The 144,179-nt window shown below is 40.2% G+C and overlaps 1 long non-coding RNA gene across 2 annotated transcripts; it reads left to right on the forward strand.

Moving 5' to 3' along the window:
• The first annotated feature begins 9,873 nt into the window (after positions 1-9,873).
• Positions 9,874-103,003, forward strand: LOC138919922 (uncharacterized). 2 transcript variants are annotated; one of them, XR_011430516.1, is made up of 7 exons: positions 9,874-10,120; positions 14,528-14,633; positions 15,040-15,083; positions 41,611-41,751; positions 89,078-89,160; positions 92,665-92,905; positions 101,009-103,003. It is a non-coding gene; the product is annotated as an uncharacterized lncRNA (long non-coding RNA). The 2 variants fall into 2 exon arrangements; XR_011430515.1 differs by lacking the exons at positions 9,874-10,120; positions 89,078-89,160 and adding an exon at positions 13,803-13,933.
• Positions 103,004-144,179: the final 41,176 nt, after the last annotated feature.

A 144,179-nucleotide genomic window follows, 5' to 3' on the forward strand; every position in this document is an offset into this window, starting at 1 on the left:
TGACAGCCTTATGGGGGTTCCTTTGTAGGTTATTTTCTTCTACCTTGCTGCCCTTAGTATTTTCTCTTTGTCATTGACTTTTGCAAGCTTCACTATTACATGCCTTGGGGTTGGTCTTTTAACATTGATAAAGTTTGGAGATCTATTTGCTTCTGTCACATGGAGTTCCATCTCTCTCCCCAGGTTTGGAAAGTTCTCGGCCATTATTTCTTTGAACAGGTATTCTGCCCCCTTCTCCTTCTCTTCTCCCTCTGGGATACCTATAATCCTTATGTCGCATCTCCTAATTGAGTTGTATAATTCTCGGAGAGTTTCTTCATTTCTTTTTAGTCTTAGTTCTCTCTCCTCTATCTGCAGCATTTCTATATTCCTATCCTCCAAATTGCTAATTCTGTCCTCCATATTATTGACCCTACTGTTCAGAGAGTCCAGATTTTTCTTAATCTCCTCCATTGTGTTTTTCATCTCCAGTATTTCTGATTGGTTCTTCTTTATGGGATCAAGCTCTTTTGTGACATAGCTCCTGAACTCGTTGAGTTGTCTATCTGTATTCTCTTTTAACTCATTGAGTTTTTTAATGATGGCTGTTTTGAATTCATTGTCATTTAGGTTGTACATTTCATTGTCTTTAGGATTGTTTTCTGGGTACTTGTCATTTTCCTTCTGTTCTGGAGGTTTAATATATGTTTTCATACTGCTTGATGGTGTGGATTTGTGCCTCCACATAGAGATAGAGTTTAGTTACTGCTTCCACTTGCTTCTACTGGAGTGGGGGAGTGGTGGGAGTTGTTTATTAATCTGCACTGACCAGGATCCCTGTCAGCTGTTGTTGCCTGGACCTGGGCTCCTCCTTGTAGGAGTGGTCCTGTGGGGTCCCTTGTCAGCTGTGGGGACAATAGCAAGGGGGTCTCAGGTTGCTGGTACCACCTAGATGCGCTCCCTCCTTAGGGTCTGCAGCAGTGTTATGGGCTTTCCCAGTGGCCGGGAGCAGGATCACCTATATTCACAGCTCTGTCACTGTCAGGGCCCGCAAGATCTCACTTGTCCACTATGGGCCACAGCAGAGCTATGGGTGTCTACTGCAGTCTGTGGTTAGCTCACCCAGCTTTGCTACTTCTGCCTGAGGGTCTTCCAGCCTTGTGATTGCTGGGTGGGGCCTCTCCACTAATGCTGCCCAGAGGCTTTTGCTGTGGCTGCTGTGGGACTGTGGATTTTCCCCCCGGACCACAGAGCAGGATGGCTTGGACTCCAACACACCCCTGCCCTCGCAAACAGTCACACTGGGTGTCCCTTGCCCCCTCTGGGACACAGCCAGAGTCCATGAGTCAGAGGCAGCTGGCGAGCTGCTGCAGGGCCATCTATATTTTATCTTCTCTGTCCTTTTGGAGAAAAACATTGCTTTTTCTGGCTTTTATAAGAATTCTATAATAACTTAATCCCATAGAAGACATTTATCATAATTTTTATAGGTCTATTAGATCCTGGGGCTTTGGGGGGAAAGGTTCACATTGTAGAGCATTTAAGGGCCTGTTCTCTCTTTCCTCTTCTTCATCCCTCACTCTTTACCTCTTGCAAGTCTGAACTCCAGATACCAGGCTCTCGCAGACTTGATTAGCCCCCTGTGAGGCATGGTCCAATTTACCAGTTAGAAAGTACAAGTAATGGAAAAAATTTAAACAGAGAGAGAATTTGGGAGAATCAAAACAAAATCTTCATATATATGAAGTTTAATGCTGTTTTTAACCATGGAAATGAAGTTTGACTGGAATATACTGACACATGCTTTATACACATTATCCCATTTCATCCTAAGACCAGCACTATGAAAAAAGTATTATTATTATATTCCTATTTTACAGATGAGGGGACTGAGGCAAGAAGAAGTAAAGTAGCCAAAATAATTTGAAGCCATGGTATCTAACTACAGAACCTTCATCTTCAACTATTATTCGATTCAATGTTATTGATAACTCTGTATGGTCTTTCTCATAACTGGGCTAAGAATTTTTCAGACTCATATGGTTTTAAGGAAGAGTTGTATGTACTCTATGATCCTCAGGAGTCTTTTTCATCTTTTAGGGGGTGGTATTTATGATCCCTTCTATTGACAAGTTGGTGTTCTCTCAATTTTGCCTTTTCAAAGTGCTTTTTATATACTTACTTTAGAATATTTTAGTAGAGAAATCACCAATGTGCAAGAGTTGCAATTGAATCAATATACCGTAAAAGATGTTCATCAGGACGATAAGCCCTCCCTAGTTTTTTGGCAATTATTTTATGATATTTCTGATTAATGATTTCATTTGGGTCATTTCAGTGTTCAGTAATCTTCATTTGTTAGTGTTGATTATAGGATGCCATGCCTCATTGGAATCTGACTCTTTTTGACCAGCAAATGTGAATTAAAATCAATAGAAATGTCATTAGCATCCCAATATCATGAAAGATAATATAACCATTTCTCATGCATTGTTTATTAAAATTTGCTAAAGTGTGAAATATGTAGGACAAGTAATGATGTTTTAATCTTTCACCAAGGTAACAATTGAATGCTGATTGATTCTATTCAGTAATTATAAAATCAGAATGATGGAAGATTGTAATCAAGCAGGATTCATTCTCCTACTTTGTCACTCCTCCATGCAAGATAAAATTCTCATTTTCATGCTCTCTTTTATCTGAAAAGAAATCAAACTTCTATTTGCTTCACTTTCCTGCCTCTGGAGGAGATGGTGAGGAGGCCACTGCCTACTAATAGCAAAGAAGGGGGGACAGTCCTTCTTTAAGACTAGATTGTCTCTATGAGAAGGGCCAAGTCTGCTGGGATCTCTTTATTCAAAATACAATATTCCTCCAACTTTTTTGGGACCTACTGAGTGAAGTAGGGGCTTACCTATTATGGTCTTGCTCTTCCTGGCTTCCTTAAGACAACCCTGGTGAATGTAGCTGACCAAACGTTACAGGCGCTCAGTCAATTCACCTGGCTTATAGGGCACTGGGGGAACTTTATTTGTTCTTAAAAGGCTAGCAAGAATTCTAATTTCCTTGTCTTTGAAGATATGGGAGAATTACCATTAGCCATGGATATATTGTTGTTAGGCTGAATGTAAAGAGTGGGAAAGAGAAGAACACTGGGGGCAGGAAAAGGGAGGCAATACTAGCATGCAAAGCTGTTGGATCCATGCTGTTAGGCCTAAAACCTAGAAATTCAAACCCTGGAAAAGAGGATGACCAGGAGAATCAACAGGTGTCTACAATTTTAATGGATCCTATCCATCATCTCATGGGTTTGGTTGATGGCGTTGAAGATGGAGGTTGGAGAGTAGACCATACCTAACCATCATTATTTTATAATACAGAACACGCCATCAGTTAATCTGGGAACAATAAACTTTTACTGGGAAAGTAAAAATTTCTCAGAGAAGTCTTCCTTTACTGTACAAGACTCCTCCTGGCCCTCCAGTTAGATCAGGTCCCCTGGTCTATAGGCTGTCAAAGAACCCTGTGCTTTTCCTTCATAGCACTTTTCACATGATCATATTTGTGGGATTATTTGACCAACACCTGTCTCCCCACCATTAAACTGAAAGCTTTGTGAGGTCAGGGACTGAGTGTGTGTGTGCTTTTTATTCACGATTGTGCTTTGAGTGTGGTTGAATAAATAAAATATTTGGGCATCTGCCCAAAATATCCTTTCTCGCTCAAGGAGCGCAACTTGCATCCTTGTTAGAAAGTGTTTTTCCTAGTTGACTCTAAAAGATGTCCATCTGTCTCTTGGACCTTCTAGTTTCCACTCTACCAGCCAAACTGATTAAATTTCTGTAGGACCCGACTATATGCAGTTTAGAAGTGGCCTTATAATGCATCACACAGATTAATCAGGAAGTATCTCCATTTTCAAAGGACTTGGAGGCTTTGAAGACTTTTCTTGAATGCAGCTGAGGATGAGAAAGCTGGGACTCAAGAATGCCTTTCTATGGTTCAGGGAATAAGGAGAGAACGTGGGGATGATTCTGCTCTTTGCTATACAAATATCTACTTCTATTGTTTTGTTACAGTTACTGACCTTTCAACAGATTTTCTCTAGGCAGTAGAGCATTGTGGAAAGATTATTATTTTTGGAGCCAGATAGACCTGCATTTGGATCCCAGCTCTAACAGTTATTAGCGATGAGCCCTCTCATCTGTAACCTTGGGAAAATAGTGCTTGTTTTGCAGGGTTGTCCTGTGAATTAGGGATACTATAGATTAGTGCCTAATGTGGTGCCTGATATATTGTAAGGGCTAAATGTAAGGTAAGTTATAGAGAGGAATATTATTGCCAAATTTCAAAAAGCAAAAATTGATGGCAACAGAAGCCATGTAATTTACTTAAAAAATCCACAACAAACTGTGAGATAGTGTTCAGGAGAAATGGATATAGCTCTTTTAAACTACATGGAGAGACAGACTTTTTTGAATGTTGGAGAAAGTTTAACATTCAGGAACATATGGGCATTGACTCTGCTTTCTCCACTACCCAAGATGTGGCTTTGCTGATGAATATATTATAGAAACAGAAGAGCCTGGCATTGGAACACATTCCCTTAGATGGAGGTGCATAGATTATTAGTGTAAGTTCTGAAAAGGCGATGTATGTTCCAAGTTTAAAAGGACACTAGTTTGGCAAGAATTTGGTTTTTTTTTTAACCCTTGGTAAGACCCTTGCTTGCTTGGGGAATGTCTGTACCAGCTGCAAGCTCTATAAGGGAAAAAGAAAAGCCAGACCAAAATACACAGCATCTACTGCTATTGTGGGTGGAACTTGCCTTCTGTTAAGAATTCTTGGCTAAAAAAATTTGGAATGTAAAGCAGGTGTGTCTGAGGCTCTCCCTGCTACTCTGAACCCTCTGGAAACACTGCAGAACCTCAGCCCAGTGGTTCTCATCCTGGCCTGACATTAGAATCACCTGGGGAGTGGTTAATAAAAGACTGATGCCTGGATCCCTCACCAGACCGATTCAATAAAAATTTTTAGGAAAGGGATCCAAACATCCATATTAAGACAAAACAAAGCAAAAACCTCTCTAGGTGATTTGAAAGTCCCAGGTTTGAAGATCACTTCCAGCCCAAATTTCTCAATACTCGTCACACTATAAAATCTCCGGAGCATATGTATAGGGCAACAGCAAAGAGAAGGGTGAATAAGACATAAAAGAGCTCTCTCTCTGCTTTGGTGTATTTGGTTGAGGGCATTGATCTGGGAAATCGGCCCTTTGCAAACATCACCTGGAATTGAGAGCACATTGTTTTTTCAACCAATAAAACCCCACAGGAGGTGAGGTGATGGGTTCTGGGAAAGTGATGTCAAGATGTGTCATTTTAAACACAGAGTTTTTAGGAAATGCTCTTCTAAGAGTGCCTCCCTGGGGCCTGCTGGTTTGGCAGCTTTGCATTCAGCACTTAGCTGCCCTTCCCACTGGAGATCCTCCCTTTGATCTCAGAATGCTAAAGACAGCTTTCTCGGCTAAGGCAGCATTTAAAATCAGTCCCAACAATGAGTTGCTTGATTGTCATCCTCACGCAAGTGAGGACCCTGCCTCCCTTGTACCCATCACATGACTGTTAACTGAGGGGGTAGCACCCATTCCATAGCCCCCTGGAGGAATCAAGACCACAGAGTGTTAGAACTGGAGGGACTCAAGAGATGTGTTGGGCCACTCCTGTTAGTGAGGGGATTGAAGCCCAGAGAGGTAACCCCAGAGTGGTGCACAGGGCTGGACAGTGAATTATGAAGCAGCTGGTCTATAGCTCAGGTCCTCATACCCAGGTTAGTCTTTTATAATCTTATATTATTCTCTCCATTTTCTTTATTCCATTGTTTTCCTGGCTTTCTTTTTCTCTTTTCCTTTTTTTCCTAGCTTCCTTTTGACTCCATCTGTATTAGTCAGGGTTCTCCAGAAAAATAGAACCAATAGGATATATAAAAAGAGATCTATATAAGGTACTGGCTCATGTGATTATGGAAGTTGAGAAGTCCCACTATCTGGCGTCTGCAAGCTGGAGACTCAGGAAATCCAGAGGTGTAGTTGGAAGACCTGAGAGGGGAGATTCAAGTCTATATCTGAAGGCCTGAGAGCCAGGAGTGTGCTGAGGGCAGAGGAAGATTGATGACCCAGCTCAGGCAGTCAGGCAGAGAGAGAATTCAACCCCCCTCCACCTTTTTGTTTTATTCACGCCCTCAATGGATTGGATGATGCTCACCCACATTGGGGGTGAGGACGGGGAAAGGGAGAGAGAGGGAGTATCTGCTTTACTCAGTCCACTGGTTCAAATGCCAGTCTCTTCCTGAAACATCCAGAAACAATGTTTAACCAGATATCTGGACATCCTGTGGCTCAGTCAAGTTGACATCTAAAACTAACCAGCACACCGTCTTCTCCCAGTTCTCCCATTTTTCTTTTTTCTTTTGTCATCTTAGGCCTTATGTCTTTAAGGCTTTATTTTGCCTTGACTGAGGCTTTCAGGCTGGAAAAGATGGTTAATTCTCAGGCTCAAACAATCATGTCAGTGAATAAGGTGATTGTTAAAGTTTATAATCTGTAGTTCAGAAGTACAAAAAAATTAGGTCAAAAGTAGAAAAAATTAATAGGAAAATCAATAAAAGGAAACCCAAAGTTACGCATTTCTGAACTCCTTCACAGGGCCGATGCTGTCAGGTGGAGGGAGAGTGAGGCCTTTGTTCTCAAAACTCTTCACAGATGGGAGCGGATGATGTTGGACGACTAGAGTGTAGTGTGAAACTCATTTGAAGAAAACTTCTTGTGGCATCTTAGCAGGAGAACATTTTTATCAACAGGATGGTTATTGCCTGCCTGGTTGACATTTTTTATTTTCTGCGTCATTCTATTTGAAATTATGAGAATTTGACCAGAGGATATTTCTTTCCATTTGTAGGACATTTTGTATTTGAGATAATACCTTCTCCCCAAATATTTTAGGATGTCAAAATGTATTAAAGAGACATTCATTTTTCCCTTAGATATTACCAAACCAATCCCTAGAAAAGCAGAACAAGGATAAAATATAGCTCGGAATGTATTTTTGTTCAATTTCTTTTCTGTTTTCTTAACCTTCCTGGACTGAGTAGATTATTATAAAATTCTCTGGAGGGCCAAAATCTGTGTTCTGGGATTGGGGAAAAGTGACCTTGAAGTACTTGTTAACAGGTTATTGTAGTGGACGTTAAGTTATTTTTGGTGCTCAGCATCACTTCACCATTTATGGAATCACCTCTTTTCCATGCTCAGACATGTAGTTAAGTGAAGCTGGCCCCACTCCCAGCTCCGGGATGGAGCGTGTGACCAAGGTTAAGCCAGTGTGCATAAAGCATTCTTCTGCCTATAACTGTTGGTTTGAGATTGGCTTGTGTCCCTGTAGAGCCAATGAGACTGTCGAGAGAGAAACAGACTGTTTTTGCACTTGAATCTGAAAGGACATGGACTGTAGCTGCATCCAATCATAAAGGGAAAGCCCATTTGAGTGTGAACCAACACGGAAGACGAAACCAGATAGAAAACAGAAAAAGTCTGAATATGCTCAGAGGAGATTTAGACAATAGGACAGAGTTTGGAGATAAACTAGTGAAGATAAATGTTGTGGGTAGAACAGTGAATGATATGTCGAAGTCCTAACCCTTGGTAGCTGAGAATGTGACCTTCTTTGGAAATAAGGTTTTTGCAGATGTAATTAAAATGTAAGTTAAGGTGAGGTCATACAGGAGTAGGGTAGGCCCTTAATCCAAGATGCTTCATGTCCTGATAACAAGAGGAGAAGGGATATAGAGAGAGAAAAAGTGAGGAGAATGCCATGTGAAGACGGGGACATACACAGGGAAAAAGGGCGTGTGACCACCAAGGAAGAGATGTTCCTACAAGCCAAGGAATGCCAAAGATTGCCAGCAAACACCACAGCAAGGGGCAAAGAAGGATCCTCCCCTTGAGCCCTCGGAGAGAGCATGGCCTTGCCGACATCTTGATTTCATACTTCTAGCCTCGAGAACTGTAAGACAACATCTTTCTGGTGTTTAAAACCACCCAGGTGGTGGAACTTTGCTAGGGCGGCCCTAGGAAACTAACGCAACAAGTATATACGAACTTAGCCTGTGAGGAAATGAGCTTTTATTTTTTAACTGCAGGGAAAACAAAAACTTGTTCAGGAAGGGAAAGGTACATATGGTATACCACATAACTTAGTTGTCAAGAATTTAATAGTCATAGGACTATAAATATTAATTATTAATCTGAACAAAATTATAATATACTGGGAACTATACATATATGGCAGTGCCAGGTGTCTTGTGTGTGTGTGTGTGTGTGTGTGTGTATGAAATCATCTTCTGTAGTGCAAATTTAAAATAGGGTGCCTGAACTGAAATATCAAGAAGTAGCAACATAAATTATTTAGAAATACGGAGGTAAGTAGTAAACAATTCAGTTAAAAGAGCTGAAAGTAGCTGCCTCTTGGGTTCAGGAAACAGAAGATGGGAAGTGCTGGGATGGCTATTTTTTTGGGATGAGGCTTGTAGAACTATTTCATTCTTTACACTATGTGCACAAACAACCTTCACATAAAGAAGAATTACTTAAAAAAGGAAAAGAAAATTTGAACCCATGAAGCAAATTACTTGTAGAGCTAAGGAATGTGCTGACCTTGAATAAAAGTAGGAAATAGGATAAATTTCTCTTGGTGCTAGTTATCCACGGATCTGTATCTGTTCCCCGGGCAGTGGGGGAGGGAGCACACGGGGAGGCAGGAGCTCCTCCATAAAGCCTTTACATCTCCTTCTGTCCCATATTCAAATCCTGCTCTTATAAAAGAATGAGAATCTCTGTTACCTTAAGTTTGCAATGACAGTTTGAAACCATAAAGTTCCTTTTAACAAGGGTCTTTCCTTAAAACTGAAGGAGGTTCTCAAGATGAATGGCATAGGTGTTTCCTTGGGGAGGGAGTTACAGGCACTTTCTTATCTCACTGGATTTCTGACTCAGATAGGTTCATTTCTGACTAGTAGCTAAGAGCTGAGTGGACTGGGCCTCTTACACTGACCTTAAGGCAGATTCCCTTTCAGCCATTCACTCCAACCTGTCCTTAAACCTTGACGGAAGAGGCGTGCAGCCTGCACTCTTCCTTTTCACCATCAGAGGGCAGTGGAGGCTTGAGTGCCCGGGGAAGGAGGGGGAAAGATGCTTAGTGCCTGGGGAGTGGGAGGAAGTGTCTCCCACTGTTTGCACTTAACGCATCTCAGTAGCTAGATATTGCACTGGTACAAATGGTGCATTTGCTTCTAAATTTTATGCCAGTGTGAAAAGGCAGGAAGTTTGATCTTAATGCATTTGCCATGGCTATCTATTTCACTATGAGACAGAAATTTGTTAGGAAAATGAAGAGAATTGCAAGAATAAGTTTAGATGGGCATTTCTCCATTTTCCTACTTGTAGAATAGATTCGGGACACGTTCTGAAAGAACACAGTGTCAGCTGGAACAGCGCTCTGCTTTCTTCCCTATCACTCTAAAATAGATGTGCTCCTCATGTGCATGGATAGACCATTTACCTCTGGTTTCTATCTCAGGGACAAATCTGGCTTATTAGCACCATTATTTGTAAACCGTTAACCTGGTTCCCTGTGCTGTTTTAATGCTATCTTGATGGGTTGCTGTGAAAATGTGAAGATGTCTGTCAGGCAGAAAAAATTATGTAAAAATGATGTGGGTAGAGAAAATGGGATCGACCAAATGTAATAAACTCCTCCCGGGCTGAAGGGCAGAGCTGCATATGCAATGAAGTGCTTTAGGATTACGTCATCTTTTATATAACATCTGGCAGCGACTTTTATTTCAGAGCTAATTTGAAGAAGCCAGGAGCTTTTCTTTTCCCCTCACCAAAACTGCCTTTATCTGAAAGAAGAAAAGAAGAACTGTTACATTTTGCATGCAAAGAAAGCCAGAGAGGCTAGATTACTCCCTTAGGGTAATGGAGATGGGAAAAAGAAATTGAAAAAGGTCAGGTGAACACAGCGGAAGGAATGAGGAGGTTTGTGTGATTCTTAGTGAAATTGGACCAGTCTAAGCAACCAGACAGGTAATGTGGGTGGCTCTGCCCTTCCCTCTTCTCTCCTCTGCCTCTATAGACCTGACTTAAGAATGCGATGGAAATAATTTTCCTTAAATATTTTGTCTGAAGTGAAGGACTGAGAAATTATTGAGATAATTAAGGAAAATCATAAAATCCCTTCCTTTGGCTTTTGAGAAAAAAGCTTTCCCTCAAGCCAATACCTTCTCCTCCAATAATATCCAGGCTTTCTGATCTATCACAACAGCTTGTTCAGATGGTCAGCTCAGCATTTGAATTTGTCCATACAACCAGGATGAAAGGTGTTCAGTGGCAGTGAATGGACTTCGTTCCTCTGAAGCCAGGAACCAGGAGGGGAGACCTTCCTCATCCCCTCTTTTCCCTCTCTCACAGCTTCTCTGTACGTGCTCATCCCTGCATAACCCGGACCTTGCCGAACCATGTTTGCTGGCCTCGTTGTCCTCTTTCATCATTTTATTTTTAAATATTCCATTCTTGCCTTCACTCTAGAAATGCTCTTTTCCGTATTTCAAGGCCATGTCTACAACTCAGAAGAGACAATGTCTCACTTTTGTACCTAATGGGTTCCCAACAATGTGTTTGAAAGTTAGTTGGGTGTCTGAAAATTGAACAATAGATTTGCACGTTGTAAGGAAGAATTTGTTCTCAGGGAGCTAAAGTATATGATGAAGTCCCTAAATATGGTTTCTGGACAGTGCCACCTCCCTCAGGCCTCAGCAACCCTGTGGGTGGGTGAGAACAGGTACATGGGATGGAGGTGGTGGCAGCTGCCAGTTGTTGTGGGCTGGGGGAGTTAACCCAGGAATCCTTCCTTCCATGACTTAGCTTTCCCTCTCTCAGCCCAGCCTGAAAGGGCAAGGGCTGCAGCAACAGGGTCTGGTTCTCAGCCACCTCCAAGAATCACCACATGTGACCCCCATGGACATGGGGCTGGTGAAGCACTGAAGTGGTTGGGGCTGGTCAAAGGATACCCTCAGGGGTGATGGTCCAGGCATCATGGCCCATGGTCTCTGGAGTTCTTGGTGTCGGGGGATGGCCCTTCAACTAGACCAGTGTGGACTCATCTCTAGTGCTGGGGGAGGAGGTGCTGAGTGAGGACATTCTCCTTTTGTCTCAGCTTGGACCGGGCCCCTTCTCCTAATAGCCATGGCTGCTTGGCATGAGATAGTTCTATCATTACTCTAAGGTAACTTAGGAAAGATAGAATTTTGAGTATGAAAGGTTTGAAGATGTCAGTGTTTTCATGTTTGATACTGTGGTATCCTACTTATGTATTGCTGTGTAACATACTATCCCAAAACTTAGTGTCTTAAAACAATAACCTTTTAATTATACAGTAGTCACCTTTATCCACAACTTCATTTTCCTCAGTTTCAGCTACCTGCAGTCAACAGCACTCCCAAAATATTAAATGGAAAATTCGGGAAATAAACAATTCATGTTTTAAATTGCGTGCTGTTCTGAGTAGCATGATGACATCTCACACTGCCCTGCTCTGTCCCTTCCAGAATGTGAATCACCCCTTTGTCCAGTGTATCCATGCTGTATACACTACCTGCCCGTTAGTCACTTAGTAGCCCTCTCAGTTATCAGATTGACTGTCCTGGTATTGCAGTGCTTATGTTCAAGTAACCCTTAGTTTACTTAATAATCTCCCCAAAGCGCAAGAGTAGCGATGCTGGCAATAGTGGCCAACGAGAAGCCATAAAGCGCTTCTTTTAAGTGAAAAGGTGAAAGTTCTCCACTTAATAAGGAAAGAAAAAAAATTTTATGATGAGATTGCTAAGATCTATGGTAATAGCGAATCTTCTATCCATTAAATTGTGAAGGAGGAAAAATAATTTTGTGCTAGTTTTGCTGTTGCACCTAAAATATGTATTAGGGAAAAACATAGCATTATCTAGGGTTCAATACTGTCTGTGGTTTCAGGCATCCACTGTGGGTCTTGAAGCGTATCTCCCAGGGATAAGGGAGACTACTGTATCTCATGATTTTGTGGGTGAGGAATTTGGGCAGCACTTGGCTGGGTGATTCTTCTGCTCCACAAGGCATTGACCAGAGTCACTTGGCCACTCTTCAGTTGGTGGTGGGCATGGTTTCACCCACATGCCAGGTATCTTGACAGGAGTAGCTTTGGGCTCCTTTCCCTTTCCATATAGTCATAGCGTATCTCCACATACTCTCTCTAGAAGGGCAGTTGGATTCTTATGTAGTGGCTTGCTTAGGCTCTAAGACAACAAGGAGGAAGCTGCAAGTTCTTTTAAAGACTGGGCTTGGAATTGGCATAGCACCAATTCTGCCATACTGCATTGGTCAGAGCAGTCACAGGGCAGCCCAGAATTAAGGGGAATGGAAACAGATCCCACCTCCCGAGGAGAGGAGTGTCAAAGATTTTGTGGCCATCTTTGATCCACCACCTGTGGGTTGCATAAATATAGACAGTCTGGAAATGGAAGAACAAAGAGGATACGAGGAGGAAAGACTTTCCCTTGACTTAGCTTCCTAGCTAGGAATCACAGTTTTCTTAAGGGATGTGGGTTCATCGGGAGGACTAAGCTCACCCTTTCTGCTGTCACCTGAAAAAAATGTTCTGCTAAACCAGGGTAGTACTGAAGTTTGTGTTCCCCTTGGTGCTTTTGGTTCAAAGTATAACTCTTGTTAAAGTGCTTAGGAACACTGTGATGGGAAGTGCTCTGGAAAAACTTGAGTGAATAATGTCTGAAGGACTCTTTGGACACGATATCGGCCTGTTTCCAAAGGAAGAGTTGGGAACGTTTCTCATTTTCTCCACTGTATCACACAGCTGTGCTGGTGACGAAACAAACAATGGATTATGCAGCTTTTGAAAACTTTTCAGACTTTTCCTTTTGTGTAGAGCAAAGGAGGGGAAAGGAGAGAATTGTCTTTTCAGTCTAATTTACCTACATATAATTTCCTTTGTCTGTAAGTTCAATATAATATGCAAAATCTCAGCAAAAACCTTAGTAAAAATGATAGCAATAGTGTGCTTCTCATTATTGTAGTCGTGATACAGTACTGGCAGTGTCATGGGGTCCCCTTTCAGATCCTCATTCAATTTAACTGATGAGTTTTTAAAAAGCCAATATATACACATAGCACAAATTTTAAGGGAACGAAATAGAATCAAAATCTCCCTGACATTCCTATCCCTGAATCCCTGTGTCCCGTCCTCAGAGGCAGATACTTTTTTTTGTATACCCTTCCAGACAGATTCTATGTATATCCAAATACGCCCCTCCCATGTGCGCGTGTGTATGTGTATAATTTTAGGATATATAATTATATATCCTTTCCTCCCATAAATAGAAGCATACTATATACTGTTTTGCACCTTACTTTTTTGTGCAATAACAAAAGAATTGTTCCATATTAGTAAATATAGATTAACTTCTTCTTTCCCAGGAGCTACATAATATTCTTTTCCGTGAATGTAGTATCATCTTTTTTTTCTTAAACCAGTCTCTTGTTGATGGATCTTTAGGTTGTTTCCAATTTTTTGCCATTATAAGCAGCAGTGCAATAAATGATTTTGGGCATGCGATATTTGTGAATGTATGAGGCTACATGTAGAAATGCAATTATGGGGTTGAGGATACGAGCACTGTGATTTTGATAATCTGAGCACTATTAGTTTACATTCCTCCCCCCAGCTTTTGTTTTAGGTTCTAGGGATTGTCAGTGGAGTTTGTTCCGAGGAGACCATAGATGAAGAAACCAGCTGTAAGACTGAACAAGGAAAGATTGCCATTCGTGTTTTTATATCAGCCTTCATTTTATGAGGTTTGTAAGTAGTTTATCAAATATTCTGGCAAAATAGATCAGTATAAGGCAGTTTTCTCTGCTAGGAAGCCTGCCACGTAGAGGAATGAGAAGACTGGACTTAGAGTGATAAGAATCTGTTTCCAGCCTGACATTGCCAGTACTCCCTGTGAAATCTTGATTAAGCCAATTATCCTTTCCTTGATGTCAGTTTTCTTATTTGTCAAGTGAGTGTTTGGAGTGAATGATCTCACAAGAATCCTTGCATCCAAAATTATTTGATTCTATGAAATTGCTTCAGTTTTTATATAATAAAACTCATATATAGGAACAGCTATATAATTTGAAAGGCTTCATGCAAAAGGAAAATGCAGGGTCCCTCATTAAAACATTATTAAGAATGTCAAGATGGCCATAGTGGAACATTAAGTCAAGTGTGGGCCCTTCTGTGCAATAGCACAGGTCATAGCCCATGAAGCTGGCCCTGGTCCTATAAAGACTCATACCTCCAAATCAATGGTTTATTTGTAGTTAAGTATTTGGTGGCAGTTTGACATAGACATGTGCTTGAGACACTCATCATTCTTTTCTAAGGAAACTTGCTTTTGTCAACAGCTCCTTGCTGAAGAAAGCTGCCGTAAACTGTACCTTGTACAACGGGCACCCACTGACTGGCTCAAAGGCAGACACCTGACCTAAGGGCAGCCAAGTTCATAGGCTGGTGAGTAACTTGAGAGGTGGCCTGACAAGAAAAGCTCTGATGAATGGGAGTTAAGTAATGACGTTGGTAAACAGACTCTGGAATTTGAACTGAGAAATATGGAGAGGACCAGCCAGCTGGATTTGGGCTTAGGTGATGGTGAGAGTAGAGTGGATAGGTAGAGAAGGGAGATGCCACAAGTATTGCCCTGTGTAACTGAACAGTGCATCCTCATTTCTTGAGGTAGCCTGAGTGAATTTATTTTGGTCCTTTGCAACCCAAAGAATGAAATTAGTCCACAGTTATGCTAGAGCATAGCTTGAGCCTATTAATGCTTACGCTAGCTAGGGAGTGTGGGTTAAGAACATTTTGAAGTATGGAAATAGAAAAATAGCTCCTAAACCCTGTTTTCTCCTTCCTCTGGCAGGCATTGCATCGGAATCAGCTGGCTGAGTAGGCTTTCTTGGCCAGGTGAGGGGTGATCTGAGCTCATCGAGTGCCACCTGTCTGTTTTTTCCTCTTTCATTTATTCGTGTCATAGCCAACTTTCTTACATACGCCTAGGACTGTTTTTTAAAACTTCTCCTAAGTTATTCTTGACATCTTGTTCTACTTCCAGTGGAGTAGCCCTAGGAAAAATGTAGCTGTCGAAATTGCAACAAGACACATTTTCTTAGTATATGTCTTTTTCTTCCTGTTGGACTAGGCTAATGGATCCCTGGAGTCTGCAGCAGGCTGAGGCAGGAGCTGCACTCAGTGACCTCTCTAGATCTTTTGCAGCTTAGCCATGCTAAGGAAAGGATTCCAATACGGCCATTCCCAACCCCTCATTATAGAATACCTATGTAATCGTTTGACGCTTTTCCCTTTCCTTTACGCTTCAACAGAGGCTGAGTTTGTCAGTCTTCAGATGAATAACCAGATAATTTGGTCAGGAATGCCATATAACTCATCATTGACAGTAATTTGCTTTCTAGTATGCGTTAAAATCTGTGGTGTGTGGGCACATTACTTATAACAACACATACTGCACAGAGTGGCTTATTGAAATGAGGCATGCATAGAACTGCGCGAAGCAAAGTGGACCCTGATTCACGGCAATCACTCTGTAGCCAGAGCACCCTGGATAAACACGAGATGGGACTCAGAGGGCTCATGCTCCTCACAGGTGTCTCTTGACAGGGCACAGTTTAGCTACGCTTATGGCATCCACTAGGACAATGAATTGTTCAATTGGCATTAAATATGGAGAAAGGGACATTTCTGCGTGCCTTTATGTTAGTGCACTGCCTCCAGTGTCCTGCCTTGAAAAGGCCCAGGTCCAGGAGGGGAAACAAAGGCAAAAGGAGTGGAGTTCTATGTTCTTCCTTGCCTGGACCACCAGCTGTACTTCGCCAACACCCGGTGGATATTTGGAGTGGCACCTGAGCATCAGTGCGGGGACTGGCTTGAGCCTGCGGGCTGACTGGGGCGATTACTATGGGAATATGCTAGAGCTGTGTGTGGCCATCAGTTTTGTACATAGGGAAGGGAAAAATAAACCTGGTTGTATTTCCAGGCTCAGATTTTTCTGTGAATTCCAGGAATTTAAGCCTTTCCATGTCTCTGTTTTCTCCTCAAAAAATGGAGATGTTAACACTGATGTTCCCCTTAACGCTGAGATGTAACCCCCAAATATATCATTGAAATACTTCTTGTTTACATGAAACATATCTAGGTTTTTGGAGATAATAAATATTTAAACCATATTTTCTTAGTAGAAGAGTTAATATGTGAAGAAATCTGGCTGACTAAAAGTAGCTCTGGAACACTATTCTAAGTGTTTGATGACACGGGCAAACCATGGCAGATAAATTTTAAAAAAATTTATTATGAGGCCACAATGTTAATAGAATAGTGGGTTAGGTGGACCAAGAGGATGTCATTTATTTAGGCATTTAAAGCATTGTTGGTAAAACGTCTCCAAGAGTCCTAAATGCAATCTGGCAACAGAGGGGAGAGGCAAAGAATGCTCATGGATTAGAACCTGATTATCCTGAGAAAATCCAGAGGGGAAATTAATGGCTAATTCCTGACACGCAGAGGGATTAATGGCAGATTACTACAGTGATCTCTACTAGAAGCAATTTGGCTTATTTTGTCCTTTCTATTTCCCATTTGGTTATGAGAACATTCTCATAAACTTACATATTTCACAGCCCACGTGCTAAGTTCCGAAAGCAATGTCACTTAACCTACGACTGAGTATGTATAGACTTGTCACTGAACGCTACCCATTTATATAGAGTCGTGGTTTCCTCTGCAAAATGATCAAAGAGAACAAAATAAATGGCAAAAGAACACAGGGTCAAAGTCTCCTGTTTCTATAGGATGCCACTGGGACTCAGCAGTTGGTGAGTAATGTGGCACCCCCCTGAGAGGCAAGGCAGGTGATGACTGCCCACAGGCTCCAGTATGGGCTGAGAGAGAGCATACAATTTGAGGATTAAGTTAAATGTAGAAATTAGGCAAAATTGTGAGACATTCTAACGGCCAGAATGAAGGAGGGAATTAGGCAATATGATGAAACATTTCCCTTAACAATACGCCCCACTCCCATTTATCCTGCTTGCAAAATGTTCAAACAATTTAAAAGAATGTAGAATAAAAGGCAAGCATCCTAATTTCTCATCCCGTCTCAACTTTCCTTCCCTTCCCAGAGGTAACCACTGTTTGGTGTTTTCTTTATGTGTAGACCTTTCATACCCAAATATATGTATGTATTCAAGTATGTGGGTTAAAAAAAAGTGAAGGGGATGATGTTGTACGCATTGTCTCGTCATTTAGCAATGTCTTAGAGAGCATGAGCAGATCAACTGCATTCTTTTAAACTGTAGCATCCTCCTTCGGGTGGATATTTCACTTTCTCTACTACGAAGAGCACTGCAGCGAATATCCTTCTTGATGCCTCTTGTGCACAGGTGCAAGCATCTATTCTCTAGAATAGAGGCCTACTGGTGGAATTTCTGGGTAAAATTTATGTATATTTACCACATGAACAGATGTTGCCAAATTGCTGTCCTAAAAGAATACTGATTTTCATTCCCATCTTCAGTGTTTGAAAGTCTCCGTTTTTCCCAAATTCTTGACAACTCTGGATATTATCAATCTTGTTCATTTTTGCCAGTGTGGTGGATGAAGAAGAATGACTTAGTTGTTTCGGTTGATAATTCCTTGATTAGTAAAAGTTCAGCATTTTTCCCTGTGCTAAGTGACCATTCGCAGTTAGTCTTCTGTGAAATGTCTGTTCTTGTCCATTGAACCTTTTTTCTATTGTGTTGTTTTTTATATTATTGGCTTATAGTCATCCCTTATGCATTTTCTGGATAGGAATTACTTGGATTTTATATATTTCACGTACTTTATATACTTTGAAATTTATCTTTTTTCTTCATCTGTGAAGTCTTATGTTGTTCGGAAGTCCATGTAGTCAAACCTGTCCTTTCCTTTATGGTTTAATGATTTTCTATGTACTCCAAAATTACAAAAATATTTTCCCAAACACTTTGTAGTTGAAAAACTTATTTAGGGCCTGGCCTGTGGCTGAGTGGTTAAGTTTGCATGCTCTGCTTCGGCAGCCCAGAGTTTCGCTGGTTCGGATCCTGGGCACGGACGTGGCAATGCTCATCAGGCCACGCTGAGTTGGCATCCTACATAGCACAGCCAGAGGCACTCACAACTAGAATATACAACTATGTACTGGAGGGCTTTGGGGAGAAGAAGAGGGAGGGGGGGAAAGAAGATTGGCAACAGATGTTAGCTCAGGTGCCGATCTTAAAAAAAAAAAGAAAATGAAATTCACTACTTAAAAGCAATTATTTAGCCCTTTAAAGAATCTAATAAATAGTTTTGTGTAACATGAGAGGTAGGGAAACTTTCCTCTTTTTCTGGAATAAATTCTCATTCCAGATGTACCCACCTCTGATCTATCCCACATGTTTTCTTGTGACACCTGGGACTCATAGATCCTTAGGATGCCTGTAGAAAGAACACCTGAAATTGTATGCAGAATTTTGTGTGATGTGTAGAGGTGTATTTTTTTCCTGTAGAGAGCCTTCTTAATTTTCGTCAGATTCTCAAAAGGATTCATGGTCCAATAAAGCTTAAGAAGCCCTGTGTTATCATCTTCCTCCCCCTTCTGTTGAGAAGTCCCAGAGAAGCAGCCTTGTTTCTATACCTCTTTCTCTTTTTTATTTCTTAAAATTTTTCTCATTTAGCATCAGTAGTGTTTTCCAATTAATTAATTCAACAAATGTTAAGTGAGCATCTACTACCTTAGGCATGGTATCAGCAACACTCGCTAAGACCTAGAAGCTGCCCGCAACTGGCTGGTAGTCTAGTTGAGGAGGCAGACGAATAACTCTCCACATGTTAGAAGACAGAATGATAAGTGTTAGCATAATGCTATGCACAGAGTGCTGTGAAAGTTTATAGGAGAAAGCAAGTCCTAGATTTTCTTTTTGGTGTGTGGCGTCATTTCAGAAAGGTCATTCTGATATCAATTTGGAGACTAAAGAGAAATCAAACAGACCGTTTAGGAAGCTGATCTATGTTTCTAGGGCATAGAGACAGGAGAAATGTTAGGGATTGAACTGAAGCTGTGTCGGTGGAGAGGGAATAGGTGTGAGAGATTCAAGACATAATAAGGAAGTAAAGTAGAGTGGAATTACTTGTTGACTATTGAATATGGGAATTAGTGGGGAATTAGAAGTCAGCAATATTGCCAGTTTTCTGGTTTGGGTGACTGGTTGGTTGGTGGAATCATTGCTGAACTAGGAGGTAGGCTGAGTTTAGTTTTGCACATTTGCAATACTGCACATTGATATAGAGGCAGAAATGGATGTGATCACTCTTAGTGAGGGTGTAGACAGAGCAAAGATCTGGAGAATACCAGTATTTTAGGGGTTTGTGGAGAGAGGGGAAGGTTACAAGGTTGAGAAAGAAATATATGAGAAAAATCGAGAGAAACTATCATAGAAGACATGGGAGGAGAGAGTTTCTAGAAGGAGGAAGTGGGCAATAGGGTGAAATACTGCAGAAAAGTCAATTGAGATAAAGACAGAAAGGGGCCCACTGAGTAAGCAGTCTAGAGATCACTGGTGACTTCCCCAAGAACACTTTCAGGGGAGCAGTAGGAGTAGATGCTAGTGGGAGATGAGATGGGATGGTGAGGAATGAGGTGGGAAGAGTGAACGAAGGTGAGGTGGTAGAGGGAGTACATGCAGGCAAGTCTTGCCCAAAGCTTTGCTGTGAAGGTTTGATAGTAGCTTGTGGAAAAGCTGCTATTTATTTCTCCAGTAGTGGAGTCATAGTGTAAGGCTATTAATGAAGCTCCATTGAAACTCCAGAGCTAGTGAATTCAGTTATCTGATAGGTACCTTTTATTCTTGAAGGACTTGATAGCTGGACTTGATAAAGATTTTCTTTGACTTAAATTCAGGGTGTTAAAAAAATACTTAACAGCTGAGATGGCTTGAGAACTGACCAATGAGAAAAGAAGCTATAATCTATCAGAGCAGATGCTGGCTGAGAACAACTGGTAGGAAAGGACCAGTGACTAACAGTCTTGCTCCTATCGCCAAAGCCTATCTGGCTATATGTACATGGCTGTCTTTCTCACAAATACCTTGAATCAAAGGAACTAATTTTCAAGATTGGATTTGTAGGATTTCTAGGGCCCCAAAAGGACCAGATCACGGAAGTTGCAATGAGAATTGCAAAATGTATGCAAACGCTTCTGCTAAATTGGATTGAAGGCCACATTTATATTCAAGCGCGTTAGGGACAAAAAGGACAGAAAAACAAACAGAACACTGAAAAGTTTTGTTTTTCTTCCCTAAAAACTAAGATTAACAGTATGTGACAAACTGCAGAGGAAGAACAAAATGAATGTAACACACTCTAAGTAGAAATTATAAGAGTAAGAAAGATTTTAGTTTCAAATGGTAATTTCATTTTGAGCTGTAAGGTTAGGAACAAAATAGACTTTTTCTACAGGAGAACAGACGTGATAGGGAGATTTTCTGTCTCCACTGATGTTCCCTCAGTGACCAGTGATTGTGTTGGAATTTAAGATCATGTGAATTAGCACCCTCTTCCATGTGCTCTGTATTTTGATGATAGGATAGGGGAGTAGGGGCAGAGGCCTGTAGCTTAAGGCAGATGCACTTCGTCGTGTCAGCTCAAGACTCCTCCTCATTTTGTTCCTTAGCTACGTGTACAATCTCGCATTATCCCAGGAAATAATTTTTTCAAAGAGGATCTGCCGCCTATTTTTTTTCTCTTGACAAATACCATGTAGATAAACCTCTCAGCATAACTGGCCCTCTTTCAAAGATTTTCATGTGGAATATTTATAGTGAAAAGTAAGTCTGTCTGGTATGTAAACAGAGTTAATTACAGCTATTATACTCTACACTTCTCAGTGATTGCTTAGAATGTCACATCGCAATATACTTTTAAGAAAATTGGAATTTAAAATTCATTTTGAAAAGAAGGAAAAAAATGAGATTTCTGTGGGATGGATAAAGTGCTTAATGTTCTTTTGGTGGGTACAGTCAATAATACCATTCATGGGTAAAGAGAAAGAATGACTATGTTTGTTTATCTGCATTAATGGCTGTTGTCATTTCTTTTTGGTGGAGTTCTTTTATTTTAGTCGTGCATTGCAGTTGACTAGATAAAATAAATCAGAAACAGGTTCAATTGGTGCCGTCTCTTAGGTTGGAAAAATGTTCTTGCCAAGGAAGTATAAGAAAAGGAAGAAATATCCAGAATCAATATTTCATGTAGATATAATCCTGTTACTTGACCATCTTTCCAACACTGGTTTTCCAGGCCACACAATCTAAGGAGACAGGCTTGGAAAACCCAGGCGAGTGTGATGATCACAGGTAATTTTGACCTTGAGCGCTTACCAGGCAGAATCATTGGGACATCAACATTTCCCTCCCCCTTCCACCTTCCAAGCTCTCTGCCTTTCTTTGGCCTGGTCCTGGTTGATGCATATGTTCTCCTTGGAGACTCTCGACCTCTCAAATATCTGTTCTGCTATTGCCAGTGCTGATCTTTGTTTGGGGACTGGTTGGCCTCTGTTGGGAGTTCACACGCAGCACCTTGATGACCTTGTTATGCCTGTCTGCTGCTGCCTCTCACTCTCTTTCTTCACCAATGTTACAGTTCTCTAAGTGAAGAACATCCCAAAGGGCAGTCTAGATCTTTCTGTTCTTCTAACACTCTTTGTCTTAAGAGGTTTTAGACAACCAATCCCAGGGACAGTTGAGGATATTTGAATGGCACCACACAATGCTATAAAATTTTTTCTTTTTGTAAACACCAAACCAGTGTCCCAGGAAGACATCCAGGTGCTTCAGTAGCCTCCTATTTCAGCAAGAGTTTCTATCTACCCAAAGACAGTTCTCTCAGAGATGGGGCAGAGTTTTAGAGACTGCCAATTGGCCTTCTTGGCCAGAAAACCCATAAATTCCTCAGGTACGAAGACTCCCTGAGAGTTGATTCTGCACAGATGTTGCTCAAGAGATAGTCATGAAAATTAAATCCCAATTCTGAAGACCTTTTGAAGCATTTTAAAAATGGAAATTCTTCCACAAATGTGCTGACCTGCTATTTCACTTAACTACCTAGAGTCTTAATTAAAACAATTTTTCAACCATTTTCTAAAGTGATTCTCAAGGGGTATCAATAGCTTTCCCTATTTTCTGCAAATGATAATGGAGTCATGGAAATTAAGGTTTATGGGAAGCTTGACCACATCTCTAGTCCTAGTACAATCTCCCCTTCATCGTGACCTTTTATTTTGCATCACCAGAGTTTGCCTTGGGCAGTCTTAGCTGTATAAGTTGATTCTCAGCATGGCCTTCCACAGGCAAGGGCATTGACTGAGTGCCAACATGGCTGCTACCAGATACCATAAGAAATTATGAGTCTCTGCTCTCAAAACCCTTGTAGCGCTGTTGACCCTGTTGGGTCAGGTTGAGGCTAGGGTGTGGTCTTCAGAACATCAGATGCCCCAGGTTTTGTCAGTCCAAGAGGTGATAGAGACTTGTCAGATAGACTGGAGGGGTTTAGCATTTCAGGAAAGAGGTAGTATAGTGTACTCTTTCAGAGCATGGGCTTTCAAGTTGGATAGATCTGGGTTCAAATTTTGGTCCCATCATCAACTGGTTATGTGCACTTAAACAAATCTCTTCATCTCTTTGAGCCTTAGTTTCCTCTTCTGTAAAATAGGAGAGATAATATAATACCCACCTTATGTAGACTTGTGTTGAGGATTAAATGAAAAAAAAAAAATCCTCAGCACAGAGCCTGCAAAACGAGTACCTAATAAATGATAGTCTTCATATTAAGTGGCTTTTTGGCCTCTTCTTGGAAGCTGCTTGTCCCAGGGAGGGCCCAAAGACAGAAATAACTACAGAGCTATTGAACATTCAGAGTATACCAAGGGAGAGGTGCATTTTTTCCTATTGAGAGCCACTGACCTCTGATAGAAAAGGATCAATTGAAGGCTTTGTAAAAAAACTAATTTGCTTTTTTCCCCTCAGGGGAATATAAAAAACATTGACTTTATCTACTTTTAAGGACAAGGTACATAACACTTTACTCAATAAATAACTTGAATAGATTTCTAGAACTTTAAGGGACCTCAGAGACCATCCAGTATAATCTCTTTATTTAATGGATGAGATAGCTGAAGGCCAGAAATATAAACTGACTGTCATAATTACCCTCCTTCACCATGACAGACCACGGAAATAAACCTTTTTCTTCAAGTCTAACTTCTGGCATTTTTACACTATATTATTATTGAGTAAAACAATATGGAGAGGGAGAAAGAGGAAATTGAGAAGAGGGAGAGAAAAGAAAAAGGAGTTAGAAAGAGAATGATGGAGATACACATAGAAAGATAGGAAAGTACAGAGAGAGAACAAGAAAAGGAAGAAACAAGGTGGTCATTTCCATCAGGATTTCATTAAACATACAAATTACCAAGCTAATCTTCTTTTCTTTTTCAATGAGGTCTATTATTCTAAATGAATGTCTGAATGAATGACAGAAACTCATCACCTATTGGGAGGCTATTGTAATAATCCAGATGAAAAATGTTAATGACCTAGAGTAGGTGGCAGCAATATAGATGGTTCCAGAGGTTGGGTTTGAGATATATTTCAGAGACATAGATTGTTGGTTGGATGTTGGGAGGTAAGTGAATGGAAGAGCGAAGGGTGAATTCAAAGTTTTTGAGTTGAGTAATTAGATGGATGGTGATAACAATTTACTGAGGTGGGGTAAGCCTTTGGACATGCTATGTTTCCTCGCCCAGAAAAACTTCTGAGTGTACAGTTGGATATTTGAGTAGGAAGCTCAGGAAAGAACAAGGCTGAAGATATAAATTTGGGAGTTGTCAGTATAAAGATATTTATGGGACTGGATGAGATCATCTAGGGATGGAATGAAAATAGAAAGGAGAAGAGTGCTAAAGTCTGAATCTAGAGTACTCCATCTTTTAGAGGGCCAGCAGAGGGAGGGGTGTCAGCAAATGAGACCCAAGAGATGTTAGTGGAGGAAATGCTGAAGATATTGGTTATTTGACTTTTAGCAAGTAATTTAATAAAATCTTTTATATGGGAAGAATGGAATATGGAAGAATGTGGACTCGATAGTAGTATGGGTAGGTAGGTTAGGAGTGTGTGTACCAGTGGATTCCCGGGAACTTGAAGAAGATCTGGAGGAGAGTACCTGAGGTGTGCCCCACCTCAGCAACCTGGTTAAAAAACCTCTTGTGTAGAAAGAATTTAGGGTCAGAGTTGCAATGATACAAAGATAAAGAGATAGTTACTACATCAGATTGATTAGTAGGTTTTGCAAGACCTGGAGAGCCATAGTAGATGTTCTATGCCTGTTGTTCTAAACCAAGCGTGGGATAATGAGGGCCTGGCCTAGAACGGTGGCTGTGGGAGTAAAAGATTGGATTCTAGAGATACTTGACAAGGAAGAGTTGGCAGGATTTTGTGACTGACTAGATATAAGTGATGGAGAGGAAACAAGCACAACTGATTCAAGGATACTATAATTAGTTCATGTTTTTAGTGTAGGAAGGAAGAACAATTAAAAAAAGCACAAACCATGAGCTAGTAACTCATTCTTTACCAGAACCATTAGAAACTCTGATGGTTTGAATTGATATAGTTTGTTCTGTATGTTGAAGGGATGATAAAAATTTAGTAAAAATGATTATAGCAAATTGGCTCTTCCAATCTTAAAAGATTACTAATTAACCAATTAATTTGTTTCTGTTTGCATAAAAGCTGATAACTGAATCCAAATGGTGTAATATGATCAGTTCAGATTTCACTTTTGGATGGTTTACCAGTTGAATATTGACATGACTGTATTTACTTATGAGGCTGCTGATAATTTGAATCATTCTCTGCTGCTTAACTAAATGACCTTAATCTTCCCCTTCTGAAAGCAGTGATTTTAGGCCAAGTAGAGGTGTCTGTCCTGTACTGAAGATGCTCTTAGTGATTGGAATGTGTCCCATGCCTGAAAGGCCTGCAGCTTTTTCACCTTTTACACCTCAGAGACTTTGCTAGGCCCCTGAATGGTGCTCATAGGGCGGAAGGAGACATACTCAACTTTCTTAAGGGGAAAAACCCTTTCAAGCAGTTATTTATATAAGCACTCATTTACATATAATCGTTTTCCTACCCTAGTTTGAACTCAGGTTTGTCCTTGAAAGGAATGATTGTTATTGTTTTAAAAAGTCTCAAATTTAGACTTTTCCAGTTACCCTATGAAATTAGCCCAAGTTCGTAGGTTTTACCAAATATGTCCTTCTGTGCACTCTACACCTGATTTTCTTATATAAGAACATCAGCCACTTAAACTGAGAAAAGAACTTCTACCTCCCCTTGCCGAGTTCTGAACATGTTGACATATATTTAAATTAGTGCATTAAGTATTAGAGTAGTGGGGATTTAGAGCTGGGGTAGAAGTTAGATATTATCTAGCCTACTTCTTTCCTTTTTCAGATTAAGGAACAGAGGTCTAAAGGGGCATGTTATTTGGCCAAGTTCAACACCTGACTGTTGACAGAGTTGCTGTGTTCTCACTGCATCCTATTAGGCAGTACAAGATTTTGATTTGTCCCGTTACTGGTGCTGTTAACATTGATCATTTAATAAAGGTGGTGTCTGTCAGGTTTTTTCCTCTATAAAGTTACTCATTTGCCTTTTGTAATTAATAAGCATCTTGTGGGCAGGTACTTTGAGACTATGTATATGTTTCTTTCCTCATCAAACTTTTACCAACTATTAGCGACTGATGTTTCTTGACTGAATTAATTATTACTATGATGGTTACCAAATGGTGATTTTCTGATTCTATCATTCCTTCTACAAAGATTAGTTGGCATTTTACTGAAAGGAAAAATTTTCTCTTTCTCCATTTGGACTTATATATTGGTTTGGACTAACGGGTTTATGTTTTATTCAATGGTCTATAATCTATTTATATCACTACTTATTTTATTTATTTATTTATTTATTTAATTGAGGTTATGATAGTTTAGAACATTGTGAAATTTCAGTTGTACATTATTATTTGTCAGTCATCTTATAGGTGTGCCCCTTCACCCTTTGTGCCCACTCTCCTTCCCCCTGGTAACCACTAATCTGTTCTCTTTGTCCTTGTGTTTGTTTATCTTCCACATATGAGTGGAATCATACAGAGCTTGTCTTTCTCTGTCTGGCTTATTTTGCTTAATGTAATACCTTCAAGGTCCATCCATGTTCTTGCGAGTGGGGTGATTTTGTCATTTTTTATGGCTGAGTATTATTCCATTGTATTTATATACCATATCTTCTTTATCCAGTCATCAGTCAATGGACACCTAGGTTCCACACCTTGGCTCTTGTGAATAATGCTGCAATGTACATACAGGGTACATAAGTCTCTTTGAATTGCCTATTTCAAGTTATTTTGATAGATACCCAGTAGTGGGATGGCTAGGTCATATGGTATTTCTATTTTTAATCTTTTGAGGAATCTCCAGACTGTTTTCCATAGAGGCTGCACCAGTTTGCTTTCCCACCAGCAGTGTATGAGGGTTCCTTTTTCTCCACAACCTCTCCAACATTTGCTATTTTGTGTCTCTGTTATTATAGCCATTCTAACAGGTGTAAGGTGATAGTGTAGCTTTAGTTTGTGTTTCCCTGATGATCAGTGATGATGAGCATCTTTTCCTGTGCCTATTGGACATCCATGTATCTTCTTTGGAGAAATGTCTGTTCATATCCCCTGCCCATTTTTTGATCGGGTTGTTTGGTTTTTTGTTGAATTGTGTGAGTTCTTTATATATTATGATTAACCCTTTGTATGATATATGATTTGCAAATATTTTCTCCCAGTTGGTAGGTTGTCTTTTCTTTTTGTTCATGGTTTCCTTTGCCTTGTAGAAGCTCTTTAGTCTGATGAAGTCCCACTTGTTTATTCTTTCTATTGTTTCTCTTGTCTAGAAGACATGATGTCTGAAAAGATCCTTGTAAGACTGATGTCAAAGAGCGTACTGCCTATGGTTTCTTCTACAAGTCTTATGGTTTCAGGTCTTACTTTCAAGTCTTTGATCCACTTTGAGTTTATTTTCATGAATGGCATAAGAGTATGGTCTACTTTCATTCTTTTACATGTGGCTGTCCAGTTTTCCCATCACTATTTGTTGAAGAGACCTTCCTTTCTCCATTGTATGTTCTCAGCTCCTTTGTCAAAGATTAGCTCTCTGTAGATGTGTAGTTTTATTTCTGGGCTTTCAGTTCTGTTCCATTGGTCTGTATGCCTGTTTTTGTACCAGTACCAAGCAGTTTTAATTACTATAGCTTTGTAGTATATCTTGAAGTCAGGGATTGTGATGCCTCCAGCTTTGTTCTTGTTTCTCAGGATTACCTTGGCTATTTGAGGTCGTTTGTTGCACCATATGAATTTTAGGATTCTTTGTTCTACTTTTGGGATTCTGATTGGGATTACATTGAATCTGTAGATTGATTTAGGTAGTATGGACATTTTAACTGTGTTTATTCTTCTAATCCATGTGCATGGAGTGTCTTTCCATCTCCTTCTTTCATCAGTTTCTTTCAGGAAAGTCTTGTGATTTTGATTGTATAGGTCTTTTACTTCCTTGGTTAAATTTATTCCAAGACGTTTTACTCTTTTTGTTAATATTGTGTTCTTGAGTTCTCTTTCTGTTAGTTTATTATTAGAGTATGGAAATGAAACTGATTTAAGTAAGTTGATATTGTACCCTGCAACTTTGCTATAATTGTTGATTATTTCTAGTGGCTTTGTGATGGATTTTTAGGGTTCTTGATCCATAAAATCATGTCATCTGCAAACAGCGAGAATTTCGCTTCTTCATTATATATTTGGATTCCTTTTATTTCTTTTTCTTGCCTAATTGCTCTGGCCCAAACCTCCAGTACTATGTTGAATAAGAGTGGTGAGAGTGAGCACCCTTGTCTTGCTCCTGTTCTCAGAGGGATGGCTTTCAGTTTTTTCACTATTGAGTCTGATGTGGCTGTGGGTTTGTCGTATAGAGCCTTTATTATGTTGAGATGCTTTCCTTCTATACCCATTTTATTGAGAGTCTTTATCATAAACAGATGTTGCATCTTGTCAGATGCTTTCTCTGCATCTTTTGAGATGATCATGTGGTTTTTGTTCCTCATTTTGCTAATGTGGTGTATAACATTGATTGACTTGCAGATGTTGAACCATCTCTGTGGCCCTGTTATAAATCCCACTTGATCATGGTGTATGATCTTTTCAATGTATTGCTGTATTCAGTTTGACAATATTTTGTTGAGTATTTTTGCATCCATGTTCATCAGCCATATTGGCCTGTAATTTTCCTGCTTCATGTTGTCCTTGTCTCGCTTTGGTATCAGGGTGATGTTGACCTTGTGGAATGTGTTAGAAAGTGCTCCATGTTCCTCAGTTTTCTAGAATAGTTTGAGAAGGATAGGTATTAAGTCTTCTTTGAATGTTTGATAGAATTCTCCAGAGAAGCCATCTGGTCATGGGCTTTTATTTGGGGGGAGGTTTTTGATTACTGTTTCAATCTCTTTACTTGTGATTGGTTTATTCAGATTCCCTATTTCTTCTTGATTTAGTTTTGGGAGGTTGTAAGAGTCTAAGAATTTATCCATTTCTTCTTGGTTGTCCAATTTGTTGGCATATAGTTTTTCATAGTATTCTCTTATACTCTTTTGTATTTCTGTGGTATCTGTTGTAATTTCTCCTCTCTCATTTCTAATTTTATTTATTTGAGTCTTCTCTTTTTTTTTCTTAGTGAGCCTGGCTAAGAGTTTGTCTATTTTGTTTATTTTCTCAAAGAATCAGCTCTTTGTTTCATTGATCCTTTCTACTGTCTTTTTTGTTTCAATTTCATTTATTTCTGCTCTAATTTTTATTATTTCCCTCCTTCTTCTGACTTTGGGCTTTCTTTGTTCTTCTTTTTCTAATTCTGTTAGGTGTAGTTTCAGATTGCTTATTTGAGATTTTTCTGGTTTGTTGAGGTGAGCCTATATTGCAGTGAATTTCCCTCTTAGGACTTTTTTTTACTGCATCTGAAATGAGTTGGTATGTTGTGTTTTCATTTTCATTTGTCTCCAGATAATGTTTGATTTCTCCTTGATTTCTTCAATGATCCATTGGTCGTTCAGTAGCATGTTGTTTAATCTCCACATCTTTGCCCTATTCCCAGCTGTTTTCTTGTAATTGATTTCTAGTTTCATAGCATTATGGTCGGGAAAGATGCTTGATGTTATTTCAACCATCTTGACTTTATTGAGGCTTGCTTTGTTTCCCAACGTATGGTCTATCCTTGAGAATGTTTCATGTGTACTTGAGAAGAATGTGTACACCTGCTGTTTTTAGATGGAGTGTTCTCTCTATATATCTATTAAGTCCATCTGATCTAGTTTTTCATTTAATTCTACAATTTCCTTGTTGACTTTCTGTCTAGATGATCTATCCATTGGTGTAAGTTGGGTGTTTATGTCCCCTACTATTATTGTATTGTTGTTGATATCTCCGTTTAGGTTTGTTAATAGTTGCTTTATGTTCTTTGGTGCTCCTGTGTTGGGTGCATAGATATTTATAAGTGTTATGTCTTCTTGGTGGAGTGTCCCATTTATCATTATATACTGTCCCTCTTTGCCTTTCTTTATGTGTTTAGTCTTGAAGTCTACTTTGTCTGACTATAAGTATGTGACATCTGCTTTCTTATGTTTGCTATTAACTTGGAGTGTCATCTTCTATCCCTTCACTCTGAGTCTGTGTTTATCTTTGGGGCTGAGGTGTATTTCCTGGAGGCAGCATATTGTTTGGTGTTGTTCTTTAATCCATCCGCCACTCTGTGTCATTTGATTGGAGAATTCCATCCATTTATATTTAGAATGATTATTGAAATGTTGGGGTTTAATGTTGCCATTTTATTGCTTGTTTTCCAGTTCTCCTGAATTTCCTTTGTTTCTTGTCACATGTATTTCAGACTACCAATTCAGTTAGGTAGTTTTCTATGCTGGTTTTCTTAGATTTCTCCTTATTTGTAATTTGTGCTTGTGTTCTAAGTATTTGTTTAGTTGTGACAACGTGGTTTGTATAAAATGTCTCATAGATGAGATAGTCCATTTTCTGAAAGACTCCTGGGACTGAGCCGGTTCCATCCTTTTCCTCTTTCCCTTCTAAGTTGTTATCGTCACATCTATTTTTTTCTTGTGTTGTGAGTTTGTGGTTAAAATGACAAGATTATTTTTATTCTTGGTATTTCCCTTCCCTTTATCTTTGATGTTATACTTAAGCATTTGCTAACGTGTTCTGACGGAGAGTTGCAATTTTCTGATTTTGTCTATCTACTTATCTCCTTGCTCAGGGTTTTGTAACCCCTTTCTTTTTGCTTTTTTCAGGTGTGAGGGCCTTTCTAAGGATTTCTTGTAGGGGTCTCTTGTGGTGATGAACTCCCTCAACTTTTGTTTATCTGGGAAAGTTTTTATTTCTCCATCACATCTGAAGGATATTTTCACTGGATAGGGTATTCTTGGCTGAAAGTTTTTGTCTTTCAGAATTTTGAATATATCATTCCACTCTCTCCTAGCCTGTAAGATTTTAGCTGAGAAATCTGCTAACAGCCTGATAGGAGTTCCTTCTTAGGTTATTTTCTTCTGCCTTGCTGCCCTTAATATTTTTTCTTTATCATTGACTTTTGCCAACTTTACTACTATATGCCTTCAAGTTGATCTTTTTACATTGATAAAGTTTGGAGATCTATTGACATCTGTCACACGGATTTCCAGCTCCTTCCCCAGGTTTGGGAAGTTCCCAGCTATTATTTCTTTGAACAAGCTTTCTGCTCCTTTATCCTTCTCTTCTCCCTCTGGGATATCTATAATCCTTATGTTGCATTTCTTAATTGAGCTGGATATTTCTCGGAGAGTTTCTTCATTTCTTTTCAGTCTTAGTTCTCTCTCCTCCCCTATCTGAAGAATTTCTATATTCCTATCCTCCAGACTTCTAATTCTGTCCTCCATATTATCAGCCCTACTGTTCAGGGAGTCTAGATTTTTGTTAATCTCCTCCATTGTGTTTTTCATCTCCAACATTTCTGATTGGTTCTTCTTTATAGTTTCAAGCTCTTTTGTGACATAGCTCCTGAACTCATTGAGTTGTCTATCTGTATTCTGTGTTAACTCATTGAGTTTTTTAATGATAGCTATTTTGTCATTTAGGTTACGGATTTCTGTTCTTCAGGATTGTTTTCTGGGTACTTGTCATTTTCCTTCTGTTCTGGAGATTTAATATATTTTTTCATACTGCTTAATGGCGTGTATTTGTGCCTCTGCATAGAGACAGAGTTTGGCTACTGCTTCCACTTGCTGCCAGTGGGGTAATGGGGCAGGAGTTGTGTAATCTGCACCCACCAGGATCATTGTCAGCTGTTCCTGACCGAGCCTGGGCCACTTCTTGGGATTGCAGTGGCCCTGTGGGTTCTCCCATCAGCTGTGGGGACAATGACGTGGGGGTTTTGAGTTGCTACCACCTGCTCCCACAGATCCACCTGGATACACTCCCTGCTTAGTGACTGCAGCGGTGTTATGGGCTTTTGGGGAAGCCAGGACTTTGTTCACCCAGACTCACAGCTCTGCCGCCAGCTGGTCCTAGGTTGCATCAGCTGTTGTGCTTGTTGGTTGGGGCCTCCCCACTGATTCTGAGCCTGTGCTGCTCCCTAGGGTGGGATTGTGGACTCTCCCACTGGTCGAGAGAGAGATCACACAGGGGTTCAGGGCTGCTGTTGCTTGCTTCCACATTCTTACTGCCCCTTTGGGGCTGCTGTGGTACTGTGGATGTTTGCGGTAGCCAGGAGCACTTTCAACCAGGCTGCGGATATGCTGCCATCTGTTCCTAGGTCGCCCCAGCCCTTGAGCTTGGTGGGCAGGTCCTCCCCCCCTGGGATGAAGCCTGAGTCACTCCTGGGGGTTGTGGTGGGACTGTGGACTTTCCCACTGGACCTAGGAGCAATCACGCTCGGCCTCAGGGCTGTCCCTGCCCACTCCCGTGGTCCCACTGGATCTCACTTGCCCCTTTGGAGCTGCAGCAGAGCTATGGGCATTTAAGGCAGTCAGTGTTTTGCTTACCCAGCTGCACTGTGTTTGCTCCTAGGTTGCACTAGCCTTTGTGCTTGGTGGACAGGGCCTCCCTACTGAGTCTGAGCCTGAGTCACTCCCTCGGGCTGCAGTGGGACTGTGGATTTTCCCACTGGTGCAAAGAGCAATCATGGGGGGCTTAGGGCTGTAGTCACCTGTTTCCACAGTTGTGCTGAGGTGAACACCCACCCTCAGGGCCGCAGCAGTGCTATCAGTGCTTCAGCTGGGAGAGAGTCATTCATGGATACTGGGCTGTCTGGGGGCCAGAGAGGTCTCACCTATCTCTGCCTCATCCCTGGGGATAGTCCATCAACCTTCCAATGTATAACAGCATGGATCTCTCAGGTGTCCTGAGATGCTGTGTGAGTATCCTCTGTTGATCAATGAATGTCTATGTAGTTGTAACTTGAAGGGGAAGAGACAAGGAAAACTGCTCACTCCACCGTGTTGCTGACATGCTATTACTACTTATTTTGACGTTCAGATTGTCCCAGGAGGGCCAGTGAGAGGTGCTTCAGTTTGGTTCCTGCATCCTTTTAACATGTTTCTATCATTTCATATTTCTTATATAATTTTCTAATTGTGGTAAATTACATATAACATAAAATTTATCATTTTAACCATTTTTAAAGTGTGCCATTCAGTGGCATTAAGTACATTCGGGATGTAGTGCAATCATCAGCACTATTTAGTTCAAGAAATTTTTCATCACCCCAAATGGAAACCCTACACCCACTAAGTATTCACTCCCCATTCTCCCCTCACTCTAGTCTCTGGCAACCAAAAACCTTCCTTCTGTCTCAATGGATTTGCTTACCCTGGATATTTCATATACATGGAGTCATATGTAGTCAATATCAATCAATATGTAGTCTTTGATGTCTGACTTCTTTCACTTAGCATAATGTCTTCAAGATTCATCTATGTTGTAGCATGTATCAGTACTTCATTTTTCATGGTTGAATAATATTCCATTGTATGGATATACCACCTTTTTTTTATTCATTCATCTGTTGATGGATGTTTGGGTCGTTTTCACCTTTTGGCTATTGTGAATAGTGCTGCTTTGAAAATTCACGTAAAAGTTTTGGTTGGAATACTTGTTTTCAATTGTTTTAGGTATATGCTTACCTGTGGAATTGCTGGATCATATGGGAATTCTATGTTTAATACCTTGAGGAACCTCCAAACTGTTTTCCACAGTGGCTGCACCATTTTACCTTTCCACCAGCAATATAAGAGGGTTCCAATTCCTTCACATTCTTGCCAACACTTATTTTCCTTTTTTAAATTATAGCTATTCTAGAGAGTGTGAAGGGATATCTAACTGTGGTTTTGATTTGCATTTCTCTAATGACTAATGATGTTGGGCATTTTTTAATGTTTTGCTGGTCATTTACATGTCTTCTTTGGTAGGGCTCACATTAGCTCACATTTGGCTCACATTTAGGTAGGGGTCCAGCTTCATTATTTTGCCTGAGGATATCTAGTTTTTCCAGCACCATTTGTTGAAGAGACTGTTCTCCTCCCTGCTCCATCATTTTTGAGCCCTTTTTTATTTTTAGGTTTTAAAGTTTGGCTTTATGTGTCTTTTTTCTTACATAGAAGACCTTGTTTTCCCTTTATATTAATATATTTGTTTCCAAAATACCATGCTTATACTTTTTAGTAAAACATAGTTAAGTTTAAAAGTTTAAGATTTCTTTGCAAGTAGTTTTGCCTTTTTTGGGTTATTTTTCCCTGGTTTTATTGAGATATAATTGACAAATAAAATTGTATCTACTTAAGGGGTACAATGTGATGATTTACGCATACATCGTGAAATGTATTACCTCAGTCAAGTTACTTAAAATATCTCTCACCTCATATAGTTACCTTTTTTTTTTTTGGTAGTGAGAACTTTTAAGATTTACTCTCTTAACAAATTTCAAATATACAATACAGTTCTAGTAACTATAGTCACCATGCTGTACATTAGATCCCCATCTTATACTGAAAGTTATATCCTTTGACCTACATCTTCACTCTCTACTCCCCAACCCCGGGCAAATACCATTTTACTCTCTGTTTCTGAGTTTGGCTTTTTAAAATTTCACATAAAAGTGGGATCATACAGCATTAGTCTTTCTCTGTCTGGCTTATTTCACTTAGCATAATTCACCTCAGCTTCATTCATGTCATCACAAATGGCAAGATTTTCTTCTTTTTCATGGCTGTATAATATTCCATCGTGTATATACATCACATTTTCTTTATCCATTTATCTGTTGATGGACATTTAGTTTGTTTCCATATACTGGCTATTGTGGATAATGCTGCAGTGATCATGGGAGTGCAAATATCTCTTCAAGATATTGATTTCTTTTCCTTAAAATATATATCCAGAAGTAGGATTGCTGGATCATATGAGAGTTCTATTTTTAATGTTTTGAGGAACCTCCATACTATTTTCCATAGTGACTGCACCTATTTGCATTCTCACCAACAGGAGCACATCTTAATTTCTATACTAACACAGTATTCCAAGCTTTCCCTGCCCGAGCTCTGGAAGTAGCCATTTCTACAGGAAGCCTTGGTTCCTTTTAGTGAAGAATAGTATTCTGAAACCAAGATTTGGTCAGTGCATTGCTTATTGCTTTTAGGGTGTTGATGCTCCTGGGCCCTTTCAGTGGACAGACCTGTGTTCACATACACCCCCACACACATATTGAAAACCATGAGTTAACATCAATACTTCCAATCCCAAACCATCATAGAGGTCATTGTAGTTTTCACCCTTTATATGTAACTCCCTTTATTTGTAACTCTCTTCTCTGACAGTGAAAAACCTGGCTTTCATTATTCTCAATGTATTTACTTATTATAGCCAGTCTTTTCCCACCACTAGCATTCCCCTACACAGATGATCTCCTGGCTCTACTTGGGCTTTGACACTCCATGCTAGCCTACTACCATCTCTCTCCCTTCCCTTGCTTCACCTTGGACAAGCTGCACTTGGCTGCCTAGATGATATCATTGTGCTTAAGCTTCTACACCCTGTGCTGAGCTGCACTGCTGCCCTCCCCACAGCCCCCGGATACCCACCTGGCTTGGCCCTACCTTATAGATTTTGGAGTGAATTATTTATAAAGGAAGGAGGGAGGGAAGGAAGGAAGAAAAGAATGAAATTTATCAGTTTCTAGGCTCACCATCTATTGGTAATCCTACAGCTTTTCTCAGTGTTCAGTGTTCTTCTTGCTGATGTATAACATTTAATAATAATTTTCATGTTTTTGGCAGAGCGATAACTGGCTATAAAATTCTAGGTTAACAGTTTTTTTCCCCTTTCTCTTCACTTTTTTTTTTAAAGATTTTTCTTATTTTTTCCTTTTTCTCCCCAAATCCCCCCAGTACATAGTTGTGTATTCTTCATTGTGGGTCCTTCTAGTTGTGGCATGTGGGACGCTCATGGTTTGATGAGCAGTGCCATGTCTGCGCCCAGGATTCGAACGAAAGAAACACTGGGCCGCCTGCAGCGGAGTGCATGAACTTAACCACTCAGCCACGGGGCCAGCCCCTCTCTGCACTTCTTTTTAAAGAAACCTTTTGGAGCAATTATTTTAGGTTTACAGCAAATTTGCAAAGATAATATAGTTTTCATATATTGTTCTTCTCACCCGTTTTATCCCTTATGTTAACATCTTAGATGACTACCTCTCTGCACTTTTAAGATATTATTTCATTAACTTCTGGTGTCTACGTTTGCTGCTAAGAAATCTGCTGTCAAGACAATTGCCATTCCATTTTACATTATTTATCTTTTCTCTCTGATAGATTTCAAGACTATCTCTTTACTCTTGATTTCTACAGTTTCACTTTAGCGTGCCCAAGTTTGGTTTTATTTGTATTCATTCTGCTTAGTATTTAGATTGTACTGATCTGATGATTCATCAGATTTGCTTTCTTTAATTCTGAAAGATTGTCAACAAAAATTTCTTCAAATATTGCTTTCCTATCATTTATTTCAGTTTATTCTACTGGAATTCCTATTCATTAAAATGTTGGAATCTCTCAATCTATCTTCCATATTTCATAACTGCTCATATAAGTCTGTCTATCTATCTATCTACCCATCCATCCATCCATCCGTCCATCCATCCATCTCTCTCTAGAAAGGAGAACAATCCAGTCCCGTTTATTGCATTTTTAATTCAATCACTATACATTTCCTTTCTTAATTTCTAATTGCTTCTTTTAAATATCCATCTGTTTTTGTTTCATTTTTTACCTGTTTTTGTTGAAAAATTTTGTATTCTTTTAAAGTGGAGGTTATGCTGCATTCTCTCTCTCTCTCTCTCTTTTTTTTTTTTTTGCAAATTCCCAATGTTTCTAATTTAAAGTCTTCGTTAAGGCATTCTATAAAATTAATTTTCTGGAGTGAATGCATGATCATTAATTTTGTTGCTTTTCTTTCTTAGCAACAAATTACTGTTTTTAGACTTTTGGTTTACTGGTAATTTTAGATAAGAACTTTTTGTTTTTTGTTCCTCTTTCTTACTTCCATCTGCCTCTCTGTCCAGCATTTTTGCAGTTCCCTTCCACTCAACCATTCTTCAGATCCTTCATCTGTAATCAGGCTTTAAATTGCTGGGTGGGGTTCCTACCTCATAGTGATAGTGGAGTACCCAAGAACCAGTCAAATAGCCAGTGAACAGTTTGACTCCGTTCTTATTGGCAAAGTTATGGGTTTTAAAGCTATAGCTTATGAATTTTTAATAGGGATGATATTGCCCCCAATAAAGTGAAAATTGATTCTTGGAGGGCAAAAAATCTTAGCTATTACAGTGGCCCTTCAAAGCTCAACCCTATTCCTAAAAATCTTATTCCTTAGCATTTAATTTCTCTCTTTAGGGAAAATTTAAATTAAATTTTCCTACTTAGGGGGATAATAATGAAAAAAAAAAAAAAAGCTAGAAACATTGCTATACCTCCAGACAGAAGTCAGCTATGTTTTGTTCAGTCTACTTTCTTAAGTAGTGAGCATTGTTCCCCATCACTTATGGAGTTTTTTAAAGTCTTTGGCTCCTGAAGAGCTGATCCCCTGGCATTTCTGTTCCATGAAGACGTTTATTCTGTTTTCAAGTCTGAAACATTTTTCTTTTTTTATATTTATTCACATATTACTATATATTTAGAGCATAAAAGAAAAACTGTGAACTCATTACTCCATCTTGACTAGAAGTCAATATTTATTTTTATTTACCAACTGTTACTCTAATGTCTTCATAAGGTTTTTCTTAACATATATTTATATGACTTATAATTCTTATAAAAGACATAATATAGAAAAAGCTAGCTGATAGATGTCAATTACATTCAGTCAGTTATCTGTACTTTACTTTCTAGCTTAGTGTTTTTGAGGTTCTAGATAATGTAGATCCTTTTTAGTTAGTGCCGTCTTCTCTGGGAGTTTCTGGGCTTTTGAGGTCCCGTTATTCTGCAGCTGGAAATTCATGGCCGAATCTCTCTAAGGTACCATTCAATGCATTCATAATCTGCTCTCTGGTGACATTTGCAATTAGACTCCAAAAGTTCTTCTCTCATTGTTTCAACCTGGATAGCATGATGCTTCAACCATTCGTGTTTCATATGGCAGTATAGCATAGTGGTTAAGGGGACAGACTGCTCAGTTTTTTGGGACCTCTGTCTTTGTCTCTTGGATTTAATGCATTTGGTTTTAAGACAGCCTCTCTCACACTTTAGTAAGGTTTACAGTGACTGACAAGACAATGGAATTGTGTTTCTCTTTTTCTTTTTTTAAAGATTGGCACCTGAGCTAACAACTGTTGCCAATCTTCTTCTTCTTTTTTTCTGCTTTTTCTCCCCAAATCCCCCCAGTACATAGTTGTATATTTTAGTTGTGGGTCCTTCTAGTTGTGGCATGTGGGACGCCACCTCAATGTGGCCTAACAAGCAGTGCCATGTCCGTGCCCAGGATCCGAACCAGTGAAACCCCGGGCCACTGAAGCGGAGCACATGAACTTAACCACTCAGCCACAGGACCGGCCCCAGAATTGCGTTTCTTGATCAGAGAAAATTATTTCACAGTGTTCTAGGTTGATTTCACATATCTTTAATCATTTAGAAGAGCATTAGAAAATATAGACGAGAAAAAAATGAAAGAAAAGTCATTCACAATTCTTGTCATCTCTTTTGGTATATATTCTTCCAGGTCCAAGAATGCATCTTTATATTTCTAAATAGTATACTATTATGAAAGTGATTATGCTGTAGTTACCAGTCCATAAAATATCTATTTTTCTTATTTATTAATACAAGATGAATATATTTCTGGGTCAATAATTATGAAATCCACGTCATATACTATTGTATCAATTACATGTTTCAGACTACTTAGCTTCTTTCTATTGTTTTGCTATTTTGAACAATACTGAAATGAACAAGCTTATACATATATTTTTGCTCATTTGTTACTGTTGGAGGACGTCATTTAGAGGACATGACCACCAGTTGACCTAAAAACTAGACCTGGGCAACCACAGGCTCCTCGCCCCCTTCCCTGTCCTTGGAATGCATGTTCTGCCCACTGTTCCCACAATGGGAACCTGTTTCAAGGATGTAGCCATCAGAGAACAAGGTGTTATTGAGACTACCTGGACATAACAGGTGACTGAACCTAGTTAAGTCCTCAGTATAAACTCTTAAGATTCTGGCAGGTGGGTGTGGAGATCTACTTGTCTTGTGGCTGCCCAAGACGAGCCTCACAAGTAAGTTCCTTTGCTTATTAAACTTGCCACTTACCAATCTGGAGTGGTCTGCCTCATTCATCAGTCTCTCCTTGCCTGTCATGTATGGGAGCTAGTTTGCAAACCAGCAGTTAGGAAGAATTCTAACAACAAAATTCTAGAGACATTTTGATTATCTTTAATCAGAAGGAGATAGAAAGCTGAGGGAAGGGCTATTGTGACCACACCCTGGGAAGTGCCAGGCACGTAGTAGGACCTGGATAAATGCTATTAAATGAACAAAGTGTCAGAGTTAGCACTGGGAGCTTTAGTAAGATGAATGAAAAAACAAACAGCTCTGAAGAGTCTGAGACAACTGAGAAACACAACTTTGTGTCCCTAAAGAAGGGTTTTTGTGAAGCCTGAAAACCTGGAAGCATATTTCGTAGCAACAAGTCTTGCCCTTTTATCCAGGTTAATACTGAAATAAAATGAAATTTTATTTTTATGATTGAATGAGTTCAGAATACATTATGCCCACTCTTATGTCTGGAATCATCTTTATCTCTCTTTATTTCATTAGCTCTAAATGAACTTTTCCAATTTTCCATCATGTACTTTGTTGGTCCTTTTTAACCCTCTGATTGAGATTATGGAATAGGATTGAAGTGAGGAGGTAAATATTTGAAAAATTTGAGCAACCAGCTAAGAAAAAAAAGAAGGTATAAAAACCTTCCTCTTGCTCTTTCTCTTTCTCTGTTTTTGTTTTTTGTTTTTTCTCTCTAATCTCCATAGTTTGCTACAATGGTGTGGTCCTCTCACTCAACCACTTCTTCCTCAGGGAGTCACTGGAAAGTTTTTAAGTTTAGTTCCTAGGTATGACTTGAGATGCAGTGAAAGCTTCAATTTTCTGAAACGTCTGTTTTGAACCATGGACTTAGAACATAATAAGAACCAGGAAGTGGGTTGACAGGGCTCAGAGCAGCCAAAATAGGCAGCATCAAGTCGATGACCTGAGGTGTGGGCATTTTACTCACAGGAGAGGTCCTCAGACCTTACTCTGACTATGTGCTGAAACCAACGATCTTTGATCAGCGGATTCTGAACACCCAGCAGATTATTAGCAGTGGATTAGAAAAGGGAACCAGTAAGGCTGGAGGGGAGCAGAAACAGGGAGCTCCCCAAAGGAAAGGGACAGAAAAATGAAAACCTCAGACGAGAGCAGTGTGGGGTAAATACCGGTGGGCAGAGTCTTGCCCAAGGCAACAACCCCAAGAAGGCAGTCACTGAAGTGCATGAGGATGAGTCATCAAAAAGATGTTAAATTCAGTGTAATCTGTTTAAGAAAGCAGAGAACATAGACTATAATGGAAAAGGATTTCCATTCAAAACTATGAATGTCTTAAAGGTTGTGATGCTTAAAGGAGTCGGACTTGCAGACATCTAGGAAGTTTGACTTTTCCCAAAGGATTCTGGGTGGCTGAAGTGTTACCAGGTGATTGAGATGTGTTCTTTTCTTCCTGGTTTATAAAGCTTAAATCACTAAACATTTGGTGACATATGGGGATGCTGGTCACTTGCGAATGAAGTCATCTATACGACTGGGTTGTGTGGAAAGGAGATGAAATGGAGAGTAGGGAAAACAGTTGTAAAAATCACTCGAGTTTAAAGGAAAGTGTGGAGGTGCCTGATGCTGGGCACAGAATGGTTGCTGAATGCACATGTGTAGAATTGAAGAGAGCTTCTTTTAAGACTGGCTCTCATCCAGTGCTTTGGCTGGCACACCTGGAGCTGAATGTAATGGAGGATGGTTGAACAAGGAAAGGGAAGAGTCAGCCTTGGGGGCTTGGGCAGGACCAGGGTCCAAGTTAAGGGTTCCTGAAATGGAACGCGCTTGTGGTCGTCCATGCTTCCTGTGTAAAGGCTGTTTTGTGTGGCATTTTGATCCCGGAGGTGCTTCCACCAGATGAGAAGACCGGCTGAGCTGTGCCTCCATGGCCTGCCTCCAGCCTGTCTATGATCTGCAGTGGTGTCTCAGCACGTCGGTGAGGAGTTCCTTGTCATGCCTGGCCCATCTGGGCCACAGCAACAGGGTGAATAGCAAAGCAAGAGGAGCCCTGAGGTTATCATTTTGGTGTCTATTTTCCATTTCACTAAGAAAAAAAAAAGCTGAGCTATTTAGGTTATTGATGTAGATGGGTATTTTTTTCTTGAATCATCCATGAAGAATCATGTCACAATAATTCACTGAATATAAGGTAGGCAGAGGCTTAGTTTTTAAAAGACACAAGAGATTTGTAGAGTTTTAAAAGATACAAATTCCACTAAAATTCCCACTATTAGTTGACGGGGCATCATTCCCTCTAAAGTCTTTGTTATGAAAGCTGCATAAAGATCACATAATCATTTATTGTATAATTTAATACTATTGTTATTCATTTACAAAGCATTTCTTTTTGGAAAAGTTTTAACCGTTTGCAAGAAGCTTGTGAGGAAACCTATCTTGCTCCTATTTTACAGATAAAGAAAAATGAGGCTCCTGGGGTTGAAATGAGAACCCCAAGCTTTACCAGAAGAGGAGTTAGTGTTCTGGAAGAGAAGAGAAGAGTTCCCTGTAGTTCCATCTTCCTTCCCAGAGATAACAAAAGTGGACATTTTGAGGTATTTTCTCTGTTTTTTTTCCTTTGCTATAAAAGCAAAATATATCGTAATATTTGGTAAATATTTTCTTATGTTATTCAATAGTCACTGAAAACATAATTTTTTTAAAAAAATTAGTCTTTTATTACTCAATCATGTGCTTTGTAGAAAAATCAGAAAATTCTGATAGGCACAAAGAAAAAAGTTGATATTCCCATCTTCTAGAGTTAATAACTGCTAATATCCTGGCAGCTTTCCTTTCGTATTTTCAAAATATATATGAAATATATATTTATATACTGTTTTCAACAATGAGATAATAGGAGATACATATATACACATATATGAGTACATTTCATATTCATATTGCTCTTTTCTTTTCTATATAACATTTCAATGGGCAATTTACATCCTTTCATGTCTAAGCAGAGTTAGATAAACAAAGCATTCTAGGGGCCATTCTGGGAGCGTTGTGGTTAAGGTCACGTGCTCCACCTTACTGGCTGGTGGTTCTCAGGTTCGGATGCTGATGATCTATAGGATGGATCTACGCACGGCTCACCAAGCCACTCTGTGGCAGCGCCCCACATACCACAACTAGAAGGACCCACAACTAAAATATGCAACTATGTACTGGGGGGCTTTGGGGAGAAAAAGGAAAAAAATAAAATCTTAAAAAAAAAAAAAGATCTGGCTTTAGCTCCTGCTCTACTAATTACTAGCAGTATGAACTTGGACCACTTACTTTCCCTCTTGTGATCCCAGTTTTCTCATCAGCAAAATGGGAATAATAATCAGTGTCACAGAGGATTAAATGGAGTAATGACTGTGAAGGACTTTCCAATGTTATTTACTATTATAAATATAAACATTTCAAAAGAGTGGCTGGCATTTTGATGTCATTTTACTGTATAATAAGACAATGTATGATACAAACAGAAAGTATCTTGGCCTCTAGTATTTGAAACAGCAGAGCAACGAGGGGTTTTGGGGCGACAGGAAAATGTTTAAGAACTGTTATGTTCTGAAGTGGGAGCAAACCCAACAAAGAATTGAAAGAGTACATGTAAAATGCTGTACCTCGTTCTCCTTCTGAAGTGGTTTTGCATCTGGAACATTTGCAGGTCAGTGCTCCAGGGACACTGAATGGCTTGTTGGCAGCACAAAATGTTGGTCTCGTAGTGGTTCTGTGTCCTCCAGGGCTGGTGAGGAAACACGTGTATGCTTGTCCTAAGAGGGTGCGTGCTCTCCGAGATAGATGGAAGGTACTACCTCTTTCTTGTCAAAAATCAAATTGCATGAAATTCTTCATTCCCTGTGCAAGCAGAGAAGCTGGAAGCATAAGTAGAATGGAAAAACAATCTTTCCTTCTTAAGGTCCCGAGGAAGAGAAAAATCTGCTGTCAGGGGACTAAATGAAAGATTGAATTGGACAACATGGAGCATATGTGGGAGTATAAGTGGGTTGGGTGAGATAGAAATATGGGTACCCATATTTTATTTGGAAAAGGTTCATGCTTAGAGAGGAGGTCCTGAGACTGGGCAAGAGAGAGTGGGCCTGAGAGAGGTCCAGGAGTCCTTGGGTTGGAGTACACCAGGACCATTGTTTGGGGCTGTGCCAGGCAGCTCAGAGCAGAGGTTAGGCTGGAGCCAGGGTAGGCTACTATTGTGTGTGTGAGTGTGCAAGTGTGTGAGAAATGTAGGAGTGTGTGTGACAATGCATGAGTATATGAGCGTGTGACAATGTATGCGCATATGAGAATGTGAGTGGGTGTGTATGTGTGTGAGAATATATGAGTGTATGTGAGTGTGTGAGAATGTATGTGTGTATGAAGGAGTGTGAGAATGTATAAGTGTATGTCCAAGTGTGTCTGAGACTGTATGAGAGTACGTGAGTGTGAGAATATGTGAGTGTATGTTTGTGAGTGTGCCTAAGTATGAGAATATATCTGTGAATGTGTGTGAGTAAAGGTGTGTCTGTTTGTCCAGTCAAAGAAAATTGCACATTGGAGACTACCAGTCAAGGCTTTCTTTGAACTTTCAACTAGGTTCCTGCATTTTACCTTACAGCTCTCTGATGCCAGCTTTACCGTGTTGGAGAAGCTCTCTCTGGGGCGCACGCAGAGCGCGCTGTTAAGAGCAGGAACTCTAGAATCAGTCTGCCTGGAGGCCTTGTCTGTGTGAACCTGGGCAAATAACCGAATCCCTCTGTCCTTAGTTTCTTTATCTCTAGAATGTGGATGAGAAGAATAGTTCCTACCTCATGGAGTGTGTGGGAGGTTTAAATAAATGAGTTAACACATGTCAGGCATTTAGCACAGTTCATGGCACATTATAAATGCTAAATGAAAGTTAACCATTATTAAAGTACTGAAAAAGGGAAAACTTCAGCCCATTCTGACTTTCATTTGAAAAACCATCTCCTTAATGTTTTGACTAGTTAAAGCATTTACATCAAAGTTCACAATATATAAGGAAGTGAGTTTCTCCTCACCGTGTCCATCATTCCTATAGTTCTCATACCCCTGTCAAGTGTAACCATGGTTTCGTGTGCAAACTTCTAGAAATATTTTACTTTATGCATGTAGAAGCAAATACAAATATATATCCTTTTTGTGCAAATGATAGCATATTATTTATATTGTTTCTGTACTTTTCTTTTTCTTTTTAAACTTAAAGATATGGAGATTTTTCCATCTGGGTATAGAATGAGCTTCCTCATTTTTTTTTTAAAGCTGCTGGTATTCCATCGTTTGGATGGACCACGTATTTTCTCACGTGCTCTTCATGGCCATTTAGTTGGTTGCAGTCTCCTCCAAACAGTCTGATGTGATGCCTTTACAGTCAATGGGCAGAGCCCACTGCATGAAACACTTCTGGAAGATTCTCCACATATTAGGGAGGAGAGGGAAGAAGTTCTTGTACCTCTCTTTACCTTCTCTGTTTGCTGCAGTAAACTGTCATCAGGCCAGCCAAGAGGGTTTTATGAGATTTGGGTTTTATATCATCATTAATTCATACCCACAGCTGTTCCCACCATGGATAAAAACTTGGCCAATTGGTCATAACTCACATGTTTGCTGCCTGAAAAAGGAGGAAACAGCCCCCAAGGACTGGCTGACACCGAAGCTCCAGCATCAGGCCCTTTCCTCGCAGAGTGACGACTTGCCAGTAGAGGGCTCCCTCCTTTTGGGAAAAATCGAAACGTCTTTGAGAAGGGTTTTAAAATTAATATCATACTCCCAGTGCAGTGTTTCTCTTTGTAGTTGATTGGTGTGTCATTCTCCTGAATGTTTAGCATTAACTGAGGATTGCGCTTGTCAATTTTTTGGGTGTGTTTGTGTGTGGGAAGTTGAGGGGAGGAAGTGAGTCCAGCATTCCCCAGGGGTTTTGGGGGAAGGCCTGTGATCTGACCCAGCCTGGGGGATTACAGTGTTCCCTTCTTTGGGATGTGAGGCATCCGGGCCTTGCTCTGTGTTTCAAGATTAGAAACCACACCCTTCTATGCCAGGATCCCTGAGATATGCTAAATGCCCTGTTAACAGGGCACGTAACCCCTGTTAATCTGAGCTCTGCTGACTGCTCTTTGAGGCTAATGCTTCCACCTAGTCAGGTAAAAATCCACCTCAGCACTTTAGAGGGGAAGAGGAAAAAAGCTGACATTAGTTTATCAACTCCTGAGGTAGATTAGGCCACTATGCCCTATTTTTCCTCATTCTTGTGTGGTGGATATTATTCCTGCCCCCTGTGCCCGCCTTCCCAAAGCAATTCAGGAAACTGAGGCTAAGAAGGTAAAGTATATTGCCCAAAGTCACACAGGTAGAAACTCCTGTTTGGGAGCTAGCAAATTTCCCAGCTAGAATTGCACTCCTGGCCAATGTGGCTACAGAGTTCAAACTTTATTTTCCATCAGAACAAGTTCCTCCTTGCAGGACGTGAATGTGTTAACTCTGGTTTCAAAGGGTTGAAGTCACTGACTCAGCCTCCATGAGGAAGTTTCCCCTCTACTTCTGACCTCTGGCCCAGTTTGAGAACCAACTCAGATCATTTTTCTTTTCCTGATAAAGATAGAATGATGTCCATGAATTTCTATTTTCCATTATCCAGGACATATCTAGGTTCCAAGGAAATAGAAGACACATGGGGCTTGAGAGACTGAGTATAGACCTCGCTTCCTGGAAAATGACCTATTCTGAGCCCCGAGTCACTAAGCACAGATGTGCATGGAGTGCCTATGCGCTGGTCTGTTCCTGTCCTCTAGCCAGAGATTTTCCAGCTAGAGGGGGAAAGAAGGCCTCAGGCGGGTGGGCTTTTCCCAAGCCAAAGGTGGCCTCTCAGTCTTGTTTTGCTTTAAGAAAGAATAAGCACAGACTGAAGAGAAAGGGTAAGGCAACCTCTTTAGATACTGGTCAAGTGAACCTCACAGGTACTGTCCATGGTGTTTCACACGATTTTGCACAAGTAGGGAGCAGCCTAAGGGGAGCTGATTGTGCATAGCCAATCTAGATAAACTTTACTCATTTTTTTATACTCAGGAATACTCATTACACTGCGTTTAAACTCAGTCTTATTAGACTACTTTACTGGACTTTGAGAAGCTATTTTTTGCGTTGATCACCTCATTTCCTTTCACAGTGTTCCACACCTGTCAAGCATGTGCCAACAATGTTCATTTGTTCAAATCTCTCTAGAGGTACAATAGAATTATGTGGAAGTTTCTAACTAAAAAGGAACTCTTCAAGGGGTGGCTGTTAAAAAGGCGTTACTACTGAGCCATTCCCAACACTTTAAGAATCTGCATTGACAGCTTATGAAGTTAGACTTGAGCCTGCGTCAGAATCACATGAGGGTTTGTTAAAACACACGTTGCTGGGCCCCACTCTCAGGGCTCTAGATTCTTTAAATCTGCAGTGGGCCCCAAATTTTGCAATTTTTAACAAGTTTCCTGGGGGATGCTGATGCTGCCGGTCCAGGGACCATGCTTTGAGAGTTCCTAACTCAGCACCGTAACGTGGAAACGCTCAAGATCACAGAAACATTGTTGCTCTCATCTACCCCGTCCCTCTCAGGAGAAGGTAGTGGTGATTACGAGGCAAGCTTTGGACTCCAAAATCGAGTTTGGAGTCTTCCTCCAACCCTTTCAACTATGTGATCTTAGCTATTTTATTTAACTTCTCAGCACCTCAGTTTTCTCATTTGAAAAATAGGAATAATAGCTTCTAGTTCCTTAGGTTGTCATAAGGAGTGAGACAATGTATGTAACTGGTGTAGAACATATATAGACATATAGTATATATATAATACGTGGAAGCTCTTCCTTCTGAGAGCTCTTGCATATCTCTGAAGTAGTTTATTAGGTTTACCAAAAACAAACAAAAATGGGGCTGGCCCTGTGGCTGAGTGGTTGAGTTCGTATGCTCTGATCTTTCACCAGTTCGGATCTCCAGTGTGGACATGGCACTGCTCGTCAGGGCACACTGAGGCTGCGTCCCACACAGCACAACCGGAGGCACTCACAACTAGAATATACAACTATGTACTGGGGGACTTTGGGGAGAAGAAGAAGAAAAAAAAAAAGAAGATTGGCAACAGATGTTAGCTCAGGTGCCAATCTTAAAAAAATAATAAATAAATAAAAGTAAACAAAAATAAGAATTGTGGAGGTATTTTTATTTTTATTTTTTAAAAGAAGCACTAAAATCCCCACTAATGAAGTACACCTCGAGCGCTACCAACCATCGTTATTACCTGAGGTCAAAAAAGAGCTCAAGGCCTCTGAGCACATCATCAATACTGAGGAGGTGGGAAAAAGTTAGACAAAATATTACATGGAGGCCTGGGTTGATAGCTTTTAAAAAATGAAACTTGAAACCTCTCCGGCTGTAGGAATAGACAAGGCTATTTCAAGTGTTTAAATTTGGTCTTAAAATTCTCACCCCTTACAAAATTGCCTACCTTCCTAGCCTGCCAGGGTAATGGAAATTCCCACTTCTTTATTTAAGGCCGTGTGTCTCTAGAATGCAAATTGTATTTTCTAGGAGTAATAGCACATTAATCCAATAATACTCACTCACTCTTTCAGATTAGGCTATATTAGATTAGCTAGGTGTTACCTTGGAAAATACAGTGCTTTGCCCTGAGGGAACAGGACTCAGAAGTAGCTGACTTGGAGGAAAGGAAAGACCTGGAGTCTGGGGTGCAGGGGCTCCTTTGGGCAGCCAAGGGCACTGGGGGGGCAGGAGAGAAGTGCTGTCACCAGTTTAGCCAGCTCCTCCTTCTGCTGAGAGTTCCAGCCAGGCCTCCCAGTCCCTCGCAAGCTTTACGACCTACCATTTGTTCTGAAAGTTGCTGCTTTTGCAGTGAAACTCAGGAGGATGGTTTCTGCTGCAGAGTTCTTGGCAGCCTCAGTTGTACCCCCTCCGCTCCAGGCCCCTCTCCCCATTTCCGGTTTGGAGAACTACTTATCCTGAAAAAAGGAGAACACTGTTCTGGTTGTTCGAGTTCAGTCCAGCGAGGCGGTGGCTGCTTTGGGGCATTTAGCTAGAGACAACTCGGTGAGTTTTTCCCCCCTTCTCCACTTCTAATGATGACTAAGTCACCTGAAGCAAATGTTACATAAGCCTTATCCTGATCTCATGGGAAATCCTGCGACGACAGAAAGATAAGACTTGCTGAAGAGCAAGCTGTGACTTTGTTTTATTTTGACAGCCTGTGCTGACTGGAAATCTTCCATTCCACTGAATGCTGTTAGTGACGTTTTCCTGGCTAGCCTATCAGATGGAATTGGAGTACGAGGCCTGCATCCCACTTCCACAGCAGCACGGCGGCTTCCCTAACTCGCGACAGAAGCACCGTGCGTCACACATCCAGTTGTAAAGCTGGGAGGCCCAAAGTTTCATTCTGCAGCCCCTTTCAGGTTATTGGGCTTTGCTGCAGGCTTATTATAACCTGCTAGGGGTTCTCCTTCCTTCCCCAGCTCCTGACAGCCAGAAGGCCTTCCATTTAGAATCTAAAGTAAACTAATGTCCGCTTGCAATGCCCTGTGATGGAACAGCGCTGCCAGATGGGGTGAGGGGACCAAAGGCCAGGGGCAGGGCTAAGTACTGGTCCAGCTGGTCTGGTTTTAGACTTCAGCCCTGCCCTGTACTCACTGGCAAATGGGGAGGGCTTGGAGGGGAGGTCATCTCTGTGGCCAGTGTCGTCAGCTCACAGTGGATTTGTTTGGAAGATGAGCTAGTGCTGTGGCCTGTGGGTGGGCCTGGTGGAGGAGATGGGGAAGAGGATATGCTGAGACTATTCAGGAGGCTAAGCTGCTTGTCATGAGGCTGCCAGGTTGTATGCATATTATCAGAATATTTTAATATCAAATATGGACATTTGAAAATAATAATAGAAGAAGATGATTAGAGAAATTGCAGACGTTTTCAAAGAGTCATTTAGTGGCTCTTGACACTATTGTATTTAGATCCAAGAGTCCTGTGGCACTTCCTAGAAATAGCTTCCCCAAACCCAGGTCCGCATAAAGAAGCCCAGTGTTAGCTCTGTGAGGACACTGACCAGTGGGGTTAGAGTTGGAGGTTAGACCAGGCAGCCTACCAGGTTCTTGCTAACTCTAAGCTTCTCTGAATTATTCCAGGCTTGTAAGATGAAACTTTCTAAGCACCTTTGCAGATAATTCTACAAGTGATATTACTCACAATTGCCTTACTTTCTCCTTGGGAATGGGTCTTCATGGCGCCTGGCATCACGGCAGAAATGAATGTGGCTCATTTATGGGCTCTCTTGGGCAAATCTTTTAGAGAAGTTCTTGAAGGCTCTTTGGTTGACTTCTGCACTGCTACTGGCGGTGATCCTTACATGCTAATAAAAGTCAGGCAGAATGCTATCGTCCTTGAGTGATTCCTTCCTCCAGGAAGAATCTCTGTTATTTAACGCAGAACGTTCATAGTCTGTCAGAGGAGCATGTTATATAAGTCTTGCAGAAGGAAAGGTCTCTGAAATGGTTTTCTATGTGCTTCTTCGGATCAAGAGTCTAAGCAAGACATAAGTAATGACATCGACTGAATTCATGAAGATTGGGGAAAGTAGGTTTTCAATAGAAATATCTTATCAGACATGAAGAAGGGGATCACTCCATATCCAAATGATACTCTTGCCTGTTACTTTACCCTCCCCAGAGACCACCTATCTCAACATCAAAACTTCTTTCGATGCTTAAGAATAACTGTAGTTATTCAGACTCTTTACATGTATGTTATTATTATAAGTATTTAATCCTCACACAATCACTACGAAGTAGATTTTATTGACTCTACTTTTCAGAAGAAGCTCAGAGAAGTATCTTGTCCAATGCGCCACAGCAAATAAGTAATAGACTATTCCTTTCTATTACCCCAGGCCCCTGCTTATGTTCCTTTGGCTCTGACCATTCTACTTCCTTTCACCACCTCTGCTTCTCACCAGCATGAACCTGATCCCTTAGGCAAACTTCTTGCCACCTGCCGTGATCCTCCAGACTTCTGTGTTTTCACACATTGTATTTCCCCCTTGCTCCTGCAGAAGAAAAGCAACTTCTCCCCAAAGGCTTTGTGACCTTTCCTCACTGGGACTTAGTTACCCCATCTGTAAAAGGGGATAATTGCCAAAAATCATCTCGCTTGTTAGCCTATCTCTCCCACCTCGGTCAGACTCCTCAACAGGCACTGTGAGCCAGCTTTGATACATCTCCAGGCATGAAGGACCCAGGGAGCCCAGGGCTCAGAAAGCCTTTATTCCTTATTCTTAAACTCTTTCCTTGATGTTCTTATTGTTGCTGTCCTGAACTTATTGCTAGTCATTCCTGGCCTGAGTCGCAGCCTTGTGTTGCTCTGTCTCTTTCCTAGTCCCTGAGTCTCATCTTCTTTACTCAGCAGGTATACGATCTTGGGCAAATAGCATCACTTTTTGAGCCTCAGTTTTCTCCTCTGTAAAAAATTGGTTGATGATATCTGTCTTTCACAGATTAGTTGTGAAGACTAAATCAGTTAATATCTTACAGGAAAACTCCTGGCAAATAGCAGACAGTGGGTTCTGTGGGGGAGGAAGACATTTCCTCTACCTACTCTAGGCCCTTCTGGCCAGGCTACGAATTAAATTCACATGATTCAGAATAACAGGAGAAAATTAAACAGAGCTTTATAACATGTATACATGGGAGAGGCTCAGGGAAACTCAGCAACTCACCAAAATAGTGGAGGTTCTTGTCTTAGATACCCTCCTCAGCTAAAGGCAAAGGAGGATGTTGGGAGTGGGGGGAGTCAGTTATGGGAGATTACCAGAAAAGCACAGTAAACAAGAGTAAGGTTATTATGCGGATTTAAGTCCTTGCCTTTTGCATTGATGAGAGTTTTTAGAGATAAATTCATCCCTTCTTCTTCTTGGTACAGAGAGGGAGACACCTTTACAGATGGAGATTTCTCTTACATATGTAAATGTCTTTTACAAAGGGTGACTTTTACTCTTTGGAGTTTCTCTCATGTCTACAGTTTTTAAAAGTAACTAGCCCAAAACGATCCTCATGCCAAAGAGACGTATCTTGGGGTGACCAATTCCAATCCCCCATGGTCCCACCTTTGAAATTTTTAAGTTTCACAGTCCTTTGAAACTTCAAGAAGTTTCATAGTGCAGAAGCTGAGTGGCAGGTTGTTTCATCTCACTGAACGTATTTCTTAGTCCTGATAATAGGTCAGTCCAGTTAAGTTTATTTTAGAAGGCATGGATGCAGGTGGGTTCCCAAAGTTAGGCCTAGATTGTGGAAGCAAGCAATCAGGTATTTGATAAGGAGTATTTCTATGGAAACAAAAAGAAGAACAAGGTTAATGTTTGGAGCAAATTATAAACCAGCTCCTGAGCCCAGGGGGCAGCCAGTCAAGATTTCTAGATGTCAGAGTTAAAGCATCTTTTCCAGTTTGAAGTGTCTCTGATGATGTCACTGGGCATTCAGGTATCTTTCTGAGTGGCTTACCGCTTACACAGCAACAGACATGAGTCTCTCAGGTTTATATTAAGTTGTTCAGCTTCAGTTTGCAAGGCTTCAGGAAAAAGGGCAGGTTCAATTCTCAATGATTCTGAATGAAAATTATGGAAAAAATTAAAAATGTCAGTCTGGAAATTTGTAGCCAGATATTTCAGGAGACTGGAGGAATTCAGGATCCAGTTCAGTTCACATGTAGAAAAAACCTCAAAGAAAATTAACAGAACTAGGATCTAACATCCACAAATATATTACAGTGTTTTACTGAAATATAATTTTTCTCTCTAAAATCACCCTCATTTTTACCAAAGATAGACAAATTAAAACTGTTTTGCAAAGTAAGTTTAGTTTCAGTAAACTTGGCCCAATAATTTACGTAAGTACAACAAGAATAGCCATTGATCATATAGGCTCTTTTAAATCTGCATTGCTGGAACTTTTTATGAAGACTCTCAGATTGAACTTTAAAGGCCTCTCCAGGCCAGGAAAACCAAGTCAAGGATTTGTCATGAGGTCTTGCCTGCAATACCTTAGATTTGGGTGAATTCCTCTCTTCTCTCGAGGTTCCCCAAAATATTGAGGTTCCTTGCACCTGCTAGATAAGTGACCTTCCTTAATTACCCATAAGGTTGCTAGGAAACAAGGTACCCAGGCCAATATTTCCAAGTGGCTTTATTCCATAAACTCCAATCTTTGTTTCTCAAAAGCTGTCTGGTCATATCTGAGTCTATGCCTATTTCTCTAAAAGATGACATTCCAGTCAAAGCTTTGGTAAGATAACCAATGTTCCCAATTCTGTCCTTTTATAAGGAGAACAGATTCTTTTTTTTTTTTTTTTTGAGGAAGATTAGCCCTGGGGTAACATCTGCCACCAATCCTCCTCTTTTTGCTGAGGAAGCCTGGCCCTGAGCTAACATCTGTGCCCATCTTCCTCTACTTTATATGTGGGATGCCTGGCACAGTATGGCTTGCCACACGATGCCATGTCCGCACCTGGGATGTGAACCGGCGAACCCTGGGCCGCTGAAGCGGAATGTGCGAACTTAACTGCTGCGCCACTGGGCTGGCCCAAGAACAGATTCTTATTGAATTTATGCAAATAACTATGTTGCTATGAAAATAGCAATACTTACTAAGAGTTTCCAAATTCTAGAGGGATCAGGTAGGGAGAAAAAGATAAATGTTTAAATTTTGTTTACAAAAATATAATTTAACAAATTGCTATGTCATAGTTAGATTAAGAGACAAAGTTTTCCTTAAATCTGAAAAAGAGCCAAAACATTTTTAAAAATCAGCACTATTTTAAACAAAAAATGGTAAAATTATCATCTTCCTCATCAGTACATTCAATCCTGTGTAATCGATTTTTTGATTGATCTTAGCCTTCTGTTAGCAGTTTGATGGGGTCGTCAGTTTTTCCATTAGAATTCTGTAATTTTTTAATCCCTTCAGTTTTATAATCTGAAAGTCTTTTAGGTCGACTTAGAGAAGGTCAAAAGTTCAAGCAAATTATCCTTTGACAGAAAACCAAATTTTAATTTTTGTACCAATTTATCTTTAACATTAAAACATTTACTTAATTGGATTTACTTTAATATTAGTCAACTTGACCAGCATAAAACTCTTTTCAGAATTTCTCTTTCACAAACCTTCTATAAATTTCTTTTTACATTCAGAATTTGTCCCATGCTTTCTTTCTTCCCTTTTAGTACTTTAGGACACATTATCTTTCTTAACTGAATGAACAAAAATATTTCCATTCTTCATACCTTCTTTACTGAAAACTTATATCTTACTTTCCTTGAATATAAATGTTTTCCTTATTAATTTCCAGTAGCTTTAATTATACATATTAATTAGAATTTTAAACCCTTATGGACCCTAGTAAAAACTAAAAATTAAGCAATTATGAACTATCTTTTATACCTGCATTCTAAACACTTTTCATAATTTCTAGAAACACGCCACTTCACAGTAATAAAACATGGGTCATGTTTACTAGTAGGCTCAAACACTTTTAGCCTCTCTGCAATAAGAAGCCAAAAGTAGATAAACTTACACTTAGTAATTAATGTTTAATATTTTATCTTATTTGGAAGTGATCTAGATACTCAATGAATTTGATCATTTAAATTAAACTAGCAAAACTTCAAAGTTTCAAGTTACCAAAGAGATTTTGGAAGTTATTTTAAATACACATGCCATAAGCTATAATTATTGCTAAAACTTTATCTATAAACTCTTATTTCATATATCTAAATCATTTGTCCCCCAAAATTATGTTTGGATTACCCACAAAAACTTCATGAGACATTAGATAAAATTAGCTATCATTCTAAGTTATTAGGCTGATAAATTTATAAAAGGCATAACATGAGCTTTTTTTTTAACTAGTGAACCCAGGCTACATGTTTGCATCATGTCCAATGCTGATAACTTTGATGGCATGCCTATTTTAATCAAAGCAACAAACTTAAACAAGCTTTCGTTCACCAAAGATTACTTCATATCACGTTAATTTGAAAGACATGTAAGTGCTTACTTTAAGTCAATTAAACAGAGCTCTTGATTTTGGCCATACCATCCAGGGGTAAAATATCACACATATATAACATGCGTAAAGACACACATAAACACACAGGTAGACACAGACAGAGACGTTAAATTCTTGTTGTGAATGAGGTGCAATACCAAATGCACTAGTTTCTGAGAAACATTTGCATTTCAAAGAATAGCTCTTAGGTCCTAGAGAAGATGGGAATAGAAAATTTACATCATAAAGACATAGAGAAATCAGTCAAGTTTTCTTCAAGATGGAGTTTCTGGGGCATATTTGTCTTATCTGTTTCTAATGTCTCAACTTTTTGTCTCAATTAATATCTAGGAGCATTTTGAGAAAAAGGCGAAGCTTTGGGACTGGCAAAAGACAGGTGAATTTTGATTCACCTTCTAGAGCCATACCTTCAGCCTTACAAAGATTTTCAAGACAAAGATGGTTTCTTCCATTTCCTCAAAGAACTGGCTTACAGCCTGAATGACCAAAAAAAGAGGCTGACTCACCCCCTTCAGCTATATCCTTCCAATTGCTTCTTTGTATTAGGGCAATTTTTAACTTAAGAGATGAATCGAAGATTTTTATGCTCTGAAACTTTCAGGACAGTGTATTGCACCTTTAAAAGTCTTACAATCAGGCAGGGGAAACATTGCCCAGTGCGACAATGTCTGTCTGCACAATGGAAACTATAATACAACCAGACAAAAAAGAGATATAATCATTTTACATAAAGCCTGTAAATATATCAATTTTCTACAAATTTCATCTGAATTCCACCAACTCTTATACCTCTAATCATAGCTTTCACTAGGACTTTGTCAATAGGTCTTGGTCTTATAATATTGGATAGGGGAAGTATTCCCAGCCACACATTTTAAAACATACTCAGCAAAGCTGATACAACCTCTTTATAAAAAAATTAGGTCAAGCATTCCAACCTTTGTAATCTTATCAACACTTACACTTTTATATTTCCTCAATTCAATTGCAGCCCGACTTAGGGTCTTAAGGCTGGTCGTTATATTTTTTGTGTATTTCCTTTTTAATTTGGCCTTCTCACAGGTACCAATAAAAACTATGATGAGAGCTCTCACAAATTTTTTCCCAACTTAGAAGTTTTTCCAATTTAAGTGATCCATCATTTGGTCACATTGACAAGTAGGATCTTAACAGTGACTCAACCAATAAGCTTAATCATGGACGCAAGAGGTGTCCCCAAAAGAGATCCAGAAAGTTCACTACCAAGAATAGTCTAAGAAAGTAAAGGCCTTCATTGCACAGCAACAACGAAGGTTGACACAACAAAGGCCCTTTATGAAAGCAATTGGGACCCCTTACGACAAACTCCACTGAGAGCTGACACAGCCTGACAAAGAGAGTATGTTCCAGAACCCCACTCTACTCGACTGGCCACCAAGATGTGTGCTGGTACATGCATCCTCCTTATGGCAGAGACCAGAAATGTCACAAAGCCAAACTCTCAAAACATAGAACAAGACAAAAGAAAAACCTCATCGAATACGTGCATCAACAGCTTTAGCTAAGCTTTGGATCTCTTAGAACCAGAATAATACCTAGGAGGGAGGTGCCGTGGGGTTGGGGATTGTATATGCTTTACAGGGTACCTCATCATTGCACAGACATTTTCTTGAAGTTGGTAGGGGACCTGTGTCATCTACCCAGTTCTGTGACCAACTCGTCCTTTCATGGGAGACTTCCTGAGGTGGTGAGCACCCTAATGGCTCTTAACTGCTGGAACTGCACCCATCAAATTTGCGGCCTTTTTGTCTTCCAAGATGCCCTTAGCAACAGCTTCCACCTTATGTGCATATTCCCAGACAACAAGCTTATAGAGATACCTGTGTCTTATGACAAACAACAAAAAAAGAGAGACAAGGAAAAGTACTATCCATGGGAGGAAAGAATCTACAACCAATGAGTACTTAACCGAATCCTAGAGTCTCTAAGTCCAAGAAGCTAGCTTCACCAAAATTTTTTGTTGCTAATCTAAATTTAGAAAAGCAGAAAAAACTCACCACCTTTGCTTCCACTGGACCCTGCAGGCAGAGATCCGGGAGACTGATGTGGTAAGAACTCTTACCTCCTTCTGGCTCTTGTCAGGGGTCCAGGATCTCTCAGCTGCAGTAGTCCAGGAGCAAGCAGTGTCCAGCCAGTGAAATTTTATCCCATCCTCTTCACCAAACTGTAGGGGAGGAAGACATTTCCTCTACCTGCTCTAGGTCCTTCTGGCCAGGCTACGAATTAAATTCTCATGAGACAGAATAGTAGGAGAAAATTAAGCAAAGCTTTATAACATGTATACATGGGAGAGACTCGGGAAAACTCAACAACTCACCAAAATAGTGGAGGTTCTCATCTTAAATACTGTCTTCAGCTACAAAGAAGGATGTTGGGGCTGGGGAGTCAGTTATGGGAGATTACCAGAAAAGTACAGTAAACAAGAGTAAGGTTATTATGCAGATTTAAATCCTTGCCTTCTGCATTTATGAGAGTTTTTAGAGATAAGGTCATCCTCCCTTCTTCTTGGTACAGAGAGTGAGATACCTTTACAGATGGAGATTTCCCTTACAAATGTAAATGTCTCTTACAAAGGGTAACTTTTACTTTTCAGAGTTTCTCTCATGTCCATAGTTTCTAAAAGTAACTAGCCTAAAATAATCCTCATGCCAAAGAGACATATCTTGGAGTGGCCAATTCCAATCCCCCACAGTTCATTTTAGTTTCCATCTTTCTTGATCTTGGCTTTAGAAACAGTAATTTTTTTTTTTTTACAGCAGATAATGAGCAATCTTTGTCTAAAAAAGCAACCTAGTCTACCCAATCAGACAATGGAGCCTCTTCACATTTCTGCCTCCATTTGCCAATGTGTATCCTCACTCTACATGGCTCCTGGTCCCAGACCCTCAGTGCTTTTGATGCTACTGGTTTTGGGATTTTTCCCCTTCTCCTGCTACATTCCTTATTGCTTCCCTGTGTCTTCTAGGCTTGCCCCTATTCTATCTGTCTATGTCTTTGTTACTGCCGTAGCGAGGTGCTGACTATAATAATACCTGCTTTGTATACCTTGGGGATCATTGTGAGGATCAAAGGGGATGATTTATGTGATAAAAGTGCTTTGAAAAGTAATATGGGCTGCATTAACGTGGGTTATTATTATGATTATTATCACTCCTGCACCCTCTTCAGATGACTAAAAATATCCATCCAGCCTGGACCTTCTCAGCATATTCTTATCTCTCTTGGACTTCTCCACACTGGCTGAGAAGTCTCACAGTTTAAGCAACTGAAGAACTTGCTAGTAGACAGCAGTGATGGGGGTAGAGGATGCCTGGGTAATGAATTATCTTCTTTAGGGTCCCCATGGGAAATCTGGTACCCTGGAAAGCATTAATTTACCTCACTTGAGTGGATACTTTAGACCCAGCAAGCATTTCATTTGCCCAGGCAGCCCATTGTGATGATGACATTAAATAGTCATTATCATTACATGGAAATCCTGTCACCTGGGGGATTTGGAAAGTGTTTCTCAAGTCCCATACACATAAGCAACCAACCAAAATAGCAGAATGTTCATCTAGAAGAAAAGTATTTGTGAAGACAACATTTGTTTGTAATTGTCAGCATTTGGCAAAGGCAGGAAATGAAAGAATGAAATGAACCACAGCTTTGGATTCCTTCCAGTGTTTTTTCCAATTCCAAATAGTTGAGATTAGGGAGGGAAGCCTTCCGATGTGGACTATGAGCTCTAGGGAGGAGGGTAGGAGCCTTCAACTCCCTCCTCCCCTTCCTCCAGGAAGTCATTTCACAGAGAGCTGTCTCCGGGGAAAAGCAAAAGCCCATTGGCCAATATTTATTTATAGTCTTATACCCTGTAAACTTGTCTTCTTTTTAAAAATTAAGAGCAAAAAAGCATTTTGGTTCTTGTATTTTTGGACCACCTCCAGGCAGTCGTATCTGTTTTCTTTATTTCTGTGTTGGTTGCTCAACATCTTTGGTCTTGATGGAGCTGGTTTCATTCCTAGGTCCTCCCTTATTATTAATGTTCTTGTTATTGGTTAGTTCTCCTATGGTTTTTGCAGTGTCCTTGACAAACATTTTTATTAGCTGTTCTCTACAACAATGCAGTGAGGTGGATCAGTCTTACGGAATATTTATCCAACAAATTGCCCAACATTTTCTTCTGTTAGGATTTATTACAACCGTTTTTTAGTCTTTCTGATAGCACTCTTCTGCAAGAAACTTATTTCATGCTTGTTCTTCTGGGGCTACGTGAGCCAGGGGCTTGTGTCATCTGCTTTCAATTTGTGTTTGGTTTCTTCCTCCCCTGACTGGCTCTCTCACTCTCCTCAAATTTATTGTTGCTTCTCCTCTTCATGCAAATGGTGCTCAACTAATCTAAGGCAGGTTTGAGTAGAGGGCTTCTGTCTTTGCTTTCTTGACGTTTAGGCACATTTCTAAGTGGCCACTGGCTGTCAGTTCTTCAGCACACGATTTGTTACCAAATAGCCAGTCACTGATAATATTTTGCAGTTGTTGTTGCTATAATTGGGTGTATATTGGCTCTATGGTGAACCATTGGTTAGGCTATGAAGAGAGATGTTTCAAGGATGGCTGGGAATTGGTACTGTAACAGGAAAGGGCATCAATTCTGATCAACCAAGAAATGTCCAAGTCCTGCAAAACCCACCATCATCACCACTTCTATCACCACCAGCTCTTATACCACAATAGTTGCCACCCTCAGTCTTACACTGCCATCAAAAATATTTCGTTATCTTTCTTTCTTTGTTTTTTTAAAAGATTGGCACCTGAGCTAACAACTGTTGCCAATCTTATTTTTTATTCTTCTCCCGAAAGCCCCCCACTACATAGTTGTGTATTCCACTTGTGAGTGCCTCTGGTTGTGCTGTGTGGGACTCTGTGTCAGCATGACTTGATGAGTGGTGTCATGTCCGCGCCCAGGACCTGAACCGTCGAAACCCAGGGCCACTGAGGCGGAGCGTGCAAACTTAACCGCTCAGCCACAGGGCCGGCCCCATGTTATATTTCTATCTATGCACATACACCTAGATATCCCTGATATCTAGGAACTTATAAGTAAACAGAACTCCCCCAAATGTGAATTTTAATTTTGAATACTTAATATTTCATCTTTCTTTTTTTTATTGAGGTAACATTGGTTTATAACATTATATAAATTTCAGGTGTACATTATATTTCAACCTCTATATAGATGACATTGTGCTCACCACCAAAAGTCTATTTGCCATTCATCACCATACACATGTACCCCTTTACCCCTCTCACCTCCCCCCACCCCCCTTCCCCTCTGGTAACCTCCAATCTGTTCTCTCTATTTACGAATTTGTTTGTTTGCATATCTTCCACATATGAGTGAAGTCATACAATAATTGTCTTTCTCTGTCTGACTTATTTCATTTCGCATAATACATTCAAGGTCCATCCATGTTGTTGCAAATGACACAATTAAAACTGAGTAGTATTGAGTAGTATTCTATTGTGTGTGTGTGTGTATCACATCTTTTTTATCCATTCATCTGTTGATGTTCACTTGGGTTGTTTCTAAGTCTTGGCTATTGTGAATAATTCTACAATGAAATAGGGGCGCATATATCTTTTTGATTCAGTGTTTTCATGTTCTTTGGATAAATACCGATAAGTGGAATAGCTGGGTCATATGGTAGTTCTATTTTTAATTTTTTGAGGAATATGCATACTGTTTTCCATAGTGGCTGCACCAATTTACATTCCCATCAGCAGTGTATGAGGGTCCCATTTTTTTCCACATCCTCTCCAACACTTATTTCTTGTCGTTTTAGTAATAGCCATTCCAACAGGCATGAGGTGATATCTCATTGTGGTTTGATTTGCATTTTCCTAATAATTAGTGATGTTTAACATCTGTTTATGTGCCTGTTGGCTATCTGTACATCTTTTTTGGAAAAATGTCTGTTCAGATCCCCTTGTCATTTTTTAATCATGTTGGTTTTTTTTGGTGAGGAAGATTGTTCCTGAACTAACATCTGTTCCAGTCCTTCTCTGTTTCATATATGCAACACCGCCACAGCAGGGCTTGATGAGTGGTGTGTAGGTCCATGCTCGGGATCTGAACCCAAGAACCCTGGGCCACTGAAGTGGAGCATGCGAGCTTAACCACTTTGCCACTGGGCCAGTCCCTCAAGTTGTTTGTTCTTTTGTTGTTGAGTTGTGTTTTGGATATTAACTCCTGATAAGATACATGATTTACAAATATTTTCTCCCAATCGGTAGATTGTCTTTTCATTTTGTTCATGATTTCCTTTGCAGTGCAGAAGGCTTTTAGTTTGATGTAGTCCAACTTGTTTATTTTTCCTTTTGTTTGCTTTGCCTGAGGAGACACCCAAAAAGATATTGCTAAGACTGATATCAGAGAATGTACTGCCTATGTTTTCTTCTAGGATTTTTATGGTTTCAGGTCTCACATTCAAATCTTTAATCCATTTTGAGTTAATTTTTATGTATGGTGTGAGATAATAGTCTACTTTTATTCTTTTGTGCATGGCTGTCCTGTTTTCCCAACACCATTTGTTGAAGAGACTTTCCTTTCTCCCCCATTGTATCTTCTTGGCTGTGTTGTCAAAAAATTAGCTGTCCATAGATGTGTGGGTGTATTTTTGGCCTCTCAATTCCATTCCATTGACCTGTGTTTCTGTTTTTCTCCCAGTACCATGCTGTTTCGGTTACCATAGGTTTGTAGTATGTTTTGAAATCAGCTAGTGTGACACCTCCAGCTTTGTTCTTTTTTCTCAGGATTCTTTGTGCTGTTATCCTTCTAATATCTATCATTACACATTTATATTTCTCTGTTGCACTGGTATCATATTGTTGTTATTGTTGACTTGTCTTTCTTATCCACCAGACTCTGGATTTCTTGAGGGCAGAGACTATGTCTTATTTTTCATCTACCAAGTACTGTGCTAGGCACCCAGGAAACCTCCTTAGGAAGTTAATGAGTGTTTGTTGAATGAATGTTAAAGTGCTTTGATTAAATGAGAAAATGCTTTTGTAAACTACAAAATGTTTTATAAACTAGTAAGGACTCTTCAAATATAACTTTTTAAAATTATAATGCATTACTTTGACCATACCGCAATCAAGGGTAGATTTGAATCCTGTGAAGCTGCCCTAGAAATACTTATTCACTTTATAGAAAAAGAATAATGGCAATTTGACTGAATTTGCAAAAGATTAAAGAGATTTCCATTTTATTTTGACTGGTTTCTAATGTTGGTCCTGCTTGGACACCAGTGCCGATTCAGAGAGCCCAGCAATGGGTAGGAGGAAAACCTCCAAGTGTCTTTAAAATTCATTTTTAAAATTCTTTGCTGCATAGGTAGGTATTAGAAAATGTCCTAAGGGAGGTTGTACTTACATGGGATCTGGATGTGGATGGTTTTGGAAAGTTGTGTATTATTCTGTTTTTGTGCCAGCTTTCAGCCAATGGAATAGGAGTTGCCAAAGCAATTCAACGTTGTTAGCAATTTGAAGATGGCTCAATGCTCCAGAACTTTCGCCTCATGGAACTTATCATAAAGGCTGTGAAGAAGGAAGAAAAGTAGGTTCCTCCATTTACTATCCTCCATCTATTATTTCGTGGCATACTGCTTCAAAAAAGATGGGCCAGTTCTTTCCGCAGAATAAACATAACAATTAGTGATTAAAAAATAAGTTATACTTATGAGTCTGGCACATTTCAGTACTTAACAAACACTGACTGAGTGAAAAATGAACAAATTTAGCTTCCTTATTGCAGCTGTCCAAAGTGTTGAACCTTTGCACGTAGAAAAGTCCCGGGAATGACTTTAATAGCTTTTACCCAGGGAACCCTGGGATCAGTCAGCAATAGGGGGAAGAACTCTGAGTTTGGGTCAAGTTCACTTAGAAGAAGCAGCTTTTGATAAAAGTTCAGTTTTCTTATCAATATTCCTTCAGCTCTCTCTGCAGCCCTGGCAAACTCTTTTTGAAAAGCAATGCCCAGTAGGCAGAAGCTGAGCAGGAAAGCCAGAATACATCTCTCATCCCCGGGTGTGCAGCAAAACATCCCAGACAACCCTTTGGTACATTTTGGGGATGGATTTACAAAAGGCTGACAGCACTTTTGAGTCTGTGTATAAAAACATTAGATTGGTTGCTGAGGTGAAAAAATCAGCATATTAGAATTTGCTTGTGTTAAATGAAGTTGCCAGAAGGCCGCACTGTAGGATTCTGGCTTTTTGTGACTTGTCTTCATTATTGGTCAGTGTTAGAGGCAGAACACGTTGACTTTGAGATTTGGTAATCGTCTTAAATTAATAGCTTAAAGGCCACAGAGCCACTTTCCTTCCTTACTAGCTACTTTTCTGATCCTCGTTTTTACCATTGATTCTATTTCTTTTCCTCATGTACCGATCTCTTTGTCTGGCAGGAACCGGCCATCAGATTTCTTTTCATCTACTTAGTTCTTTGGGTGCTGAAGATTTAGCTAGCTGGGAATTGAATGGAGGAAAGAATCGAGCAGGGAAATTTGTGCATGAAATGGATTTTTTGTTCCTCCGAGGATTTGCTGTAAACAGATATAAAGTATCTTTGTCACTCAAAGTACCTCCAAGCACTTTCACAAATCAATTAGTCACTGGCAGGGCAGAGAGAGGAGAGGCAGAATAAGCCATGTGGTGAGAGCCAGAGACCCTGGCTGCGCTCTCTTGCAGGCATGCTGTCCTTGATCATTAGATAACCACAGTGACACTTCACCCCCTGGCGACTGTTTCCATTACAATCAGAACTTCAGAGCGAGGGTATGGCTTTCAGGGTCTCGCTCCACTGCATTAATAAACAAACACCCAGAAGGAGAGATTGGGGGAAAGGGACTCTGGCCATCTCTTTAAGACACAAAGCCAAGAAAAGGAAACAAAAAGAAATCAATCTTTTATTTTCTCCCTTTGACTCCAGAACACTTATGTATTCTCTGGAATGTTCAGTAGCCAACCAATGTGGAACCCAAGCATTTCTCTCAGGTCATTAGACGAGACCAACTAAGCACTACAAAAGAGTCTTAATTCTAACAGGATGAGGCCCTTGCCACAGCCCTTCGAAGCTTACAAAATAGGTACGGCATGCCTCCTGCCAGTTACTCAACAGGTAGAGCCTATAGCATATGACTTCGGGGCCTGTGGGGTACACAGTGAGGGTGGAATCTGAAGAACAACTAAAAATGTGTCCAACTGGGATGTCAGAAAAGTTCTCTGTCAAGTCACTCAGCAGGAACAAATGGAGTTTCTGAAATGCACGCATCATTTTAGGGACACGCTTTGAACTTTGAATTTGCAGCTTGTTGATAATAGGCAGAGTGGAGGGACAGAGGTCAGAGGATGGGAGAACATGGTGACCATTGGAAGAGGTTCAAGAGAGTAAAGGTGAACCCATTCTTTAAAAGATTTGGAGCCTTTCAGACTAATCAGCACGCTGAGGGGTTGGTAAGAAAAATCCTTCTTATATAATAGCTGAGAGCTCTTATCTCATTCTTGGGAACAAGCTGGGAGGTAGGTGGCAACTATTTTGGTCTTCAGTTTCACAGTTGGCAGATCTGAGGTACAGGGAAGAGAATTAGTCTGTCAGCCTACTTAGCCAGATGTGCATATGAAGAGAGGTCCTTTATGCCCCTCAGCAGTTCCTGCAATACGTCCCTATCCTCATCAACGCCATTTACAACCTCTACTCAGAGCCCTTTGGCAGCCTCCTCGAGAGTGGAATTTACAGCATCATTGAGTTCGCCTGACAGACTTGGAGTCTGAGCTCCTGAGCTTGAATGCTGGCTCCTTCTCTTGCTGGCTCTGTGGTCTTGGGCAAGTTTCTTGCTCTCTCTGCAGTCTCAATTTGCTTCGCTTTAAAATGAGGATGACAATAGCTATAGCACAGATTGTTGTGAGAATTAAATGTGTTTGAAAGCATTTAACCCAGTGCCTTGCATAACCCAGTAATTTTTTTTATTTTATTGCAGTAACATTGGATTATAACCTTATATAGCTTTCAGACGTATATCGTAATATATTTTGAATTCTGTGTAGATTACATCATGTTCACCACCCAAAAACTAATTATAGTCCATCACCTCACATGTGACCCTAATCACCCCTTTTGCCCTCCCTTCTCTCCCCTTCCCCTATGGTAACCACTGTCGACGAAAATAATCCATAACCAATCTATAAATGAAAATTTGGGTGAGTTTATTGTGAGCTTAAATCTGAGGATTATAACCTGGGAGAGTCTTTCCACAAAGGAACAGAGCACTCCAAAGAAGTGGGGGTATACAGGGTGGTTATATACCCTCAAAGAGTATGTTTCACATATGATTGAAATGTCACTTTTACAATAGTCACGAGGCTGCTCTGTCAGCACAGCGATTGATGGAAACAGCAAATAGGTCTGCTGTCTCAGTGAACGAGGCAGGTTGGCAGGTCTGTTGCCTCGAGCTGGGCAGTCACAGATGAGCGCTACAATCAGTTCCCAGCCTAAAGAAAGATGCTTAATCTTTAAGGAGATGCCAATGTTGGGAGGGGGAGGGAAGTTGCACCTTTATCTCAAAATGTCTAAGCAGATATACAATGCATGCTCAATGGCCACAGTCAGGCCCTTTTGGAAAAACAAAGTCAGGCCAAATTAGGTTTATACCAAATGGCTTCCTCGTATACGCCAATATATCCTATTGCTTGCCATTTTTATTTGTCACCACCAATCCAATCTCCACTGCTGTGTGTTTGTTTGTTGTTGTTTTTATCTTCTACCTATGAGTGAGATCATATGGTATTTGACTTTCTCCCTCTGACTTATTTCACTCAGCATAATTCCCTCAAGGTCCATCCATGTTGTCACAAATGGCCGGATTTCATCATTTCTTATGGCTGAGTAGTATTCCATTGTGTATATGTACCACATCTTTTTTATACATTCATCCCTTGATGGACACCTAGGTTGCTTCCAAGTCTTGGCTATTGTGAATAAGGCTGCAATGAACATAGGGGTGCATGTATCTTTATGCCTTTGTGTTTTCAAACTCTTTAGATAAATACCCAGCAGTGGAATAGCTGGATCATATGGTAGATCTATTCTTAATTTTCTGAGGAATCTCCATACTGCTTTCCATAGTGGCTGCATCAGTTTGCACTCCCATCAGCAGTGTACATGGGTTCCCTTCTCTCCACATCCTCTCCAAAACTTGTTGTTTCCAGTCTTGTTAATTATAGCCATTCTGACAGGAGTGAGGTGATACCTCATTGTAGTTTTGATTTGCATTTCCCTGATAGCTAATGATGTTGAGCATCTTTTCATATGCCTGTTGGCCATCCATATATCTTCTTTGGAGAACTCTCTGTTCAGATCTTTTGCCCATTTTTTAATTGCGTTGTTGGTTTTTTTTTTTGTTGAGCTGTATGAGTTCTTTGTATATTTTGGATATTAACCTCTTATCTGATACATGGTTTGCAAATATCTTCTCCCAATTGTTAGGTTGACTTTTCATTTTGTTGATGGTTTCCTTTGCTGTTCAGGAGATTTTTGGCTTGATGTAGTCCCATTTGTTCATTTTTTCTTTTGTTTCCCTTGCCAGGTCAGACATGGTACTTGAAAATATGCTGCTAAGACTGATGTCAAAGAGCGTACTGCCTATGTTTTGTTCTAGAAGTTTCATGGTTTCGGGTCTTACATTCAAGTCTTTAATCCATTTAACTCAGTAAATGTTAATTGGCTCTGAATTTAAGGAAGAAATAAGATGAGCCCAGATTTCCTTCTTTGACCTCTTTTGATCTCAGGGATGAGCAGGCTTCAGTTTACTGAATTCTTACAGATTTCTCCACGTCTATGATTTTCAAAGCATGGACCACCAGCATCAGAGGCACCTAGGAAGCTGCAAGAAAAGCAAATTCTCAGGACCCATCCTAGACTGACTGAATCAGAAACTCTTGGTGGCGGGGAGGGCGACATCTAGGGTTTAACAAGCCTCCAGGTGATTCTGATGCACACTCAAGTTTGAGAACCACTGCCCTAGCGTAACTTTATATTGGCAGAAACAAAACACCTGTGGTGGCAACTGGCCTAATCACTGTTGCAACCTGGCTGATAGCTTGAGCGCAGGCATGTATTAGTGGTACCTCAATGTCTACCCTGTCTCTGTGCATTTCTTGAGGAAGGAGAAAAGGGGATTTGCTAAAATTGGCCATCCCCCTGAACTTTTAAGACATTCTGCTTTTTTTCGGTGCAGGGGATGGAATTGGCAAAAGAACATCTTGGGTCTGCACAAGCTCGGAGCTGGTAGAAGAAATCGTCAAATAGAATCCAAAACTCCACAGTCCTTGGAATGTTGGAGTGTGCAGAGACATAACACTCCTTGAAATAAAATACTAAAGGAGGTATTGTGTTCTAACATATAAACTCTAGGAGAAGATGCCAAAATTTATTAGATATTCAGAAGGATGCTCAGAATGTTGACAAGTTTTGAAATGATTTTGAAGGTACTTTTAAGGTTGACTATGGAAAGCTTGGATATTTTAGAGTTGCAGACAAAATCAACCTTTCTCTTTACTGCTCCAGTAGCGGGCAGGATGTTGTGTCATCTGACTGACCCCTCATTTATTCCATGTAACTTCTTCATAGTGGCTTCCGGAAAGCCTCTTTGCAAGAATGGCTTCTGTGCCCTTCTCCCGCCGTGCCCCATGCCTATTCTATCTCCATCACTTTTGTTCCTTTCTGGAAAAGTTTTGAAGCTTCCCTCTCCCCTTTTTAGGGGAAAACATGGGTTGAGTTGCCTTAGCAGCACCTGACAACGTAGAACATTTAAATCCAAAGACTTCTTATTATTCTGTAATTCAACACTCTCACTTAACAGACGACAAAATTGAGGCCCAGAGATGGACTTCCCTGGCTCTAAGTTCAATGGTCTTTAAACTACTCCCTGATGGAAGTGTCTCCACACAGCTTGCATGCTTAGAAATCGTGGAAGGCGGCACGGAAAGGAAGAGTCGTGGCGTTAGAAGCCCTTTTTCTCCTTAGTTTTTCAGATATAATACCTGCTAAAAAGGTCAATCTACGTGTGGGTCAGTATAGTAATTTTCCACTTTTGTTTAAAGGAGGAATATGATGTTTGGCTAATTTCGGATTGTGGACACCAGGGAATGGGTGGAAGTCAAAGCCAAAAAAGTCACAAATAGTCTCTTATTTTTCTTTTTGATGGAAGAGCACATCATTGGCAAGCCATCAGCTTTTAGTTGCTGCCAAAGTCATGCTGTTCACTTAAATGGGCAAGAGTGGGTGGGACCCAATCCTCCATATCATATTAGTAGTTTTTGCTGATAATATTTGAATTTCCAGGACCAATACTATTTTCTCCCTATAAAATAGGTTTTAAATAGGAAGAGAATTCTCCTCTTTTCCTTTGGCACTAGGAATATCAGGTGTTCGGTTAGTATTCCTTCAATTTTGCTTGGTGTTCTTTGTGCTGACGTTCTGAAGTGCCCAGGCAATAAGTCAAATTATTTCTTCGATGTTCAGGGAACAGTACATACAACCAATGCATAATTGTTCGGGACAATGGGAGAAAACGTTAGCCTGGATTACTTCAAACCAGACAGATCATCAGAAGAAACAAAGAAGGGGGTGTGAGTGTGTGTTTCAGCTTTAGTTTTTTTCTGAAACCACAAGGGGACTCTTGAATGTTCATTGTGTATTAATAATAATGATTGTAATGAACACTTATTTATTGACCACTTACTATGTACCAGGTACTTGTGCCTGTAATATCTCATTTATTTCTCACAACCCGCTATGGAAGAAATTTTATCCTCGTTTTACAGCCTCAATGACGTTAGGTAATTTGTCACAGGCCACACGGGAAGTAAGTGGATGGACCAGGATGGGACCCAGACTGTCTGACTTAATACTGCTTCACAATGCTTTTTGAAAGTGTAATCCCTTCCCCACGTCCTCCATTTGCTGGTGGATGTAGAGTGCTGCTGTGAGGAAAGGTGGCACCTAATCCTCGTGTAAATGACAAACTGTGGGTCCAACAGGTGAGGAAAAATCTTGGGCAATGTTTTTGGAAGAGCCTAAATCTAACTAGTCAGTGGTGAGAGGATTAAGCAACTATGGGAAAGAAAAGGGAGGGAGGCTTTCGGAAGGGATGGCTGGGAGGGCAGACAAGGTCAGGAGATGCTCGGGTTAGCCTCTGTGAGAGAGGTCCGGGAGGACTATTTCACCTTGAACTACACGGGATTTTAGAATGAATGACACCTCTACTCTGTGCTGCCACCCTCCTTCCAGCTGTTCTCTACAGCAGTGAGGACAACCATCTTAAGTTGTAAACTGGAAAGTGTCGATGCCTGGCTTTAACCCCTTCCGTGGCTTCCTAAAGCACCTGGAATGAAATCTGAAGTCCTTACCTTTGTCTACAAGGCTGTAGCAGGTGCTGTTGGTGCCCTGCCCACATCCCCTTTGGAATCATTGTACCTGTGCACTTGGCAGCTTTCTACTGCAAAACCCTGCAACTCTCTGCCTGAAGTTTTCTGGCTGCCAGCAGGGTAGGCAGGAAGCCCTTGGGAATTAATGCCCCAGGATCATGTCTCAACTAGTGATGGCCAAGAGTTGGTGGATAAATACCCCAACTATTCTGGCCCTCAGGTGGTGGAACTCTGAGGTATGCTCTCTGCAGTTTTCCAGAGGTCTCCCACAGGACTGAGTCCTGGTAGCCCACAGTGGTAAACTGCTCACTAGCATACCCTGCACTGCCTGCCTTCCCTTCCTGCTCCCTGACTGTGTTTCTTCCAAATAACTACTTGCACTCAAATCCTTGCTCATGGTCTGATTCAGGGGAACCCAACATAAGCCAAAGGTCTTGTGTGATCTGGTCTCTGCCCACTTCCCCAACTTGATCTAGAGATACTATACCCTACTAACTGTTTTCTAGTCACGTTGCTCTTCTTTACATTTCCTAAACTTTCTAGACTTCTTGGTACATGCTGTTCCTGCACTTCCCAGGCCCGACTCCTCATCATTTAGGCTTCAGCTTCAATGTCCCATCCTCAAGAGACCTCCCCTGATAGCCCTGAATAGAGCTCATGGTCCTCGAACAGGGTATTGGGCTCTCCCTGCTTTATCCCTAAACTGAGCTGCAGAAGAGTGTGAGTGGTGGATGTGGTGGCCACATTCTGCCTCCCTCAGAGCTCCTCGTTTGGTCTCTTGACTTGTTCATATCCCAAACCTGCAGTGTGTCAGGCTGGGCTCATTCACTGTGTGGTCTGCTTCTCATAAGTGTTCCTGGGCTTATCTGTGGCACCAGGGTTAGGAAAGAGGCTTAAAACAGGAAGAAAGAGAAACAGCCAGGGAAACTGGCTGGGATGGGAGACTGTGGAGGCAGGGTGTTCAGGTCTAACAGACATTAGAAAAATCTTTGAAATTGTGGATATATCATCTGAATCCAATTCTCAGTATCTTCTGAGGTCTGTTCACCAATAAAGGTCCTTAACATCCTGTACTGATTTCTCTCACAAAGCTTTGTAAGGGAGAAGTTCTATCATGTTCTCAAATTTGGCTTTTTTTTTGTTGTTCAAGTGAGAGAAATGAATAAGAAATTATAGACCCTCTTGTATCTATGCTTTCCATTCTCTTACCAGATAGGCTGGTACCCAAGGGTACATTTTTATTGAACTGTTGTTTTTCCTTGCAAAGGAGCCCAGAAAATTTCTTGAGTGAATTAAAAAGAGGCTGCTCCTCTGGGTGAGGCTGTGCAGGCACAAGGCTTGTGTGGCAGCCTCTACTCGTTCTCCCTGTGCAAGACCCAACCTGTACAGCTCAGGAGGGAGCCTTAGTCTAGAGATGGAGATATGGTGGCCCCACCACAAACATTTCTAACTTCTGAGGAATGAGCCTTTTGTCCTAATGCCAATCCCAGGTATTGTAGTTTGTCATTTCATTGGATCATGAATATCAGCACCAGGAGCTCCAGAGAGCATGAGGGCAGCCTCTCATTTTCCTCAGGAGACTGAGGCTTACAGCTGTTTAGCGACTTATTCAAAGTCATGCCACTGATTTGCGGCACGTTTGGGCCGAGAACAGACTGAATGTGAGGGGAAAATTCTTTTAAGCCAGTGACCACCTAAAAGGTTCTTGAGATTTTCAGGAAATTCACCAAAGGGCCTGACGGGCCATGAGGACATTTTAGGGAGCAGAGGAAGGTCCCTTTGCAAATTTTCACTTTGGGCTCTCAAAATTAGAATTTTTGCTACTGAATGTTTCTTTTTTGCAAATGTTTCCAGAATTGTGGCCATTGCTTTGAAACACAACACATTACAGATGTCAGGTAAGAAGTGATATGAACTCTCATATCTTATTTTAGATTAGTACTACTAACGCCTTCAGCTTGCTGTCAGTTGAACATTCCTTCTTTCTTTGTTAGGGCCTGAAATATCTCAATGACTAAGGAGTGTCATTAAAAAAGAAAGAAAGAAAGAAAGAAAGAAAGAAAGAAAGAAAGAAAGAAAGAAAGGTTTTGTCCTTTGGAGTAAATTAATCCTCACAGAAGTGTAGTAAGATGAGCAGGAGTTTGGGTCTGTAGGATTATTAAGTCATGAAGAATGAATTCACCTTCTTTGGGCTCAAATGAATTTGGGATGAAAATCTCTTGAATCATGGTACCTCCTACTACCCACAGCCTGTCACACGGCTGGAACATTGTCATTACCATTCATTTAGTTAACCATCAAATCCTCATTGAGCACATATTTCATTATGCACTGAGTTTTTACATTCTGTAAATCCAAGTAGAAGAGACTTTAAGAGCTTGTATGCACAAAACGACTTGTCTGAAGAAATAAAATCAAAAGAATATGGCATCTCAAATGAATATGGAAATCACTCTTCATGGAAGATGGCGGATTACGTTTGTTTCATTGTTTCTGTAATGGGACTAATAGTTTGCGCTGAATAATTCATGCTATTTTGCCCAAGCCCCTTGAAAGCACTGGCATATCTCGAGGGACAGCTGGCTAAAGTTAAGGTACAGACTGTTGCCACAGACTTGAATACTGCCAAATGGCCTCCTGGGATATTTTTGGTAGTGCAGCATTTGACAGCACTGGCCGTGGAATTAACCAGACCTGGGTTCAAAGCCTAGCTCTACCTTTTGAATTGGGCAAGAGATCTAACCTCTTTCAGTCTCGATTTCCTCATATGTAAAATGAAGGTCAAAATTCATCCTCATTGGGATTTATATATATAGTGTTATAGGAACAAAAATTTCATTTTTCAATGAAAGGTCTTTTTCAGAGAGGGTAGGTTTGGTTAAAGGGAAAGCCTCTCTCCTGCCTAGTGCCTTGGATTTTGTTGTGCGAGTCTGGGAACAGGAGCTGGAGGGCAGGTGGGTACTGGGAGAACTCCATTATTCCTAGAAGAGGGAAAAGAATGGCGCGAGGAGCAGAAAAGGGAGAAGAGAGGTGAAAGGAGCCAGCAAGGAGAGCAGCAGGAAGGCAATGAGGCCAACGAAATGGCAGAGTGGTGGTGGGCCAGGGGACATTGTAAGAACTGTGAGGCTCCCTTAATCATTAAAAGTGTGTGGGTGTTGCTTTGGTGATCTCCATTTTCCATGTCATTGGCTGGTTTACTAGCTTCCTCTGCTCCTGACTCAATTTTTGATAAAGTCTGCTAAACTCATTAATGTTTCATGGAAGTTAGGTCATATGTGTGTTATATAAGTGGATGGGGGCCTGGGTTTTATGTCTGGATCAATGAGATGACACAGGTACCCAAGAGACAGAGGAGAATGGAAGCCCTTGGGAATTTGCAGAAAGCTGGTGAGAACTTTGGATTTTCACGGGTCTTGGTGGTTCTATCCAAGCTGACCTAGATTTCAAGGGGTCAGGCTTTAATTAACATCTGAGAATCAGTAGACAATATTTATTGAGCTTTTACTCTGTAGCAGATGCCAATATGTGAACATTGTGTACATTATCTCCGAATCAGTAGACAATATTTATTGAGCTTTTACTCTGTAGCAGATGCCAATATGTGAACATTGTGTACATTATCTCCTTCCATTCCCTCGACAAATACTTACTGAGAGGTAATCCTCACAACAAGTCAATTAAGTGTTAGAGTAACCATGTAATATTGAAATTGGCCCCCTTTTATAGATGAAGAAACTGAGCTTGAGGGAGGTTGTGTAACTGGCCCAAGCTTATCCAGCTAATATATATGTTTTAAACTCTGATCTCGAGATGAAGTATACCTCATTTCAAAGCCCATGCTGTTAATAGTTACTATGGCTTACCTTCCACTGTTCTGTACTGCCTTTTGCTATGAGGGTTGAATAGTGAAGATTGGTGTTTAAAGTTCTTGGCACATGGTAGGTTATTTAAGCCACATTCCCTGGAAGCAGACCCTGAGATGGGAATCCTGGTTCAAGGGATTTACTGGGGGAGGGCTCTCAGGAGAAGGCACAGGAGAGGAGAAAGTATAGGGCAGGTGTAAGGGTAAATTTTACATGTCAAATTGCATAGACCACAGGGTGGCCAGATATTTGGTTAAACATTATTCTGGGTATGTCAGTGAGGATGTTTCTGGATGAGGTTAACATACAAATCAGTAACACAGTAAAGCAGATTGCCCTTCCCAATGGGGGTGGGCCTCATCCAATCTGTTGAATGCTGGAATAGAACAAAAAGGCTGAGCAAGGGAGAATTTACTCTCTTTGCCTTACTGTCTTTGAGCTGGGACACCAGTCCCAACTTCTGCCTTCAGACTTAGACTTGAAACGGACCTATACCGTCAGATCTCCTGGGTCTCTGTCTTGCCAACTGCAGATTTGGAACTTCTCAGCCTCCATAACTGTGTGAGCCAATTCCTCATAACGAAAAATCTCTCTTTCTCTCTTTTGGTCCTGTTTCCTGGGAGAAACCCGACTAATATAGCAGGGGGAGGCGAAAGGAAGCTAAGCAAAGATGTGCTCTTAGCAAACATCAGCTTCAGCCTGAGCCCATAGGGACCTCTGGAGCATAATTATACTGCAGAGTTGGTCCCACCTTGAGGCCAGAGGCTGACCTTTGTATCCCTGAGTTAGTCATTTCATGAGGTCTGCTCTGAGTGTATGGTGAGGACAGTGAGGTGGCTCCCTGGAGAAGGGGACAGCTGCGAGTTAACTGCTGACACCCATAGCAACCACAGGATGGAAGAACTGGTGAGTAAAGAGGACTTGAATGGGGCACCAACAGCATTCACTGCAGTAGGCAATTAACTAGCAGCCATTACTATTCTCAGGTTTTGATTTATTTCCCACCCACTAATATGCTAACTATAAAGGAAATAAACCAGAATGCAGAAAAAATTGTCAGCAGTCTCACATTCCAACATATAAATTGCTTTTTCTCCAATCCTTGTGTGTCCATTTCTTTAATTTAGGTGTAAAAATAATATAAAGTCTTAAAATTGTTACAAATATAAAAGTAATAGTCCTAATTATGAAAAATTCCAACAATATAGAAGGTTATAGAGTGGACATTAGTCTTCCTTAGCCATCTCGTGCTACTCTCCTCCCTAGACATAGCCCTACTAGCATTGGGTCTGTGACCTTTCAGACCTTTACTCTGTACTTCCACTCTGTAGCCACTTACGCGTGCACGTATACGCATACCCAAACTGGAGTTAATAGGATCTTATTTCACATATTGACTGAGGACTTGTATGTTCTACCTAACAATATATCCTGGAGAGCTTTTTATGTCAGTGCGTATAGCTCTTCCTCAATCTTTTGAAGGTGCTGCGTAATTTTGCTAGCAGGTGTGTACCATAATGGATTTAATTATTCCCCTGTCGATGACATTTAGGTTCCCCATTTTTTCTTTCACAAACAATGCAGTAAAGAACTAGATAAAATTTCAGGTTCTGCTTTTTTCACTTAACTCTTTTGCTACACAGTCATAATTATTTTAAAATTGCACCATAATGGTCGATCAAGTTGATGTATCATCATTTATTTAATCATCTCCCTACTGCTGATTGTGTAGGCAACAAATGTTTATTTATACCCACATTTTTTTACACCTATTTTATTTTCTTGTTCTCAGGAGTAAGATTAGTGGATTAACTCTACAGAGCTTGGTTTCCTTTTTATTATGCTAAGCAAACTACTAGACAGCCTCTGCATGAAAGAAAGTTGTAGAGATGCATACATTGCATGGATCTATATATTGTATTAATGATAAACACAGGTAACTCTGCTATGAGGTGCAATGCATCCTCAGGAAATAGGTCTTAAAGTCAATGAAAGAAAGGTGGAGTCCTTTCTCCAAGGCCTGCGCTGAATGATTGCAAAGCTGGATTCCCATTACGAGGTGTGTGCTTTTGGCATTTGCTGTTCACACGTGCGTCTTGTTGGTAGAAACCAATAAGTGAATAGGCAAAGGTGGAGAGATTTGGAGTATTGGCATTTCTCAGGCAGAATCAATTCAACGGTGCAACAGTGATCTATACAAAGAAAATTAGTAACTGTTTGTATCAAGAACAGAGTAATTTACACAAATAATCATAGAATAACTTTGGTTACGTGCATTCAGGAAAAATATTATTATTATAGCTGCACTTACTTAGCACATGCTTAGTTCCCACAGCAATTCTTTAAGGCGAGTCCTTTGACACCCCTGTTTTATAGACAAGGAAAGCAAAGCACAGGGAGGAAGGTAACTTGCTCAGATCTTCCAGCTGGTTGGTGGCAGAGCTGGGATGTGACCACACCAGCTCTGATTTCTTGACCACAATGCTTTATTGCCTCTTGGTAAAGGGTCGTTTCATATCCTCTTACAGGTTTTATTTTCAACAAAGTAGCCATCATTCAAGGGAATGAATACTAGATAAGATTAAATTAAACCCGGTGTTACAACTGAGATTCTGCACAAAGAAAAAGAGTCGCTAGCTGAACTCCTTTGCAGACAATCTGTACAGGACTCAGAGGTTGTCAACTTTGAGGAGAGGTGGTCACAGAAGAAAATTTATAGGTTTTAAACTTATTTTGAGTTCCAAGGGAAGTCATAAAATTATTGATGTGGCTGCACATTTCTGGGAACAGATGAGTTAGATAAGACATTTCTGATAAAGAGACTTAAAAACTAAAAATATCAATTCTACATTTCACATACCCTGCGTGGGAGGGAGATTTCTGAAAGAGCAGTATCTTTCTTCACCACTTCACTCCAGATGGCTGCCCTATATGGAAAGGAGCAGGTAATGGTGGCTGGTTAGGGCGAGAAAAACCACTGGGGGGAGTAAGTGAAGGTGGAAAAAGGAGGAACATGCCTATTAAAAAATAATATTAATACTCAGTGGTTCTATAGTCATAGAAGGATTATTTTTTAGGAGCCATTTGAATCTGGAAAGGACAAGGCATTGTTGTACTTTTGAGAGATTCCAAAGAGCAAGAAATTAATTAAAAAAAATCAGCTCCATCGCCACTGGATCAGAGGTATTTATGCTGTCACATCTCATGCAGGCTTGAGATGTCATCTTAAAACAAAGGAATTCATCTTATTAGAACCTCTTCTCCATTTGCAGTTTCTAGGTGCCCAAAGGAAGATTTATTTCTGACAAATGAGTGTTAACATCATTAGTAATGATAGTCTAATGCCCTGAAACACTTCTTGAAAGACAGAAATTTAATTAGATGCTCTCCCTTTTGTAGTTAGGGGCTGAATTGTGCTGGTGGGCTGCCAGCCCACATACCCCTTTCTTCTCTTCCTATAACTATAGCAACCCTCCAAATTTCAACATACCTAAACTATAACTCCCCCACCCCTTGCCCCCGGGAGTTTGCCAGAAGAGAAAATCAATCTACCTTTTGGTTACACTATTACTACTACAACCACCACTGCCACCAGATTTGTCTGCTAGAGGCTAGGCCCTCTACTAGATGCCTTATGATGATCATCTCATTTAATCTTCACACGCTCATGAATGAGGGAGCAATCAAAGCCAAAGGCCCCACTGTATGTAGGGAGTGAGTTTTGTTCCCTGTGTTGGTGCTTATTGACTTAAGGGGAGCTGGCTCAGTGAGCTGTTATAAAGAGCAACTTTTGCCCTTTGAAGTTTTCCTCCTCTTTCAGTGTGCATCTTTTTGGTGTTTCCTAGGATTTTTGTTAAAAATTCTAGCTGTTCAGGAGACATTCAAAATTATTTTTTCAAATAATGGAGTTTCAAACATCACAGCTCCCATAAACATATTTCCTCGAAGGGCTTACAGTTCTCTCTAAGCATTCTGGGTATTAACAGAAGGGATTCTGGGTATTCTGTTCCTGACTTACTCACAGACCACAGCTTTTCAGTAGTGGCAACAGTACTTGTATCAAGAATATTGATCGGAAGTCGTCTCTTCTAAAATGGGATAATCTACCTCAGCTTCTTTTTACATGTCTTCTGAAAAACACTAGTCCTGTGTAATGCTTAACAAAAGGGCTCTATGTGTAAACACACATTGTGGGTATAAATTTCCATGTACAAACTTAGTTGTACAGGGAAATGTTGCCTTTCCTTATTTTCTGTAAATCAACCTAATTTTTTTTTTTAAGATTGGCCCTGAGCTAACATCCGTTATCAATCTTCCTCTTTTTTTTTCTTTCTCCCCAAGGCCCCCCAGTACTTAGTTGTGCGTGACAGTTGTAGGTCATTCTAGTTCCTGTAAGTGGGATGCCGCCTCAGCATGGCCTGATGAGCAATGAGCAGTGCTAGGTCCACACCCAGGATCCAAAACAGTGAACCTCAGGCCCCAGAAGTGGAGCACGCAAACTTAACCACCTGGCCGCGGGGCTGGCCCCAATCAGCCTAATTTTAAGAAGTCTTATCTTCCATCCCTCCAGCTTGATGGGACATTTCAACTTGGACATACTTGAAGTTCCTTCCTCTTCTCCCTTCAAGGAGTTGTGTCAAGATTCTGTGGTCTCACAGAGTGCCTAGGCGTTGGGCTGATGCCTATCCGCACTGCTTTCTGGGAAGGGGCTCACTCTCCCGACCGCACAGCCCTTCAGGTGGGCTCCCTGCTGCTGCTGTACTGTGCTCGGGGCACAGGGCCTTCGGTGAGGTGGGAAACTCTAGTCAAAGATCTCACTCTGGGAACTGGGAGGGTATAGGGAGCATGTGTCCCTGCTCTTGGGATCCCCAAAGCTCTCTTTCCTCTAACCCTGTTTGATTTGGAAATAAAATTCAAGAAGCCCTGCCATGCTTCTCCCCCGAGGCAAGAAAGAGTAGAACCTGCTTTTTTTTCTCTAATGGGGGATGGGAAAAGAGAAAGGACAGGGAGAAAATATGAACTAGTATTCCACAAAATTATCATATGAGTTTGGGAAACATTGCATATCCTGTTCCTTTCTTGGGTTTCCATAGCATATATTAACATATCAAAGGCTCTGAGAAGTCTTGTAATATGAAAATGTGTTTATATTTATTTAAACCAGAGGCTCCAAAATTTATTCGATCACTGATTCTATTCACATCCCACAGAGCTAGTGTTCTGGAAATGCTCTTTAGAAAATCTTTAGTAGTTCTGTGTGGACCCGTTACTGTCCATACCTGGAAGACTGTAGGAACAGGTTCTGGTGTCTTCTCACAGAGGGACAACACTCATTTCTGTCCTATGGAGTTCAACTATTCTCAACCTCCTGCTGTCCCCACTCCCCACTGCCTTTCCAATGTTCTAGAGGCAATAGGTACTCACAATCTGTTTCTAGAATGTACACCCTGTGCACACACATGGATGTTTTCAGAAAGATTGACCAAATCTGGGATACCAACCAAGATTAGCAAATGAGCACTAGAATAGGCCTGAAAAACTGCACTAACCTCAGCACTGCTCAGACACAAGGCCTGCTGAGGCTTTTTCTCCGTTCAGTGAACAGGCTGCTCATAGGACTTTTCACTACACAATGAGCTGAGAAGGGAGGCAAGCTTGGGCCCCAAGATTAAGACAGAAATCGCGCTCTAATACTGCCTGTCTTCCAGTATACTCTTTCACAGAGGCTCATGTGTTTTAATTCCTCTTCTACCTTTTGGGTTCTTTGCTTCTTTGTCCTGGGTCCTGTTCTCTGCCACTTTCCTTTGCTCCAGAATGATTTCTGACTTGTGATTTCCTCTTCTATCAGAGTTCCTACTGCTGTTCTACCTCAGCTGGGTAACGAAACCAAGCTGAGTAAACAAAACCCCACGGAGATGTGACATGCGAGTGACTGAGGGCCCCTTTGCACTCCCATTGTGTTGGTCTGCTTGCTTCTCTAATTAGAATTTCAGAGGAGAAACTGTAGGCAGGGGACTTCTTTTTGGAATCTTGTCCCTTGACATTTCCCCCCAGTGTGGGTCTGGCTTTAAGAAGGGAGTGGTACAAGAAAGTTGCATCCACAGCCTTGGAAAACCCATTTCTGGCCCCCTCAGTGCAGGAGAGGGGAGTTAGTCCAGCTTCCTTCCCCTTCTTTCACAAGATTTTGGTCTGAAGCCTGAGGTCTGATTGATTTTGTTGATATTTTTACCTCTATAAATGAAAGAAAACCCCACTCCCTGAAGGAAACCAAATGCAGCTGTGAACCTCAGAAGTGTCAGAGGGAGGAATCCCATTGTGTGTGCGTGGGGTGGGGGACGGGGTTCAGCTGTAAGCTTGGGGCTCCTAGGAAACACAGGACTGTGGGAAGCCTTGATAAGGCAAGAAAAGGTTTCTCCGTGTTAGCTGATTAGGGAGATTTCAGCTGGCCAGCTAACTTCTTCTCACTCCACTTAGCTGATCCTAGAAATCTTGGCTTAGCTGCAGAGCTGTATCAATTATGGTAATTTACATAAATTATTTACCAATTATCCTTAATTAGCAGGCTGCACGATAATGATTATGCATATCATCTAATGTGTGCCAGATCAACTTGGTTGTAAGATTTATTGGATCGCAATACTAATCATTGTGCACATCTGCTTAGTCTTTGTGAGTTGCTCACGTGGTATGGACGTTTTCTCACACTGGGAAAACAATGGCGGTAACATTGGGAGGCACTTACTATTTGCTGATGAGCTGAAGGAAGAGAGAAAGTGAGCAGTGATGATTAGTATCTGCTCCCAAACCCAATAAATGCAGATGATTGGTTCTGAAGATAAAGTAAGGCCAATTGCACTTCATTAGAACACAAGTTTCTATCCTCAAGGGCAGGAGCTTATGTCTTCTTCACATTTCTACCTTAGCCTCTAGCATAGTAGGAATTCAATAACCATTTGTTGATTTGAACTGAGTTTGACATGGCACTAGGTTCTATTTCATGGCCAAAACACTAATAGTCATTATCACAAAATAAAATTCTGAGGCTATTTCTTCTACTGTCTTGACAGTAGATAAGATCACCTACGTGGGATTTTATGGAGGCCTTACAAAGTCCTACCCATAGCACGAAGTGCTGTGCCTGGAGTTCGTGACATATGTTGCCCGTATCACTCTACAGAGTTAATACCACATTTCCTGAGAAGGAGAGTTAAGCTCGTCAGCTGCTAAAACACACATGGCAATGCGTTAGGGCCATCATTAATGCAAAAGCCATGTGTAGATAGTATCAAATAATCTGTGTTTGCTAAGTTGTTAAAAAAATTATTATTATGAGAATGTCATTTTCACATGATATAACTCAAACAGTACAATTCAAACTGTTCAGTAGTGAAAGGTGAATCTTGCTCCCACCCCAGGCCTCCAGTCCTGCTCTCCAAAGGCAAATACAGTTAACCGTTTCCTTTGATTCTGTCCAGAAATCTTCTATGCGTATATTTGAATATATGTAGATAGTTTTGTTTGAAAATTAGGTACTTAGTAATTAGGTAGTATTTATGGCATACAAAAAAGTATATCATTTATGAAGAATAATGCCACAAACATACGTGTTCCCACCCTCCAATTTAATAAATGAAGCCAATAAGTATAAAGGCACTTAAACATATTTACCCTTCCTACTCTTGTCACTCAAGCATTTTAATACCCCTTTGTGATCTCCTCTCCCTCCAAGAGGTAATTGCTCTTCTGAATTTGGTCCCATGCCCGCTTTTTATACTTTTATGATATATTTATATACCCTAAGCAATATAAAGTAATGCTTTTAAACAATATGTTTTTGAAATCACATTGTACATATTCTTCTGCCACATGATTTTTCACTCAGTACTGTGTCATCCATGTAAATACATATAATTATAGTTTGTTCAGTTTCATAGCTGTATGGTATTCCATTATATGGACATCTTACAATGTATACATTAACTCTCTTTGTGATGGATAGTTAGGTTGTTTTCAGTTTTTGCTACCACAAACAATACCGTAATAAGCAATCTTGTACGTGCCTCCTCACGTAAGTGTGTGAGTTTTCCTAAGGTGTGTACCTACGAATGAAATCGCTCACTCATGGGATATGCACATTTTAAACTTTTCTAGATAGTGCCAATTTGTTCTCTAAAGTGATTGTATATTTCCTTTTAAAATTTGTTTTTAAATTATACAAAGGACTTGTTCTAGAGCGATCTGCGTGTGATGGACAATCCGTAGGTTTTAGAATTGTATTGATTTACCTATCAACATCCATTTCTTTCTAAAGATGTGCTTCTGGCAGGAGGTGGGGCTAGGCTTTGAACCCAGGACTGCTGTTTCCAACCCTGTGTGCTTTCTCTTGCTTCATATTCTGTCTCCTCTCTACCTGAAGGCATCCAACGTCCCTGTGTGTATGTGTCTTTCTGTGGCAGAAATTTGAGCCTAAATGAAAGTCTGAGTCCTGCTGTAGTTTGGGCTGCGCTTTGTTTGTGGGATTGCAGAGGAGAACCCACCTCCTTGGCTTCCTTCGATCACTGCTGCATCGGAGCATTTTTTCTCCTCTTTCTCCTTTTCCTCCTCCTTCTTCTACACTTAAGTCCATGTTTTTGGACCCTAAAGTAATACACATCTCCCATTCAAATATTCCCACCCTATTCTCATTTTGCTCAGCAGACTAACTATCACCAACATTTGAGTGGGTATCCTTCCAGTTTCTTGTGGGCATATTTTTTGAGACCATGTAATACCCTATTTCTCACCCAACTTTCACCCACTAGTTTTAGTATCCATCGATGATTACTGCCTAAAACAGTTATTACTGTGGTGGTTGATTATTAGTGATATATAATCTTATTTAAACCTCAAAATCACCTCAAGATATATATTGTATTGTTCTCATTGTGAGTATAGACAAAGCAGCAAGGGAATTAATGAACCTGAAGGCTGATAGTCGTTATCTAACTTCTGAATCCTGACTCAGTATACAAAGCAAAAACAAAAACAAAGAACCAATCGATTAGCATTAGATTAACCCACAGTTGCAATGGGCTAACGCTAGATGTATTAAAAGTAAGAGTAAAAGTTGTATCAGGGATGCTACAGTCTCTTGATCCATCTTTAAGAATATGATTGTATGAGAATTTAAATACGTATGAATCTTATTCTGTACCTTTAAAAAAATGCAGCACAGTTCAGAATAAAACTGCGCCAACAACTTGAACTTCATCTGAAAGAATTTATTTGCTGAAGTTGCCAAAAAAAAAAAAAAAAATCCCAAATGCAAAACTTATCTTAAGTGGTGTTGTGCAGCATGAAGGCCTGTAGGCAGCTTCTGGACTCAAGAGCCAAACTAAAGAAAGCGTACGTTGATGTTTTATTCTAATACGATCTGCGGCAGTCACCTTCTCTTAAAAAGGAGCGTTAAAATTTCACTGCACATCAAGAGACGTGTTCTTGCTTCTAACCCTCATGTTTAAAAACATGTATATTGGGGGAAAGAATGCTTCACGTCCTTATCAAGCAGGGCATAACAAAATTGGAAATTGGTTTGTGATTTATGGCACCTCCGGTGGCACACTGAAGTGTGTAGTAAAATTAACTTTTGGTATATGCAGTAGCTGCCTGCACAGCATGACTAAAGAAAGACCCTGTGAGTAGGAGAGGTTGCAGATGAATGAGGCCAGAAATGGAAAACTTCCACTGGTCCAGGCAGCACAGATGTGTGTTAAAATTTGCTAGCATTTGCATTCAATCTTTGTGGCTAGTAGGAACACAGACTCAGAAGGCACTGAAGGTCCTTCTCTCTTCCTTCCTCCAACCACCTGGACCTATGAGAGTCCATCTGATACAAGGGTCTCTTTGTCTGTTGTCAAGTCAGGGCTGCTACGGGTGGGCAAGCAAAGAAAGTCAAGCACAAGTCCAGACGGCAGTTGCATAAGACCACATTGTTACAGTCTGGGGCTTGGGAGGCATTTTTGGCCAGCAAGACCTTTTGAACACCCACAGGAGCTCGGGGTTGTGGACACAGCCATGGATAGGGAAAATATTTGATAGCAGAGCACTTTCTGGAAATTCCCACATGGTGAACAAGGATGTGCAGTGTAATTTTAGTTTCATATTAAAATTACTTGAAGCAGGACCTGGGACTGTATTGGGTTTGCAGACCTTTCCCTTAAGGAAATCGCCAAATACAACACTTGAGCTTTAGGATTGCATTGCAGTAGAATAAACCAAAAAGGGGCTAATTTACTTTTGTACCCATGCCATTAATGTAAATTGGTTATTAGCTGTTTATGCTAAAGAGCAGCGGTGTAAAACATAAAGGTAGTTTTATTAACTACATTTTGCCCTCTGAAATCTGCTGTACACGGAGTTTACAATCCTTGATCTTTTTCCCCTGCATGCAGTATGGCATTTACTCTGCCTAATTAACATATTTATTAACAAATTACTGCCCCCTTTCTGCAGTTTGCATTTTATACCACATCGCCACAATGAAGTTAATAAGACAGTCCCATGCCCTGCTTTTCTGATTCTTCTGGAATGTTGCATTAGCCTTTTTGTCTCCTCTTGTCTTCCTTTCTTTTTAGGCAGGGGTAATTAAAGAAAAATGGCATTACAAACAATGGCAATGCAGGATAACGGAGACGTAAATGAGTTTCAGTGTCACATCCCCTTTTTGAGACTCTGGGTAGGTGTAAGCAGGGATGTAGATGCGGAGGGACCAAATCTTGCACCTCATCTTTGCCCTCAAAGCCTCATCTCGCTCACCACTCTGGGTACCGCTCTGCCTACAGGGAAGGTCCCTCTTCTCGTTCCTTCTCTCATACTGATCACTCTAGGAGGTAGAAACCTTGAGTGAGGATCAAGAGCAAGAGGAATGTGGGAACAATTCTTAAGAAATTAAGAAAAAAAGCTTTAGCATTTAAGTACGCATTTGTTATAAAAAGTTTCCAGAACTGAGTTTCTCAAACTTAACGATACTGATGTCTGGATATTAGGCATCAAAATTAACTAAAACCTTCTAAGAGTGGGTCCCAGGAGATTCCAGTGTGCAGCCAGGGTTGAGAACTGCTGCTCTCAAGGCTTTCCAGACCAAGAATTCTCAAATCTTTTGGTGTGGCAACACCCTTTTTTGTTTATTTTTTATGACGCCACCTAACTGAAAGTATGTGAAGATTTTAAAAAATTTATTCTTAAAAGTAAACTTAAAATGAATTTAGTTTTGAGAATTCGGGGTGGAATTTACTATGAGGCCTTGAAATAATTGGAGTCCATGCATAAGGGTTATCAATCCTGGCCAGGGATCCACCGTTCTATAAGTATAAGCCTTATTCTTTCTCAAGTGTCTTCCCTTTAAATTCCATCCTCAAAGCCACACTCACAGAAGGGCTTTCTGTTGCCTTATGGACCCAAGAGGATGGGTGCTTTCAGCACACCTGTCTGTTTCACCTACTTGCCCTCTTTGAGCTCCTTTGTTGCCCTTTCTCTCGTGTTCAATGCTTAGACCTTATTTCTTGTCTATATATTTAATGTTTCCTTGCAAATGGCTTGAAATGCTACAAAAATGTAATGTGAAAAACCAGAGCAATTTAGAGAGATCTGACAGTAGAAAAGAGAGATGGTAGGGAGCCCTTACTACGGATATGATGTTAAGAAATCTTGTGGGTGATGGCTATGCTTTTCCCGAGAGAGAGGTTTTCCCAAGGAACCTCTCATCCTTCTCTCATCAGGATTTTAGCCTGGTCTGGGAAATTGCTGTAGTGAATGGGTGCCATATTCTTATCTTCTCACTCTACCCCTTCCTGACCCCATCACCTATGATTTCTTCATCAGTGGGTTAAATCCATGTCAGAAAGAGAAGAGGAGTACCCAAGTGGATTGCTGAAAGATGCATCTGAAACAAAGGCCCACGATGAAGGGAGAATCCGTTTGTGGATTTCCACTGTTTCTTGGTTCTGAAAGAGGATCCGAGTGAGAAGTCCTACCTTGTGTGATGGGTACGAATTGGCTCCATGACACTCAGGTGCAATACAAAAAAAGTATATCCCTTTGTGTTTAAAAGATCAAATTGTATGGTATACAACATTTGTTTCTTAACTGCCTATGGTGCCTCTAGTCATTTGGAAGGTGCTGTTACTATGCTCTCTGTTCTTGAGGGAGGGGCAGCCTGAAGCCCATGCTTGCTGTGTCTGTGTCTCCTCTTCTCCCTGCCAGGTGTGCTTAAGACAAGTTGTATCAGTGCAGGAAAGGGCATCAGGACAGAATAGTTCATTGGAGTAAAACTTAGATGCCTAGGCCAGAGATAATTCCACGGAGTTATGCTGTTCCTCTTCAAGCTCATAGTTAGCCAAGAGTGATACTTAGACTAGGGTGCAGGTGTCCAACTGTCTTGACATAACCCAATATCACAATAGCATGAAAAGCGATATTCTATCTTTATTTAGGACTTAAACTTCTGGGAAGGAAGCCAGTTAATTTAATTTAATTTTTAAGAAACCGCTTTCTTGAGGTATGATTGACATGTAAAAAGCTGTACATATTTAACATATACAACTTGAGGAGTTTTGAGATAAGTATACACTCGTGAAACCATCACCACCATCAAGGCCATAAATATATCCATCTCGTCCCAACGTTTCCTCCCACCTCCATTATTATTGTTAAATGAGTTTTCTTTGGTGGTGCGAATACTTAAGATCTATCTTCAGCAAATTTTAAGTATACAGTACAGAATTGTTACCTATAGGCACTATGCTGAATAGTACGTCTCCAGAATGATTTATCTTGCATAACTGAAACTTTGTACTCTTTGACCATTGTCTTCCCATTTCCCCCTCCCCCAGCCCCTGGAAACCACCATTCTACTCTCTGCTTCTATGAGTTTGACTATTTCTGATTCCACATACAAGTAAGATACAGTAAAGTCATGTGCCACATGATGGACTGCATATATGATGTTGGTCCCATAAGATTTGTACCATATAGCCCAGGTGTGTAGTAGGCTATATCATCTAAGTTTGGTAAATACGCTTTATGATGTTCACACAATGACAAAATCACTTAACAACACATTTCTCAGGACATAACCCTGTCTTTAAGTGATGCATAACTGTATTTGTCTTTCTGTGTCTGGGAAGCCAGCTATTTTAATCCTGTGTATCAAGAAAAAGCAAAAAGACCCTAAAACAGGTTTCCTAGCTTGGAATTAGTTCATAGGTCCCCTAAGGGTCTGCCTGGGCTTTGATAGATTTGTGCACCTCCTGATATTGAATGAAAAAAATTAGAGCAGATTTTGAATACCTTTTTTGGGTACAGGGTTTGAGACATCTACTAGATTTTCATGGTGATTTTGGCCTTAAATGGGTTAATAACCACTACTGATTCTGCAATTTAGGATTAAGAGAAATGTGCCTTATATGGGCAGGGTGGGAAGCCTTTACAAACAAATATTTGTAGTTACCGTAGATGTGCTAACCTATAGGAAGTTGATTCCTCAGTTCTAAAGCCCTGTCTGATTCTTGTCCCCCGCCCCCCCGGCATCAGGTTACCCATCAGAGCCAAATGAATGCAGGGGAGACATGGAACCAGTAGGAAGGCAGGCCCTTCCTAGGCTCTACCTGCCCTGGCTGCCAGCAGAATCGGACAACTCGGGTGAAGCGAGGGCCTGGGTGTTAGAGCGGAGCCGGAGAGGCAGTAGCCATGGGCGTGTGATGACGTTCCATCCATTTCCCTGTTGGTGCAGGTGAATCCTTAGTCCAGTGTCCTGGAAAACACAAGCAGTGGCTACTGGTTTCTTCATCCTGAAAATAATAGACTCAGGGATTTCTTTGAGGAAATAGAGCCACATAGTGCTACATAAATTTCATTACTCTTATTATCACTCTGAATTTAATTTGATTTAAAAATTTTATTGGTCCTAATTGTAGCAGTTATGAATGTTGATGTTATTTTACGCCATTTCTAATTTCTATAAAGAATATCGATCTTTGCTTCTTAATAATTGAAAATGACTGCTGCTTAATGGATTCATGCATTCATATGGAATTTCAATCTTTGGCTTTGACATTCAGGGTTAGTGCATATTATCAGGTCCTTTAGAAATTACATGTATTGTTTTCTAAATCCAGTAACGTCTGATCTGTATGATCTAATAGTCTGACGTTTTTCATTATGGAGGAAAATTAGTCAATTTGGAATGCAAAAAAGCTAATTAAACATATTTTTATATGCAAAAATAAGAATAGTACTTAATGATATTTTGCTATTGGTTTTTACTAAAGATTTTCTTTTTCATTTGGAGTAATGCCAGATGAGGATCTCTCTGTAGACGGTAAGAGTGTGTGTTTGACTTTGTACCAGGCACATTTCTAGTTTTGACAGAGTTAACACATATTTGGACCACCCTTATTAAACAGGCTGCTATGTTAGGAAGATGTATAAATACTCAGGAAAGGGTTTGTAAGAGAATAACCCGCTGCACTCTATTTGTGTTATGGTCACTGTATGCATAAGCTAATTTTAAATACTAAAACTCTAATTATAGGAGGCCACTTTCCTGAAGGACGGGCCATGTTGGGAAGAGAGGTGAGGACGTGGGGAGTGAGTCACAGGGCCAGATGAGTGAGTCGGTAGAGATGGTAGGATCATTCTTTGGGGTCCCCCTGTATCCCGGGGGAGAAACTTGGAACTGGGTTTGTTCCTTTGATTGTAATTTGGAGGATAGCACTTGGATGGAGTACTTCCATAGATAACCCTCAGATTTCTGAGGAATAATAATAAGCTGCAATTTTGATCTAGGGGCAGGAAAGTCCTTACAGAAGAACCCTAACTAAGTAATACGGTGTATGTTGAGCTAAGTGGTCTGTGGTTCAAGAGCAATTACCGGGGGAGAGGAGATCTGGGGCTCAGCAAAACACTTTCATACTTTTACTGAATTTCTTTGGGTTCAGATTCCTTATGTTTCTGACTGGTCCTGTTTATGTTTTCTTTATTCATTATTATTTCTTTATTCATTGGTTTTTAAATAAATGCTGCTTGAATCCAACTGCTTAACTCAACTATACATAGGGAAAACAAGGAATGGGTGTTGGCTGGGACTTGGATCCAGAGAAGAGTGGGCCCAGACATATAATCAAGAATGATTCCTTACTTTAAGGTCAACTGATTAGCAAACTTAATTCTATCTGCTTCTTTAATTCCCTTTGCCGTGTAACATAACATCTTCACATGTTCTGGGGATTCGGACATGGGCATCTTTGGAGGCCATTATTCTGCCTGTCAAAGATAGAAATGTTCTATATCAGTGCTGTCTAATACAGCAGCCACTAGCCACAAGTGGCTATTTATTGTTATTATTATTTTTTTAAAGATTGGCACCTGAGCTAACATCTGTTGCCAATCTTCTTTTTTTCCCTCTTCTTCTCTCCAAAGCTCCCCAGTACATCGTTGTATATTCTAGTTCTAGGTCCTTCTCGTTGTGCTATGTGGGACGCCGCCTCAGCATGGTTTGATGAGTGCTGCCATGTCTGCCCCCAGGATCCAAACTGGTGAAACTCTGGGCCACCAAAGCAGAGTGCACGAACTTATCCACTCGGCCATGGGGCCGGCCCCCACACATGCTTATTTAAATTTAATTAAAATAAGTAAAATTAAATGTTCAGTTCCTCAGTCGCATTAGCCACAATTCAAGTGCTCAATAGCCACATGTGGTTATTGGTTTGCATAATGGACAGTACCACTCTAGAGAGGTAGAAAGTGCAAGATAACGTAGGTCTTGGTACTTCTCAACCTCTTCCATTTAGGAACCCTTGAGAATAGATAAACTTGCACCGATGGCACTAGGAGATGTGGGCTAGCCCAACGAGACCTGATTCAAACAGGAACTTTCTTTAGAGATGCTTGCTAATTCTTATTTTGTCCAATAACGTATCCAAGTTTATTTTATTAAAGAAAGTATATATATTTCCAAATCTTCAAATAAAACCAGCATTCTGGAAAAGTCACCATGTTTATTCGAGAACTCCCCCGGTCCATTGCCACATACTCCAGTGCTGATACATACACCAAGAGAATTCCAGCTGTAGAAATTTCTGGGCAGAGGAGGAATACGGTCAGATTTGAAGATGGCCCCCAGGGAGCAATGGCCTGGGGGGAGGATAGCTTTGACAGGAAATAGTCTAGAGGTAGGGAGACTAGCTAGGAGGAGGATTATATATCCTTGCCCTCTTTAACTCAAGTGACATTAAGAGATTTGCTTTGGCCAATGAAATGTGAGCCAAAGTGACATGTGTTACTTTGGAGAAGAAGCTTTGAAAGTCAGTTCCTGCCTTGTGATACTCTCTTTACTCTCTTTGTGATACCCTCTTCCCTAACAATAAGTAATGTTTCAGATGAAGACTGTTCCATCAACCTTGATCCCAGAATGAAGACAGTATGGAGCAGAACTACAGCTGACCCATGATGGGCATTCAATGTGAGCAAGAAATTAACTTATATTTTTGTCAGCCACTAAGATTTTGGGATTATTTGTTACCACAGCAGAACTTAGCCTCTCTTGATTGATACAGAGATGGTGCAAGATAGTTGGACAAAGATCTTGGCTGTATAAAATCTCAATTAAGAGATATGTTGACTTAAAAATGGTTACAATTCATGGGCGACCCTGATCTTTAAGGTTTATTTATGCTTTTTTCCTTTATCTACATAACAGACATTCATTTTTTATATTTCACGTTAAGGTTCTTTTTACTATTTAGTTTATGCTATCAAATTATATCATTATATGATCAAATTATATGATGCCAACATTATTTCATAATACTCTCTGATTGGATTTGGGTTGCAAGAACAGAGCATGGAAACAATTTAGTGGAGACACAAGATTTTTCTGTTAGCTAGAATTATTGGAAATTGAGGAGATGGGTTTGCATCTTTCAGATGACATTCCTCCCTGGTTTATTCCATTGAGTAGTCGTTAGTTTGAGATTGCCCTTCCAACCCCAAATCCAAAGAATAGATACAATTTTGGTAGCTATTTTTATAAAGGGTTGAGGACTAAAAGCAATTAATGGTTGACTTGGATCTTTTTCTCCTTTCCCTAATCAGTAATAAGTGATACTATCTGTTTTCCTAAAGCAATAAATAATGGTACTATTATATCTGATCAACAAACTATGTCATATTACACAGTCCAAAATTGGAATGTATATCCCAAATGCAATTGGCCTTCCTCTGAAGATGGAGATTTTAATAGTCAGAAGAGACCCAGTAGCAGCATGAAAAAAAAAATGCTATGAGTCACTCACAGTAGTCATGTCATTTCTTGGGTACAACTTTGAGCAGTTTATATTATTGTTACTTGACCTGTTTTTACGTAAGTGAAGGCTTGTAAAGAGAGTGGAGTTACTGGTGGTGAAGGAGAACAAGTCTATTAATATAGGTATCATAAGCCAGAGGGTTTATAATGACTTGACTGAGGTCCACTGTTTACCTCGATGGGTTTCTATTTCCGTTTTTTGTTTCCTCTAGTACAAAAATGTCTTTTGTTGCTCTTTGTTAGCTAAAAGTATGAATCTTAAAAAATAGGGAAGCCACAATCCATCTGCTTTTCATGGACCCTCAAGTGGTGGTGGTGAGGGGGAGATGGGAGCAAACCGGGTTGATGCGTAAGCTCATCAGGACTCAAAATGCTGTAGATTGCTTCTACTGACAAAATTCTTCACTTGTTAAGGGAAAAAATGTGAGAGGAAGATGCATTAGGTGGTATCTTTGTTTTTTTCTTGACATTCTTAGGTCATTTTGGGAAGAGCACAGGAAAACTGTCATACATTTCCAAAGGACTAGGCTATGAATGTTAAATTTCATAAACCATGTATTTTTGATGCATATTATTATATAGCCACTCTGCATACAGCACCTAGAACAGAATTGACATTTTTCCCCCAATGAGGGAAGAATTTTGTCAATATAAGCCTTTCTACACATTAAGCCAGGAAACTGTATAGTAGAGTCAAATGTCTTAAAGTAAATTGTTACAAAATGAGTCATATTTCCTCCAAGGAGTTATAGTAAAATTAAAGATTATTTTTCTGACTTAAGAGTTGATAGTAAATAAATCACAGATATATAAATATATTGTAGAGAAGAGATACAGGTGTAAATCAGTAATAATTTAAATGTAAATTAATGAAGTAATAAAGTGGGAATAAATCCACAAGGAAAGGCCAATGCAATATAAGGTGCACGTGCGACACAAGAAAACTCATGCATCATGAATTTGATCCAAAATTAATGACAGCTATAACAAACATTGATTAAACATTGAATGACCCACAATTTTACCTGCCTCCTTTGGAGTGATGCTCCAGGCCTTCAAAAGAAGCAATCCATTGAAGTTTTAGCCAATGTGTTCTTTTTCTGTGACAGTAAACTTCCAGTGGAAGACAATCACTGTTTACTGTTATCACTGATCTTAAAATAGCAGGTATTTCATAAATGAGTGTTATTGCTGATTATGGGGCTGTTTCTTCCTCCAAAAATTATTTTCTAAAAAGAGGCTGATTATTCCATTCACAATAGCATAAAAATATGAAGTACCTAGGGATAATCTTAACAAGAAATGTATAGGTCCAATATGAAGAAAACTAAAACTTTACTAAAGGAAAGAGAAGACTATTTCTTTGGTGGGGGGTGGGGTTAAATGTCTTAAAGATATGAATTATGTAACTTTTTTCAAAATAAGTTTAATGTAATTCTGATTATTATTCATATAGACTATTTTGAGAACTTAAAAATAATTCCAAAATTGTTCTGGGAGAAAAAAATAGAGAATGACCAAAGAATTTTTTGACAAAGAATCACAATGAGAGAACACTTATACTATCATGTATTAAAATGTATTACAACTTCACGCCTGTTAGGGTGGCTATTGTCAAAAAGAGAAAACAAGTGTTGGTGTGGATATGAAGGAATGAGAACCCTTGTATGTTGCTAGTGGGAATGTCAAAAGGTACAGCCACTGTGGAAAACAGTATGGCAGTTGCTCAAAAATTAAACATAGAATTACCATTTGATCCAGCAGTTACACTTCTGATTATATACACAAAAGAATTGAAAGCAGTGACTCAAACAGATATTTGTATACCAGTGTTATTAGCAGCCTTATTCACAATAGCCAAAAGGTGGAAACAGCCCAAGTGTCCATTGACAGATTAATGGATAAACAAAATGTGGGCTATACATCCAATGGAATATTATTCAGCCTTAAAAAGGAATGAAATTCTGATACATGCTACCACACAGATGAAACTTGACACATTATGCTAAGTGAAATAAACTAGACATAAAAGGACAAATATTGTATGATTCCACTTATATGAGGTACCTAGAATAGTCAAATTCACAGAGGCAGAAAATAGAAGAGTGGATTCCATGTACTGGAGGGAGAGGGAGTGTGGTGTTATTATTTAATGGGTCCAGAGTTTCAGCTGGGAAGATGAAAAAGTTCTGGAGATGGATGGTGATTATGGTTGTACAACATTGTGAATGAACTTAATGTCACTGAACTGTACACTTAAAAATGGTGAAAATGATAAATTTTATGAGGCTATATATATTTTACCACAATAAAAAATCCCCCTCAAAACTGTATCACACAGTTAGAGTTGCAGAGTAATTGCTCAATATTGGTACCCAGTTCAACATAACCACATGGACAGTCAAGAAAGAAACTCTAGCATGTTAATGAATTTAATATGTGATATAAATAGCTATCATAAATAAGTTGGAAAAAGAAGAATTATTTAATGAATACTGGGACAATTAGTGAACTATTTTGGGTAAAAATACATACTAAGCTTTTATTATAATCTAAAATACCATGTGGATCAAGGTGTTCAATTTAAAACTGAAGCCATGAGGATGTCAGCAACATGGCTGAGTGAGTGGTTCCCTTTGTCTCTCCCTCTTCAAACTACAGCTAAATGGACATTCATAAGTCAACGGAGGATACCCACACAGCACTTCAGGATGCCTGAGAGACCCATGCTGCTATACATCAGAAGGTGGATGGACTATCCCCAGGGAGGAGTGGAGATGGGCGAGAACTCTCCAGCCCCCAGACAGCACAACGTGCAAGCAACTGTTCTCCTGGCTGAAGTGCTCATAGCACTGCCTCAGCCCCGAGGTGCACGTGTACCTCAGCGCAACTGTGGAAACAGGTGACTGCATCCCTGAGCCCCTCATGATTGCTCTTTGGTCTAGAGGGAAAGCTCACAGTCCCACCATAGCTCCAGGGAGTGACTCAGGCTCAGACCCAGTGGGGAGGCCCCACCAACAAGCACAAAGGCTGGTGCGACTTAGGAGCGGACGGGGCACAGCTTCAAATCTGGGTGATCAAATCCCTGGCTGCCTTAAATGCTCATAGCTCTGCTGTAGCCCCAGAGGGGAAAATGAGACCCAGTAGGACCGTGGGGGCAGGTAGTAACAACCCTGAGCCCCAGTGTGATCTTTCCTTGGTCCAGTGGGAAAATGCACAATCCCACCATGGTCTCAGGGAGAGACTTGGCTCGGTCCTAGTAGAGAGGCCCTGCCCACCAAGCACAAAGGCTGCTATGACCTAGGACCAGACCATGGCACAGCCGCAAGTTCAGGTGAACAAACTTCCAGCTGTTTTAAATGCCCATGGCTCTGCTGCAACCCCAAAGGGGGAGGTGCAACCCAGCAGGACTGTGGAAGCAGGTGGTAACAACCCTGAGAGCCAGTATGATCACTCCTTGGTCCAGTGGGAAAACCCACAGTCCCACTGCAGCTCCAGAGAGTGACTCAGGCACTGTCCCAGTGAAGAGGCCTCACCCACCAAGCATAAAGGCTGGTGCAACCTAGGAACAGATGGCGGCATATCTGAGGCCCAGGTGAAAGTACCAGTAGGAACTGCAAACATTGACAGTATCACAGAAGTCCTGAAGGGTCAGTACAACCGGTGGGACTGTGGAGCAGGTGGCAGCAGCCCTGAGCCCCTGTGTGATCACTCTCTCAACCAGTGGGAGAGTCCATAATCCCACTACGGTTGCAGGGAGTGGGGCTGGCTCAGACCTAGTGGGGAGGCCCCACTCATCAAGAACAACAGCGGATATAACCAAGCACCAGATGGCAGCAGAGCTGTGAGTCCAGGTGAATAAACTCCCAGCTGCCTTGAAAGTCCATAACACTGCTGTGGTCCCTAAGGGGAGAGGGCATCTGGGAAGTCTGTGGGAGCAGGCAGCAGCAACCTGGAGCCCCTGTGTGATTGTTCCCACAGTTGGCGGGAGACCCAGAGGGCCACAGTGATGTCAAGAAGTGGCCCAGGCTTGGACAGGAACAGCTGATGGGGATCCTCATGGGTGCAGATTACACAGCTCCTGCCCCATTTCCCCAGTGGCAGTAAGTGGAAACTGTGACCAAATTCTATGTCTATGCAGAGGCACAAATCCTCACTGTCAAGTAGTATGGAAAAATATATTGAATCTCTAGAACAAAGTGAAAATGGCAAATATCCAGAAATTAATCCTGAAGACACAGAAATCTACAATCTAAATGACAAAGAATTCAAAATAGCTATCATTAAAATATTCAACGAGTTAAAAGAGAATACAGATAGACAATTTAATGAGTTCAGGAGCTACTTCACAAAGAGTTGAAACTATAAAGAAGGACCAGTCAGAAATGTTGGAGATGACAAATACAATGGAAGAGATTAAGAAAAATCTGGGCTCCCTGAACAGTAAAGCTGATATTGTGGAGGACAGAATTAGCAGTGTGGAGGACAGGAATATAGAAGAGCTTCAGATAGAGAGGAAGAGAGAACTAAGACTGAAAAGAAATGAAGAAACTCTCTGAGAAATATCCAATTCAATTAGGAAATGCAACATAAGGATTATAGGTATCCCAGAGGGATAAGAGAAGGAGAAAGGAGCAGAAAGCTTCTTCAAAGAAATAATAGCTGAGAACTTCCCAAACCTGGGGAAGCAGCTGGAAATCCATGTGACAGAAGCCAATAGATCTCCAACCTTTATCAATGTAAAAAGACAAACTCCAATGAATATAGCAGGAGAGCTGACAAAAGTCAATGACAAAGAAAAAATATTAAGGGCAGCAAGGCAGAAGAAAATAACCTACAAAGGAACCCCTGTCAAGCTGTCAGTGGATTTCTCAGGAGACTAGGAGAGAGTAGAATGATATATTCAAACTTATGAAAGACAAAAACTTTCAACCAAGAATACTCTATCCAGTGAAAATATCCTTCAAATATGATAGAGAAATAAAAACTTTCCAAGTTAAACAAAAGTTAAGGCAGTTCATTGCCACAAAACCCCCTCTACAAGAAATTCTCAGGAAGGTCCTCATACCAGAAAAGAAAAGGAAAAGTTTACAATACCATATCTATTCAGATAGACAAAATCAGAAAATTGCAGCTTTCTATCAGAACAGGTTAGCAAATACTTAATTATAACATTAAAGATAAAGAAAAGGAAAACACCAAGAACACATATAATCTTGTCATTTTAACCATAAATTCACAACACAAGATGAAATAAGACGTAACAATAACAACTAAGAAGAGGAAGAGGAAAAGGATGGAACTGGCTTAATCTAAGGAAATAAGAGGCTATTAGAAAATGGACTATCTCATCTATGAGATTTTTTATACAAACCACATGGTAACTAAACAAATAATTAGAACAGAGACACAAATTATAAACAAGGAGAAAACTAAGAAAACCAGCATAGAAACCTACCTTACCGAATTGGTAGTCTGAATTATATGGGATGAGAAACAAAGGAAATGCAGGAGAACCAGAAAACAAGCAATAAAATGGTAGAATTAGGCCCTCATCTATCAATAATCACTCTAAATGTAAATAGATTGAATTTCCCAATCAAAAGACACAGAGGGGCAGGAGGGATTATAAAACAAGACTCAACAATATGCTGCCTATGGAAACACATCTCAGCCCCAAAGAGAAACACAGACTCAGACTGAGGGGATGCAAGATAATGCTCCAAGCTAATGGTGAACAAAAGAGAGCAGGCATTGCAATACTTCTATCATACAAAGTAGACTTCAAGAAAAAACAGATACAGAGAGACAAAGAGGGGCAGTATATAATGATAAAAGGGACACTCCACCAAGAAGACATAGCACTTATAAACATATATGCACCCAACACAAGAGCACCAATGTACATAAAGCAACTATTAACAAACCTAAAAGGAGAAGTTAACAATAACACAATAATAGTAAGGGACCTCAACACCCCACTTACACCAATGGATAGATCATCCAGACAGAAAGTCAACAAGGAAATTGTAGAATTAAATGAAAAACTAGATCAGATGGACTTAATAGATATATTAAACAGTAGCTTACACATTCTTTTCAAGTATGGATGGGACATTTTCAAGGACAGACCATATGTTGAGAAACAAGGCAGCCTCAATAAATTTAAGAGGATTGAAATAATACCAAGCATCATTTCCAACCATAATGCTATGAAACTAGAAATCAATTACAAGAAAAAAGCTGGTAAAAGGGCAAAGATGTGGAGATTAAACAACATGCTACTGAACAACCAATGGATCATTGAAGAAATTAGAAGAGAAATCAGATATTATCTGGAGACAAATGAAAATGAAAACACAACATACCAACTCATTTCAGATGTGGCAAAAGTGGTCCTAAGAGGGAAATTCATTGCAATACAAGTTCACTTTAACAAACAAGAAAAATCTCAAATAAACAATCTCAAACTACACCTAACAGAATTAGAAAAAGAAGAACAAACAAAACCCAAGTCAGTAGAAGGAGAGAAATAATAAAAATTAGAACAAAAATAGATTAAGTTGAAACAAAAAAGACAATAGAAAGGATCAATGAAACAAAGAGCTGGTTCTTTGAGAAAATAAACAAAATTGACAAACGCTTAGCCAGGCTCACTAAGAAAAAAAGAGAAAAGACTCAAATAAATAAAATTACAAATGAAAGAGGAGAAATTACAACACATACCACAGAAATACAAAAGAGTATAAGAGAATACTATGAAAAACTATATGCCAACAAATTGGACAACCAAGAAGAAATGGATAAATTCTTAGACTCTTACAACCTCCCAAAACCAAATCAAGAAGAAGTAGAGAATCTGAATAGACCAATCACAAGTAAAGAGATTGAAACACTAATCAAAAACCTTCCCCAAAATAAAAGTCCATGACCAAATGGCTTCTCTGGAGAATTCTACCAAACTTTCAAAGAAGATTTAATGTCTACCCTTCTCAAACTATTCAAGAAAATTGAGGAAGGTGGAATACTTCCTAACATATTCTATGAGGCTGACATCACCCTGATACCAAAGTGAGACAAGGACAACACAAAGAAGGAAAATTACAGGCCAATATCACTGAAGAACATAGATGCAAAAATCCTCAAAAAAATATTGGCAAACTGAATACAGCAATACATTGAAAAGATCATACACCATGATCAAGTGGGATTTATACCAGGGACACGGGGATGGTTCACCATCCACAAATCAATCAACATGATACACCACATTAACAAAATGAGGAACGAAAACAACATGATCATCTCAATAGATGCAAAGAAAGCATTTGACAAGATCTAACATCCATTTATTATAAAAACTCTCAATAAAACGGGTATAAAAGGAAAGTACCTCAACATAATAAAGGCCATATATGACAAACCCACAGCCAACATCATACTCAATGGGGAAAAACTGAAAGCCATCCTTCTGAGAACAGGAAAAAGACGAGGGTGCCTACTGTCACCACTCTTATTCAACATATTACTGCAGGTTTTGGTCAGAGCAATTAGGCAATAAAAAGAAATAAAAGGAATCCAAATATACAATGAAGAAGTGAAACTTGCTGTTTGCAGATGACACAATTTTTTACACAGAAAACCATAAAAAATCCATTGGAAAGCTGTTAGAAATAATCAACAATTACAGCAAAGTTGCAGGGTACAAAATCAACTTAGGAACATCAGTTTTATTTCTAAACTCTAATAACAAACTAACAGAAAGAGAACTCAGGAACACAATCCCATTCATAATCACAACAAAAAGAACAAACTATCTTGGAAAAAATTTAACCAAGGAAGTGAAAGACCTATTCAATGAAAACTACAAGACTTTACTGAAAGAAATTGATGTTGACATAAAGAAACAGAAAAACATTCCACACACATGGATTGGAAGAAAAATCTTAGTTAAAATGTCCATACTACCTACAGCAATCTACATATTCAATGCAGTCCCAATCAGAATCCCAATGACATTCTTCACAGAAATAGAACAAAGAATCCTAAAATTCATATAGGGCAACAAAAGACCCAAATTACTAAAGCGATCCTGAGAAAAAAGAACAAAGCTGGAGGCATCATAATCCCTGACTTCAAAATATACTACAAAGCTATAGTAATCAAAACAGCTTGGTACTTGTACAAAAATAGGCACACAGATCAATGGAACAGAGTTTAAAGCCGGCAAATAAAGCCACACATCTACAGACAGCTAATCTTCAACAAAGGAGCTGAGAACATACAAAGGAGAAAGGAAAGTCTCTTCAAATGGTGTTGGGAAAACTGGACACTCATGTGTAAAAGAATGAAAGTAGACCATTCTCTTACACCATTCGTAAAAATACATTCAAAGTGGATCAAAGACTTGATGGTAAGACCTGAAACCATAAAGCTTCCAGAAGAAAATATAGGCAGTACCCTCTTTGACATCAGTCTTACAAGGATCTTTTCAAACACCATGTCTTCTCAGACAAGGAAAACAAAAGAAAAAATAAACAAGTGGAACTTCATCAGATTAAAGAGCTTCTAAAAGGCAAGGGAAAACAGGATTGACACGAAAAGACAACCCGCTAACTGGAAAAAAATATTTGCAAATCATATATCTGACAAGGGGTTAATCTCCATAATATATAAAGAACTCATACAACTCAACAACAAAAAATCAAAGAACCTGATCTAAAATGGACAGAGGACATGAACAGACATTTCTCCAAAGAAGATATACAGATAGGCAATAGGCAGATGACAAGATGCTCAACATCACTGATCATCAGGGAAATGCAAATCAAAACTACACTAAGATATCACCTTACACCTGTTAGAATGGCTATAATAATCAAGACAAACAAATAACAAATGTTGGAGGGGTTGTGGAGAAAGGGAATCCTCATACAGTGTTGGTGGGATTGCAAACTAGTTCAGCCACTAGGGCAAACAGCATGGAGACTTCTCAAAAAACTAAAAATAGAAATACCATATGACCCAGCCATCCCACTACTGGGTATCTATCCAAAGAACTTGAAATCAACAATTCAAAGAGACTTATGCACCCCTATGTTCATTGTAGCATTATTCACAATAGCCAAGACATGGAAGCAACCTAAGTGCCCATTTACTGATGATTGGATAAAGAAGATAGGGTATATATATACAATGGAATACTACTCAGCCATAAAAAAATGACAAATTCTCCCATTTGCAACAACATGGATGGACCTTGAGGGTATTATGTTAAGCAAAATAAGGCAGACAGAGAAAGACAAACACTGTTTGATTTCACTCATATGTGGAAGATAAACGCATGGACAAAGAGAACAATTTAGTGGTTACTAGGGGGAATGGGGCTTGGGAGTGGGCACAAAGGGTGAAGGGGCACACCTATATGGTGACTGACAGGTAATATTGTACAACTGAAATTTCACAATGTTGTAAACTATCATAGCCTCAAAAAAAAAAAAAAAAAAAAAAAAAACTGAAGCCATGAGAATATTTGTCTAATCTCAGGATGGGAAAAGATTTTCTAGCAATAAAGATGATAGCATTACAAAGAAAAATTTGATAGGTTTCATGCATAAAAATCAAAAGGCAAGTAATAAACTAGAAAAATTATTCATATGCAAAAGTTTTAGTAACATTTTCCTATACATAGTTCATGCAAAAATAGACCATTTAAGGAAGAAAAATATGAGTTGATATTAATGTTCAATCTTGCTAGAAATCTAAGATTTGTAATTTTTTTGACTATGAACAAAGCTATTATTAAAGATAATTCTCAGGGTTGTAAGGGTTTGAGGGGGTGGGTACTCATTCACAGCTGGTGAGGGAACACATTTGGACAGGAAAGCTGTAATAAGACTTTGTTGGTTGTGATAGAAACTAAGCTTAAACTAGTTTAAACAAAAGAGGGAATTTTTTTGGCTTATGCAACTGAGAAGTTCAAGGATGGCAGCGGCTTTATGCAAAGTTGAATCCAGTAGTTCAAATGATTCCTTCTCTGTCTCTTTTTCTGTCTCTGTGTCTCATTTGCTTGCCTCTGCATGGCTATATTCTCAGGCAGCCTCTCTCTACATGGTGAAGAGAGAGCTGTTGGCAGACCGAAGTTTACATTATCCTTACTGCTTGCTGTCCTAGAGAAAGGGAGAGAGTGAGAGCAAGCATCTTTTTTTTTTTTAAATAATAGCTTTATTGGGATATAATTTATATACCATCTCAATTCACCCATTTAAAGCATACAATAAAGGATTTTTAGCATATTCACAGGGTTCTGCAACCATCACTACAATCAAGTCTAGAGCATTTTCATCACCCCAAAAAGAAACCTTGTAACAGTTGGAGGGACTTCTCATTTTCCCCTTAACATGTCAGCCCTAGGCAACCACTAATCTAATTTCTGTCTCTATAGATTTGCCTGTGAGCATCTTTCAAAGCATCTGCAGCAAATGTCCTGAGGAAATTCCAGTTAACCTGCCTTGGGTTATGTGTCCATCTCTGAAGTACTTCCTGGGTCAAGGGGATGGAGTCCTCTTGCTGGCCAAGTGAAGTCACCACCTCAGCTCTGAGGCTGGGAGCTGGATCTAAGGAGCCATCCGAGACACATGTTTTGGGCAGGAATGAGAATGTTATGGAATGGGAAGGGGGTCTTCAAAGGCAGGAGAGCTGGCGGGCAAACATGTGTCCATACCCAGGGCAAACTTGGCAATATGTACCCAAAGTCTTTGAAATATACATATCTTTGAGCTTAGCAACTCCAACTTTGGGACTTTATCCTAAAGAAAGGACCAGAAACAAACTTTCACTCCTGGTGCACCTGTGGCGATGGGGTGGGAATTAGAGAAGGAGGCAGAGGATAAGCAGCCCCCAGGCTGGTGGAGGAGGAAGATAGTAGCTGTGTGTGAATGAAGGTGGAGCACCCAGCTTGAGCAGGGAGCACTTACAGAAACCTCTGACTTCATCTTCCCCTAAGGTCAACAATGTGGCATGATGGCAGCACCCCAGCCACAGAGGCGAGTGATATTCTCTGGCTAAACTACTTCAGCTTTCACCCTGAGGAAGCAAGATCTCCATCAGCACCCGGTGTTGTGGTATGTGCTGCTTTTTGATCCTGTCCCAGCCACTTGGACTGTGTTTGAGTCCTGTGCAGGTCAGGCAGCGGGTGAGAAAGCCTGACCAGATGTCAGAGTCCAGGTGTCAGCTGAGCTGCATTGCCTGAGCCTTGCCAATGTGTGTTCTCTCTCGCCTTTTAAACTTTCCAGGCCTGGAATGAGGGGACATTTGAGTTGTCCTCAGTCCGAAGGAACCACTGCCCTGTGGCAGGTCTCCCAGGAAGATATCCATGTGGTCTGTAGATTGTCTTTTAACTGCATGAATATGTTTTTTTAAAGCCAGTTGGAAGGTGGGTGCTTTCATTCAGTAGGTGCCTGCTGTTTTATGAAAGAGAGAAAATTCCTCTTTAAAAGTGAAGTGAAATCTACAAATTTAAAGGCTAGTTTAGGGGTGTTAAAGAAGCAAATATGATGAGTCTTTAAGTGAACACACAGTTGTTACAGAGAGCATCAGGCCAGTCTGTGTGTGTTTGAGGCTCATACTGTCAGTGTGAATTGGGATGTTAACTGTTGAAGGTTGGGGTCTCAGTGGGACTTCACAAATACAATATAAAAGTTGAAGGCAGCTTTGGCATCCGAGGCACGCTGTTGAGATTCAGGTGGGAACCATCCCAAAGCCCAGCTATGGCCTCACAGCAGGAGTTTTAGGTGTTCACTCCTGCTGCACCTGTCTGTGCTTCCTTCCCAGCTGCCATGCAGCCCCTCAAAGGCTGTGGACTCCAAGACCGTGGAGCCGGCATTTCTAGGAGCCAGGATCAAGCCTGACTTGGCCACATAATTTGACTTTATTCTAGGCAGGAACTAATAAACGTTTTCTTCACTTGATTCCAGTCAGGATAGGAATATCACATCCAGATACATTTAGAAATCAAATTAAGGCTGGAGTGATTAAAAATCAGGGATGGCAAGAGTGGGATGTTGAAGAAAGAACAAAATTAGGATCTGCACAGAGATTGGTATGGATGGGGTGGGGAGCACGCTCTTACTTTAAGTCTCTTGATTTTGTGATTTAATATTGGGAGACAACTGGCTTTTAGCCATATTTAAGATCTGATGACTGATGGAGTGGAAGATGTTGGAGAGAGAATATTTTTGCTTAGCTGTTTGGCAAGCTGTTGGTACCAGCAGTTAGATGACATGGGGCCACAGTTTCTTCAGCATCACCTCCAAGTTCCTACAGTGGAGGCAGGTATGCCCTGATGGTGCAGTGGAAAGATGAGCACGGTTTGAAATTAGAGGATTGGAGCTCGCGTTTCAGCTCGGCAGTCAGCACTGTGAATTGTCTGCAGCTTAAACTTCCCAGCAGTGCCTGGAGGGATTTTCTCCAGGTGCTTCCTATATTACCATCCCTTGTTAATAGTAACTTTTTTGAATTTTGGGTTGTTTAAGTGGTTTTTACAGACGTAGCCTAAGAAGCCACGAGTTTCAGAATTAAATGATTCCCAGCTTTCCTCTGTCCCTCTGTTCCCAAGGCATTGAAATTGAATGTGCCAACTGGAGGATAGAAGAGAAAGCATTGGGGGAAATTTCTAGATATCTTAAGTTTTAAAACTCTTCTTACTCTCCCCATGTCCCAGATGGTTTAATTTTGGCATAAATAATGTGCCTTCACACTGGATTGCAAAAGGCATGTGATTTTATTTGTGTGATGTATTGTCTTCTGCAGTATTAAAGGGAAAGAAATGTTAATGTATGTCATCCTATCTTGCTTCTGAAGCCAGGGTAGTTGTACAGTTTTGTTACCAGCAGTGCTAACCTGAATGTGATCTGGTTACCTTGGAAATGCAGGAATTTATATGAATGTACTGTAAAATAAAATGTGGACTGATTCCCAGGAAAACAAAACAAAAAGAAAATCCCATAATCACTTTGAATTTGTAAAATGGGAAAAAAAGATCATGATGCCAACGATAACAATGGTGAAAATGATGTTACCTGTCACTAATTTATTTTGGGTTGGAGGGGGTTGAGTAGGGTGGGGAGAGGTGGTAATCTATGGGCCTTTCTGGGGTGGAAGAAGAAGAGGGTCATGAAAATTCCCTTTCACCTGGCCAGGTGATGGCTGTAGAGGGTTCTCTTTGCCACTGAAGATGTATCAGGTGCGGCTGGGTATCGGGGGCTATGCGGTGTAGTGGGCAGTGGTCTACTTCCCTCTCTCTGGGGAGTTATCACAAGCACATAAACTCCAAAGACCTTTCTTTAGTTCCTTATGCTAAGTTTATGATGATAGAAGACACCAAATGTGAGGGCATCAAGGGGTGTGAGTGAAATGCAGCCTGAGTCTTGGTGACTCCTTTTTGTGCTCTGGACACCAGCAAGGCCTTCCTGAACATACCTTTGGGATTGTAGGGGAGGAAAACATTTCCTCTACCCTCTGGGTTCTTCTGGCTGGGCTACAAATTAAATTGACATGAGACAGGATAACAGAAGAAAATCAAACAAAGCTTTACAACACGTATACATGGGAGACAATCAGGAAAAGTGAGCAACTCACCAAAATGGCAGAGTCTCTCATCTTAAATACCATCTTCAGCTAAAGAGAAGGGGGATGTTGGGGGGTGGGGATGGTTTGCGGCTTCAAAGAGGAGGAAAGCAATTCACATGGACATGGAAAAGCAAATGTTTGGTTAATAGAACTTTGATAAGAGTGGGCTTAGCAAGGATCCTCCCAGTCTATCAATACCCAGAGTTATCTATGATGATGGCCTGTCCTGGGGACAGGCTTTTATTTTAAATTTCCTTTAGAAAGTTAGGGGGAAGCTCAAAGTTCCTTTTTGAGTCTTTTATTCTTGAAAATAACCAAGGCAAGGCAAAGAGACACATTTTGGGGTGGCCAATTCTTATCCCCCCAGGATGTTCCCATGTGGCTATTCTTTTGATTGACAGAGTGTTCAGCCCAGACCCCTCTCTTTCCTACTTTCCTCCAGAATTCTCTCTCTCTCTTTGTCTTCCCTCTTCTTATGCCTCAAACACCATCATTCCTTTATTGTAGATATGAATCTGAGCTAGTCTCTCCCAAGCCTCTCTTTTGCTGGGCAGAGGAAAGTGGAAGCTCTAAAACCTGGGGACAGAGCGGGAGAGGAAGGATGATGAGTGGTCGTGACTTCAGCGGGGAGCTTAACTTTTTAATTTTATTTTTCTGCTTTTCTTTTATATTGCCTCCAGATACCTAAAAAAAATTATCAGATTTTACACCATGAGAATTAATTTTCTCATTGGATCTCCTTAAAGAGTCATATCACCTGCTAGCATAGATCTTATTCGTTACACACATACACATACAAAACATATCTTCTTGTTGCCCTTGAGTTACTTGATCAAATCCACTTTTACTTACTTTGTTTTTGGGAGCCCGGACACACCTGTCCTTTCCTGGGTTTGTGTTTCTTTTCTTTCTTAGTTGCAGCTCATACATAGATGTGTAGTCCTGCAGTAAAAGTGATCGTAATAATATTGATGCTGCCGCTGATGTAACACAGATGCCAGCTTTTGTCTAAGGGGAATCTGGACATGGCTGGGCTTGTCTGTTGCATTGTTGGGGCAGGACCGCCAAAAGACTGTATATGAGGATTAAGGGTCATTTGGGAAAGGAATTCCTCAGGAAGGAAGGAGGAACCAGACACAATAAGCTTGGCCTAATAACCAATGTTAGATCTCAAAAGGGGGTAGTGACTTGTGCCTCTAATTAAATTTTCCATCCTCAGAGAGGACTTCTCAGATCATCCATCTAAATACCCAACATCTCTCTTCTATTCCTCCACCCCTTAAAATTTTTCTTCGTGGTGCTTATTACTATCTAAAATGATCTTTCTCATTGCTGTATTTGCTTATTCATCCTCTTTCTCCTCATTGACTAGAAAGAAAATTTCATGATATCAGGGATTTTTTTCTTTTTTCTTTCTATTAGCCCCAGTGCCTAGAAGAGTAGGTGTGCAGTGAGAGAATGGATGCTGTACAGTGAAGCGACTGTCTCTGAGTCTTCCCTGACCTGACCCCATGGACTTAAGTATGCATCCCAGACAGAGAGAAACTTATAAGTAAAAATGGGAAGACCCATTTCATAAAATTAGGCAAAACCATGGAGCATCTTAACAGATCCTGGCCCTAATGTTAAGCATGGTTGTAGTCCAGAGCCCATTTCTTCTTTTGCTCTTTGGAATCTCCAAGTTCCCCAGCTGAAGCCAGCATGAGAGCCACCTGAATTGTACCCCACTGTGGGGAGCCTTAGGCTCTAAGGTCTGTTCACTCCTTTGAGGGGCACCTAGGATGATGGTGTTTGGGGATCTCAATCCTGCGGCCAGAGGTAGTTAAACCGTATTTGGGATTTCATGACCCCGTTTCCCAATCTAGACTTCGACCAGAAGTCTCCCTGTTGTCCTCTGGGGGATGTAATGGGGCAAAAGTCTTATACAGTCAGACACACTACTGTATAAAGAGGCAGTGGTGAGTGGGGAAGATATTAGACTGTGATGGTAGATGGGTGATGATTTGAATGCTAGTTCTTTCACTTGATAGCTTTGAAAAGTGCTCAAGGTAGTAACTTTCCTAAGTCCAAATTTTATCATCTGTCAATAAGAATACCTACAGTAAATTTGCAATAATTTTTTTTTTTGAAGAAGATTAGCCCTGAGCTAACTACTGCCAGTCCTCCTCTTTTTGTTGAGGAACACTGGCCCTGAGCTAACATCCGTGCCCATCTTCCTCTACTTTATATGCAGGATGTCTACCACAGCATGGCATGCTAAGTGGTGCCATGTCCGCACCCGGGATCCGAACTGGTGAACCCTGGGCTGCCAAGAAGTGGAATGTGTAAACTTAACTGCTGCGCCACTGGGCGGCCCCTGCAATAATTTTTTAAGCCTGTGATTTTTGTCCCTGGTCTTTATTTATTTATTTTTTTAAAGATTGGCACCTGAGCTAACATCTGTTGCCAATCTTTTCTCTTTTTTCTTCTTCTTCTTCTTCTCCCCAAATGCCCCCTGTACATAGTTGTATATTCCAGTTGTAGGTCCTTCTGGCTCTGCTATGTGGGATGCCACCTCAGCATGGCTTGATGAGTGGTGCCATGTCTGTGCCCAGGATCCAAACCGGTGAAACCCTGGGCTGCCAAAGCAGAGCACACAAACTTTACCACTCGGCCACAGGGCCGGCACCTTTGTCTATGGTCTTGCTCCTTATGCTGCTACAGGGAATGGCTGCTAGTTAATGACTCAGGGTAGCAACTGATAGAAAGCAGTGGCTCTGTCAGCTGGTGCAAAAGAGGACTAGACTTGTCTTTTGTTCAAGCACAATCAGATCATCTTCTTTTCTGCCCACCACAAAGGCAAAGCCTGGCAATGTCCATCTGGCTTCCCAAGGGCCCCTCAGTTACCCTGTCATCATCCTTCTCTTCTCTAAGTGTCCTCTTAATTACTCTTCAGTTTGGTTTCATGTCAGGCAGGGGTGGTGCTTTTTTCATCTCTTTATCCTGAGCACACAGCATGGAGCTTGACATCAGGGGGACAGTTATTGCTTATTGAACTCAGCTGAATAGGCTGTCCTTGGTCCGGCACAGCCCGCCCTCAGGCTGAGTTCCCTTCCCATTACCTCACAGCTTGGACTACTTCTCCCCTGCCCAACCTCCTGTGTCTGACCTTGGGCATCACCTCAATAAAGGGAAAGATCTAGATGTCATGATTCCTTCCCTTTCAACACTTTGCTTGTGCTATTGGACACTTTGCTCCCTTTCTGACACATTTTATATAGAATTACATCCAGACGGGGGCCAGCCTGGTGGCGCAGCAGTTAAGTTCACATGTTCTGCTTCAGCAGCCTGGGGTTCGCCTGTTTGGATCCCGGGTGTGGACCTATGCACCGGTTGTCAAGCCATGATGTGATAGGCATCCCACATATAAAATAGAGGAAGATGGGCATGGATGTTAGCTCCGGGCCAGTCTTCCTCAGAAAAGAGGAGGCTTGGTGGAAGATGTTAGCTCAGGGCTAATCTTCCTCAAAAAGAGAGAAGAATTACATCCAGAATTTGAAAACATTTAAAGAGTAATCACTCATCCTATTTATGAATATACTGATAGGTCCCTTTTCAGAAATTTCACAAGTTTATTGTCTGCAGAGGAGAACTGAGTCTAATTTCATTTCCCAATTTGTAAACATTGCTTGGGTCTTCAGTGTTTTGGGGGTTTATGCCTAAACATTTCTTTCAACATTTCCATGTGTTTGTGACAGTGGATATTTTCCCTACTTTGAGATCAGTGGCAGTTAAGCGTGTTTGGGCCAGATACTGATTCAGTTGTCTGTCTGAAAATTGCTTACTACTAACCTGTGTTAGAGGTTATTCGTGAGAAGAATGCATTAATGTAGTGCTTTCAAACTGATGTTCTCAAGGAACCGTGCTGTTATATAAGCCGGGTCATTGGTTTATGGAGAAGTCAAATAATAGTGATTGTTTTTCTGCTTTCAAGGAATAATGAATTAATAAATGGAACATTGTCTCAATTTTAGAATTTCTTTCGTTTGATAATGTTACTTCACTGGTAGTGAGGGCTAGCTGGTGAGTAAAGTATGCTTATGCATACTTAAGTGTGTTATTATTTCTTGAATGAAGAAATATAAATACATATCCTACAGCCATATCCTACCACTAGTAAAATTATTTGTAATTTGTGTGGTAGAATTAAAAAATGTCAACATTTCATGATATTTTGCCATAACTCTATTACATGTCTTCCCATGAATAAATTTGAGGATCATTACAATCACAGTTGAGTGCCCGGTATGAATTTTTGTCCAAGGAATTTCCTAAAAAATGATCTGAGTGCTTACTATATGGCAGACACTGTGCTAGGTCTGGGTATATGTAGTGTGATGTGACCGAGACTGTCCTTAATGAACTGACTATATTGATTACATTTTCTTCAAGGAAGATGATGAGAGTTAATCTACATTTCAGACTGTTCCTCTTAATGGGGGAAAGATCAAGCAGTTCAAACAAGCCAATTATCACGAATGTGTTTACAGATACCCAGAGATGCTTTCACGGGGTGGGATTTGGGAGGGCAGCAGTCAAGTAGCCTAACCTCCCCTCATCTTGCCTTCAGAGCGTGGTACAGTGTGCAGCGCCCACTGCCCTGCTCTGGGTCCGGAGACTCAGATTCAGTGAAATGCTTTACTGTCAACGATGTGACCTTGGGAAAACGCCTAGCCTTAGCTTCAGTTCCTTCATCTGTATACTAAAGGCTAGATATCAAAGGTCTTTTCCAGTTCTGAAGCTATATGGGATGACTTTCACTGTGTAAAGCCTGGTTACATGGTTGTAGGAAGGTAGGGATGAGGTTTCTGTTGCTATTATGATAGTTTTAGGGCAGAGGAACCAGGAATACCTAAATCATTTACCACTCCTCCCCTCAGTTTTCTAGCTGAGGGAGCTATTTCAGAACAGCAGCTAAATGGATATCAAAGCCCTGCCGTATTTATGGCTGACCCCTGAATACTGATCTCTAAAGCGTGGCTCTGGGAGAAGCTGAATTGGATAATCCCGCTAAGGTCTGAAGACTTACCTGAGGTTTCCACTCCCTCCTTGATTCTAAGATGACTGCCACCTCTGTGGACCAGGACCTGACCTAACCTCGTTCTAGTCAAGGCCAAATAGAAAGAGAGAGAAAAATCTGGTCAGGCCCATCTCCTCAGACAGGCCTATACTTGCAACAGGGAGAGAGTTTAGGTCAGCTGCCCAGAAGCAGATCCTGAGGCTGGGATACAGGTGCAAGTGATTTCTTCAGGAAGTGCCCTCAGGGGAAACTGCAAGGGACTGGGTGAACAGGGACAGGGAAGCCACTGTTTCAAAAACAGTGTCCTGTGTACAGTTGTCAGCATCCCTTTACACAGCAATGCTACAAAATAGGGGATTTTGTTCAAATGTTTGATATCATTTACTTTCCCTCCTTTGTTAGATTAATTAACCATTAAGACCTGTAGAATCAAAGGAAGAGATAGGCTAAGGATTTGGCTTGGAGCATTGGGTATCTGGAAGCTGGAACATTATGGGACTTGGTTATTGGAACTTTGGGTTCGGTAATTCTGAGGGATTTGAGAGGAGAGGAAGAAAGTGAGACTTTCCTGCTGTGTCCCTTGAACTCCTGCTCTCAGAAAGTACAATTAATAACATCACTCTCCAGCCCCTCTGTCTCCTGTCCTTTCCTGAGGAACTACGTTGTTGGCTGGACCTCAGTGAGTTGAAATGGTAGATAAATGAAGACCTTGTTTCTGTGCCCCCCCTCCCCAGGTAAATTGTCCAAGAGCAAATAAATGCCTTTGTGTTTGTTAGGATTGGGTGATTTGTTTCCAAATGGAAAAGAGGTTATGCTTTCATTTGTGAAATGTCTCTCTTCTCTCCTTCTGATGATTATAAGTGCATCTAGAGGCGAGGTGAAGCCTAGAAACCTAATTCGTAAACAGTATGAATCTACAATAAAATTATACGCATCTTTAAAAGTGGCCTCCCTTCATGTAATTACCCTGATGCCATGCTCTAAACTTCTGACTTGAGACATTAAATGGGTGAAAAGGAAACCATGTCACACTAATTCAAATGTGTTAGACTGATTAAAAATGAATTTCTAATGAGGAGGTATATCACTAAAATCATTATTAAAATAGTGCTTCAAAAGATCAGGATTTGCTTTTATTTTATATTTTGTGGCACAATATTTCCCAGAAGGTTATGACTGCATATGGCAGAGATGGAAAATGGAGAGATGAAAATGAAGTCATGTCCAAGTGAGTGAGAGGTGATCACCATTAGCAGCCAAGCCAAATCTCTTCCTATGCAAATGATAGCCCAAGGGCTGGCAGGAGAGCCATTAAGGTCTTTGATAAGTCCTGACTCATCACCATCTGCTCTCAAGTAGCGCTGTACAAAATGGGCAATGTAACATCTGGGGTAGAGATTTTCTTCACTGCATTCTGATTTCAGATGGTCAAACAGGTTCTATCTGATTAAAAAATGGTTTGAAGCTTGCTCATCTCTTGAATCACTTTCCCTCCCCCTTCTTTTCATACCTAATTAAAAAAAGTTTTACTTAATGATTTCTGTTTATTTTTCAATGGAAAATGAGCGTGGCTGGGATGATGGTGGTCAGCACTGAGGTAGAGATTAGTATACAATGTATATTCCTTCTTGTTTCTATCATGACTCTAGAGATTCTCTTGGGATCCCTTGTGCATTCATTCATTCTTAGTTTATTCAACAAATATTTATTGAGCATCTATTTATGTGCCAGAGATTGTTATCGGACTGTGGAATCACTGGTGAACACAAAGAGGCCCTGGCCCTCATGGGGCTATGCTAAGTAGGCATAGGGGAAAATAGTAAGCAAACACAATTATGTTTGGTTTTGCTAAAACTGTGAAAAGATGAAACAAATCCTCCAAGAGAGAATTTTGGTGGGGTTGAGGTCATGGAGAGGATAATGGTTGACCTATTTTAGATTGGCTGGTCAGGAAGGCTATAGGTCAGGTCACTAAGTCAACTAATTGAAAGCCAATTTCCTGTAAGCTAATTCATTGCATGGCCAAATTCATTGAAAGACAAATTCACCGAGCTTATTTATGTCATTTATATGTACTATTTAGTTCTGGTTTTCATTTTGATTTTCTAATGGCATTTTAAGGACTTTTCAACAGTTTTTTCCCTAGTCAGCCTGCAGACTTTGAGGGATGGAAAGCAGGGGAAATGGAGGAGGGTGGCAGGGGGGCTGAGGACCACAATAAAAATATATTCATAAGGATATATTCTTAAATAGGAAGAATTGTTATAAGTAGATTTTTCATTGTTATTATTATTAAGAAGGCTGATACATTCATATGAACTCTTCACATTCAAGAATATATGCAAGAAGGCACTATTTATAAAGAATACTTTCATATAAAGAATATTTTCATTGAATATATTAGTAAAACATTTATTCATGAGGAGAATATATTCATAAGAAGAATACGCTCAATTTTTCTCTGCCCCAGCTCTCTGCTGTTGCTGCTGGAGACTGAGGGACAGAATTAGAGAAAGGAAGGGGTAAACTGAGGCACAGATAGAGAGGAAGACCAAGAGGCTTAAGTTTCCACCTCAAGTGTTGGGGAGCTGGGGAAGAAACAGTCTAAACATTTTTTTTTTTTGAGGAAGATTAGCCCTGAGCTAACTACTGCCAATCCTCCTCTTTTTGCTGAGGAAGACTAGCCCTGAGCTAACATCCATGCCCATCTTCCTCTACTTTATATGTGGAACTCCTGCCACGGCATGGCTTTTTGCCAAGTGGTGCCATGTCGACACCTGGGATTTGAACCGGTGAACCACGGGCTGCTGAGAAGTGGAACGTGGGCACTTAACTGCCGCGCCACTGGGCCTACCCCAACATTTCTTAAGATAGTATTATGAAAGCAAAATGAAAATTGATCACCTAAACTAGAAAGTTAAAAGCCATAATTACATTAAGCAAATTGGTCATTTGGGGAATGGGTCACTCAAGAAATTGGTTATTTGGAAAATTAGTAGATTGTGTAATTTGTCATCTAAACTGGGGTGCTTTTGAGAGTGAAAGGAGAACTATTATAATTATGCTGGGACAAGAGGTATAAACTAGAACTGTCCTGGGCAAAGTGAAGTGTGAGGTCGTTCTGCTTCCCTCCTCCTGGCCCAAACTGGTCTCTGGTGCCTGTGTTCGAGTAAGGTTGGGGGTGCCCAAACCTGAGGACAGATTGGATCTGCTTGTTTTGCAATATGGCTACATGGCGGATTTGAGATTGAATATGTGGATTGTTTCTCAACATGAATACCATCTTCCGTTTGAAAGATCCAAAGCTGTAGGGAATTAGGGTAAGTTGGAGGGAGAGTTGCAATTTCTTGGACGGCATCAGTGGCAGTTATTACCTTTCAGTGGGTAACTTCCAATTCTAGATCTCTAGGCAAAGCTTCAAACTCGAATTTCCAAATGTAAGCTAGATGTCTCCCGCAGGCACCTCAAATCCAACATGTCCCAAATCGAACTCCTAGGAAGAGAGCGTACAGAGAGAAAAGAAAGGCTTTGGGAAGGATTTCTCACTGTCATTTGTTCAGGCCATGCTTGATTATATTTTTTAGCAATTCCAGAGGACTTTTCTTCTCCTCTTTCTTATTTAAAACCTACCTGCCCTTTAGAGCCCAGCTCAAATCTCATCTTTCTATGGCATTGTCTTATGAAATGGCTGCATTTCTCTCTCCCTTATCTAAATTACTGATTATTTGTCTATGATAGCAACCAAGGGTGGTCATAGGGGAGGCCTGTGGTTAGTACCATTGAGTTTGGAATGCGTTGTTTTCTAAATGTCTCAGATATGCTAGATAGTTTCACCGCAGCACTTAGCACATTGCTAAGCAGATAACAGGGGCTTATTTATTCATTAAGTCATTCAAGGAATATTTGTTGAGTGTCGTATTATGCACCAGGTACTATTCTGCCTTTTGGAGATAGAACAATTGATAAAACAGAGGCCCTGATGTCCAGGAACTTACATTTTAGAGGAGAAGATGGGCAATGAACAAAGAACTTATTTTAAAGATGAGGAAAATTAGGCCTTGAGAAGTGAAGGCGTATGCCCAAGGACGCAAGGAATCTAGTGCAACAGTGGTGACCAGGGGCTGGGAGGATGGACCCAGGCAGAGTCGTTTAATGAGGAGAAGGTTTTAGTTTTGCAAGATGAAAAGAGTTTTAGAGATTGGTTGCTTAACAACATGAAGGTACTTACGACAACGGAACTGCACGCTTAAAAATGGTTAAGATGGGAAATTTTATGTTGTGTATTTACCACAATTAGAAAAAATAAAAGAAGCTCAGGACCCAAGGTCGTCTTCAGCCCCTTCGCTCATCTTCATTTGTGTGTATGACTGTAAGGCAGCTCCTTACTCCAACAATCCGGGTCCTCTCACTCCTGCTTGCTCCTTTCTCACAGCATTTTTGACTATCTGACCTCCTGCATATGTTATTATTTGCCTCTCTCTGTCTCTCTGCCATCAACCAGAACATTAGCTCCATCAGAGCAGAGATTTTTGTTTTGTTTGCCACCGCAATCTCAGCACCTGGAAGAGTGCTGACACACAGTGCATGCTCAGTACATGTTTGTTGACTGACTGCTGACTGTGAATTTTATGTGGATCTGCAAAGGAGAATATGCAACTTGTTAGGAACAGAGCGAAAGAAAGGTAGAGAAAGCAGTGGCAGTCACACCATCATCTCTCCATCTCACATAATTAGACATCACCACATAAAATATCTTTGTGTGATATATTTCATTTAAAAAAAAGAATTAACTATTTCAAAGCATTTGTCTTGAAACACAGCTGGAAAAGGACAGGGGAGGCTTTTCTGTTTTATGAACCAGCCTATTTACTGCTGCCTGGGGTGTTTCCTTTTGGGGCTGCCGGGTGCCCCTTCTGCCACCCATTTTTTATATAGTGACATTATTTCATGGCTGCTTTCTGCCTTCACTTTTCATTAAAACTGTATTATAGGCCCTTTTTCTTCATTCACTCCCTTGAACTCATCATTCACTTGTCTCGTGTACCTTCTAATGTTTTGAAAATTGCTGCAATCATAAGTAATCCCCAGAATTCTACCTTATTAACGGCACAGCCAGGAGTTATTCAGGAGCCTTTATTTGCCTGACACAATTCACAGCCCGCGAGGGGCCATTGCTCCATCACTTGCCATCTTCGTTTTCATCTGCGTCGCTTTCTATTCTGAATTCGCTTGGTGTTTCTGCTACTTTTAGGATCTTTTCCTTTGAGCTTTCTTGTGCATCTACACACACGTCCTGACTATTTTGTCTGACTTGATCATCCATTTAATTAATTATCTGGTCAGTTTCATCAAAAACATCAAACCCTTTTTTTCTTTTTGACAACATTGAACTATTTGATCGATTTGATTAATGATTTTAGTTCAGGCTTAACTGCCATCAATGGTCCCTTGCCTTCTGTCTCAAAGAAATTTACCTTTCTCTAACATTTCTTTCATTTCCTTTTTCTTCAATGCTCTTTCCATTTGCTTCAAACTGCTCTCAAAGCTCCTTTGAGGTATGCACTTTTCTGGAATATCGGAGCAGCTAGTGTGCCCTCGATTATTCTGTAGACTCCTATTGCTTGACGGGACAGCAAACGTTTTTTTGTTTCTACACCCCTGCCTGGTAGAATTGAATGTGGTAAAACAAAAAAATAGTATGAGTGTCTTTATATCTGCTAGATACATGTAAGTTCAGAAAACTCACGGGCTTTTTTGTACCCTTGAACTCCAGATGTTTTGGTAGAATCATATTAGGGTTAACGGTGCAGCTAGTCTTATGTAATTTACTGTTGGTAAACTTTTTTCTTTCTTTCTTTTTAAAAACTGGGCATAAATTGTGATAAGAGACATTCTGTAATCTTTTTCCCACCCCCCGTCCTGCTCTGGCCCTTATATTACTTATTGGTAATTAGAAGTCACGGTGTGGTATCCCTTCAGAGTTCTGAATTTGGAAATGTTGGAAATCCTTGAAATAAACTCAAATCAATGATAGTGGTGTTTATAACTACTTCTTGCTTCTGCTTCTTACACCTTCCCCTTTCCCACAACTCCTCCCACTTCCTGCAGAGAGACCCAGAGACACAAAATGAATGCCACATATATACTTTCTTGGTATTTCTAAGCATTTCTTTCATATGGAATATATGTTATACATTGTATTATACATCATATCACAGTAAGACCTCATGAGCCTGGCACGGTTTGGCATAAAGTGTTTGGATGATTGTTGTTTTGGATAACTTGATTTAAGCACCAAAATCTTTTTTCCCAACTTCTTTTTTTAAACAGAAATTTTCTAAAATAAAGTCTACACTCTAATCCTAGTCATTAGAGTATATGAGATATAACTGAACCTTTTCTTAATGATGCAGGTCATCCATTAAAGAATGCTGGAGGGCTGGATAGGCAAGTCCTTTTGGAGCTGGGTTTTGATTCAGTCAGAATTCTTGTTTGCAAGCAACAGAAATGGATTTTGACTTATTGAGGATAGAGGGCACTCAAACAATTGTATTGAGGGCTGGAGACAGCCAGTCTTGAGGCTGGGCTTCCAGAAATAACACCCAAATACAGGACAAAGACATGGTCCCATAAGGAAAGTGCCACCACTGCAGCCATGGAGTATTGGGACAGCACAGGTTTAAATGCAGCTGCTGTGCCAGGAAGTTCACCTTCCATCTTCTGCTCTTCTCACTAGTCTGAGAGAGGAAGAGGAAGGGGGTGGAGAAGACAGAGAAAGAAAGATGGAGAGCACTCAGTGTGAGGGTGCTTTCTGTTTCAATCCTGGTGTGATGCTTTGAAACTCTGCTTCCTGGATGTGCCCTCATGGTGAGGTCATAGCTAACATTTTCAGCTCCTCTAGGGAGAGATTATCTTGTCCCCTCACCAAAGCTCATAAAGTACGGAATTCCCCACAGAAAGGGGTTCATATAGGAAAGCTAAGATAAATGTCAGATGCCCACTTTAGGTTAAATAGGTAATATCCCAGGACAAATCTTGACACTTACTTCTTTGCATATGTCCTGAGATGAGCCCAATTCCTTGTTTCTTTCTCAAGAAAGTGGAGTGCAGTCTGTGCAATCGCAGTGTGATGAAGTTGCCTTTCTGTAGAGTCAAAATCAAAATCCCTAGCATGTTTTCTTGTCTTCAGTAAAATTCTTTAATGTTCTTATCATTGAAGTTTGGCTTCTTTGGCACTGTTAAAAACATTACCTTGTTTTAGCATCTGGAGCTAGTTGTTTTAGCTTCATGGGAATTTTTTTGCCGTCTTTTAGAATTTCTGGATTTTTACACCGGTCTATTAAAGATAGGTGGTGTTTTGAGACTGCAGACACAATTGGGCATCCTACTTCTGGATTTCTTTAGTCCCAGATGACAAATAAAAATGGCAAGCAATAGGATATATTGGAGTATACAAGGAAGCCATTTGGTGTAAACCTAATTCGGCCTGACCTTGTCTTTCCAAAAGGGCCTGACTGGGGCCGTGGAGCATGCATTGTATATCTGCTTTAGATTTTCCCTATGGCAAGAACAAAGGCCCTTCAGGTAAAGGTGCAACTTCCCTCCCCCTCCCAACGTTGGAGTCTCCTTAAGGATTAAGTATCTTTCCTTAGGCTAGAAGCTGATTGCTGCGCTCACCTGTGGCTGCCCAGCTGGAGACAATAGACTTGCCTCCTGCTACGCCCACCAAGATAGCAGACCCACTACCTGCTGTGTCCATCAAGCGCTGTGCAGACAGGGCAATCTTGTGACTATTGTGGGAGGGACATTTCAATCACATGTGAAACACCCCGTTTGGGGGTATATAACCACTATGTGCACCCCACTTCTTCGGTGCCCTTTCTTCCTTCGGGAAGAAAGGCCCCGGGCCATGGTTCCTCATAAAGCTTTGTTTAATTTTCTCTTGCTGTTCTGTCTCATGTGAATTTAATTCGTTCTCTGGCCAGACGAACCCCCATTTGGGAAGAGGAAATGTCTTCCTCCCCTACATTACCATGATGCACTTGTACACTTGCTGGTTTGATTGTTATCTCCTACTTAAAGCTGACTTGGCACTTTCTTCCTGGGCCCTTATTTCTAGCAGTTTATAAATTTTATGAACAAATTACTTTTTATTTAACAACCTCTTTCTCTGCCCTGCAGTGAATTTTTTGGAAGGTTGGCAGAGAAAGCACAAATACTCCTTTTTAAATGAGGCATCCAAATGAAGGAAGCTATATCATCTTTGGGGGAAGCCAAGATGTTGCTTTCTTTTAAATTATTGCATTACTTAAAAATAAAGAAATAAATGCAATTTAAGAAGTATAATATAAAGCAAAATATATGTGGTAGTCTTCCAAAAACAGAATTAATTCCTTAGAGGAGATATTTTGCCAGAATTTCATTTCTTCTGGTATACAGCTTCTGTGCTGGAATGTTTCCAAAACAGTCATAATTCTCTAACCCCAACAAGTTATGCAAAAAAAAAGTAGGAAAATTCATTGGGATTTTAGGCATGACATTTGCCTTACATAGGAGTGAGAGACTGCCAAACTCCGGATTGACAGCATCCTCCATCAGCTATGCTCTGAAAAGATATTAAAGTCACCACAAGGGAGATTTGGTCAGTGTCATAAATAAACTCTACACAAGAAGGGGTCCAACATGTACTGAGTACTTTCTCTATAACTGGTGATGGGGTTCAGGGCAGGCCGCTCCAAGACGCACCATTCTGGTATGCAGATTATTTCCATCTGAAGAGAACAAAGGCTCAGAAGGCTCACAAAGAACATTCGAGGTTCCCCCCACCAAACTGCCTAAAAGAATTTAACATAGAAGGCCTGTTCCAGGAAGGAGCTCATACCGTGATAGCTATCATATGATGTAAAATAGGTGTGATAGAAAGACACCAACACACCCATTTTTAGGCCCAGCGAAAGCTGTTTAATAAACATTTGCATTCCATCTCCGTGTTGTTGACGAAAATAATCCATAACCAATCTGTAAATGAAAATTTGGGTGAGTTTATTCTGAGCTGAAATCTGAGGATTATAACCCGAGAGAGTCTTTCCACAAAGGAACAGAGCTCTCCAAAGAAGTGGGGGTACATAGGGCAGTTATATACCCTCAAAGAGGGTGTTTCACATATGATTGAAATGTCCCTCAGCACAGTGCTTGATGGACACAGCAGATAGTGGTCTGCTGTCTCGGTGGGCGTAGCAGGAGGCTAGTTAATTGTCTGGAGCTGGGCGGTCACAGGTGAGCTCAGCAATCAGTTCCTAGACTAAAGAAAGATGCTTAATCCTTAAAGAAATGCCAAAGTTGGGAGGGGGAGGGAAGTCAGTTACAGGAGGTTACCAGACTAGCACAATAAAATGCAGATTTTAAGTCCTTGCCTTTGGTATTGATTAAGAGTTTTTGGAGAGAAGGTCATCTCCTTTCTTCTTCCTGGTACAGAGAGGGAGGCACATTTTACAGATAGAGATTTACCTTACAAATGTAAACGTGTCCTAACAAAGGGCAAGTTCCATTCCTCAGAGCCTCCTTCCCTGTCCCAGTTTATCAAAAGCAATCAGCCTCAAATAATCCTGATGCCAAAGAGACATATCTTGGGGTGGCCAATTTCAGGTCCCCACAGTAAGAATAAATCAGTTGGCAAGGCTCCATGTGAACAATACGGGAAAACCAACTGAGTGAAGAAATGTCAAATGAAGGATTATCTTGACTTGTGAAAAATCTACTTAAATCATAAATTCAGTGCAGGATTTCTGCTTCCCCAAACCTTAAGGGCTTCTACTGCATGACAGCACCGTCACCACCAACAAAAGCAGAAGCAGCAGCAACAACAACAAAACACTTTGTTTTCCTACCAGCTCCTAACAGTTTTGTGTCTAAGAGAGAGGCTTTTTCTGCAGATTTAACCCTAAAAGAAGGGCTCCTGCAAGCTGTGCTTGGGCCCGGAGGTATTCATCATCAGTTGGACATAAGTTTGCTCTTTAACTGGCCGTAAAGAGCATTCGTTGACTATTCTAGTCTTGACCTCCTAAAGCAAATGTTTCATTGAACAAGCATGACTTTATAACAATACAATAACTTTATTTTAATTATTTTGTCTTCTATCGTCCCTGTGCATTTATTCTGTGGAGCTAGTTCCCAGGATGACAGACAAAATTTAGGGCAAATCATGGTAGCTTTCTGGCCACTTTCAGTTAACAGTAGGTTGTCCCAGTAGTGTGTCCAAGCCAGTGTAATAATAAAATTAGTATATTGCATTAAATGTTGGTGCTTCTCTTGCTCCTCCAGCTCAGGTCCACTGAAGGCCAGCCGTCAGCATTGTGCACAAGGGGATCTGGTCCGCCATCTTTTCTTTTTCTCCAGTGTGTGTCATACCCCTCCTCCCTTGTTTTGAGATGAAAGCCACTATTTCAGATCAACTTCACAGTAGAAGGTGGAAAGGGCTGTTGAGAGGAGGGATGGAGCAGGAGAGGTCTTACCTGACTAATGCTGTCGATGGCAGCTGACTCCTCACATGGGCCAACTGGATTGTGGGACACTTTTGTGTGTTCTCTGGGAAGTTCTTACTTGCAATCCATCACTAAATCTGTTCTGCCTTCAAAAAACACCGCAACTCTAACCATTTTGTATCTCTCCCACTGCTCCGCGTGCTCTATGCCACCACCAACTCTCTCCCACATTATTGCAGTGGCCTCCTCCTAACTAGTTTCCCTGCTTCTGCCCATGTTCCCTACTCTTTTTCACATACGGTAGCTAGAGGGGCCCTTTAACATCTAGTTCAGATCATGTTATTCCTTTGTTCAAATCATCTGATGATTTCCTATCTCACTCAAAGTCTTTTGATGGACAATAGGCTATATGGTTGACACTTCCCCAGCCATACCCTTCCCCAACCTCATCTTCTGCTCGTCTCCTCAATTTTCCAGAACACTGCAGACATGAGTCTATCTCAGGGTCTTTGCACTTGCCATTCCCTCTACCCAGTATACTTTCCTTCAGATATCCACATGGTTTACTCTGTCATCTCCTTAAAATCTTTGTGCAAATGTCTTTTTCGTCATAAGCTTTTCCCTGACCATTCTACCGAAAACTGCAAACCCACCTTTCTCCCAGCACTCCCCCTATTTTTCTCCCCTGCTTTATTTTTCTTCATAACACTTATTATTTTTTGACCTATTATGTATTTTACTCATATACATTATTTTTCTCTTCCTTTAGTGTTGTGGGGGACTGGAATTGGCCACCCCAAGATATGTCTCTTTGGCATGAGGATTATTTTGGGCTGGTTACTTTTAAAAACTGTAGACAGGAAAGAAACTCTGAACAGTAGAATTTACTTACCCTTTGTTAAGAGACATTTACATTTGTAAGGGAAATCTCCATCTGTAAAGGTGTCTTCCTCTCTGTACCAGGAAGAAGGGGAGAGGAACTTATCTCTAGAAACTCATCAATGTGGAAGGCAAGGACTCATGTCTGCATAATAACCTTACTCTTGCTTATTGTACTTTTTTGGTAACCTCCCATGATCCACCCCCCTCACCCCCAACATCCTCCTTTGTCTTTACCTGAGGGTGGTGTTTAAGGGGAAAGCTTCTGCCATTTTGGCGAGTTGCTCAGTTTGCGTGAGCCTCTCCCATGTACACATGTTATAAAGCTTTGTTTAATTTTCTCCTGCTATTCTGTCTCATGTGAATTTAATTCATTTCTTGGCCAGAAGGACCATGAGCACGTAGAGGAAATGTCTTCCTCCCCTACAGTGTAAACTGAATAAAGGCAGAATTTTTATCAATTTTGTTCACAGTTGTATTCCTAGTACATAGGACAATGCTTGGCAAGTAGTAGGTCCTCCATAATATTTCTGAATCAATGAATGAATGATCAATTATACTTAACATTTTCTTGTAATTCATCTGTTCCCACAACGATATCTCTTTTTAGGCTCTTGACAGAAAGGTTGAGATCTTAGTCATTTTGTGTTCCCTGCATATCTATCTCAGTGCCTGATACAGAGTAAGTTCTCAATAAATATTTATTGAATAAATTAAAGAATGAATGAATCAAGAAAGGTTGTTGGAGAGGTGGAAGAAAGTAATGGAGGAATAAACTGTCATAGAAGGTTGGGGAGGAGAAAATTTCAAGGAAAAGAAAAGTGGTCATATATTAAAGGAAGAGGAAGCCATGGAATTTGGGATGAGGAAGGGGCTGGGGGACATTTGAGGCATTGTGGAGTGGAGGGCACAAGGCAAGTTATAGTGGGATGAGAGGTGAGGTGGAGGTGATGGAGCAGAGACTGCGGAGGACTCTGGAAGAAGCTTGTGAGGGGACTAAAGGGAATTCAGCCTGAGCAGAAGTTGGTTGGGGGATACTGTGTGTATCCTAGCTTATGGGAGAATTGAAGAAGTTTGTGGGCTGAATATCTTGTGGAGAGAGATTAACCTTTCAGTAGACAGCAGATAGATGTTGGAGCAGATTTGGGAGAGGACAGGAGGAAGTGGGGTCAAGAGGACAAGAGAAGACCTGGTCCTAGAAAGATGTAAGGTTATCTCTTCTCTGAGATAGGAGACCTACGGAAGCCTGTGGTATTCTGAGATGGGGCTAAGGCATAGAGAACTGTTCTCAAGTTACATGCAGCCCTCCATGGCAAGCTAGGAGTTTTGAATTACACTGGGATTTCTCTAGCCTGAAGATCAATTTGAAGTCACATATACAGAGTACAAGATGAAAAACACCTTACTAATATTGAGAACTTTATACTTTTCAAAGTACTTTAAAACCCAAATCTTCCAGTTAATTGCTTATTTCCACTTAGTTCTCCGCAGACTTGGCAAGATGATTACTGGTAAATAATTTCCACCTTTCCCTATAATATCCAGCAAAAGCATTGAGAAATTTTTTTTTCTTCCAATAATCACCACTTCTATTTATGAACAATGGAAGGGAACAAAATAAAGAGTAAATGGAAGAAATGAAAAAATAAATCCACCCTGACTTGACACTCTGTCCAGTTAATGAACCCTACAGAGGAACCACATTAACACTGCCACCGTTTTTAATGATGGAATAATTCAATATGTGCACTAATTCGGGACATTTACAGATTATTAATTACCCCCACATGTGGTATTCAAGCTATGAATGTAATTACCCAGAGCCTGCCTTTCTTCACTAGCCCAGCATCTTTGAACTGTTTCCTGAATCACCCTCGGATGTGTAAAGCCCCGCACATACTCTGTGCCCCTCGGAATCACACTGGCAAAGTCCTCCTTAACCTCTGCTTATATTGACCTGGCAGGCACCCTGTGCTAACTGCCTGCCTTTAAGTATTGATTCTCAGGGCAAAGATGTTATGACGATCATGACACCCCTAATCACACTCATGTTCACAGAGTGGACATGGTGACCAGGTTACAGGGATTGATTTATTTCAGAGAATTAAGGAACATTCTTGTTGCCTTTGCCTTTGAATCTGTGTTTAAAGACAGTTTAAAAATAATGGTGGCTGTTAACTGGAGAAAGAGACATGCTGGACAGATGGTCCATCAGAGGCCAAGAGCTCAAACTGATGGTAAACCAGGGTGCAGATTTGGAACCAGGGGCTTCCTTGGGGAAATGTATTTCTTGTTCCCAGATGTGGAGTAGTTATTTCAATAGCAATAAGGGTGACCTTAAAGGGGGCCAATCTCTCATGTGACTCAGGCTCAGGCTTGTGGAGCTTTACAAAGCAAGAGACCCACAGCCCTGATCTGGTTTTTGCCCCAATCCCAGTGGCTTTGCTGGGGGTGCTTCTCAGGGAGCCACTGAGAGGGGGCAGGGACTTCGCTTTCACTAGGGAAGAGGGAACACAGGGTCCCGCTTTCTGTCTCCCCACAATATCCTAGTATTTTTATAATTTTTCTGATATCCGTGACGTAGAAAAATTCCCCTTAATTCTACCTCACAGACATAGCCATTGTTATAATTTGTTGTATACTTTTCCAGCAGTTTTTCTTTGCAACTATTAACACATGTATCTGCACAAATCTATCTTTTAGATAGATAAAATCCTGTTAGACCTACTCGCCCATAAATTTTTTAATGAACTATTTCACAGACATATTTCTATGCTAATTCTTATAGATTTACTTGTTCTATTCAAATACTTAAAAGCGTGCATTATATGGCCAAGGCGCAATATATTTCATGGATCGTCTAGATTTAATTTAAAAAAAATTTATAAACAATGCTGCAAAAAGAAATCATGTGCATTAATTTTTGTTCATTTGTCTAACTATTTCCTTTGGGCAGATTCTATAAGTTTACCAGCAAGGTCAAAAGGAATACTTATGTAAAATTTTGGTATATATTGTCTGATTCATTACCTCCAAAAAGTTGAACTACACTTCACCAGTAGAGTATCCATGCTTCATGAACTTTGAATATTATTATTGTTTGATCTTTGCTAATCTTAAAGTGGAAAATGATATTTCATTGTTATTCTAATTTACATTTCTTTGGTTAGTAATCAGGCTGACTATCTTTTCATGTTTTTTTTGGCAGTTTGTGTTTCTTTTTTTGAAATTGCCCTGCTCATGATTCTTTACTTACTTTTGAGGAAGGAGAAATCACTTGTTTTTTTAAAAAATTGATTAATAAGACCTCTTTATAAAATAGAAATACTAACCTTTTTACTGCTCTGTTACATATTTTTTTCCCCAAAACACATTTTATTCCTGCCTTTATATATTATTTTTTAAACCAAGGATCGAGTAAAGTTTCACTCATTATATTTGGTTGTTAGGTACCTTTAATTTCTTTTTAATATAGAATAGTCGCTCAAAGTTTTTGCCCAGATAATAAGTTTTTAAAAGAGACTGTTACAGATTTTTAAAAAAATGTTCTGTATTATATTAAATAAGTTTCCTTCTGTTCTTAGTTTGTCTGTAGGTTTAGCCAGAATGAATACAGAATTTTATCAACTGTATTTTCTGCATTTATCAAACTTATCATTTCATTAAAATTTTTTTTCTTACTAAGGTATTGATCATTTCATTTTTTTATTTTAATCTATTAATCTAGTGAATTACATTGATAGATTTTCTAATGTTGATCCATCTTTGAATTCCTGAAATAAATCCTAGTTAGAGGTGCTGTGTTATTCTTTTAGTGTGTTGTTGGTTCTATTTGTTAATACTATTTTTAGGGTATATATATTCATAAATGAATTTGACTTAAAGGTTACTTTTTTCCCACTGTCTTCGTCAGGGTTATATTAGCTTTGTGAAATGACTTCTTAAAAGCTTTACAGAACTTTCTTATAAAGCCAACATCTGGAACTTTTTTGGGGAGTTGAAGTCACTAATTCTTTCAATTTCTGTTCTTTTCTAAAGAAAATTCAAGTAGTTTCTTAGAAAATTGTTGATCTTTTTTTGGCTTTCACATTACTGGCGTAAAGTTACAAGTAGTATTATTTTATTAAAAACAATCTCTTCCCTATCTGTAGTTATATTTAATTTTCCATTGCTGATGCTGTATATGTGTTCTCAAACTTCTTTTTCTTTTTGTCAGATTTGTCAAACATTTCTTAATGCTTTTTTTCCCAAAGAACTAGTATTAGTTTTATTCAACAATTCTAGTTTTTTAAACTTCCTAACTCATTGTTATTTTTTTTGTTTATTTTGTTTTTTTTTCTGGTTTCTGAGTCTAATGTTCCAAAAATATTTATTCTAGACTTTTCTTGTTTTAGGAAAAAACTAACTTAAGGATATGATTTTTCTCCTGAGTAAACCTTTGGCTACATTCCATAGAATTTTCCACTTACTGTTTCAATATATGTTAATTTTCAAGTAATTTATAGATTAAATTTTTATTTACTCTTTGACACAAGTTATTTATAAAAGGGAGATTTTAGATTTAATTTTATGAGTGATTGGGTTCTATAAGAGTGGGTCCTTTCAAGAGTTTTAGAAACTTATTGAAAAAATTTTTAAGGCCTGTTAAGTGATTTTTCTTTTTACATATTTTAAATAAATATTCCACGGACATTTGAAAATAATGTGTCCTTTCCCCTTTTTAGTGAGATCATGATTTGCTATGAAGTCAAGCTTGTAATATTTATTATTCATGTCTTTTATATATATATTTTTTGTCATCTTGACATGACACATTTTGGCACTGGTTTGTTAACCTTTCCCACTATACCTATGGGTCTGACACCTTTTTTTTCTGTTTCTAACACTTTCTTTTAACTTTTTGGAGGAAGTATAGTAACAAAGTTAAGAGCACTGATGCATGGGGGCCGGCCCGGTGACGCAGCAGTTAAGTTTGCACGTTCTGCTTCTCGGCCGCCTGAGGTTGGCCGGTTCAGATCCTGGGTGTGAACATGGCATGGCTTGGCAAAATCCATGCTGTGGTAGGCGTACCACATATAAAGCAGAGGAAGATGGGCATGGACGTTAGCTCTGGGCCAGTCTTCCTCAGCAAAAAAAGAGGAGGATTGGCAGTACTTAGCTCAGGGCTAATCTTCCTCAAAAAAAAAAAAGAGCACTGAGGCAGGTCTATCTGCCTGGTTTGAACTTGAGCTCCACCCTCATGAGCTGACAGACCTGGACAACTTTCCTTAACTGTAAAATCACATCATCTACTTTATAGGGCTCTCGGGATATTACACGAGTTGCTGTATGTAAAGAGCTTAGAACTGTGCCGACATTCAGTGAAAAGATTCATGGTTGCTATATATTTTGGTGAAGCAACTGCTTATCTATATGAAACAACTTTCTACGTCCCATGTAGAGCTTTTTGCCTTGAGTTCTATCTGAGCTAATATTAATATTCCTATAGTGATTTCTTTTTGTATTTGACTGGTCATCTGATATTTTCAGCCTCTATTATTTTGTGTTAGATATATCTTTTGTAAACAGCATATAGCTAGAACTCACTGTTAAAAAATCAGTCTAAAAGTTCGTATCTTTTAATAAGGGAAATCAACCTACGTATAATTGTTGGGATTACCGATATTCCTGTAATCTTTATGTTTTTCATTGAATACCTTTCTAGACTTTTTGTCAAGGTTGGATGTTGCCCCAATGACCTTCTAGTGCTGGTAGCTAAGCTTAGATCTTTCTAGGCTGGTGTGGCTAGAGAAAAGTATTCTTCTTCTGCTTCAAAGTAAGGAAAACCAGAAACTAGCCAGGGGACAGAGTGTCTGTGGTCACACTCCTTTTGGTATCTTGGAACTGAGTTTCTTACAGCTCTCATTCAGTGTGTACCTATTGTAAGCCAAGAGCTTTTCTAGATACTTTATATATATATTGCTTCATTTAACTCTCACATCGAAGCCATGATGTATTATTATACTCATAGAGAAGAAGACTAATTAAAGAAATTAGGAAATGCTCCTGAGGAATTGAAGAATATATTATTTATAATGCGTAAACTCATTCCCTTTCCCACCGTGTATGCATGGGATATGGAGTAGACCAAGAATTGGGTCCTGAATTGACCTTTATTGAGTTTTTATATGAAAAAGTTGCCAAGGCAGCTGGGAACAGTGGGGCTTCGTATTCTGGTTCACCCATTTTTTTTCATACTAGTTTAAGTTTCAATTCTAAGTTGATTGTTCTGGAGTGGATAAGCCAGAGTCTAGTAGTTTTTTCACTGCTAGAGTCAAAAAGAAGCAGTGTGTGCCATATCCTGTGGGTCATTTTTTTTCAGGAACTGGGTCTGGAATTAGTGGGATCTATGCTTGCTGGTCTCACAATATCCTTGAGAAGAGAAGGCTCATGCTTCATCCGTCTTTGTACCTCCAGTGCCTAGAAGAATGCCTGGCCCAGAGTAGGTGCTATTTCTCAAAATGACCTGAGTTCAGAAGAGGGAAAGTCGTTTTACATTAACATTTGAATAATGAGGTTTTAGAAAATGGCTCATAGAGTAGAAATGTATTCTTTTAAAATTATGCATTCTATAACTCCTATACTACTGTATTTAATGTGATAGAAACAAAGCATGTTTATTACTCTTTCAAGAGTCTACTGCGGACTAAAGCAGCTCGTACCTTCCATAGAAGGTCCCAGTCATCAGGGTGGAATGACATTAACACGTGAGCTGCTGTTTGCATCGGCAACGCTAGTGAGGACATCCAACTAAGAAAAGTGCTCCCAAGCCAGCTGCTGGGGAGACATATAGCCCTGATTTCACAGGGATTCCATAGTTGAAAAAAAAAACCAACGCAAGTGAAAACTCCCTGCTTACATCAGGGAAATACTGCTGCACGGCTCTAATGAGATCCCTAGGTGAAACTGTTTTTCATAAAGGCCTGTTTGACTTCCACAGATATCTGGCTGGAGCTTGATTGATTGTCAGGCTTTTTAAGTAGCATTGATTTTTACCGCTGCAACATTGAGATGATGAGGTCATTGTATTTTGCCATGTTATTGAAGTTCTTGTTAAAGCAAGCTGGGGGTTATGAGCATATCTAGGCACTGGCTTCTTGCTGGTGCTAAGTTTGAGAGATGGGAAAGTTGAGATAAGTAAAGTGACAAAGGCAAACAAAAATTCTCCTATCTGGTTGTGAGGGGGAATTTCAGAGTTTTATGAATTATAATGTTGATTGGTAGCTATTAATCATGGCTGATCACTTCTTCTCATTATTAGCTCTCATTTATTGAGCACATTTATTAAGTACATAGGCCCAGGGTCTGTCTTAATGCCTTACACACATGAACTCTTTATCCTCACTACACCTTTAGGAGGTAGGTGTTATTATCTCCACCTTGCAGATCAGGAATCTGTCTCAGAGAGGTAGGGTTGCTTGCTTGGGTTAACTAGTCAATGGGGGAACTAGGTTTTAGATTAAGCTGTGTCTGACTCCAAAGCCCATGATTTTAACTGTTGTTTCCTATGTGATGGATGGGTGAGTAGTTACAGATTCGTTTAGCTAAGATCAGATAGCAATATTTGAGGATGCTGCATAAGTGATGACCTGTGATGACCCCCTCCTGTGTCGACCTGTGTACTGGGGAAAACTGGAAATAGCACAGTGCCTTAGGACACACCATCTTGACTTTTCCCACTCGCAGCAGGTGACCACCTGAACTTCCTTTCTGCTTGAGTGAGGCCATGAAGGAGCCTGAGAGGGCTTTGAACATTTTGGGATTCCTCCAGCTACCACCTATTGATCAGCAGCTGCCAGAAGCTTTAATCCGATTAAAGTCTGTAAAACTGGTTTCCATCTCTGGCGCCTGACTCAGGTTTCAGAGCAAGGGGAAAAAGTATGACATCACCCCTGCTTGCATCTGTGCTGGGTGGCTAATGAAATTACGTGATGGATTTGAGGACCATTAAAGTCAATGTTGATCCTTATTATTATGAAGAGTACTTTCAAATTTACTGCACCATGGAGCAGGCTCGAAAGCATCATTTTTCATAGGTGCGTTCATTGCTCTGGATTTTAGCTCAGAACTCCATGGGAGATGGAGAGTGCTAGCAGCACAGAGAATCAATTCTGAAGTCTGTAGGATGAAAGTGCACAGAGCTCTTTCGCTGGAGGGAGGAGAAGGTTCTGGGATTTTTCCATAATGAGGCATCATGATGACCTCGGATTGAAAAGCCTAAAATGAAACAAAACATGTTTGTGAAAGAAATACGAAGCACCGCTGTTGCCATTAGCATCAGCAATAGTATTCTTTTGAAAGTTTAAGTGGTTAGTGTATAAAAAGAGTCCTCAGTTCAGGTCACTAACAATTTACTGAGCATAGAAACTAAGCTAAGACCAGAGATACACTATACGGAGGGGAAAGACTATATCTGTTTTGTTTATCAGATATCTCCAGGGCCCAGCTAAAAGTCAGACATGCAGAAATTATTCTCTCTCTCTCTCAAAATAAAAATATAAATATGTGTACACACACATATCCATATTTAGTATACATACTGTAAAGTGCATAGATCTTCACTATACAACTCAATGAATTTATACACACATGGCAATATATACACGCAAAGCTGTGAACTATCACCCAAATGAAGACAGATTTTCCATATCCTAGAGGGCTCTCTCTTGCCCCTCACATTCCCCCAACAAAGATAACCACTATTTTGACTTCTATATCCACAGATTAGTTTTGCTATAACTAATACACTTCCTATAAATTGAATTCATAAACTGGAGTCATACAATATGTTGTCTTTTGCACACCTTTATGTCTGTGAGATTCATCCAGGTAGCTACATGTAAGAGTATGTAAAAACAGTGTTCCTTTTTATTGCTGTGTAGTATTCCATTCCACAAATATGCCACCGTTTATTTATTCTTCTCTGATAGATATTTGACTTGTTTCCAATTTTTACCTATTCTATATGTATATATAGAGAGAATATAGAATATCTATCTATACATATATTGAGCAAAGCCATTGTGAATGTTCTTGAATATCTTTGGATGGACTTTTCCACTTATTTCTTTTGTATTTTATTGAGGTCACATTGGTTTATAACATTACATAAATTTCAAGTGTACGTCATATTTCTGACTCTGTGTAGACTGCATTGTGTTCACCACCAAAAGTCTAGTTTCCATCCATCACTGTACATATGTGCCCCTTTACGCCTTTTGCCCTCCTCTTACCTTTTTTCCCTCTGGTAACCATCAATCTGTTCTTCAGATCTATGTGTGTGTTTGTTTATCTTTCACATATGAGTGAAACCATATGGTATTTGTCTTTCTGTCTGACTTTTTTTCTTTTTTTAAAGATTGACACCTGGGCTAACAACTGTTGCCAATCTTTTTTTTTTTTTTTCCTGCTTTATCTCCCCAAATCCCCCCTGTACACAGTAGTATATCTTAGTTGCAGGTCCTTCTAGTTGTGGGATGTGGGACGCCGCCTCAATGTGGCCTGACGAGTGGTGCCATGTCCATGCCCAGGATCTGAACCCTGGGCTGCCACAGCAGAGCGCACCAACTTAACCACTCAGCCACGGAGCCGGCCCCTGACTTATTTTGCTTAGCATAATACCCTCAAAGTCCATCCATGTTGTTGCAAATGGCAAGATTTCATCTTTTTTATGGCTCAGTAGTATTCCATTGTGTGTTTGTGTGTGTGTACCACAACTTCTTTATCCATTCATCCATTGATGGGCTCCTGAGTTGCTTCCAAGTCTTGGCTATTGTGAATAATGCTGCAATGAACGTAGGGGTACACATATCTTTTCAAATTAGTGTTATCATGTTCTTTGGATAAATACCCAGAAATGGAATAGCTGGATCATATGGTATTTCTATTTTTAATTTTTTGAGAAATCTTCATACTGTTTTCCATTGTGGCTGCACCAGTTTTCATTCCCACCAGCAGGATATGAGAGTTCCCTTTTCTCCACATCCTCTCCAACACTTCTTATTTCTTGTCTTTTTAATAATAGCCAGTCTGACAGGTGTGAGGTGATATGTCATTGTAGTTTTGATTTGCATTTCTGTAATAATTAGTGACGTTGAATATCTCTTCATGTGCCTCTTGTCCATCTGTATATCTTCTCTGGGAAAATGGTTGTTCATATTGTCTGTCCATATTTTGATCAGATTGTTCATTTTTTTGTTGTTGAGATATCTGTGTTCTATATATACTTCGGAAATTAATCCCTTATCAGATATATGATTTGCAAATTATTTCTCTAGTTGGTGGGTTGTCTTTTCGTTTTGTTGACAGTTTCCTTTGCCATGCTTTTTAGTTTGATGTAGCTAGAGATATCACACTCCCTGAATTCAAAATATACTACAAAGCTATAGTAATCAAAAAAGCATAGTACTGGCAGAGAAACCAATACACAGATCAATGCAACAGAATTGAGAGCCCCGAAATAAAATTACGCATCTAAGGACAGCTAATTGACAAAGGAGCCAAGAACATACAATGGGGAAAGGAAAGTCCCTTCAAATAAATGATGTTTGGAAAACCACACACCCACGTGCAAAAGAATGAAAGTAGACATTATCTTATACCATACACAAAAAACTAACTCAAAATGGGTTAAAGACTTGGATGTAAGACCTGAAACCATAAAACTCTTAGAAGAAAACCTAGGCAGTAGACTCTTTGACATCAGTCTTAGCAGTATCTTTTTGGATATCATGACTCCTCAGGGAAGGGAAACAAAAGAAAAAATAAACAAATGGTACTCACTCCACTTATTTCTTTTGAGCATATATGTAGAACTGAAACTGCTGGGTCATTTGAAACATTTTTGAATTGTTGAATTGAAAAATACAGTTTTTTATTTGGCTGTGGCCCACTCAAGCCTTACAAAAGACCCATGATCACCTATCCCACATGTTCTCAGTGGAAAATAATGCAGTGATAGCACAGAATTAAAGTAGATATATATAAGTCACTCATTATTTACTTAATAAGATAACAATATGAGCTCAAACGTGGTTTTAAGGTATAAAACAATGCCAAAAAACTTGATAATCTAGTAACTTTATTACGCCAAATTCAATATTATACTGCAAGATATATAGTGTAAATTCATAGTTAGCATATTAATTCATTCAAAAAGATTCTTGAGAGCCTACTGTGTGCCAGGCTCTGTTCTAGGCCTTGAGGCTATAGTAGAGAATGCACAGATAAGGAAAGGTCACTGCTCTTATGAGATTTAAGTTCCAGTAGAGAAGACAGACACTAGATACCAAGCAAATAAATATGTGCTACAAAACATAACACCAATGAAATATATGGTAAACAAATTTTGGGAGGATTACAGATACATCTGCTTTAGTAACAGATTTATGGATGATTTATATTTGAACTGCATCTATACATAACTTGAAGTGCAAATATCGGAAAATTAGAGGCTAAAAGTCCTGTTCATGTGCATAGTAATGATAAAATAGTAACAACAATATCTAACTATGCGGTCTAAGTACTTTACATGGATTATCTCATTTAATCTTCTCAGTACCCCCATGATGTGGGTACTACTCTCCCCATTTTAATGGTGAAGAAACTGAAGTAGAAGAGTTCGACTAACTTATCCAAAGTGCCACAGCTAGTGTGTGGTGATGTTGGGCTACAAACCGGATGGTCTGACTTTAGAGCTTGTGCTCAAATTCTTACCCTATTCTGTCCTCCAGACGGACAAGTAGGTATCACTCTACGCTATAAGGTTACTCAAATAACACATAATAAACTCAGCTAATAAAGATGTTACACTAATGGTGATTTATAATGCAAAAGCAAAACTCCAATAGCAGTGGTTGAAAACCATGACCAATTGAAGACAGCATCAGTGATACATTATTCACAAATTGTCTTTCCTGAAAACTACTGAAACCCTGTCTTGTGTGCTCACGCTCAATAAAAGTTTTGCAGTATTTCAAACAGAGAAGCCACCAGACTTCTTAACAGAATACTGAATTAGAGATTCAGTAAACTCTAGTCACATGTTCAATTTAGAAACTACTGCTAACTCAGTAGGTTTCTAGTAAGTAACATTAGGTAAGTAGGTAAAAAGAAAAGCTAATGGAAAGTGTGTCATTCCCTGTCAGTATGATAGGAAGACTTGCATTTCTGGGTCTGTTCATGACAATTGGAGGGGCCTCCAGAGGACTGAAGGCTTCTCTGAGAATCACTGACCAAAGTGGAAGAAGATCTACGGAGAATATTTCCAAGCAACATGCTGAGTGCTATGGCTAATGGTACAGGTTGGGGCTCAGTAGGGCCTAATAAATAGCTTCCCTGTTTCCCTCTAGAGTTCTAAAGCAATTAAGAGATAATCAAAAAGTAAGATAGAGAGAGATAAAAACATTACTGTTGTTACTGATTAAACTGATAATGGAGAACTCTGGAATGAGACAGATTTATGCACCCAGGCACAGGCAATATTGGACAGCCAGGCCTTTCCCTGTAGTGGCAGAGCATGCTTCTTATGGCACTGAGGAAGCAGGGGCAGTATATACTCTCTATGGGCAGTTTGCTCCCCTGAACAGGAGAAGGAACAAGCCTACTCCAAGTAGCTCCATCCCCAGTGGGAGGAGTAAGTGGGAGTGGAGAGGCCAGCTGTGTTATGCTGTAGCTCCCTCCACCTGGAGGAAACACTAGGGTTGGGGAAGAAGCATTTCCTGCCCCTATAAAATACATTCAGTATATATGCTACGGAGGTGGAGAGAAGGGGCACACCTAAGCAGGAACAGGAGAAAGCACTTACATGAAGATAACTTGTACTGAGTCTTGTAGGAAAACCAGGAGCTGGCTAGATGGAAGTTGGAAGGGAGGATGCTTTAGACCAGGGTTTGGCAACTCAGCTCACAGGCCAAATCTGGCCAATTGTTTGTTTTCAGAAATAAGGAATTATTGGAACACAGCCACACCCATTCATTTATGTATTATTTATGCATTTTTGTTCTAATGGTGGAGTTGCGTAGTTGTGACAGATCACAGGGCTCATGAAGCCTAAAATATTTATTATTTGGTCCTTTACCAAAAAAAACCTGCCAACCTTTGCTTTAGGCAGAAGGTAATGCTTGGGTGGGTTGGTAGGTGGGGGTTGTTGGGAGTGCAAGAGGATTGTGGTGTGCTGGGGATGTGGGGCTGGGCACTGTTAGTGGTTTGATGATGTTGGGACATGAAGCAGGAGGAGTAAGGAGAGAGGAGGATGAGGAGGCAGAGCAGCGACATGCTGAACAGGAGGTTCAGCAGGATACCGCCATGGCAGACCATGATGAGAAGCCTGGGAAGAGTGATGACACAGATGGACCTCTGGTTCTCTAGAAATTTAGTCTTCTACGGAGAGCAGTGACGCAGGCAGACGTGTTAATTGTCTTAATTATATGCAGTGAAATGGACAAACACTTAACAAATAGAGCCTTTAAATTCATAAAGAATTCTTATATATATGCCAAAGTATACATGTAGAAGAAGGAGCCGTGGCTTAGAAAGAATGAAATCGGTCATTTCTCTTTGAATGGCTTGGGAAAGGGTTCAGAGAGGAGGCAAAATAGCCACAGCTGTGGAAAGGGAGCGACGAGGGTGAATTAGGAGGAAGAATGTGTTTCCGGAAAAGGGATGCAATTTAGAGTCAGAAGGGGAAGACTGGAGGAAGTGAATCTGAGTCTCTGCCTGGGGTAGCATATGAGGAGGGGATGTGCAGATAGGGAGGAGCTCTATGCAGAGAGGGGACAAGGAGCTTGGAACCAATCTTTTCTTTTTAAATAAGATAGTCCCCTCCACCCCCTCAGCTGTTAGAATTAAAAAATTATTAATGTATGAGTGTTCCTCTCTGTCCCTACTTATTCTGCTTCCAAGGAAGATTATTTTTACTTTTTGGCTTCTGGGGTTTTAGTTATACAGCTTATGATAACAGAAAAATGCTGCACTAGAAGGAAGAGGAGATCAGAATTGAGAAGAAATAGAAGTACTCATGGAGGGAGTGGCAGAGTGACTGGAGAATACAGCCAGGCAGGGAGGGGAAGGATGGGAAAATGACCACAGTCAGTTTCTTGGGCAGGGCTGAGGGAGAGAGGATTTAAGGAGTTAAGAAAGAGAAGGAAAGAGTCTTTGGAGCTCGAAGCATCTGTGGAAGGTAAATAAGATGATGGGGATGGCAAATTGAAGATGTTTTGCTCTCAAATATGAATTAGGTTCCATTTGATGTTTTTCAAGCCTCAATAAAGATTAACACTGTTGTCACTTAATTCTTGGCTGTTTAAATATGACACTGAGCAGAGACTAGACCGAATACAAATAATTCTTCTTCCTAAACAATGCTTTTTTAATTTTTAGTTTTATTTAAATGGCTTTATCAAAGTATAATTGACACGCAACAAACTGCACATATTTAGTGTCCAATTTGTTGCATTTTGACATGTATACACCTGTGAAACTATTACTATAATGAAATCATGAACATGTCCATCACTCCCAAAAGTTTTCTTGCATCCTTTTGTACTCCCTCCCATTGCACCGTCTCCAGGCAACCAGTGATCTGCTTTCTGTCATTATAGATTAGTTAGCACTTCCTAGAATTTTATGTAAATGGAATCATGTAGCATCTACTCTTTTTTGGGGGATTGTCTGGCTCCTTTCACTCAGAATAATTATTTTGAAATTTATTCATGTTTTTGCATGTTTCCACAGTTCATTTCTTTTTAATTCTGAGTAGTATTCCATTGTATGGACGCAACACAGATTATTTATCTATTCATCTGTTGATGGATATTCGAGTTTTTTCCAGTTTTTGGCTTTTGCAGTAGACCTGCTGTGAACATTCTTGTTCATGTCTTTGTTAGAACATATGCTTTTTGTTCTCCTGGGCAAATACTTAGGAATGCAATGGCTGGATCATATGGCAGGTATATGTCTAAGAAACTGCCAAACTGTTTTCCAATGCCATCATACCGTTTACATTCCCATCTGGAGTGTGTGAAGGTTTTAGTTTCACATTCTCACTAACACTGGTAATGCTCAGTCTTTTTAATTTTAGCTATTCCAAAAGGTATGTAGTGGCATCTCATTGTGGTTTTAATTTTTTTTACCTAATGATTAATGATATTGAATATCTTTTCATGTGCTTATTTGCTATCCATGTATCTTCATTGGTGAAGCGTCTGTTCAAATCTTTTGCCTATTTTTTTTTACTGGATTGTTTATATTCCTATTGATTTTAAGAGTTCTTCATATATTCTGGATACAATTGCTCGATACAAAATCTGATAGATATTTGATTTGCAAATATTTTCTTCCAGTCTATGGTTTGTGCTTTGTTTTTTTTTTTTAAAGATTTTATTTTTTTCCTTTTTCTCCCCAAAGCCCCCCAGTACATAGTTGTATATTCTTCGTTGTGGGTCCTTCTAGTTGTGGCATGTGGGACGCTGCCTCAGTGTGGTTTGATGAACAGTGCCATGTCCCCACCTAGGAGTTGAACCAACGAAACACTGGGCCGCCTGCAGTGGAGTGCACGAACTTAACCACTCGGCCACGGGGCCAGCCCCTATGGTTTGTGTTTTAACTACTCTAAAGGTCTTTCAAACAGCAGATGGTTTTAATTTTGATGAAGTCCAATTTATTGATTTTTTTTTCTTTTGTGGATTGCACTTTTGGTGTCAAATCTGAGAAATCTTTGTCTAATCCAGATCACAAAGATTTTATCATATGTTTTCTTCTAGGAGTTTTATAGTCTTAGGTTTAGTTTCATGCAGTTTTAGGTCCATGAACCGTTCTGAGTTAATTATTGTATAAGCATGAAAAATGGGTTAAAGTTCTTCTTTCGCATATGGCTATCCAATTTTTTCAGTGCCATTTGTTAAAAAGACTATCATTTCTCCATTGAATTGCCTTTGCACCTTTTTAAAAAAATCTATATATTTATGAGTCCATCTTGAATTATTTATTCTGTTCCATTGATCTATTTCCCTATCTTTACACCAATACCACACTGTCTTGATTACTGTAGCTTTATAATAAGTCTTGAAATTAAGTGCTATTAGTCTTCCAACTTTGTTCTTTTTTTATCAGAGTTATTTTAACTATTCTGTTCTTTTCATTTTCATATGAATTTTAGAATCAGTTTGCTAATTTCTGGGATTTTGATTGGAAATGCATTGACTCTCTAGGTCAATTTGGAGAGAATTAGCACCTTAACATTATTGTCTTCTAACACATGAATATAGTTTTTATTTAGGTCTCTTAAAATTGGTCTCAGCAATGTTTTGCCATTTTCAGGGCAGATCTTGCACAATATTTTGGCAGAGTTATTCCTGAGCTTCACTATTTTTGGATGGTATTACAAATGGTATTTTTTTTCAATTTGTGATTCTTTGTTGCTAGTATACAGAAATATAATTGATTTTTGTATATTGCTCTTGAATCCTGTAACATTGATAAACTCACTTATTAATTTTAGTAGATTTTTGGAGGTGAATAACTCTTAATGAGCAAGCTGAACATGTCAGTAGGTGAAAGATACTTTCCACAGTATTGGTCTGAAGCTGGCTTTTTAAGCTGATGAAGGATGCCCTCCATGTACTCTGATAATGACTCTGTGGTGCTTCTTCCAAAACAAAAGGTCTTTGGTGGAGAATGGGTTAGGGCAAAATCATAGTGAGTGATTACTCCCAGACAGCGGCTGAAGGCAGGATGTTAAAGATGCCCTATGGTGAGCAAGAATAATAAGCATTTGAATAAACATGAAAAGAATGTCTAAGGACACTCCTACTTGGTATGGAGGTAAGTCTGGTATGGAGAATGGGTTAGGGCAAAATCATAGTGAGTGATTACTCCCAGACAGCGGCTGAGGGCAGGATGTTAAAGATGCCCTATGGTGAGCAAGAATAATGAGCATTTGAATAAACATGAAAAGAATGTCTAAGGACACTCCTACTTGGTATGGAGGTAAGTCTGCAGGAGATGGCATGATACCCTTGCAGAGAGTCATAGGAATAGAGTGAGGAAGAAGACTTCTGTGTGACAGCAGCCTTTCTTGTTCCCCATGATCAGAACATACTTCTGAACCAACCCTGAGAGGAAGAGCTGAATTGGGAAGAGTGTTGCCTATATCTACACCATAGGACATATCTAGATGATGTATGGAAATTTTAGCCAAAGCATTGGAAGTTTATTTCAATTTCTGAATTATTGTTGTCATGCGAATAAGATGAATTTTTGGGGTGACTTTGTCTGTTTTTAGCTCTTTATTTCATATCACAGAGGCACCGTCGTTGTAAAATAAAAAACAGCAGGCTATGGCTATAGATTGGTATGGCAAAGGAAGGATTAAAATGAGTCGAATAGAGCTCCAGTGTTTCTTTCATGGGAGTTCACTGATAGTGTCCACAGTGAGAAGAAACCCTGGCACAGGCATGGAGGTGCATAGATAGGGCTTACATTCAGTTGTCCTGGGCATTCAGTTTTGAGTAAGATTTGGTGGGACTGACCAAATTATTGATGTTCTACATCTGTTCTATAGAGTCCCTTTGTTCTAAGGAGTTCTTCTGGGGGCACTCTGAGGGCGAAGATGATGGACAAGCCAAGTGGGTAGAGATCCAGACCCTCCATCTTCCTCCATCCCACCCCTGACTTCTCCATTCAACCACAGAACCTTTCCCTCCTTTTAGAAAAAAGTCTGTACTATGTATTAGGATTCCACATCAGAAGTTGTTTTCTAAAGAACTTTGTGCGTGTGTGTGTTTGAAAAACCACTGGACTAGATCAATAAAAGTGATCGGTGATGAATGACTTCTTCAGAAACAAGGAGTGAAATGTCACACAGAACTTGTACTCTTTGCCAAAGTTGAAGGGAGTCACTTCTTTCCTAACTGAGGTCCCGCTGAAGTGACAGGTTACTGATAGGCCAGTATCAGGGTGGCCAAATATTGCAGGGAACAAACATGCTAAAAATTATTCCCTGTTTATCTGAAATTCAAATTTAACTGGATGTCCTGTATTTTTATTTTCTAAATCTGTTAACCCTAATCAATGCATAATTCATAACAAAATGGGGGGGTGAATTCTCCAATTATATAATGGAATTCTCCATTATAATGAGTTTGCTAAACATTGACAAAAGCATTCTCACGTCTCGTGCGTTAATCCTTTGGCCTGCAGTGCACAGCTTTCCCAGCAGCCAGGACTCCTTCCTCGCTGGAATGTGGATAAAGGAGCAGGTGTTGCCAGTGCTTTTTTAGGCCAGAGGGCCTCACTGTTTCCCAGGACATTGAAGACAAATTAGCCCAAGTTCTGCCATTGAACCAACTTTTCTAATTCTTGTTTTTTGTGCTAACGTATCATTCCATCTTTGAAATTTCAAGCTGCAAATTTTAGTTAGAATATCAGTGGTGTCTTGGAGTACTTCACCAATATCACGTATTTATTCCTCAAAGAGATAATTTAAAAAATTGTTTTTGTTATCTTTGCCACTTTTTCTTTGCAAACTTCAGTTTGTTTTGTATGTTGTTTGGCCAAGCACTTGGTAAATGCTGCTAAAAACAGCTTGCTCTGGTTCTGTATCTTTTTATAAATGCCCATTAGAGATCTGAGCTTATCAGAGAATCCCTTAGGTAGCTGCACTGGCATTTTAGATGTCTTTGCTTGTCTCTCTCATTTAAACCTCATCACTGTAAATACCATTATAAGAATGCTTTCTAGAAAGTAAAATTAAATCCATGTTTTGGATGATCCATTATATTGATGGTTAATAGTGACTTTTAGGTATGTGCTAAGTACTGTATGTCTATCATCACCTTCAATTCTCATAATTCTATGACATAACTTTATTTTATAGAAGAGGAGACCGAGACACAGAGAGGCAAAGCAACTTGCCCAAGGTCACACAGCTGGAAATTTGTAGAGCTAGGGTATGGACCCAAATCTCTGATTTCAAAATTATTATTTATGGGTATTGTGTTATATTCTGAAAACAGGGCTTTGTTTGTCTGGCTTCAGTCAATTATGTGCAATAATAATCTGATAGAGGGACTGCCCGTTTTACAGTCACTCCAATAATCAGAGAAATTGATTGTGTGCTTCCTGCATGGTGGGTGATAGAGGACAGCTGAGCTTTCCTAGTAGATTTGTTCTTCCAATGGAAGTGTTCCCCCCCCACCCCACCCCCCGTAACTCTTATTCTTCACCTAGAAGAACTAATCATCTAATTGGGTGCCGTCTCACGTTCCAAGTAATTAATTTAAAAAATCCACGTAAGACAAAAGCCCAGCACCTAGTGAGAGATAGGGGGATCTATGTGTTTGTGTATTCATGATATTTCTTTCCCCTGCTGGGTTTGGTTCCCTTTGCTTGTGGATTTGTTGAGCAGAAGCTGGATGTTGGCATTCTTTCTTCTCCAGATCTCTCAACCTGGAACCTGATTTCTAGCAATGTGTTAATTTTAGCACCATTTTAGTTCATTAAAATAACTGGCAGTTTCCTTGAGTTCATCACAATGGGAGTTTACCTATTTTTAGCTGTCTAAAACTTAATGTGGTGGTGCTATTTTTACGTGGAAAATGATTCTTCATAAGTTATTTCTGAAAATTTTTTCCCATAAAGGAGGTCCACTTAACCATTTGTGATTCATAGAGGAGGGAAAGTCAAGTCTCCAGAGAAGTTAGACAATCTGTAAGGGGTTTCACAGAGCCGGGTCAAAGCTCTTGCCTCAGCTGAGTGTCAGGACCTGCGGCGGTCACTCTGTCCTTGGCAACAAAAATAATTCAACCTGCAGGGCCGGCCCCATGGCCAAGTGGTTAAGTTCATGCACTCCGCTTTGGTGGCCTGGGGTTTCACTGGTTTGGATCCTGGGTGCAGACATGGCACCGCTCATCAGGCCATGCTGAGACGGTGTCCCACATGCCACAGCTAGAAGGACTCACAAGTAAGATATACAACTATGCACTGGGGGCAGGATTTGAGGAGAAAAAGCAGAAAAGGAAAAAAGAAAAATGGTTCAACCTGCAATGTTGCATCTCTCAGCCCTGCATTCTACACATAGCCAGTCACTGACCTTTATAGTGGGAAGGGCGTCTTCATCCTGACTCAGGGCTGTGAGCAGACTCCCTCCCTCCTCAGGATTTGCCCCCTCATTAAGAAGTTTGCTCAGCTGTCGACTTGGTTTGCCTCTGCTTTTCTCGTTGCCTGCTCTATTTTGGGATGACTTAGTGAGCAATGTCTGGGGAAGGCCCCCTAGGTGTCACCTCTCTCTTCTACTCACCCTCCCACAGTGGCGGAGCTCCTTCTTCTCTGGGGTGGCTTCTTTGACTCCTTCACCTTCTTTCTGGTGGAGTGGCTTCTTTGAATGGCCTCTGGCTGTTTTCTAAGAGTAGTGAACAGGCCGAAAGCGAAGTGCTGCTTTCCCAAGTAGGAAGGAGAAGCTCATTGACATTGTACCGGTGAATTGTCCTTCAGTTGATGTTGAAGGAGAATGAGAGACACTGTCTGTAGAAAGTCTAAGTAAGCATGAAATGTGACGTTTGGGAAGGGCAGCACAGTATTTGAACTTGGGCTCAGCTCTTGGTCCTCCTCTCCTTCCGCCTTTACACTTTGTCCTATGACACAAAATGCCACCTCTGCACCGATGACCCCAACCTCTCTTCCAAACTCCACACACTTGTGTCCAGTTGTCTGCTGGACAACCCACTTCAATTTGTAAAATGCAGATCAGCATGTTCAAAAAGACTCTTGACCTGCCTCTGCAAACCTGCTCTTCCCTCACTCTTCTTTCCTGGTAAACGTCCTCTTCAATCATTCAGTTACTCAGGCCAGAAACTTGGGCCTCAAATGTTACTTCCTTCTCTCTCATATTTCACATCCAATCAGCCCTCAAATCCTGTCAGCAGTACTGTCACAATGTGTTCACAATCTGACCATTTTTCATCACCTCGTGTCTATCATCTTAGTCCAAACTGACCACTCTCTCTCCTGGATTATTGCAGTAGCTCCCTCCTTGCCTCTTCCCTTGCTCTGCCAAGTCTCTTCTCCACATACTAGCTGGGTTGATATTTTAAAGACGTAGATTACAGTCTTCTTCTCTTGAAAACCCTTCAGTGATTTCTCATCTCGCTTGCTATAAAATGCGTAATCTGCCCTCCCTCCCAACCTCTTGTCTCATCTCCAGCCCCTTGTCTCCCCACTGCACCAGGCCAGTCACAGTGCCCTTCTCACCCGGATCATGTAAGCACCTGCTGCTCTGTTTCCTACATCTGCCTGAGCACTCTTGCCCTAGGGAGCCACATGACTCCCTCCATTCCTTTACCTCTCTGCTCAAATGTCATCTTATAAGAAAGTCTTCCCTGACCTAGATAAAATGCTACCACCATCTGAAGGCAGGCCTTTTTTTTGTTTTTGTTTACTGTGTATCTCCATTACCTGGCACAAAGTGGAAACTCAGTAAATACATGAATTTAGCAAATACAAACGAATTTGTTACTTCCAAAGCTAGAAAAGAGTTTTGTTGTTGTTGTTTTTCCCTGAGTGTCTTTGATTTAGTTCAGAGTTCCAACACCACCTTGATTAGTATCTCGTATGATTACGGGAAGATTACATATCCCAATTTCTTCACCATAAAATGCAGGGTTGGACTAGGTAGTGCATAAGGAAAGTTTTAGCTACTTTTTTTCTGGTTTTGTAAATGTGAGAGCTCTCCTGAGATCCAACAATAGCATACTGGGAGTTGGGGTCTCTTCTATGATCCTGCACCTGTGTCTGAAGTGATGGAGACAGCCTCTTCTTCCACTCTTTCTATGCACTTTGTTAATCCTTCCTCCATCTCACCGTCAAGCACATTATGTACTTGTGCCATTGTGACACACAGTGTGCAGGAGCTGTTGTGAGAATCTCTGCCAAACACCAGTTAATAGTAACAAGTCATCAAAGTTTGTACATAATTAACGTTAAAAAGTCAGAGTGGATTCAAGATTATCTGTAAAATACCTTGACCTCACTCATCTACATTCTGCTGTGCTTTCTTGAGTGGGAGAGAAATGGTGGGAATTATGCGTAACCCAGTGAATGCCTTTGGGGAATGTCTTGTATGTGAATGTCAATGTTTTTATGTTTTGTAGTAGAAAAACAACAGGTTTAGATTCACTGGTGTTGCAATGCTTGAGATATGGAGATAAGAAACATGGTCTTTACCTTCATAGAATTTATGGTCTAGATTAAAAGACAGGACATATTTGGACTATATAAAGGTATGTAAGAACATAAGTTAGTATATATAAATGCCAGATATGTGGTGCAGTTTGTGTTAGAGCTTCAGAGCGGCATCCTTATGGGCCAGATTGTTTGTGGGGATTGGGTCATAAGAGAAGGGGGACTTGAGCTGAGTCACGAGGGGTCTGTTCTCCTTTCAAGAAGCCAGTTCTACATGATGCTCTTCCTCTCCTCCTTCTTGTGGCCTGTGGTGATATCAGCTCGGTTAACACTGAGCATCAGGTCTCTGTGCTGTTTCTTGTGGTCCCCCTACACCCACACTGTCATAAATGAACTCTTTTTGAATTATCCTAGTTCAGGTGTGTTATCTGTTTCCTGTTGGGATCCTGACCAATATAGTCATGTTACAAATTTTCCTTTAATGGGAACAGATGAGACCTCCAGATTATGGCTATATTTTTTCAGCAATACGCAGCCTTACAGAAAGGTAAGCTTGGTATCTCCAGCAAGGGAGAAGGAGTACCATTTCTAAATCCTCAACCTGCTGCTTCAAGTCCTTCGACTTAGGAATCCTGTGTGTCTTTGTTGATCCATGTGCGACCTTGGATGGATCAGGAATTTGTCCTTGGTATGCTAAACAAATAAATAGGTTGACAATATACTTTATTTTTCAAAGTGGGATACTTTTGAGAGTGCAAAGTTGCTCTATAAATAGTTACTCAGGGATGATAGGTGTAAACCAGGAATGTTGGAGGCAAACATGACTGCATGGTCGTTCTACAGACAAAAGGGTGTTACAATTGGGTTTAATTAATCTAAAAATCACAATTTTACCCCAGAGGAAGTAAAGAGCACCCCTTCTGTTTGCTGGAGTGATCATTTTGGAGGAGCCGATGCTCCTCATTTGGCTTTGTGCTGCTAGCTCAGAAGCAGTATTTGGGATTATCTAGCCAATTACTATGCTGGTACATTGTCTGCTTCTCGAGGGATTTTCCTTTAGGATCTCTAATAGAAACATTCTGTCTTCCTTGGAAGAACAGTTTAGTCACCGTTTGGGTAACCATCTCTTATAATCTGTGCCAGAGTTTGTCTTTATTTCCACAGCTTGAACATACGCTTTTCTCCTCATTGTCTTAGTACATATTTGGTGTTCTTCCTGGTAATTTGTGGAGAGCACTTTGCATCATGCTCTCCAGCCTGGTGATCATCATCTCTGTTTTTGAAAACAAAGGAGTTTCTTTAAGTGGAAAATTCTTCACATGCATTCATAAATTTGTGTATGTATATTTTAATTTTGCGAAAGAGCAGGGAGGTACTGTGGTTTGTTGGAAAATCTTTTCCAGGATTAAGTGATATTCCGTTTTTTTTTAAGATTGGCCCTGAGCTAACATCTGTTGCCAATCTTCTTTCTTTCTTCTTCCTCTTCTCCCCAAAGCACCCCAGTACATAGTTGTCTATTCTAGCTGTAGGTGATTCTGGTTGTGCTATGTGGGATGCCACCTCAGCATGGCTTGATGAGTAGTGCTAAGTCTGTGGCCAGGATCCGAACCGGAGAACCCTGGTCTGCAGAAGTGGAGAGCGTGAAGCCAACCACTCAGCCATGGGGCTGGCCCCTTAGTGATATTCTTGTAAGATCAAATGAGAAGCTTCTAATGTTTGGGGCTTATTTATTATTTATTATGACTCAGATTGACATTTAGTTGAGTTAGAGTTTCAAGTATGCACCATAGATAATGGTTAATTCCCGCAATAATAAATTATACCTACAACTCTAATAGCTGCCATTAGGTAAATGGCTGTGGTTGATTATAGGCCCAGTGGCTTGGGTCTTCTTAAGTACAGTGGACTTACAG

The sequence above is a fragment of the Equus caballus genome, chromosome 21 (genome assembly GCF_041296265.1).
Source record: "Equus caballus isolate H_3958 breed thoroughbred chromosome 21, TB-T2T, whole genome shotgun sequence".
Lineage (NCBI taxonomy): Eukaryota > Metazoa > Chordata > Mammalia > Perissodactyla > Equidae > Equus > Equus caballus.